The 144,179-nt window shown below is 43.4% G+C and overlaps 2 protein-coding genes across 3 annotated transcripts; both read left to right on the top strand.

Annotated features, from left to right (window-relative positions):
* Positions 1–45,050: 45,050 nt before the first annotated feature.
* LOC109905188 (norrin-like) lies at positions 45,051–54,512 on the top strand. Its single transcript, XM_031800777.1, has 3 exons — positions 45,051–45,526; positions 47,301–47,525; positions 51,521–54,512. The coding sequence occupies exons 2-3, from the start codon at positions 47,322–47,324 to the stop codon at positions 51,743–51,745; spliced, it is 429 nt and encodes a 142-aa protein (XP_031656637.1). The 5' UTR covers positions 45,051–45,526; positions 47,301–47,321; the 3' UTR covers positions 51,746–54,512.
* Positions 54,513–65,271: 10,759 nt separating this feature from the next.
* LOC109870689 (amine oxidase [flavin-containing]) lies at positions 65,272–132,517 on the top strand. 2 transcript variants are annotated; one of them, XM_020461283.2, is made up of 15 exons: positions 65,272–65,437; positions 101,367–101,461; positions 101,632–101,769; positions 113,944–114,048; positions 115,136–115,227; positions 115,372–115,513; positions 120,997–121,146; positions 122,982–123,141; positions 123,488–123,584; positions 123,701–123,754; positions 123,908–123,965; positions 125,580–125,677; positions 128,773–128,884; positions 129,111–129,173; positions 129,329–132,510. In XM_020461283.2, exons 1-15 carry the CDS (start codon positions 65,386–65,388, stop codon positions 129,482–129,484), a joined length of 1,572 nt encoding a protein of 523 aa, XP_020316872.1. In that variant the 5' UTR covers positions 65,272–65,385; the 3' UTR covers positions 129,485–132,510. The 2 variants fall into 2 exon arrangements, with proteins under 2 accessions (XP_020316872.1, XP_031656629.1); XM_031800769.1 differs by lacking the exon at positions 65,272–65,437 and adding an exon at positions 73,255–73,393 and having other exon boundaries at positions 129,329–132,517.
* Positions 132,518–144,179: the final 11,662 nt, after the last annotated feature.

Raw genomic sequence — 144,179 nt, 5'->3', positions numbered from 1 at the left:
GGAGCATGCTTATTTAAGATGGTGAGGAAGGCACTTTTAAAGAATAGCCAGGCATCCTCTACTGGCGGGATGAGGTCAATTTCATTCCAGGATACCAGGATGCCAGGTCAATTAGAAAGGCCTGCTCGCAGAAGTGTTTTAGGGAGCGTTTGACAGTAATGAGGGGTGGTCATTTGGTCGCAGACCCATTACGGATGCAGGCAATGAGGCAGTGATCGCTGAGATCTTGGTTGAAAACAGCAGAGGTGTATATGGAGGGCGAGTTAGTTAGGATGACATCTATGAGGGTGCCCGTCTTACAGATTTGGAGTTGTACCTGGTAGGTTCATTGATCATTTGTGTGAGATTGAGGGCATCAAGCTTGGATTGTAGGATGGCCGGGGTGTTAATCCAGTTAGAGATGGGGGCAGTATTTCCACTTTGGATGAATTGCGTGCCCATAGTGAACTGCATCAAAATCTGTCCTAAATTGCTAATATATGCATATTATTATTAATATTGGATAGAAAACACTCTGAAGTATCTAAACCCGTTTGAATTATGTCTGTGAGTATAACAGAACTCACAGGGCAGGCAATCTCCAAACAAGTTTTGAAATCCTGAAAGTTGGGGCAACTTTGACGTCATCGCCCCCTCCCTTCCCAACAAGTTATAGATCTGGAAACACGTCCTACGTCTTCCACTAGATGTCCTCATTCAGTAGAAAGTGTAATGGAGCATTTGCTGTGAACTTTGACCTAATGGGAAGGAAAGTAGTAGGTGTCGCAAGAGAATGCCATTTGTTGTGACGCATCTCTCTTTGAGTGCTACGGCTGTTCCAATCAGCCCCAGATGAAAACGAAGGATCCGGTTGGAATGTTATTGGATATATATGATTATAACATCCTAAAGATTGATTCTGCATTTAGTTTCTTCGACCTGTAATATGTCTTTTGGAAGTTTTCATGCAAAGTTATCCTGGACCAGAAGTCATTTTTTGGGCATGTGAGCTGAAGGTGATAGCAAACTCTCTCTACTTCCGCACGGTAAGCGGTACCGGAGTGCCAAGTCTAGGACAAAAAGGCTTCTCAACAGTTTTTTAGAGTGAAGGAAAAGTAACCAACAAGTGCTCAGCATATGTGGTAACTCCTTCAAGACTGTTGGAAAAGCATTCCAGGTGAAGCTGGTTGAGGAAATGCCAAGAATGTGCAAAGCTGTCATCAAGGCAAAAGGTGGCTACTTTGAAGAACCTAAAATCTAAAATATATTTAGATTTGTTTAACTCTTTTTGGGTTAGTACATGATTCCATATGTTTTCTTTCATAGTTTTTATGTCTTCACTATTATTTTACATTATAGAAAATATTAAAAATAAAGAAAAACCCTTGAATGAGTAGGTGTGTCCAAACCTTTGACATGTACTGTATGTTTACATTGCCAAAGCAAGTGAAATAGATCATAACAAAATAAACAGTAAACATTACACTCATAGAAGTTCAAACGAATAGAAACATTTAAAATGTCATGTTATGTATATATACAGTGTTGTAACAATGTGCAAATAGTTAAAGTACAAAAGAAAAATAAATTAACATAAATATGGGTTTTATTTATAATGGTGTTTGTTCTTCACTGGTTTCCCTTTTCTTGTGGCAACAGGTCACAAATCTTGCTGCTGTGATGGCACACTGATGGCACACTGTGGTACTTCTCCCAAGAGATATGGAAGTTGATCAAAATTGTATTTGATTTTGAATTCTTTGTGGGTCTGTGTAATCTGAGAGAAATATGTGTGTGTCTCTCTCTCTTTCTTTCTCTCAATTAAATTAAATTCAAAGTGACTTTATTGACATGGGAAACATGTGTCTCCATTCAATCAAATGTATTTATTAAGCCCTTCGTACATCAGCTGATGTAAGCCACCGTGCTGTACAGAAACCCAGCCTAAAACCCCAAACAGCAAGCAATGCAGGTGTAGAAGCACGGTGGCTAGGAAAAACTCCCTAGAAAGGCCAGAACCCAGGAAGAAACCTAGAGAGGAACCAGGCTCTGAGGGGTGGCCAGTCCTCTTCTGGCTGTGCTGGGGAGGGACCAGGCTCTGAGGGGTGGCCAGTCCTCTTCTGGCTGTGCTGGGGGGAGAGGAACCAGGCTCTGAGGGGTGGCCAGTCCTCTTCTGGCTGTGCTGGGGGGAGAGGGACCAGGCTCTGAGGGGTGGCCAGTCCTCTTCTGGCTGTGCTGGGGGGAGAGGAACCAGGCTCTGAGGGGTGGCCAGTCCTCTTCTGGCTGTGCTGGGGGGAGAGGAACCAGGCTATGAGGGGTGGCCAGTCCTCTTCTGGCTGTGCTGGGGGAGAGGAACCAGGCTCTGAGGGGTGGCCAGTTCTCTTCTGGCTGTGCCGGGTGGAGATTATAACAGAACATGGCCAAGATGTTCAAACATTCATAGATGACCAGCAGGGTCAAATAATAATAATCACAGTGGTTGTCGAGGGTGCAACAGGTCAGCACCTCAGGAGTAAACGTTAGTTGGCTTTTCATAGCCGATCATTCAGAGTTTCTCTACCGCTCCTGCTGTCTCTAGAGAGTTGAAAACAGCAAGTCTGGGACAGGTAGCACATCCGGTGAACAGGTCAGGGTTCCATAGCCACAGGCAGAACAGCTGAAACTGGAGCAGCAGCATGACCAGGTGGACTTGGATCAGGAAGGCGTCATCAGGCCAGGTAGTCCTGAGGCATGGTCCTCGGTCTCAGGTCCTCCGAGACAGAGAAAGAAAAAAAGAAAGAAAGAAAGAAAGAAAGAAAGAAAGAGAGAGAAATTACCAAAGCAAGTGAAATAAACAATAAACAAAAGTGAGAAGACACAGAACAACATTTTTAAAAACGATTCGAATTTTACAGTAAACATTGTACTCAAAAAGGTTTCAAAAAGATAAAGACATTTCAAGTGTTATATTATCATCTATATTATCAGTAGACTGTTTTAGCAATGTGCAAATAGTTGTAGTATGAAAAGTAGGGGAAGATAAATAAACAGATAAATATTGGTGGCATTTACAATGCTGTTTGTGCTTCACTGGTTACCCTATTCTCATGGCAAAGGGCCACAAATCTTGCTGCTGTGATGGCACACTGCGGTATTTCACCTAACAGATATGGGAGTTTATCAATGTTTGATTTGTTTTCAAATTATTTGTGGGTCTATGTAATCTGAGGTAAATATTTATCTCTAATGTGGTCATACATTTGGCAGGAGATTAGGAAGTGCAGCTCAGTTTCCACCTAATTTTGTGGGCAATGGGCACATAGCCAGGTCTGCCTATTGCGGCCTCTCTCAATAGCAAGGCTATGCTTACTGAGTCATGGTAATGGATTTTCTTAATTTTGGGACAGCCACAGTGGTCAGGTAGTCTGTCACTGTGTACTCTCTTTTTAGGGCCAGATAGCATTACAACATGCTCGTTTTTTGGTTGATTCTTTCCAGTGAGTCAAATAGTATATCTCTATCTCTATCTCTCTCTCTCTCTGTCTCTCTCTCTGTCTCTCTCTCTGTCTCTCTCTCTGTCTCTCTCTCTGTCTCTCTCTCTCTCTCTCTCTCTCTCTCTCTGTCTCTCTCTCTGTCTCTCTCTCTCTCTCTCTCTCTCTCTCTCTCTCTCTCTCTCTCTCTCTCTCTCTCTCTCTCTCTCTCTCTCTCGCATGGGCAACATGTGTTAACATTTCCAAAGCAAGTGAGGTAGATAACATACAAAAGTGAAATAAACAATAAAAATGAACAGTAAACATTACACATGCAGAAATTTCGAAACAGTAAAGACATTACAAATGTCATATTATACATATATATACAGTGTTGTAACAATGTACAAATGGTTAAAGAACACAAGGGAAAATAAATAAGCATAAATATGGGTTGTATTTACAATGGTGTTTGTTCTTCACTGGTTGCCCTTTTCTTGTGGCAACAGGTCACAAATCTTGCTGCTGTGATGGCACACCGTGGAATTTCCCCCAGTAGATATGGGAGTTTATCAAAATTGGATTTGTTTTCGAATTCTTTGTGGATCTGTGTAATCTGAGGGAAATATGTATCTCTAATATGGTCATACGTTGGACAGGAGGCTAGGAAGTGCAGCTCAGTTTCCACCTCATTTTGTGGGCAGTGTTTCTCTCTGTCGCTCTCTCTCTCTCATCAATTGTAAACCTCACATTATCTTAGCTTGGCTCACATGGCTGCCTATCATTGGCTGAAAACCAGCCTCAAATCCACACTGTTTGTCTTATCTCTACCACTGGGATATATTTAGAGAGGGGCTTAACTTTGAAGGGTCTGTCAGTGTGTGTGTATGTGTGTGTGTGTGTGTGTGTGTGTGTGTGTGTGTGTGTATGTGTATGTGTATGTGTATGTGTATGTGTATGTGTATGTGTGTGTGTATGTGTATGTGTATGTGTGTGTGTGTGTATGTGTATGTGTGTGTGTGTGTGTGTGTGTGTGTGTGTATGTGTGTGTGTGTGTGTGTATGTGTGTGTGTGTGTGTGTGTGTATGTGTATGTGTGTGTGTGTATGTGTGTGTGTGTGTGTGTGTGTGTGTGTATGTGTATGTGTGTATGTGTGTGTGTGTGTATGTGTGCCTCCCTAAAGAATCTGCCCTTTAGTTTATTCAAAGCTGGTGAAACAATGGAGGAAGGGATTGAACAGAAAGCGATGACGTAAATTTGGCATGGTGTGGGGTGGGAGAGGGCGAGAGAGAGAGAGACAAATAACTGGCTGTAGACAACCAACTTTTTACCAACAAACACTCCCCCATCCCTTCCTGTCCTCTGCTGTAGTTATGTGTCTGTCAGGCAGGAGTTACCTATGGGGACAGACTGGTCCCCATAACAACTGTGGACTGCTTCCAACACACAGATAAAGATGAGAGGATCCCTCAGAAAATATTATTCCCCAGCCACACTAGAATAGCAGTAATTCACATACACACACACACACACACACACACACACACACACACACACACACACACACACACACACACACACACACACACACACACACACACACACACACACTCACACACACACACACACACACACAGTACAACTATGCTTGTCTCTATTCTCCAGCCAAAGACCAAAAAGAGAAGTTGGCACCATGCATGGATATTTATGCACCTCATCACAACTCACCGACAGCAACGACAAAACACCTGGGTCGTTCCACCAATTTGGTGCCTTTTGAGAAGTCTACCTTGGTAAAAAAAAAATTAAGAAGAAGATTTTAAGCATTCTGTCTTAAAGAGCACATGTTTGACTTCATAAAAAAAAAAACATTTCATACCAAAAGGTTAAATAAATTAATGACTATAGTAAGTGCCTATTAAGTGCCAAATAAAGATTCTACTCTGTGATTTTACATTTAGATGTTCAATGCTTCTTTTGATCAAATAAAAAGGAATAGTTTCACCATGTAACAGGTTTGACCTTAACCTGTAAATGTTAATTATTCACTAATCACAATAAATAAATCACAATCTTCAGAAATTACTTTGCCAAAGCAACAAAATAACTTTACAATGATGGTGAACCTTGGAAACATTTGGGGATTGGGTTAAAATGTGGGTTAAAATCTTCTTATAGAAGTGACACAGGGTTGATGGAGGGACATGTCAAAATGCAGATTTTTTATCAACTTTATCAAGCCTTTATTCATATAAAATACATTTTATTATCCATGTGGTTCAAATTAAAGAACACTTCATTTAATATAAAAGGCTTTACATTTTCAATACTGGTGCACAATTTCTACTTAAAATATTTAAAAAATATCCACTTTTGTGGAAAGACCCACCTATCGTGTAGTTAAACTTGGAGGGAATGAAAATGTGGTATGTGAAATCTTACAAAATCCCTGTCTGCCTCAGCTTAGCAAAGACACTCCTCGCCTGCAGACTCCAGGGGTCGAGTTTGTGTGTGTGTGTGTGTGTTTGTTTGTGTGTGTGTGTTTGTTTGTGTGTGTGTGTGTGTGTGTGTTTGTGTGCGTGTTTGTTTGTTTGTGTGTGTGTGTGTGTGTGTTTGTGTGTGTTTGTTTGTGTGTGTGTTTGTGTGTGTGTGTGTGTTTGTGTGTGTGTGTGAGTGTGTTTGTTTGTGTGTGTGATGAATGTTTGGGATGTCTCATGGTCCGACAAACACGATCTAGCTTTGCCACCTTTCAAATCCAATCCAAATGTATTGGTCACACCGCTCCGACAGTGCAGTAATATCTAACAAGTAATATCTAACAATTACACAACATATACCCAAATACACACAAATCTAGTAAAGGAATGGAATTAAGAATATAAAATATATGGACGAGCAATGTCATAGTGGCATAGAATAAGATACAGTAGAATGTTATACAGGTGTGTGCCTTTCCAAATCATGTCCAATCAATTGAATTTACCACCCTGTGGAGATACAGTATACACATATGAGATGGGTAATGCAAGATATGTAGACATTATTAAAGTGACTAGTGTTCCATTTATTGTTCTTGTGATGGCTATTTAACAGTCTGATGGCCTTGAGATAGAAGCTGTTTTTCAGTCTCTCGGTCCCAGCTTTGATGCACCTGTACTGACCTTGTCTTCTGAATGATAGCGTTTTGAACAGGCAGTGGCTCGGGTGGTTTATGTCCTTGATGATCTTTTTGGCCTTCCTGTGACATGGGGTGCTGTAGGTGTCCTGGAGGGCAGGTACTTTGCCCCCGGTGATGTGTTGGGCAGACCACACCACCCTCTGGAGAGCCCTGCGATTGCGGGCGGTGCAGTTGCCATACCAAACGGTGATACACCCCGACAGGATTCTCTCGATTGTGCATCTGTAAAAGTTTGTGAGGGTTTTAGGTGACAAGCCAAATGTCTTCAGCCGTTGCGCCTTTTTCACCACACTTTTTCACCACACTGTCGGCGTGGGCTCCTGAGTGGAGCAGCGGTCTAAGGCACTGTATCTCAGTGCTAGAGGTGTCACTACAGAAACCCTGGTTTGAATCCAGGCTGGTAGAGGAAGATGTGGAAGGGCATTATCAGTGGATGCGGTGGATACGCAGCTCTATCTTAAACATTTCCCGTGGGAGCGTGGAAATTGTAGGCTAAGGGTTTTATTAATAAGATCCTCAGCTATTGGAGATTCTACTAAGCTAACATATGGAATTGTTTTAGGATGGTCATACCATGGATCATTTAGATGTTTGATTTAGAATTTTAGGACCCCTGTAGGTATCCCCCAAAAATATTTTTAAATTGTTTGATAAAATATTGAATTAGGCCTCCTACTTTAACCCATTGAAATGCATTGAATAACACATTCATAAATGGCAAAACAGACAGTAAAAATAAATCATATGGAATAAGGTTTTTTAGGTGTGTGTCCTATACAGAATACTTGGAAAGTGTTCAGACCCCTTGACTTTTTCCACATTTTGTTAAGTTACAGCCTTATACTAGAATGCAAAAATGTATTTAAAATAAAAAACTTTAATATCACATTTACATAAGTATTCAGACCCTTTACTCAGTACTTTGTTGAAGCACATTTTCCTCATCAATCTACACACAATATCCCATAATGACAAAGTGAAACAGGTTTTTAGAAATGTTTGCAAATGTATTAAAAACAAAAAAACAGAAATACCTTGCTTACATAAATATTAAAACCCTTTGAGACTTGAAATTGAGCTCAAGTGCACCCTGTTTCCATTGATCATACTTGAGATGTTTCTACATCTTGACTGGAGTCCACCTGTGGTAAATTCAATTGATTGGACATGATTTGGAAAGGCACACACCTGTCCGACAGTTGACAGTGCATGTCAGAGCAAAAACCAAGCAATGAGGTCGAAGGAATCGTCTGTAGAGCTCCAAGACAGGATTGTGTCGAGGAACAAATCTGGGGAAGAGTACCAAAACATTTCTGCAGCATTGAAGGTCACCAAGAAACACAGTGACCTCCATCATTCTTAAATGGAAGAAGTTTGGAACCACCAAGACTCTTCTTAGAGCTGGCCACTTGGCCAAACTGAGAAATCGGGCCAGGGAGGTGACCAAGAACCCGATGGTCACTCTGACAGAACTCCAGAGTTCCCCTGTGGAGATGGGAGAACCTCCAGAAGGACAACCATCTCTGCGGCACTCCACCGATCAGGCTATAGTAGAGTGGCCAGATGAAAGCTACTCCTCATTAAAAGGCACATGACAGCCCGGCTTGGAGTTTGCCAAAAGTCACCTAAAGGACTCTCAGACCATGAAAAACAAGATTCTCTGGTCTGATGAAACCAAGATTGAACTCTTTGGCCTGAATGCCAAACGTCACGTCTGGAGGAAACCAGGCACCATCCCTACGGTGAAGCACGGTGGTGGCTGCATCATGCTGTGGGGATGTTTATCAGCAGCAGAGAGAGGAGGAAACCAGGCACCATCCCTACGGTGAAGCACGGTGGTGGCTGCATCATGCTGTGGGGATGTTTATCAGCAGCAGAGAGAGGAGGAAACCAGGCACCATCCCTACGGTGAAGCACGGTGGTGGCTGCATCATGCTGTGGGGATGTTTTTCAGCAGCAGAGAGAGGAGGAAACCAGGCACCATCCCTACGGTGAAGCACGGTGGTGGCTGCATCATGCTGTGGGGATGTTTATCAGCAGCAGAGAGAGGAGGAAACCAGGCACCATCCCTACGGTGAAGCATGGTGGTGGCTGCATCATGCTGTGGGGATGTTTATCAGCGGCAGAGAGAGGAGGAAACCAGGCACCATCCCTACGGTGAAGCATGGTGGTGGCTGCATCATGCTGTGGGGATGTTTATCAGCAGCAGAGAGAGGAGGAAACTTTTTAAATGTATTTTTTATTTGACCTTTATTTAACTAGGAAAGTCAGTTAAGAACAAATTCTTATTTCCAATGCTCTAACCACTAGGCTACCTGCCGCGATTAGTCAAGATTGAGGGAAAGATTAACGTAGAAAAATAGATTCTTGTTGAAAACCTGCTCCAGAGTGCTCAGGACCTCAGACTGGGGCAAAGGTTTACCTTCCAACATGACAATGACCCTAAGCACACAGCCAAGACAATGCAGGAATGACATCGGGACAAGTCTCTGAATGTCCTTGAGTTGAGCCAGAGCCTGGACTTGAACCCGATCGAACATCTCTGGAGAGACCTGAAAATAGCTGTGCAGTGACACTCCCCATCCAACCTGACAGAACTTGACAGGATCTGCAGAGAGGAATGGGAGAAACTCCCCAAATACAGGTGTGCCAAGCTTGTTGCGTCATACCCAAGAAGACTCAAGGCTGTAATCACTGCCAAAGATGGTTCAACAAAGTTCAGAGTAAAGTGTCTGAATAGTTATGTAAATGTTTTTTAATTAGATTTTTTAAATAAATGTTTGCTTTGTCATTATGGGTTATTGTGTGTGGATTGATAAGGATAAAAATATATATATTTTTGAATTGTTGTCTGTAGCTTGTGAGGTGTGGAAATACTTTGTTGCTTTTATGAATTTTGTCTTGCTGCTTTTTGTTTTATGTTGCTCTGTCTGTATGCTACGTCTTGCTTGTCCTATGTTGCTCTGTCTGTATGCTATGTCTTGCTTGTCCTATGTTGCTCTGTCTGTATGCTATGTCTTGCTTGTCCTATGTTGCTATGTCTTGCTTGTTCTATGTTGCTATTGTCTATATTGTAATTGTTTTTAATAACCTGCCCAGGGACTGCGGTTGAAAATTAGCCGGCTGGCTAAAACCGGCACTTTTACTGAAACGTTGATTAATGTGCACTGTCCCTGTAAAAATAAAAATAAACTCAAACTCAATTAGGCTGTAACGTAACAAAATGTGGAAAAAGTCAAGGGGTCTGAACACTTTCCGAATGCCCTGTATCCAGAGATATAAATGAAATGTATCAGTTTTCTGGACACAGATTTTACCAAATTTTTTGTTGCCACAAAACTACCTCCGTACTTTCATTCATTTTTTAAACCGGTACCAGGTTACCTTCAGACAGTCCCATGACACTTGTGGGGAATGTTGATCAAAACGGAGAACACAATCGTATTGGTGAGAGTCAAACACTACTGTACTGCAACTCGGCCACCTTCCACCGCAGATTCGGAAGGCTGACATAGGCAGATGTGCAGCAGAGACAGTATTTTTAGTTTAAACTGACAGATTTTGATGGGGATTTCTACATATTTGTATTATGCTACTTAGATTGACGTACGGGTGCATCAATACACTCTTAAGGGTTGCCTTAATAAGCTCCTCATTCCCCCCAAAAGTACCAAAGCCAAAAATAAAGATATGTTTCTGGTGGTTAAGCACTGAGTATACAAAACATTAAGAACACCTGCTCTTTCCATGAAATAGACTGACTAGGTGAATCCAGGTTAACGCTATGATCCCTTATTGATGTCACTTGTTAATTCCACTTCAATCAGTGTAGATAAAGAGGAGGAGACGGGTTAAACAAAGATTTTTTAGCCTTGAGACAATTTAGAAATGGATTGTGTATGTGTGCCATTCAGAGGGAGAATGGGCGAGATAAAATATTGAATTGCCTTTGAACGGGTTATGGTAGGGTAAATTACAAACGAGTAAGTTTTGCTGTCGGTAGCTAGCTAGCAATATATTCTCTCTTTTAACCGAGGCAGTGTTGTTCAGTACAATTTGGTGATTGATTTGGCCATAACTGGGCTTGCTAGAACCACTACAAGCCAAGCTAGCTGTGTTGTTCGCTATACGTAAAATGTACTGTGTCTAACATTATAGCTAGCTAACTAGCCTTGCTAGCCTCAGTGTCTCTGTATAAATGTTTTGATGATGATGGCGGAGAGTAAAGGAATGACTTTGGCTTGATGACTCAAGTTAGTCTAGCTAGCTACCATGTGTCTGTGACATTTCTCCTATTCTACACCCTGCTGCTACGGTAAGAACACAGACAGTACTCAACCATCTCCCATGAATGTCTTATAGTATTTTTCGTCTTTCTCTCACAGACAATATCTCTTGGATACAAATACGTTGATGACTCTCAATAAGAGATGTGAAAGGTCCCATAACAACAAACTCCCCTTGTATTAAAGTGACTCCGAACCCCTCACTGCACCACCCAAACACACCATATGCCAGTATTCCCTTTGTAGAACTGTAGTATTTATTATAAGCATTAGTAGTATATGTTTCTTCTACTGTATATATATCATAAAATGCCATAACTGCCCCTGCATACTGCTTTGTAAACTCACCTCGGTCTCCAGAGCAAATAAACTTTGTCTTGAATACAAGTCATGTGTACTTATTTGCTGTATTGACAGACTAATCTACTGTTTAATACAAGTCATGTCTACTTATTTGCTGTATTGACAGACTAATCTACTGTTTAATACAAGTCATGTCTACTTATTTGCTGTATTGACAGACTAATCTACTGTTTAATACAAGTCATGTGTACTTATTTGCTGTATTGACAGACTAATCTACTGTTTAATACAAGTCATGTGTACTTATTTGCTGTATTGACAGACTAATCTACTGTTTAATACAAGTCATGTGTACTTATTTGCTGTATTGACAGACTAATCTACTGTTTAATACAAGTCATGTGTACTTATTTGCTGTATTGACAGACTAATCTACTGTTTAATACAAGTCATGTGTACTTATTTGCTGTATTGACAGACTAATCTACTGTTTAATACAAGTCATGTGTACTTATTTGCTGTATTGACAGACTAATCTACTGTTTAATACAAGTCATGTGTACTTATTTGCTGTATTGACAGACTAATCTACTGTTTAATACAAGTCATGTGTACTTATTTGCTGTATTGACAGACTAATCTACTGTTTAATACAAGTCATGTGTACTTATTTGCTGTATTGACAGACTAATCTACTGTTTAATACAAGTCATGTGTACTTATTTGCTGTATTGACAGACTAATCTACTGTTTAATACAAGTCATGTGTACTTATTTGCTGTATTGACAGACTAATCTACTGTTTAATACAAGTCATGTGTACTTATTTGCTGTATTGACAGACTAATCTACTGTTTAATACAAGTCATGTCTACTTATTTGCTGTATTGACAGACTAATCTACTGTTTAATACAAGTCATGTCTACTTATTTGCTGTATTGACAGACTAATCTACTGTTTAATACAAGTCATGTCTACTTATTTGCTGTATTGACAGACTAATCTACTGTTTAATACAAGTCATGTGTACTTATTTGCTGTATTGACAGACTAATCTACTGTTTAATACAAGTCATGTCTACTTATTTGCTGTATTGACAGACTAATCTACTGTTTAATACAAGTCATGTGTACTTATTTGCTGTATTGACAGACTAATCTACTGTTTAATACAAGTCATGTGTACTTATTTGCTGTATTGACAGACTAATCTACTGTTTAATTATGAAGATATGTTTACTTGCCAACAAATGAGTTTAAATGACACACCAACTCCCTGCATCGTTTGTATTAGCCGTAAGACTGAAGCTAGTTTATCCAAATACATTTCATGAATATCACAATGAATTGATCATTAAGTTAAAATGAACACTTTCTGATGCAGCTGGAATCATTTAGTCACTTGTTGTAGTATAATACAGAATGCCTAATATACTCACCACTGCATTGTGGGAAAGAAATTGCTAGCTGTTGTACATACAGTATGTATAAAATTGTGTTATCATATTTTTTTTTACCTCAGTCTAACTGAATATGGATGTGTTGGTTGAATGTTTCAGGCAGGATCCAGAATGTTCTTTAGCTGGTGTGTTGGGGAATGACAGCTGGTTTAGAATAGAATTTAATACAACTTTATTGTCAATCCAGGATGGACATTTTTCTTTGGCATCACCTTCCATTAAAAGGATCACATACTATACGTACGTACATTCTCACATCATAAATATTTACATACATTTCAAATATCCAAGATGGCGTAGCAGTCAGGCGTCTTTGTCTTAGTCTTGTCTCGTCCCATGTGTATATATATTTTTCTTCGTGTTCCTTTTAATATTTTTCCTAAACCTCAACTTCAAAATACTCTCCTGCAACCCGCCTTACCCAATGTGGTGTGGATCTGTTTATTTTTTCCTAAAGTATTTCTATTTACCTCCGAACTGGAATACCTCAACTGAAGCTAGCTAGCTACCAGCTATCAGTCAGCTAACCACTGCTAGCGGTCATCAGCTACAATGTGATTTTCTAGAAGAAAAAAATCTCATTTTGTCTGTCATAGTTGCAGTGTACCTATGATGAAAATTACAGACCTCTCTCATCTTTTTAAGTGGGAGAACTTGCACAATTGGTGGCTGACTAAATACTTTTTTGCCCCACTGTACGTACGTACTTTCTCACATCAAACACATTTAAAATATCCAAGATGGCGTAGCAGTCAGGCGTCTTTGTCTTTGTCTTGTCTCGTCCCATGAGTATATATATTTTTCTTCGCATTCTTTTTAATAATTTTCCTAAACCTCAACTTCAAAATACTCTCCTGCAACCCGCCTCACCCAATGTGGTGTGGATCTGTTTATTTTTTCCTAAAGTATTTCTATTTACCTCCGAACTGGAATACCTCAACTGAAGCTAGCTAGCTACCAGCTATCAGTCAGCTAACCACTGCTAGTGGTCATCAGCTAACCTTTAGGTCAGAAAGCTCTCGCCAGTTCGTACAACGCGCTTCAAACCAGAGCATAACGGACCTGTTTTTCTCTCCATATCCCCAAATTCCTACCACAAACTCTGAACATTTTCATCTGGATCATCACAGCTAGCTAACCACAACCCGGGTTGACTACTCCTGGCTAGCGTTTCCGTCCCGGAGCTAGCACCAACTAGCCTGGGGCTAGCCCATGATAGACCCATCTCCTGGCTCACTCCTGGGCTACAATATCCGGACCCCTTCTACTGCCGGTACGGGGCACGGAACCCCACCGATCCTCTACGACTGGAATACCGACATAATCTGCCAGAGGATTCCAACAGGCCCCTCAGGCACGACGCCCGCTGAAGGCCCATTCTGCTAACCTGCTAGGCCTGCTAGCTACCTAGAGCTACTTGGAACCCTACTAACCCCACGACTGGTCTATCAACGTCACCGCACGAAGAGGCAAAAACAGACTTACCCCCATCGCGACGTCCCCCAAAGGCTAACTTGCTAGCCCCGGTCTACTAACTGCTAGCTTGCCTGCCCCGGTCTGCGAACTGCTAGCCCCTGCTAACTGCTAGCTTGTTTAGCGCCGGCCTACTAACTATCTGAATCGCCGTGTCCCCCAGTCAGCCCAACCACTCACTGGACCCATATGTTCATTTGGCTACGCATGCCTCTCTCTAATATCAATATGCCTCGTCCATTACTGTCCTGTCTTATTTCACTGTAGAGCCTCTAGCCCTGCTCAATATGCCTTAACCAACCATGTTGTTCCACCTTCTACATATGCGATGACATCACCTTGCTTAAACGTCTCTAGAGACCAGATCTCTCTCATCATTACTCAATGCCTAGGTTTACCTCCAATGTACTCACATCCTACCTTACCTTTGTCTGTACACTATGCCTTGAAACTATGCTATCGTGCATAGAAACCTGCTCCTTTTACTCTCTGTTCCGAACGTGCTAGACGGCCAGTTCTTATAGCATTTAGCCTTACCCTTATCCTACTTCTCCTCTGTTCCTCTGGTGATGTAGAGGTTAATCCAGGTCCTGCAGTTCCTAGCTCCACTCCCACTCCCCAGGTGCTCTCATTTGTTGACTTCTGTAACCGTAAAAGCCTTGGTTTCATGCATGTTAACATTAGAAGCCTACTCCCTAAGTTTATCTTACTCACTGCTTTAGCACACTCTGCTAACCCGTATGTCTTAGTTGTGTCTGAATCCTGGCTTAGGAAAACCACCAAAAACCCTGAAATCTCCATCACTATCTATAACATTTTCCTCCAAGATAGAACTGCCAAAGGGAGCGGTGTTGCAATCTACTGCAAAGACAGCCTGCAGAGTTCTGTATTACTATCTAAGTCTGTACCCAAACAATTCAAGCTTCTACTTCTAAAAATTCACCTTTCCAGAAACAAGCCTCTCACTGTTGCCGCTTGCTATAGACCTCCTTCTGCCCCCAGCTGTGCCCTCGATACCATATGTGAGTTGATTGCCCCCCATCTATCTTCTGAGCTCGTGCTACTAGGTGACCTAAACTGGGACATGCTTAACACCCCGGCCATCTTACAATCCAAGCTTGATGCCCCCAATCTCACACGAATGATCAATGAACCTACCAGGTATAACTCCAAATCCGTAAACACGGGCACCCTCATAGATGTCATCCTAACTAACTCGCCCTCCATATACACCTCTGCTGTTTTCAACCAAGATCTCAGCGATCACTGCCTCATTGCCTGCATCCGTAATGGGTCTGGGACCAAACGACCACCCCTCATCACCGTCAAACGCTCCCTAAAACACTTCTGCGAGCAGGCCTTTCTAATCGACCTGGCCGGGGTATCCTGGAATGACATTGACCCCATCCCGTCAGTAAAGGATGCCTGGCTATTCTTTAAAAGTGCCTTCCTCACCATCTTAAATAAGCATGCTCCATTCAAAAAATTGTCCTTGATTCACTCAAGGCCTGTCTGCCCTTGACCAGCACAAAAACATCCTGTGGCGTTCTGCATTAGCATCGAACAGCCCCCGTGATATGCAACTTTTCAGGGAAGTTAGGAACAAATATACACAGGCAGTTAGGAAAGCTAAGGCTAGCTTTTTCAAACAGAAATTTGCATCCTGTAGTACTAACTCAAAAAAGTTCTGGGACACTGTAAAGTTCATGGAGAATAAGAGCACCTCCTCCCAGCTGCCCACTGCTCTGAGGCTAGGAAACACTGTCACCACTGATAAATCTACTATAATTGAGAATTTCAAAAAGCATTTTTCTATGGCTGGCCATGCTTTCCACCTGGCTACCCCTATTCCTGTTAACTGCCCGGCACCCTCCACAGCAACCCGCCAAAGCCCCCCATTTCTCCTTCACCCCAATCCAGATAGCTGACGAAAGAGCAGCAAAATCTGTACCCCTACAAATCAGCCGGGCTAGACAATCTGGACCCTCTCTTTCTAAAATGATCTGCAGAAAATTGCTGCAACCCCTATTACTAGCCTGTTCAACCTCTATTTTGTATCGTCTGAGATTCCCCAAAGATTGGAAAGCTGCCGCGGTCATCCCCCTCTTCAAGGAGGGAGAAACTCTAGCCCCAAACTGCTACAGACCTATATCTATCCTACCCTGTCTTTCAAAAGTCTTCGAAAGCCAATTAAAACCTTTTGGGGCTAGGGGGGCACAAGGAGTTCCCTAAAGGGAACACGCCCTCCCATTCAGCTGAAATAAATATTCTTTAGAAATATTTAACTTTCACACATTAACAAGTCCAATACAGCAAATGAAAGATAAACATCTTGTTAATCTATCCATCGTTTTTTTTTTTTACAGCGAAAACACAACATATATTTATGTTAGATGACCAAAATGAATCACTAACCTTTGATTATCTCCATCAGATGACACTCATAGGACATCATGTTGTTTAAACATGTATTGTGTGTTTTGTTCGATAATGTGCATATATATATATATCAAAAATTCAGTTTACATTGGCACGTTATGTGCAGTAATGTTTTGATTCCAAAACATCCAGTGATTTTGCAGAAATACTCACAATAAACATTGATAAAAGATGCAAGTGTTATTCACAGAATTAATGATAAATGTATCCTCTATGCAACCGCTGTGACAGATTTTCTTTAAAACTTTGCGAAAAAAGAATAATCTGAGAACGGCGCTCAGAACCCAAAGAAATAGCCGCCATTTTGGCGTCAACAGAAGCTACAAAAAACATTATAAATATTCACATACCTTTGAATATCTTCATCAGAAGGCAGTTCCAGGAATCCCAGTTCGACAATAAATGACTGATTTGTTCCATAAAGTTCCAAAAAGCCCATAATTTAGCCACTTGTTGTTAGCTTGTTCAGCCCAGAATTCAATCCTCAAAAAGCACGAGCAATTCCTCCAGACAAAAACTCAAAAAGTTCCGTTACAGGTTGTAGAAACAAGTCAAATGATGTATGCAGTCCATATTTCAGATGTTTTAAACATTAATCAGCAATAAAGGTTCCAACCGGAGAATTTCATTGTCTGAAGAAAAGCATAGGAACGGTAGGCCACTCACTCGTGACCGCGCGTAATGAGACCGAGGCTTTCTACCAGACCACCCCCCAAAGAGCTATTATGAGCCCCTCCTTCATAGTAGAATCATACAACCAGAATATAAAGATGGTGACAACTTGTGGAAGCCCTAGGAAGTGCCTTCTCATCCATATCTAAGGTGGACATCCAATGGCACTCTTTTCTATATTGAGTTCTCACTTCCTGTTTGGATTTCTTCTCAGGTTTTTGTCTGCCATATGAGTTCTGTTATACTCACAGACATAATTGTGTTTTCTATCCACCAGTAATAATACTATGCATATATTCCCATCTGGGAAAGAGTAGGAGGCCTTTTACTCTGGTCACGCCTTTCATCCAAAAGTGAAAATGCTGCCCCTATCCTCAACAGGTTTTAACAAACAGATTACCGACCATTTCGAATCCCACCATACCTTCTCCGCTATGCAATCTGGTTTCAGAGCTGGTCATGGGTGCACCTCAGCCACGCTCAAGGTCCTAAACGACATAATAACCGCCATCGATAAGAGACAATACTGTGCAGCCATATTCATCGACCTGGCCAAGGCTTTCGACTCTGTCAATCACCACATTATTTGGTTTCTCAAATGATTGCCTCACCTGGTTTACCAACTACTTCTCTGATAGAGTTCAGTGTGTCAAATCGGAGGGCCTGTTGTCCGGACCTCTGGCAGTCTCTATGAGGGTGCCACAGGGTTCAATCCTCGGGCCGACTCTCTTCTCTGTATACATAAATGATGTTGCTCTTGCTGCTGGTGATTCTCTGATACACCTCTACGCAGACAACACCATTCTGTATACTTCTGGCCCCTCTTTGGACACTGTGTTAACTAACCTCCAGACGAGCTTCAATGCCATACAACTCTCCTTCCGTGGCCTCCAACTGCTCTGAAACGCAAGTAAAACTAAATGCATGCTATTCAACCGATCACTGCCCGCACCTGCTCGCCCGTCCAGCATCACTACTCTAGACGGCTCTGACTTAGAATACGTGGACAACTACAAATACCTAGGTGTCTGGTTAGACTGTAAACTCTCCTTCCAGACTCACATTAAGCATCTCCAATTCAAAATTGAATCTAGAATTGGCTTCCTATATCGCAACAAAGTATCCTTCACTCATGCTGCCAAACATACCCTCGTAAAACTGACCATCCTACCGATCCCGACTTCGGGTGATGTCATCTATAAAATTGCCTCCAACACTCAACAAACTGGATGCAGTCTATTACAGTGCCATCCGTTTTGTCACCAAAGCCCCATACACTACCCACCATTGCGACCTGTACGATCTCGTTGGTTGGTCCTCGCTTCATACTCGTCGCCAAACCCACTGGCTACAGGTGATCTACAAGTCTCTGCTAGGTAAAACCCCACCTATCTCAGCTCACTGGTCACCATAGCAGCTCCCACTCGTAGCACGCGCTCCAACAGGTATATCTCACTGGTCACCCCCAAAGCCAATTCCTCCTTTGGCCGTCTTTCCTTCCAGTTCTCTGCTGCCAATGACTGGAACGAACTGCAAAAATCTCTGAAGCTGGAGACTCATATCTCCCTCACTAGCTTTAAGCACCAGCTGTCAGAGCAGCTCAAAGATCACTGCACCTGTACATAGCCCATCTGTAAACAGCCCATCTATCTACCTACCTCATCCCCATTATTTATTTGTCTTGCTCCTTTGCACCCCAGTATCTCTACTTGCACATTCATCTTCTGCACATCTACCATTCCAGTGTTTTAATTGCTATATTGTAATTACTTCGCCACCATGGCCTATTTATTGCCTTAACTCCCTTATCTTACCTCATTTGCACTCACTGTAAATAATATTTTAGTTTTATTTTGTTCTACTGTATTATTGACTATGCTTTGTTTATTCCATGTGTAACTCTGTGTTGTTGTATGTGTCGAACTGCTTTGCTTTATTTTGGCCAGGTCGCAGTTGTAAATGAGAACTTGTTCTCAACTAGCCTACCTGGTTAAATAAAGGTGAAATAAGAAATAAATAATAAACTAGTCTTTCATCATGTTGCATACTAACAAATAGAGGACATTGATACATTCACTCAAAACAGACCGACTGCACTAGATAGATCAGTACATATACAGATACAATGTACTTTGCATTTAGTAGTCCAACAGCATAAGGAACGACTGAATGTTTGAACACGTTCTTCTTGGCTATGGGTACTCTGAAGCGCCGGCCAGAGGGAAGACTCTCCAACTGAGGGTGTAGAGGGTGGGAAGGGTCTCCAACTGAGGGTGTAGAGGGTGGGAAGGGTCTCCAACTGAGGCTGTAGAGGGTGGGAAGGGTCTCCAACTGATGGTGTAGAGGGTGGGAAGGGTCTCCAACTGAGGCTGTAGAGGGTGGGAAGGGTCTCCAACTGAGGCTGTAGAGGGTGGGAAGGGTCTCCAACTGAGGCTGTAGAGGGTGGGAAGACTCTCCAACTGAGGCTGTAGAGGGTGGGAAGGGTCTCCAACTGATGGTGTAGAGGGTGGGAAGGGTCTCCAACTGAGGCTGTAGAGGGTGGGAAGGGTCTCCAACTGATGGTGTAGAGGGTGGGAAGGGTCTCCAACTGAGGCTGTAGAGGGTGGGAAGGGTCTCCAACTGATGGTGTAGAGGGTGGGAAGGGTCTCCAACTGAGGCTGTAGAGGGTGGGAAGGGTCTCCAACTGATGGTGTAGAGGGTGGGAAGGGTCTCCAACTGATGGTGTAGAGGGTGGGAAGGGTCTCCAACTGATGGTGTAGAGGGTGGGAAGGGTCTCCAACTGATGGTGTAGAGGGTGGGAAGGGTCTCCAACTGATGGTGTAGAGGGTGGGAAGGGTCTCCAACTGAGGCTGTAGAGGGTGGGAAGACTCTCCAACTGATGGTGTAGAGGGTGGGAAGGGTCTCCAACTGATGGTGTAGAGGGTGGGAAGGGTCTCCAACTGAGGCTGTAGAGGGTGGGAAGGGTCTCCAACTGATGGTGTAGAGGGTGGGAAGGGTCTCCAACTGAGGCTGTAGAGGGTGGGAAGGGTCTCCAACTGATGGTGTAGAGAGTGGGAAGGGTCTCCAACTGAGGGTGTAGAGGGTGGGAAGGGTCTCCAACTGATGGTGTAGAGGGTGGGAAGGGTCTCCAACTGAGGGTGTAGAGGGTGGGAAGGGTCTCCACCTGATGGTGTAGAGGGTGGGAAGGGTCTCCACCTGAGGGTGTAGAGGGTGGGAAGGGTCTCCACCTGAGGGTGTAGAGGGTGGGAAGGGTCTCCACCTGATGGTGTAGAGGGTGGGAAGAGTCTCCAACGATAGCCAGTGTCTTCTTTTTGGTTGCCTTGTGGAATAGAATGCTCAAATGTGCCTGTGGTCGACCAATTACTTTGCTGGCTGTGTTTACTATTCTGGTCAGTTTGCTTTTGCTCCTCATGCTCAGATGACCATACCAGACTGTCATATTGAATGTGAGGATGCTCTCCAACAAGCTGCTGTACACCCTCTCCAGAACATCCTTGCTGACCCCAAACCCCTTCAATTTCCTGATTAAGAACAGGCGTTGGCTTGCTTTAAAAAAAAAAAAATACAGTCTGCATTCTATGTAAAACTCAGCTTGTTATCCATTTGTGTCCCTAGGTATGTGAAACACTCAACCACCTTCACTGGATCTTTCAGAGAGCGTGGTTGGGACATTGGTAAGCCACCTCGGTCTCTGTTATCTGGATAGGAGAGGATTTGGGGATGAACATGGTTTATTAGCAAGCTTTGGCGCTGTGTTGATGTTGCGTTTCGGAGGATGCGACTCTGGCTCCTCCTGGTTCTTTCTACACTCCACAGCCAGGTGGACAAGCCTCTCGTACACTTTATTCACCACCCACTGCTTTGACCTTTTGTAGAAGATTTGTTTGTACTGAAAGTCCCCTGGAAAGACATGAAGACTGATCATGAGGATGTGTAAAACATGAAGACTGATCATGAGGATGTGTAAAACATGAAGACTGATCTTGAGGATGTAAAAAAAACATGAAGATTGATCATGAGGATGTGTAAAACATGAAGACTGATCATGAGGATGTGTAAAACATGAAGACTGATCATGAAGATGTGTAACCATATACGAAACCATGTTCATATGTAAACGAAATAGACTGATATGTGTTTTGTTACTCTCAGAGTCAATAATGGGGCACTGAGATTTGCTGTTAGCAAAGATGTGAAAGGTTTGAGGGGAGCTTGACTTGTAGACAGTCTAGTTGTGTATTGTTGTCTACGAGCGCCTACAGTCATGCTGTTGAGTAGACAAGCACTGCCAACAATAGAGTGAATATGCTAGAAGAGTACACTAACAGCCCCTCTCCTGCATGCCAAAGAACTGTCTGCAGCGGTGTGAAAGGTGTGAGGAGCACTTGTCTTAATGACAGTATAGTGTTTTGGTGATTTCGTTTTCTAAAGAGGGTATTGTGCTTTTATAAATACCTTTGGCTGTCCTGGCTTGTTTCATAGTCAGATGATGTTGAGCTTGCAGGCCAAAATATTTTATCCAATGTGTCTACAGGCTCTGTACTACAAAGCTGGTGAAAAGATCAACGTCATCAGCAACAGGATGTCTGTAGGACTCACAGTAATTAGTCAAATCAAATCAAGTTTATATGTCACATGTACCAAATACAACAGTGAAATGCTTACTTACTAAACAACAGTGTAATTTGTAAGTAACAAATTGGTATTAGGTGAACAATAGATAAGTAAAGATATAAAAACTGTAAAAAGACAGTGAAAAATAACAGTAGGGAGGTTATATACAGTAGGGAGGTTATATACAGTAGGGAGGTTATATACAGTAGGGAGGTTATATACAGTAGGGAGGCTATATACAGTAGGGAGGTTATATACAGTAGGGAGGCTATATACAGTAGGGAGGTTATATACAGTAGGGAGGTATATACAGTAGGGAGGTTATATACAGTAGGGAGGCTATATACAGTAGGGAGGTTATATACAGTAGGGAGGCTATATACAGTAGGGAGGTTATTTACAGTAGGGAGGTTATATACAGTAGGGAGGTTATATACAGTAGGGAGGTTATATACAGTCGGGAGGTATATACAGTAGGGAGGTATATACAGTAGGGAGGTTATATACAGTAGGGAGGTTTATATACAGTAGGGAGGCTATATACAGTAGGGAGGCTATATACAGTAGGAGGCTATATACAGTAGGAGGTTATATACAGTAGGGAGGCTTATATACAGTAGGGAGGCTATATACAGTAGGGAGGTTATATACAGTAGGGAGGTTATATACAGTAGGAGGTTATATACAGTAGGAGGTTATATACAGTAGGGAGGTTTATACAGTAGGGAGGTTATATACAGTAGGGAGGTTATATACAGTAGGGAGGTTATTACAGTAGCGAGGTTATATACAAGTAGGGAGGTTATATACAGTAGGGAGGTTATATACAGTAGGGAGGTTATATACAGTAGGGAGGTTATATACAGTAGGGAGGCTATATACAGTAGGGAGGTTATATACAGTAGGGAGGTTATATACAGTAGGGAGGTTATATACAGTAGGGAGGTTATATACAGTAGGGAGGCTATATACAGTAGGGAGGTTATATACAGTAGGGAGGTTATATACAGTAGGGAGGTTATATACAGTAGGGAGGCTATATACAGTAGGGAGGTTATATAACAGTAGGGAGGCTATATACAGTAGGGAGGTTATATACAGTAGGGAGGCTATATACAGTAGGGAGGCTATATACAGTAGGGAGGTTATATACAGTAGGGAGGCTATATACAGTAGGGAGGTTATATACAGTAGGGAGGTTATATACAGTAGGGAGGTTATAACAGTAGGGAGGTTATATACAGTAGGGAGGTATATACAGTAGGGAGGGTTATATACAGTAGGGAGGCTATATACAGTAGGGAGGTTATATACAGTAGGGAGGTTATATACAGTAGGGAGGCTATATACAGTAGGGAGGCTATATACAGTAGGGAGGTTATATACAGTAGGGAGGCTATATACAGTAGGGAGGTTATAACAGTAGGGAGGTTATATACAGTAGGGAGGTTATATACAGTAGGGAGGTTATATACAGTAGGGAGGTTATATACAGTAGGGAGGCTATATACAGTAGAGAGATTATATACCAGTAGGGAGGGCTATATACAGTAGGGAGGCTATATACAGTAGGGAGGCTATATACAGTAGAGAGGCTATATACAGTAGGGAGGCTATATACAGTAGGGAGGCTATATACAGTAGGGAGGCTATATACAGTAGGGAGGTTATATACAGTAGGGAGGTTATATACAGTAGGGAGGTTATATACAGTAGCGAGTTATATACAGTAGGGAGGTATATACAGTAGGGAGGTTATATACAGTAGGGAGGTTATATACAGTAGGGAGGCTATATACAGTAGGGAGGTTATATACAGTAGGGAGGTTATATACAGTAGGGAGGTTATATACAGTAGGGAGGTCTATATACAGTAGGGAGGTATATACAGTAGGGAGGCTATATACAGTAGGGAGGTTATATACAGTAGGGAGGCTATATACAGTAGGGAGGCTATATACAGTAGGGAGGTTATATACAGTAGGGAGGTTATATACAGTAGGGAGGTTATATACAGTAGGGAGGTTATATTACAGTAGGGAGGTTATATACAGTAGGGAGGTTATATACAGTAGGGAGGCTATATACAGTAGGGAGGTTATATACAGTAGGGAGGCTATATACAGTAGGGAGGCTATATACAGTAGGGAGGTTATATACAGTAGGGAGGCTATATACAGTAGGGAGGTTATATACAGTAGGGAGGCTATATACAGTAGGGAGGTTATATACAGTAGGGAGGTTATATACAGTAGGGAGGCTATATACAGTAGGGAGGCTATATACAGTAGGGAGGCTATATACAGTAGGGAGGTTATATACAGTAGGGAGGCTATATACAGTAGGGAGGCTATATACAGTAGGGAGGTTATATACAGTAGGGAGGTTATATACAGTAGGGAGGCTATATACAGTAGGGAGGTTATATACAGTAGGGAGGCTATATACAGTAGGGAGGCTATATACAGTAGGGAGGTTATATACAGTAGGGAGGCTATATACAGTAGGGAGGTTATATACAGTAGGGAGGCTATATACAGTAGGGAGGTTATATACAGTAGGGAGGTTATATACAGTAGGGAGGTATATACAGTAGGGAGGTATATACAGTAGGGAGGTTATATACAGTAGGGAGGTTATATACAGTAGGGAGGTTATATACAGTAGGGAGGTTAGGTATATACAGTAGGGAGGGTTATATACAGTAGGGAGGTTATATACAGTAGGGAGGTTATATACAGTAGGGAGGCTATATACAGTAGGGAGGTTATATACAGTAGCGAGGTTATATACTGTAGGGAGGTTATAACAGTAGGGAGGTTATATACAGTAGGGAGGTTATATACAGTAGCGAGGTATATACAGTAGGAGGTTATATACAGTAGCGAGGTTATATACAGTAGGGAGGTTATATACAGTAAGGAGGTTATATACAGTAGGGAGGCTATATACAGTAGGGAGGGTTATATACAGTAGGGAGGCTTATATACAGTAGCGAGGTTATATACAGTAGGGAGGTTATATACAGTAGGGAGGTTATATACAGTAGGGAGGTTATATACAGTAGGGAGGTTATATACAGTAGCGAGGTTATATACAGTAGGGAGGTTATATACAGTAGGGAGGTTATATACAGTAGGGAGGTATATACAGTAGGGAGGCTATATACAGTAGGGAGGTTCTATACAGTAGGGAGGGTTATATACAGTAGGGAGGTTATATTACAGTAGGGAGGCTATTATACAGTAGGGAGGTTATATACAGTAAGGGAGGCTTATATACAGTAGGGAGGTTATTTACAGTAGGGAGGCTATATCAGTAGGAGGCTATATACAGTAGGGAGGTTTATACAGTAGGGAGTCTATATACAGTAGGGAGGTTATATACAGTAGGGAGGTTATATACAGTAGGGAGGTTATATACAGTAGGGAGGTTATATACAGTAGGGAGGTTATATACAGTAGGGAGGCTATATACAGGTAGGGAAGGTATATACAGTAGGGAGGCTATATACAGTAGGGCAGGCTATATACAGTAGGGAGGTTATATACAGTAGGGAGGCTATATACAGTAGGGAGGTTATATACAGTAGGGAGGTTATATACAGTAGGGAGGCTATATACAGTAGGGAGGTTATATACAGTAGGGAGGCTATATACAGTAGGGAGGTTATATACAGTAGGGAGGCTATATACAGTAGGGAGGCTATATACAGTAGGGAGGCTATATACAGTAGGGAGGTTATATACAGTAGGGAGGTTATATACAGTAGGGAGGCTATATACAGTAGGGAGGTTATATACAGTAGGGAGGTTATATACAGTAGGGAGGCTATATACAGTAGGGAGGTTATATACAGTAGGGAGGCTATATACAGTAGGGAGGCTATATACAGTAGGGAGGCTATATACAGTAGGGAGGTTATATACAGTAGGGAGGTTATATACAGTAGGGAGGTTATATACAGTAGGGAGGTTATATACAGTAGGGAGGTTATATACAGTAGGGAGGTTATATACAGTAGGGAGGTTATATACAGTAGGGAGGTTATATACAGTAGGGAGGCTATATACAGTAGGGAGGTTATATACAGTAGCGAGGTTATATACTGTAGGGAGGTTATAACAGTAGGGAGGTTATATACAGTAGGGAGGTTATAACAGTAGCGAGGTTATATACAGTAGGGAGGTTATATACAGTAGCGAGGTTATATACAGTAGGGAGGTTATATACAGTAGGGAGGTTATATACAGTAGGGAGGCTATATACAGTAGGGAGGTTATATACAGTAGGGAGGCTATATACAGTAGCGAGGTTATATACAGTAGGGAGGTTATATACAGTAGGGAGGTTATATACAGTAGGGAGGTTATATACAGTAGGGAGGTTATATACAGTAGGGAGGCTATATACAGTAGGGAGGCTATATACAGTAGCGAGGTTATATACAGTAGGGAGGTTATATACAGTAGGGAGGTTATATACAGTAGGGAGGTTATATACAGTAGGGAGGCTATATACAGTAGGGAGGTTATATACAGTAGGGAGGTTATATACAGTAGGGAGGTTATATACAGTAGGGAGGTTATATACAGTAGGGAGGCTATATACAGTAGGGAGGTTATATACAGTAGGGAGGCTATATACAGTAGGGAGGCTATATACAGTAGGGAGGTTATATACAGTAGGGAGGCTATATACAGTAGGGAGGTTATATACAGTAGGGAGGTTATATACAGTAGGGAGGTTATATACAGTAGGGAGGTTATATACAGTAGGGAGGCTATATACAGTAGGGAGGTTATATACAGTAGGGAGGCTATATACAGTAGGGAGGTTATATACAGTAGGGAGGCTATATACAGTAGGGAGGCTATATACAGTAGGGAGGTTATATACAGTAGGGAGGCTATATACAGTAGGGAGGTTATATACAGTAGGGAGGTTATATACAGTAGGGAGGTTATATACAGTAGGGAGGCTATATACAGTAGGGAGGTTATATACAGTAGGGAGGCTATATACAGTAGGGAGGCTATATACAGTAGGGAGGTTATATACAGTAGGGAGGCTATATACAGTAGGGAGGCTATATACAGTAGGGAGGCTATATACAGTAGGGAGGTTATATACAGTAGGGAGGTTATATACAGTAGGGAGGCTATATACAGTAGGGAGGTTATATACAGTAGGGAGGTTATATACAGTAGCGAGGTTATATACAGTAGGGAGGTTATAACAGTAGGGAGGTTATATACAGTAGGGAGGTTATAACAGTAGCGAGGTTATATACAGTAGGGAGGTTATATACAGTAGCGAGGTTATATACAGTAGGGCGGTTATATACAGTAGGGAGGTTATATACAGTAGGGAGGTTATATACAGTAGGGAGGTTATATACAGTAGGGAGGTTATATACAGTAGGGAGGTTATATACAGTAGGGAGGTTATATACAGTAGGGAGGTTATATACAGTAGGGAGGTTATATACAGTAGGGAGGCTATATACAGTAGGGAGGTTATATACAGTAGGGAGGTTATATACAGTAGGGAGGTTATATACAGTAGGGAGGTTATATACCGTAGGGAGGCTATATACAGTAGGGAGGTTATATACAGTAGGGAGGTTATATACAGTAGGGAGGTTATAACAGTAGGGAGGTTATATACAGTAGGGAGGCTATATACAGTAGGGAGGTTATATACAGTAGGGAGGCTATATACAGTAGGGAGGTTATAACAGTAGGGAGGTTATATACAGTAGGGAGGCTATATACAGTAGGGAGGTTATATACAGTAGCGAGGTTATATACAGTAGGGAGGTTATATACAGTAGGGAGGTTATATACAGTAGGGAGGTTATATACAGTAGCGAGGTTATATACAGTAGGGAGGCTATATACAGTAGGGAGGCTATATACAGTAGGGAGGCTATATACAGTAGGGAAGCTATATACAGTAGGGAGGCTATATACAGTAGGGAGGCTATATACAGTAGGGAGGTTATATACAGTAGCGAGGTTATATACAGTAGGGAGGCTATATACAGTAGGGAGGTTATATACAGTAGGGAGGCTATATACAGTAGGGAGGCTATATACAGTAGGGAGGTTATATACAGTAGGGAGGTTATATACAGTAGGGAGGTTATATACAGTAGGGAGGTTATATACAGTGGGGAGGCTATATACAGTAGGGAGGTTATATACAGTAGAGAGGTTATATACAGTAGGGAGGCTATATACAGTAGGGAGGTTATATACAGTAGGGAGGTTATATACAGTAGGGAGGTTATATACAGTAGGGAGGTTATATACAGTAGGGAGGTTATATACAGTAGGGAGGCTATATACAGTAGGGAGGTTATATACAGTAGGGAGGTTATATACAGTAGGGAGGTTATATACAGTAGGGAGGCTATATACAGTAGGGAGGTTATATACAGTAGGGAGGCTATATACAGTAGGGAGGTTATATACAGTAGGGAGGCTATATACAGTAGGGAGGTTATATACAGTAGGGAGGCTATATACAGTAGGGAGGTTATATACAGTAGGGAGGTTATATACAGTAGGGAGGTTATATACAGTAGGGAGGCTATATACAGTAGGGAGGTTATATACAGTAGGGAGGTTATATACAGTAGGGAGGCTATAACAGTAGGGAGGCTATATACAGTAGGGAGGCTATAACAGTAGGGAGGTTATATACAGTAGGGAGGCTATATACAGTAGGGAGGTTATATACAGTAGGGAGGTTATATACAGTAGGGAGGCTATATACAGTAGGGAGGCTATATACAGTAGGGAGGTTATATACAGTAGGGAGGCTATAACAGTAGGGAGGCTATATACAGTAGAGAGGTTATATACAGTAGGGAGGCTATAACAGTAGGGAGGCTATATACAGTAGAGAGGTTATATACAGTAGGGAGGTTATATACAGTAGGGAGGCTATATACAGTAGGGAGGCTATATACAGTAGGGAGGTTATATACAGTAGGGAGGTTATAACAGTAGCAAGGTTATATACAGTAGGGAGGTTATATACAGTAGGGAGGCTATATACAGTAGGGAGGCTATAACAGTAGGGAGGTTATATACAGTAGGGAGGTTATATACAGTAGGGAGGCTATATACAGTAGGGAGGCTATAACAGTAGCAAGGTTATATACAGTAGGGAGGCTATAACAGTAGGGAGGTTATATACAGTAGGGAGGCTATAACAGTAGGGAGGTTATATACAGTAGGGAGGCTATAACAGTAGGGAGGCTATAACAGTAGGGAGGCTATAACAGTAGGGAGGCTATAACAGTAGGGAGGTTATATACAGTAGGGAGGCTATATACAGTAGGGAGGTTATATACAGTAGGGAGGCTATAACAGTAGGGAGGCTATAACAGTAGGGAGATTATATACAGTAGGGAGGCTATATACAGTAGCGAGGTTATATACAGTAGGGAGGCTATATACAGTAGGGAGGTTATATACAGTAGGGAGGTTATATACAGTAGGGAGGTTATATACAGTAGGGAGGCTATATACAGTAGGGAAGTTATATACAGTAGGGAGGCTATAACAGTAGGGAGGTTATATACAGTAGGGAGGCTATATACAGTAGCGAGGTTATATACAGTAGGGAGGCTATATACAGTAGCGAGGTTATATACAGTAGGGAGGCTATAACAGTAGGAAGGTTATATACAGTAGGGAGGCTATATACAGTAGCGAGGTTATATACAGTAGGGAGGCTATATACAGTAGGGAGGTTATATACAGTAGGGAGGTTATATACAGTAGGGAGGTTATATACAGTAGGGAGGCTATATACAGTAGGGAGGTTATATACAGTAGGGAGGCTATAACAGTAGCAAGGCTATATACAGTAGGGAGGCTATAACAGTAGCAAGGTTATATACAGTAGGGAGGCTATAACAGTAGGGAGGCTATATACAGTAGGGAGGCTATAACAGTAGGGAGGCTATATACAGTAGGGAGGTTATATACAGTAGGGAGGCTATAACAGTAGGGAGGCTATAACAGTAGGGAGGCTATAACAGTAGGGAGGCTATATACAGTAGGGAGGCTATATACAGTAGGGAGGTTATATACAGTAGGGAGGCTATATACAGTAGGGAGGTTATATACAGTAGGGAGGCTATAACAGTAGGGAGGCTATAAGGACAGTAAGGGAGGTATAATACAGTAAGGGAAGGTTATAGCCTCCCTACTGTTATAGCCTCCCTACTGTTATAGCCTCCCTACTGTATATAAACCTCCCTACTGTATATAGCCTCCCTACTGTTATAGCCTCCCTACTGTATATAGGGGGTGGCAGCGTAGCCTAGTGGTTAGAGCATTGGACTAATAACCGGAAGGTTGCGAGTTCAAACCCCCGAGCTGACAAGGTACAAATCTGTCGTTCTGCCCCTGAACAGGCAGTTAACCCACTGTTCCCAGGCCGTCATTGAAAATAAGAATGTGTTCTTAACTGACTTGCCTGGTTAAATAAAGGTTAAAAAAAAAATAAAAAAAATATATACAGTAGGGAGGTTATATACAGTAGGGAGGCTATATACAGTAGGGAGGCTATATACAGTAGGGAGGTTATATACAGTAGGGAGGCTATAACAGTAGCAAGGCTATATACAGTAGGGAGGCTATAACAGTAGCAAGGTTATATACAGTAGGGAGGCTATAACAGTAGGGAGGCTATATACAGTAGGGAGGCTATACAGTAGGGAGGCATATAGGAGGTTATACAGTAGGGAGGCTATAGACAGTAGGGAGGCTATAACAGTAGGGAGGCTATCAACAGTAGGGAGGCTATAACAGTAGGGAGGCTATATATACAGTAGGGAGGCTATATACAGTAGGGAGGCTATATACAGTAGGGACTGGTTATATACAGTAAGCGAGGTTATATACAGTAGGGAGGCTATAACAGTAGAGAGGTTATATAAATTAGGGAGGCTATATACAGTAGGGAGGCTACAACAGTAGCGAGGCTATATACAGTAGGGAGGTTTATATACAGTAGGGAGGCTATAACAGTAGCGAGGTTATATACAGTAGGGAGGCTATAACAGTAGCAAGGTTATATACGTAGGGAGGCTATAACAGTAGCGAGGTTATATACAGTAGGGAGGCTATAACAGTAGAGAGGTTATATACAGTAGGGAGGCTATAACAGTAGCGAGTTATATACAGTAGGGAGGCTATAACAGTAGCGAGGTTATTACAGTAGGGAGGCTATAACAGTAGGGAGGCCTATAACAGTAGGGAGGCTATAACAGTAGGGAGGTTATATACAGTAGGGAGATATACAGTAGGGAGTTATATACAGTAGGGAGGCTATAACAGTAGGGGAGGCTATAACAGTAGGGAGATTATACAGTAGGGAGGCTATATACAGTAGCGAGGTTATATACAGAGGGAGGCTATATACAGTAGGGAGGTTATATACAGTAGGGAGGTTATATACAGTAGGGAGGTTATATACAGTAGGGAGGCTATATACAGTAGGGAGGTTATATACAGTAGGGAGGCTATAACAGTAGGGAGGTTATATACAGTAGGGAGGCTATATACAGTAGCGAGGTTATATACAGTAGGGAGGCTATATACAGTAGGCTACGCTGCCACCCCTATATACAGTAGGGAGGCTGATAACAGTAGGGAGGTTATATACAGTAGGGAGGTTATAGCCTCCCTACTGTATAGCCTCCCTACTGTTATAGCCTCCCTACTGTATATAACCTCCCTACTGTATATAGCCTCCCTACTGTTATAGCCTCCCTACTGTATATAGGGGTGGCAGCGTAGCCTAGTGGTTAGAGCATTGGACTAATAACCGGAAGGTTGCGAGTTCAAACCCCCGAGCTGACAAGGTACAAATCTGTCGTTCTGCCCCTGAACAGGCAGTTAACCCACTGTTCCCAGGCCGTCATTGAAAATAAGAATGTGTTCTTAACTGACTTGCCTGGTTAAATAAAGGTAAAAAAAAATATATATATATATATACAGTAGGGAGGTTATATACAGTAGGGAGGCTATATACAGTAGGGAGGCTATATACAGTAGGGAGGTTATATACAGTAGGGAGGCTATAACAGTAGCAAGGCTATATACAGTAGGGAGGCTATTAACAGTAGCAATGTTATATACAGTAGGGAGGCTATAACCAGTAGGGAGGCTATATACAGTAGGGAGGCTATAACAGTAGGGAGGCTATATACAGTAGGGAAGGTTATATACAGTAGGGAGGCTATAACAGTAGGGAGGCTATAACAGTAGGGAGGCTATAACAGTAGGGAGGCTATATACAGTAGGGAGGCTATATACAGTAGGGAGGCTATATACAGTAGGGACTGGTTATATACAGTAGGGAGGCTATATACAGTAGGGAGGCTATAACAGTAGCGAGTTATATACAGAGGGAGGCTATAACAGTAGCAAGGTTATATACAGTAGGGAGGCTATAACAGTAGCGAGGTTATATACAGTAGGGAGGCTATAACAGTAGAGAGGTTATATAAATTAGGGAGGCTATATACAGTAGGGAGGCTACAACAGTAGCGAGGCTATATACAGTAGGGAGGTTATATACAGTAGGGAGGCTATAACAGTAGCGAGGTTATATACAGTAGGGAGGCTATAACAGTAGCAAGGTTATATACAGTAGGGAGGCTATAACAGTAGCGAGGTTATATACAGTAGGGAGGCTATAACAGTAGAGAGGTTATATACAGTAGGGAGGCTATAACAGTAGCGAGGTTATATACAGTAGGGAGGCTATAACAGTAGCGAGGTTATATACAGTAGGGAGGCTATAACAGTAGGGAGGCTATAACAGTAGGGAGGCTATAACAGTAGGGAGGTTATATACAGTAGGGAGGCTATATACAGTAGGGAGGTTATATACAGTAGGGAGGCTATAACAGTAGGGAGGCTATAACAGTAGGGAGATTATATACAGTAGGGAGGCTATATACAGTAGCGAGGTTATATACAGTAGGGAGGCTATATACAGTAGGGAGGTTATATACAGTAGGGAGGTTATATACAGTAGGGAGGCTATATACAGTAGGGAGGTTATATACAGTAGGGAGGCTATAACAGTAGGGAGGTTATATACAGTAGGGAGGCTATATACAGTAGCGAGGTTATATACAGTAGGGAGGCTATATACAGTAGGCTACGCTGCCACCCCTATATACAGTAGGGAGGCTATAACAGTAGGGAGGTTATATACAGTAGGGAGGTTATAGCCTCCCTACTGTTATAGCCTCCCTACTGTTATAGCCTCCCTACTGTATATAACCTCCCTACTGTATATAGCCTCCCTACTGTTATAGCCTCCCTACTGTATATAGGGGTGGCAGCGTAGCCTAGTGGTTAGAGCATTGGACTAATAACCGGAAGGTTGCGAGTTTCAAACCCCCGAGCTGACAAGGTACAAATCTGTCGTTCTGCCCCTGAACAGGCAGTTAACCCACTGTTCCCAGGCCGTCATTGAAAATAAGAATGTGTTCTTAACTGACTTGCCTGGTTAAATAAAGGTAAAAAAAAAAAATATATATATATACAGTAGGGAGGCTATATACAGTAGGGAGGTTATAACAGTAGCAAGGCTATATACAGTAGGGAGGCTATAACAGTAGCAAGGTTATATACAGTAGGGAGGCTATAACAGTAGGGAGGCTATATACAGTAGGGAGGCTATAACAGTAGGGAGGCTATATACAGTAGGGAGGTTATATACAGTAGGGAGGCTATAACAGTAGGGAGGCTATAACAGTAGGGAGGCTATAACAGTAGGGAGGCTATAACAGTAGGGAGGCTATATACAGTAGGGAGGCTATATACAGTAGGGAGGTATATACAGTAGGGAGGCTATATACAGTAGGGAGGTTATATACAGTAGGGAGGCTATATACAGTAGGGAGGCTATAACAGTAGCGAGGTTATATACAGTAGGGAGGCTATAACAGTAGCAAGGTTATATACAGTAGGGAGGCTATAACAGTAGCGAGGTTATATACAGTAGGGAGGCTATAACAGTAGAGAGGTTATATAAATTAGGGAGGCTATATACAGTAGGGAGGCTACAACAGTAGCGAGGCTATATACAGTAGGGAGGTTATATACAGTAGGGAGGCTATAACAGTAGCGAGGTTATATACAGTAGGGAGGCTATAACAGTAGCAAGGTTATATACAGTAGGGAGGCTATAACAGTAGCGAGGTTATATACAGTAGGGAGGCTATAACAGTAGCGAGGTTATATACAGTAGGGAGGCTATAACATTAGCAAGGCTATATACAGTAGGGAGGCTATAACAGTAGGGAGGCTATAACAGTAGCAAGGTTATATACAGTAGGGAGGCTATAACAGTAGCAAGGTTATATACAGTAGGGAGGCTATAACAGTAGCGAGGTTATATACAGTAGGGAGGCTATAACAGTAGCAAGGCTATATACAGGCACCGGTTAGTCAGGCTAATTAAGGTAGTATGGTAGTACATGTAGGTATGGTTAAAGTGACTATGCACATATGATAAACAGAGAGTAGCAGCAGGGTAAAAGAGGGAGGGTGGGGCACAATGCAAATAGTGATTACCTGTTCAGGAGTCTTATGGCCTGGTGGTAAAAAACTGTTGAGAAGTCTTTTTGTCCTAGACTTGGAACTCTGGTACCGCTTGCCATGCGGTAGTAGAGAGAACAGTCTGTGACTGGGGTCTTTGACAATTTTTAGGGCCTTCCTCTGACACCGCCTGGTGTAGAGGTCCTGGATGGCAGACAGCTTAGCCCCAGTGATGTACTGGGCCGTACGCACTACCCTCTGTAGTGCCACATCTTTTCAGTTTCCTGAGGGGGAATAGGCTTTGTCGTCCCCTCTTCACAACTGCCTTGGTGTGTTTGGACCATTCTAGTTTGTTGGTGATGTGGACACCGTGGAACTTGAAGCTCTCAACCTGCTCCACTACAGCCCCGTAGTGGAGCAGGTTGATGAGAATGGGGGTGTGCTCGGCCCTCCTTTTCCTATAGTCCACAATCATCTCCACGTTGAGGGAGAGGTTGTTATCCTGGCACCACACGGCCAGGTCTCCGACCTCCTCCCTATATGCTCATCGTTGAAAATGTCAGTGAAGACACTTGCCAGTTGGTCAGCACATGCTCGGAGTACACATCCTGGTAATCAGCCAGAGCATTTAGAAATGGAACTGAAGTTTCAACTGATTGGGTTTCCATGTTGTCGAATGTTGAAAAGTGATACCATTCTATCAGTTTTCCCCTTCACATCAAATAGGGAGCTATCCGATCAGCCAACATCAGCACTGCAGAAAATAAGTCAAGCTGAGGTAATGTAGCTAACTTTAGCTAGATAACTAGCTAGCTAATGAACAACATTTGTTTATCTAAACCAATATCTAGCTAGCTAGCTTTCATAATACGCTGGCTAGAAATGCCAAAGCACATCAATGTAATTAGGCGACTGCTATCTGGCGATGTGATTTGCAACTTAGCAAGCTAACCTTAGTTTCGTTAGGTTACGCTAGCCAACATTAGCTAGCTAGCAAACTAGTTTACATACACCATAGCCAAATACATTGAAACTCAGTTTTTCACAATTCCTGACATTTAATCCTAGTAAAAATTCCCTATCTTAGGTCAGTTAGGATCACCACTTTATTATAAGAATGTGAAAAGTCAGAATAATAGTAGAGAGAATGATTTTTTATTTTTTTATTTTCTTTCATCACATTCCCAATGGGTCAGAAGTTAATATACACTCAATTAGTATTTGGTAGCATTGCCTTTAAATTGTTTAAGTTGTGTCAAACATTTCGGGTAGCCTTCCACAAGCTTCCCACAATCAGTTGGGTGAATGTAGGCCCATTCCTCCTGACAGAGCTGGTGTAACTGAGTCAGGTTTGTAGGCCTCCTTAATCACACAGACTTTTTCCAGTTCTGCCCACAGATTTTCTATGGGATTGAGGTCAGGGCTTTGTGATGGCCACTCCAATACCTTGACTTTGTTGTCCTTAAGCCAGTTTGCCACAACTTGGAAGTATGCTTGGGTTCGATGTCCATTTGGAAGACCCATTTGCGACCAAGCTTTAACTTCCTGACTGATGTCTTGAGATGTTGCTTCAATATATCCACATCATTTTCCACCCTCATGATGCCATCTATTTTGTGAAGTACACCAGTCCCTCCTGCAGCAAAGCACCCCCATAACATGATGCTGCCACCCCCGTGCTTCACGGTTGGGATGGTGTTCTTCGGCTTGCAAGGCTCCCCCTTTTCCTCCAAACATAATGATGGTCATTTTGGCCAAACAGTTCTATTTTTCTTTCATCAGACCAAGTACGATCTTTGTCCCCATGTGCAGTTGCAAACTGTAGTCTGGCTTTTTTGTGGTGGTTTTGGAGCAGTGGCTTCTTCCTTGCTGAGCGGCCTTTCAGGTTATGTAGATATAGGACTCGTTTTACTGTGGATATAGATACTTTGTACCTGTTTCCTCCAGCATCTTCACAAGGTCCTTTGCTGTTGTTCTGGGATTGATTTGCACTTTTCGACCAAAGTACGTTCATCTCTAGGTGACAGTACGCGTCTCCTTCCTGAGTGGTATGATGGCTGCGTGGTCCCATGGTGTTTATACCTGCGTACTATTGTTTGTACAAATGAACGTGGTACCTTCAGGCATTTGGAAATTGCTCCCAAGGATGAACCAGACTTGTGGAGGTCTACATTTGTTTTCTGAGGTCTTGGTTGATTTCTTTTGATTTTCCCATGATGTCAAGCAAAAAGGCACTGAGTTTGAAGGTAGGCCTTGAAATACATCCACAGGTACACTTCCAATGAAGTCAATTAGCCTATCAGAAGCTTCTAAAGCCATGACATCATTTTCCAAGCTGTTTAGAGGCACAACTTAGTGTATGTAAACTTTTACCCCACTGGAATTGTGATACAATGAATTATAAGTGAAATAATCTGTCTGTAAACAATTGTTGGAAAAATGTCATGCACAAAGTAGATGTCCAAACCGACTTGCCAAAACAACAGTTTGTTCACAAGAAGTTTATGGAGTGGTTGAAAAGCGAGTTTTAATGACTCCAACCGAAGTGTATGTAATCTTCTTACTTCAACTGTATATATATATATTTTTTAACTTATATATTTTTTACTTAACACTTATTTTTCTTAAAACTGTTTCGTTGGTTAAGGACTTGTAGGTAAGGATTTCACTGTACGGTCTACACCTGTTGTATTCGGCGTTTGTGACGCATTTGATTTGATTTGATTATACCGTACCTAACGGGCCCAAAGCTGTGCTTCTTTATCCCCTTCAGTTATCAAGTCTATAGATTTATCAATACATGTTGTAGTTTAATATGGAGGGGGGCCTCGGCTACATGGCTGCTGAGGGGGTATTGCGTTATAAGTGTGTGTGTTCCTGCGGGTGTGTGTGTGTTCCTGCGGGTGTGTGTGTGTGCCTGCGAGTGTGTGCCTGCAGGTGTGTGTGTGTGTGTGTGTGTGTGTGTGTGTGTGTGTGTGTGTGTGTGTGTGTGTGTGTGTGTGTGTGTTATAGCAAGGCTGGGGGGTACAGCCTATTTCTGGATACTTCCCTGTGAGGAAGAGCTAAGAGTGCCCCATTCTCTAGCTTCCCATTGCTGGTTTTAGGAAGAGAATGCAGGTAACTTTTTATAACTTATTATTGGAGCATGCCGTGTGTAAACCAACCACCCACTCTCCTAAACCAACCACCCACTTAAGTGCACTTCCTTCTGGCTCCTGCTCACTTGAAGGGTTTTTGTTTTGTGTGAGAGAGTGTGGCTAATAGTAAAAAGTATCTAATTCCTGGGGCTTGTATATTAACAACCTATACCCCCTGTCACCCCATGCTCCCTCCCTTCTCTGCCCCCTAACCCACATGATCCAATCTCTCCCTCTTTCCCTTGATTAACCCATGTTTAACCTACGTCAGCCGTCTACTCCTAAAACCCTCCACCCAACCCACTCTCCCCCTCCCTCCTAAACTGGGCACTATGGCTCTGTAAGAGACAGTCGAACACTGGGCCAAGTCCTGGAGCTGCTGGATTTTACAGACCGGGAGGGAGGGAGGGAGGGAGGGAGGGAGGGAGGGAGGGAGGGAGGGAGGGAGGGAGGGAGGGAGGGAGGGAGTGACAGACAGACAGACAGACAGACAGACAGACAGACAGACAGACAGACAGACAGACAGACAGACAGACAGACAGACAGACAGACAGACAGACAGACAGACTGACTGACTGACTGACTGACTGACTGACTGACTGACTGACTGACTGACTGACTGACTGACTGACTGACTGACTGACTGACTGACTGACTGACTGACTGACTGACTGACTGACAGACAGACTGACTGACTGACTGACTGACTGACAGGCACTAAGTGTTGTTTTTGGTGTACAGTACTTTCCCACAGCTAAAACAAGAGACAATGTCTGACTGCTTCTCCTAATCAAATGTTTCTCTAAAATAAAAGTCGTACAGCATAATGACAGCAGTCAGGACAACGGATCAATCTTGGCAATGCTTAGCAACTTTCTGTGATGGAAATAAAACCCAAGTAGATTCCTTTAATAATTTCAAATGTAAAGTTTAATTCAACATGAATGAGTCAATTGTATCGTATGGGATTGGACTGCCAGTGTAGCTGTTTGGTGTAATAAGAAGGGACTGTTACAGTCCAACAGCCAACCATAACACAGATAAATAGCAAGGCCGAAATCCTCAAACTGCCTTGGATTTCAGACCTCCGCAGAAAAATGGAGTGGTAGAAAAGTTCAAACTTGATTTACACCAGAGTTGACATGGGTGATGAAGGGAGAGAGGGAGACAGGGAGAGAGGGAGAGAGGGAGACAGGGAGACAGGGAGAGAGGAAGACAGGGAGACAGGGAGACAGGGAGAGAGGGAGACAGGGAGAGAGGGAGACAGGGAGACAGGGAGACAGGGAGACAGGGAGACAGGGAGACAGGGAGAGAGGGAGACAGGGAGAGAGGGAGACAGGGAGAGAGGGAGACAGGGAGAGAGGGAGACAGGGAGAGAGGGAGACTGGGAGAGAGGGAGACAGGGAGACAGGGAGACAGGGAGACAGGGAGAGTGGGAGACAGGGAGAGAGGGAAACAGGGAGACAGGGAGAGAGGGAGACAGGGAGAGAGGGAGAGAGGGAAACAGGGAGACAGGGAGAGAGGGAGTGGGACTGGGAGGCGCTGGCTAGAATGGGTGTGTGTGTGTGTGCCTGTGTGTCTGTGTGTCTGTGTGTGAGAAAGAGAGCAAGAGAGAGAGCAAAAGGAGAGAGAGTGTGAGAGAGAGAGAAAGTTAGACAGAGAGGGAGAATGGTTTATTACAACAATTGGAGCCATTACAAAGTATCAATAGCAGCGTAGAGGAGATCGGAGGCTCCAGCTGCTCTTTGTGTACCACCAGGGTTCTATGAATCTGAGTCCAGGGCAGGTGTAGGGGAGCTTGGGGAGAGGACCGCAGTTTGCCCCCTACTCCTCTCTGGCCCTCTGCCCTCCTCTCCCCCTCTGCCCAATTAAGGGGGACTCAAACTGACCACACACACACACACACACACACACACACACACACACACACACACACACACACTCAGACACAAGTGTCCCTCGCTCTAACCACTACTCTCAGGGATTGAGGGTTCCACTTACACGGGCACACACACACGACTAATAAAACTAGAAACCTGAAACACGCAACGTACGCTCACACACCAGCCCTTCATTGTCCTCATGTTGTTCTGGATGCCCCCAGTCTTCTCTGCTCTAGCTGCCCTGCGAGACCATGTGTTGGTGTCATCAGATCACAGAGCTCATATGAGTGGCAATCACAGACAGACTAAGTAGCATCTGTAGTCACCTTGCACACAGGGATGTCCCCGACTTGAATAGCATAGAGCTGAAGCATAGCAAACAGCTACCCAGTTACAGCAGAGCAGCCTGGCTGGCTGGCTGGATGGATGGATGGATGGATGGCTGGCGGCTTGTCAATGTCATTTATGGTGAATGGCTGCCTGTTAATTGCTTGTGAATTAGTTTTGTCTATAGAGTGGAGTATTGGCTGCTAACAGGTAATGACGCAAACTATTTTATTTAGCTGCATTTCTGTAAAAGGGTGGAGTGAACAAGAGCTGGAAAGCAGATGAAAGCTAGAAAGAGAGAGGTAGAGAAAGAGAGAGAGAGACAGAGAGCGAGAGAGAGAGAGACAGAGAGAGATACAGATGACCTAGTACTAAGGGTTGACACAATGTGAACTTAGGGACATATGTCCATCTGTCCCTTCATTTGTCTGTCTGCCTGTATGTCCCTGTGTCTGTCTGCCTGTATGTCCCTCTGTCTGTCTGCCTGTATGTCCCTGTGTCTCTCTGTCTGCTTGCATGTCCCTCTGTCTGTCTGCCTGTATGTCCCTCTGTCTGTCTGCTTGCATGTCCCTCTGTCTGTCTGCCTGTATGTCCCTCTGTCTGTCTGCCTGTATGTCCCTCTGTCTGTCTGCTTGCATGTCCCTCTGTCTGTCTGCCTGTATGTCCCTCTGTCTGTCTGCCTGTATGTCCCTGTGTCTGTCTGCCTGTATGTCCCTCTGTCTGTTTGGCTGTCTGTCCGTCTGCCTGTATGTCCCTATGTCTGTCCGTTGGTCTTTCTCCACGTACAAATTAATCCATCTGTCTGTCTGTACTTTAGATTGTGTGTTTTATAGAGCATGTGTCTTATAGTGTGGGTGTGTGTATATGTGTTAGTGTGTGTGTGTATGTGTTAGTGTGTGTGTGTGTGTGTTATATTGTGTGTGTGTGTTACAGTGTGTATGTGTGTTATAGTGTGTGTGTGTGTGTGTTATAGTGTGTGTGTTATAGTGTGTGTGTGTGTGTGTGTGTGTTATAGTGTGTGTGTGTGTTATAGTGTGTGTGTTATAGTGTGTGTGTGTGTGTGTGTGTGTGTGTGTGTGTGTTACAGTGTGTGTGTGTGTTATAGTGTATGTGTGTGTGTTGTAGTGTGTGTGTGTGTGTGTGTGTGTGTGTGTGTGTGTGTGTGTGTGTGTGTGTGTGTGTGTGTGTGTGTGTGTGTGTGTGTGTGTGTGTGTTACAGTGTGTGTGTGTTACAGTGTGTGTGTGTTATAGTGTGTGTGTGTGTGTTAGTGTGTTATAGTGTGTGTGTGTGTGTTACAGTGTAAGTGTGTGTGTTGTACTGTGCGTGGGTTATAGTGTGTGTGTGTGTTGTAGTGTGTGTGTTATAGTGTGTGTGTTATAGTGTGTGTGCCATTAAGTCGGTGAGGGTATAATGTCGGTGACAGAGGGGTATTGTTGACAGATCCTGTGTCTTATAGTGTGGGTCTGTGTGTATGTGTTAGTGTGTGTGAGTGTGAGTGGGAGTGGGAGAGCGGGAGTCAAGAGCACGTGGGTGTGTGATGCATGGGATGACCTGGCAGCCTCTCCAATGTTATTCCCACACTCCCTCTACACACACACACACACACACACACACACACACACACACACAGACACACAGACACACACACACACACACACACACACAGAGAGAACTCAGTTATTTTATTACAAAGAGAAGAAACCCAATACAAGCACAAACAACCTCGAGCCAGACTCTTTCTTCTCCTCCAGGAATGACTTTTCATTAAAACAAATTGCTCTCTCAACAAGTTCTCTCATGACTGCTATAAGCCACCGCCATCCATACTACATATTTTCATCAGTATTCATGATTTACTTTTTTTCCCTGAGATCTTTTGTTTTTTATTGTTCTCCTGACAAATGGCATTGGTGTTAAGAGATTGTTGGGCAGTTAGGGGGAGGGGTATGGAGGGGTGGTGTGTGGGGGGTTGGGAAAGCAGTGTGTGTGTGCATCCGTTTGTGCGTGTCTGTGTGTGTGTGTTTGTGGGTGTGTGTGTGTGTGTGTGGCTCACTGTCTCGAGACCCTCTCAGTAACAGGACTTCAGATCAGGGACCTCTCAGTAACAGGACTCCAGATCAGGGACTGACCCTCTCAGTAACAGGACTCCAGATCAGGGACTGACCCTCTCAATAACAGGACTTCAGATCAGGGACTGACCCTCTCAGTAACAGGACTCCAGATCAGGGAGTTCCCTGTTCCTACAGAGGAAATTATCATTGTGGGACTTTTGGCATAATAATGAAGAGTATTGTCGTTATTTTGACATAATGTAGGGTGTTGTTGTTGTTGTTGTTGCTGCACCCTCGACAACCACTGTGATTATTATTATTTGACCCTGCTGGTCATCTATGAGCATTTGAACATCTTGAGCATGTTCTGTTATAATCTCCACCCGGCACAGCCAGAAGAGGACTGGCCACCCCACATAGCCTGGTTCCTCTCTAGGTTTCTTCCTAGGTTTTGGCCTTTCAAGGGAATTTTTCCTAGCTACCGTGCTTCTACACCTGCATTGCTTGTTGTTTGGGGTTTTAGGCTGTGTTTCTGTACAGCACTTTGTGACATCAGCTGATGTAAGAAGGGCTTTATAAATACATTTGATTTAGACATAATGTAGACTATTGTTGTTGTTTATACAATGTAGACTATTGTTTAGCATTTTTCTTCCTTTCCACTCAACTCTGCTAGGGTTTCCTCATTTGTAAAATCACAGAATTGTCACGCCCTGACCTTAGAGAACCTTTTATTTCTCTATTTGGTTAGGTCAGGGTGTGACTAGGGTGGGTAGTCTAGTTTTTAAATGTTCTATGTTGGCCTGGTATGGTTCCCAATCAGAGGCAGCTGTCTATCGTTGTCTCTGATTGGGGATAATATTTAGGCATCCTTTTCCCACCTGTTGTTTGTGGGATCTTGTAAGGGTTTTCATTAGGTGAAGTAGAGGCGGACCAAAACGCAGCGTGATTATATTGATTCATGTTTAATAAAAACAGAAAACACTGAACACTATACAAAAACAGTAAACAAAATAACAACCGTGAAGCTAATGCTGCGCTGAAACAAGCCATCAACATAGACAATCACCCACAAACAAACAGTGCACCCCAGGCTACCTAAGTATGATTCTCAATCAGAGACAACTAATGACACCTGCCTCTGATTGAGAACCATACTAGGCCGAAACATAGAAATACCCAAATCCTAGAAAAACAAACATAGACTGCCCACCCAACTCACGCCCTGACCATACTAAATAAATACAAAACAAAGGAAATAAAGGTCAGAACGTGACAGATCTTGATTTTGTATTGTTGCTTTGTGGCCCTACAAAGCTGTACGTTTCGTTTGTTACTCTTTCTTGTTTTGTGCCAGTTATCATAAATAAAAATGACTAACCTACCCCACGCTGCATCTTGGTCCGAACATCCTTCCAACAACGAACGTTACAAGAATAAAATATTCATTTAAAACAACCCTCATCCCTCCCTCCTTCCTTCCATTCCTCCTTCCCTCCCTCCATCCTAGTGTTTTTCTTCGTAATTCCTCCTGTTAGGAATACAAGTATCAGTTGGCCTGTTAAAATAAATACTGCCTGAGATGTTTAGCTGGCCGGTAACCTGCTGCTACAGGGTTTAGACAGCACAGCAGACATCCCAGTCTATTCTTACTGAGGAGAACAGCCTACCTCTACCTCTCAGACTCACAGCCTTCGCAGGTGTGTTTATCTCACAGCTCCTTTCAATATCACACATACCTGGCTGGCATAGCAACTGGTTTTATCGTTGTCATCGTTTCTATAGTTATCATATTTGCCATAGTTATCATTCTAGTCATTGTTATCATAGTTATCATCGTCATCATCATCATCCTCATGTCAGAGGAAGGCCCCAAAAATTGTCAAGACTCCAGCCACCCTAGCCAAAGACTGTTCTCTCTGCTATCGCACGGCAGGCAGTGCCGGAGCGCCAAACATAGGTCCAGGAGGCTCCCAAACAGCTTCTACCCACAAGCCATAAGACCTCTGAACACCTAATCAAATGGCTACCCAGATTATTTGCATTGTCCCCCCCTTTTTACACCGCTGCTACTCTCTGTTGTCATCATCTATGCATAGTCACTTTAATCACTCTATATACATGTACATGACTAGAAAGGACGAGAAAGGACTAGAAATTATTAGAAAGGACTAGAAAGGACGAGAAAGGATTAGAAAGGACTAGAAAGGATTAGAAAGGATTAAAACAGACTAGAAATTATTAGAAAGGACTAGAAAGGACTAGAAAGTATTAGAAAGGACTAGAAAGGATTAGAAAGGATTAGAAAGGACTAGAAAGGATTAGAAAGGACTAGAAAGGATTAGAAAGGATTAGAACAGACTAGAAATTATTAGAAAGGACTAGAACGGATTAGAAAGGATTAGAAAGGATTAGAAAGGACTAGAAAGGATTAGAAAGGATTAGAAAGGACTAGAAAGGATTAGAAAGGATTAGAAAGGACTAGAAAGGACTAGAACGGATTAGAAGGGACTAAAGGATTAGAAAGGATTAGAAAGGACTAGAAAGGACTAGAACGGATTAGAAGGGACTAAAGGATTAGAAAGGACTAGAACGGATTAGAAGGGACTAAAGGACTAGAAAGGACTAGAACGGATTAGAAGGGACTAAAGGATTAGAAAGGACTAGAACGGATTAGAAGGGACTAAAGGACTAGAAAGGACTAGAACGGATTAGAAGGGACTAAAGGACTAGAAAGGACTAGAACGGATTAGAAGGGACTAAAGGATTAGAAAGGACTAGAAAGGATTAGAAAGGATTAGAAAGGACTAGAAAGGATTCAAAGGGACTAAAGGATTAGAAAGGACTAGAAAGGATTAGAAAGGATTAGAAAGGACTAGAAAGGATTCAAAGGGACTAAAGGATTAGAAAGGATTAGAAAGGACTAGAAAGGACTAGAACGGATTAGAAGGGACTAAAGGATTAGAAAGGACTAGAACGGATTAGAAGGGACTAAAGGACTAGAAAGGACTAGAACGGATTAGAAGGGACTAAAGGATTAGAAAGGACTAGAACGGATTAGAAGGGACTAAAGGACTAGAAAGGACTAGAACGGATTAGAAGGGACTAAAGGACTAGAAAGGACTAGAAAGGATTCAAAGGGACTAAAGGATTAGAAAGGACTAGAACAGATTTGAAAACACAAATAGCTGTGGAATCAATTGAGATCCTACCATTTCCTGCTATGACTTCAATAGCTACTATAACAGTATAAATCACAAACGTTTGGAAACGATGTATCCCTTGTGTGTAGTCCATGAGGAGCCAGAGAAAAGCACAAAGGCCCGGAGCTCTTCTGTACATGTATTAATTCATACCACTGATTGTCCAGGGATTCTACTCACCTAGTGTCCCAGGTCTGAATCATTCCCTGATTAGAGGGGAATAATATAAACCACACAGTACTTTTCACCTTAATGTCTTAGTTTGAGAAAAGGGGCTTCAGAAAATAGAGATGACCCACCTCTCCTCCAGTCTTTCTCTCCCTCTCTTTCCAGATCCAGACCAATAGACAGGAGAGATGGAGAGGTCCAAGAAGAGGACCAACAGAAGAGCTTACCTCCCCCGCAGCAGTACCCTTGGCCAAGGCTAGGAGCTCCACACCAACACCCACTGTAAACCCTAACGCATTTTTAACTCAAATACTTCTAGTAAGTTTAACTAAAAGTTGATGAAAAATCATTATTACTTAAAATGTTTATGTGGATCTGACTCAAGCTCACATCAACTCTATTTTTTAAGTTATGATAACATGGAAATGGAAAGGAAATGTTTTACCCAGCATGCTCTACTGCAGGTATATTTTTGGGGAATTGTTTAATATCTGTGTTTTTACATGTACATTGAATGATTTATTCATCTTATGCTACACAAAGATAAATAACATACATTTTTGTAAACTAACTTTTTTGCACCTGTTACTGAAATGGTTGTTCCAGTTTAAACAGCTTAGGTCGTCTTCTCAAACAGTTCCTAACCCTGGCAGTCATTATGAATGCAAGTTGCGGGTGAATAACAATGCTAACTGTTCGATAGCAACGCTCAGGATTCCAATAGGAATGGCACCTCACTTTGCAAGCCAGCATAATGTGACTTGCAGGTAGGGTTGCAAAAGTCTGGTAAATGTCCCAGGTATTTCAGAAATCCTGGTTGGCTGATTCCTGAACATTTGTGGAAAGTTAGCAGAATTATGCAACCCTACTTGTAGGCCTGATTTGGCTTGTAAACCATGAGTTTCATATTAGGGTGACGATAGCTTATAAGGCCTTATTTTGAGGCCTATGTAAATGTATTGTCATAAAGAGTTTAAATACAACATTGAAAAGGAACTGAAAATGAATGAATTCAACAACCATGTCTGTCACTAACAAATACAGTCATCGGGGGTAACCCAACAATTCACTCGAAAAGACAAGTCACACTGGGAAATGATATTGGAGGCTTAACTTAGCTAGGGCGTTTCTCAAAATGTTCAATCTGATACAACTCAAATCTGGACCCCTACAGCAAGGCTGTTGAACTCATTCCATGGGGGGCTTAGTGTCTGCATGGAATGAGTAGTTGTTCCTTTCAATTAAGCCCTAGACAACCAGGTGTGGGGAGTTCCTTTCTAATTAGTGATCTTAATTCATCAATCAGGTACAAGGGAGGAGCAAAAACCAGCAGACACTCTGGCCCAACGTGGAGTGAGTTTGACACGTGTTCTACAGGGTCACAGTGACTCTATCGGTTTGAGTAATGACTACAAAATAATTTTAAGTAACTGTAGGCTACTCAGACATATTAAGTACAACAGGTTTCCTAAAAATAAATGGAGTAATGACAGCACATTGGGGTTTACACTGCCAATACAGAGAGAGAGGCAGGGAAAGCCTCACTCCATCACGTCAGTAAAGAGAACAAGAAAGAAACCGAAACAGAGAGAGAAAAGTCACTCCCAGTGAGAAGAGATGCAAACAGACAAATAGAGAGACACAAAAAGGACAGGGAGAAAGAAAGAGGGAAGTAGCCCTCTCTGTGTCCCTCTCTCACCCTCTCTGTGTGTCCCTCTCTCACCCTCTCTGTGTGTCCCTCTCTCACCCTCTCTGTGTCTCCCTCTCTCACCCTCTCTGTGTCTCCCTCTCTCACCCTCTCTGTGTCTCCCTCTCTCACCCTCTCTGTGTCTCCCTCTCTCACCCTCTCTGTGTCTCCCTCTCTCACCCTCTCTGTGTCTCCCCTCTCTCACCCTCTCTGTGTCTCCCTCTCTCACCCTCTCTGTGTCTCCCTCTCTCACCCTCTCTGTGTCTCCCTCTCTCACCCTCTCTGTGTCTCCCTCTCTCACCCTCTCTGTGTCTCCCTCTCTCACCCTCTCTGTGTCTCCCTCTGAAATTCCTCCATGCCACTTTGACTTTACCCCCTATTCCCTACACCCATCCCACTTCCCAGCCAGCCCTCCCTGGCACCAGTATGCGGCCCCCAGCCCCCCTTTCTCCCCCCTCAGGGCTGCTGCTGTTGCTGGTCTTCTACCCCCTAGTGGTGGTAGCGCAGGCCAGCAGCAGTAAGACGGAGAGCGGACACAGCACACACCATGGAGACACAGACCCAGACCGATGTATGAGGCATCACTTCGTGGAGACCATCACACACTCCATCTACAAGTGCCACTCCAATGTAAGTCAGCTGAATGTGCACACACACACACACACACACACACACACACACACACACACACACACACACACACACACACACACACACACACACACACACACCACACACACACTAGAATGTACACGCACGCTCTTTCACACGCAGACAACGATACACTAGCAGATACCTAATGATGAAGAAGGTCAGAACTTCCTGTAAATCAAAACAAACACGTATGCAAACACACACACACACACACACACACACACACACACACACACACACACACACACACACACACACACACACACGCGCACACACACATACACTGTAAGCCAACCCAGTCTTCCAGCCCTAGTCTTCCTGCTAAGAAGCTGTTTAAGATAAGTCCAGCTGAGAAAGGAGCAGGAGTTTTACATGATAAATATCAGAAGAGATCTGCCCCCAACGTCCTGACCCCTGGGACTACAGACAGGGAACTCTCTCTAATGAGTCTAGTGAGTAGGTCTTTTTCACTCTGTTTCTCTGTCTGTATGTCCCTCTCTCTCTCTGTCTCTCTCTGTCTCTCTCTCTGTCTCTCTCTCTGTCTCTCTCTCTGTCTCTCTCTCTGTCTCTCTCTGTCTCTCTCTCTGTCTCTCTGTCTCTCTCTGTCTCTCTCTCTGTCTCTCGCTGTCTCTCTCTCTGTCTCTCACGGTCTCTGTGAGTTCCTCAACCCAGCCCAAAATTAAACAAGCCCCCATAGATAGAGCAGCAAATGTCTGCAGTGTGGCCCACATCCAACACCTCACTCAACAGCAGTGTGACTCACCTAGACCAGACAGAGAGAGAGAGTGAGAGAGATGGGGAAGGCAGAGATAAATAGAGGGGGTAGAGATAGAGATGGAGAGAGGGAAGAGAGTGGAGAAAGAGAGAGACGGAAAGAGAGGTGAGAGAGAGAGGTCTAATAGAAAGAGAGAAAGAAGAAGAGTGGAGAGACTGGAAAAAGATTGTGGCGAACAGGTGCTTTGTAACCCTAGTAACCCTGGTGTAAGGCACTACACCTCAGTGCAAGAGGTGTCACTACAGTCCCTGGTTCAAATCCAGGCTGAATCACATCCAGCTGTGATTGGGTGTCCCATAGGGCGGCGCACAATTGGCCCAGCGTCGCCGGGGTAGGCCGTCATTGTAAATAAGAATTTGTTCTTGACTGACTTACCTAGTTTTAAAAAATGAGGAGAGTTAGTTTCTCCCTCCCGGAGGCGTAATATACGACATGTAGACAGGACAGCACTGGGGATCTGTAGTGATGAGTGACACTGGGGATGTGTAGTCGTGAGTGACAGTTCCTGATGTAAACGAGTTTAAATGAGTGTAAGTGATCCCTCACAGGGGACAGTTAATGGAGGGGGGCTGTCATTCAGTCTTTCTATTCTTCCCCCTCTCTCTCCCACCATGAGTCTATTTCATACATGCAGGGCCGTAGTTGTGTGTGCGCATTCAAGTGCTTGCAACTGTGTATGTAGGTGTTTGTGTGTCTGTAAGTGGGTAGGTGAGTGCCCAGCTGTTGTCATCCTGCCATGCGGTTCCCAATCTCCAGACCCTTCTCCTCTCTTTCCCTCTCCTTATCTCCCCTCTTCTCTTCCCCCCCCAACACACACTGACACAAAGCCCTCAGCTCCCAACCTCTCTCTGTGAAAATACTAAAACACTTCCTAGCTGATAGCTCATCTTCCAGTCCTCTTAAGGAAGACACATGTTCCTAAAGTGGCTGCCAACTTCCTTGCAGTCATCGCCAACAAGTGTGTGTGTCATATTCCCTGGCCCGAGACAGGCTTTAGCCAAAGGTAGAGAGAGAGTCAGAGAGAGAGAGGGCCAGAGAGAGAGAGAGTCAGAGAGGGAGAGAGTCAGAGAGGGAGAGAGTCAGAGAGGGAGAGAGTCAGAGAGAGAGAGAGTCAGAGAGAGAGAGAGTCAGAGAGAGAGAGCCAGAGAGAGAGAGTCAGAGAGAGTCAGAAAGAGAGAGTCAGAGAGACAGAGAGAGTCAGAGAGAGAGAGAGACAGAGAGAGTGTCAAAGAGAGTCAAAGAGAGTCAGAGAGAGAGACAGAGAGGGTCAGAAAGGGAGTCAGTGAGAGAAAGAGTTCGAGAGAGAGATCTATTACATTGGCTTTGGCAATGTTAACAAATGTTTCCCATGCCAATAAAGCCCCTTGAATTGAATTGAGAAAGTCAGAGAGAGTCAGAGAGCACATACCTTGGCCTGAACTGTAGATACCTTGGCCTTAACATCAGTGCCACAGGTAACTTCCACAAAGCTGTGAACAATCTGAGAGACAAGGCAAGAAGGGAAAAAAACATCAAATTCAACATACGAATTAGGATCTCGCTATAAAATACTTGAATCAGTTATAGAACCCATTGCCTTCTATGGTTGTGAGGTCTGGGGTCCGCTCACCAACCAATAATTCACCAAATGGAATAAAACACCAAATTGAGACTCTGCATGCAGAATTCTGCAAAAATATCCTCCGCGTACAACGTAAAACACCAAATAATGAATGCAGAGCAGAATTAGGCCGATACCCACTAATGATCAAAATCCAGAAAAGAGACATTAAATTCTACAACCACCTAAAAGGAAACAATTCCCAAACCTTCCATAGCAAAGCCATCACCTACAGAGAGATGAACCTGGAGAAGAGCCCCCTAAGCAAGCTGGTCCTGGGGCTCTGTTCACAAACACAAACACACCCCACAGAGCCCCAGGACAGCAACACAATTAGACCCAACCAAATCACAAGATAATTACTTGACAAATTGGAAAGAATTGACAAAAAAACAGAGCAAACTAGAATGCTATTTGGCCCTAAACAGAGAGGACCCAGTGGCAGAATACCTGACCACTGTGACTGACCCAAACTAATGGAAAGCTTTGACTATGTACAGACTCAGTGAGCATAGCCTTGCTATTGAGAAAGGCCGCCGTAGGCAGACATGGCTCTCAAGAGAAGACAGGCTATGTGCTCACTGCCCACAAAATGAGATGGAAACTGAGCTTCACTTCCTAACCTCCTGCCAAATGTATGACCATATTAGAGACACATATTATCATCAGATTACACAGACCCACAAAGAATTCCAAAACAAATCCAATTTTGATAAACTTCCATATCTACTTAGGGAAATACCACAGTGTGTCATCACAGCAGCAAGATTTGTGACCTGTTGCCAAAAAAAAGGGCAACCAGTGAAGAACAAACACCATTGTAAATACAACCCATATTTATGTTTATTTATTTTCCCTTTTGTACTTTAACTATTTGCACATCGTTACAATCCTGTATATATATATAATATGACATTTGAAATGTCTTTGTTCTTTTGGAACTTCTGTGAGTCAAATGTTTACTGTATTTTTTTGATTGCTTATTTAACTTTAGTTTATATCCCCTGGCCCTAGCTATTGTTAGAGAGGCTCACATCGGTGGCTACACGAGGCAGTTGACAGGGGACATGACACAGGAGTCCACTTACAGTGTGTGTGTGTGTGTGTGTGTGTGTGTGTGTGTGTGTGTGTGTGTGTGTGTGTGTGTGTGTGTGTGTGTGCGCACGCGCAATGCTCACATTGCAGGCAGACCATCACCTCTAGATGAGGATCCGCTAGGAACACAGTGAAACAGGTCATCCATGTTCTGTCGCTAGGAACACAGTGAAACAGGTCATCCATGTTGTGTAGCTAGGAACACAGTGAAACAGGTCATCCATGTTTGTGTAGCTAGGAACACAGTGAAACAGGTCATCCATGTTTGTGTAGCTAGGAACACAGTGAAACAGGTCATCCATGTTTGTGTAGCTAGGAACATAGTGAAACGGGTCATCTGTGTTGTGTAGCTAGGAACACAGTGAAACAGGTCTTCCATGTTTGTGTAGCTAGGAACACAGTGAAACAGATCTTTCATGTTGTTTAGCTAGGAACACAGTGAAACAGGTCTCTTCTCTTCTCCTCTCCTCTCCTCTCCTCTCCTCCCTTCCTCCTCTCCAGATGGTGTTGCTAGCTCGGTGCGAGGGCCACTGCAGCCACACGTCCCGCTCCGACCCTCTCATCTCCTTCAGCTCGGTGTTGAAGCAGCCCTTCAAGAGTACCTGTTTCTGCTGCAAGCCCCACACCTCCAAGCTGAAGGCTGTGAGACTCCGCTGCGCCGGAGGGAGCCGCATCACAGCAACCTACCGCTACATCCTCGCCTGCAACTGTGAGGAGTGCAGCTGAGCTGGGAAAAATACTTTTTAAAACTCTAGAACTGTCTCCTTGAGAACGTTTCTGCACCTGCGAGTCGACAGCTATGAAGAGTGGAATCCTAGAACATGTAAAGTAGAAGAACCTGCACCTTTGTAGAACCTATAAGTCCAGGCCCTACCCATGGACCGAGCCAGTGTTTTTGTCCCTGTATGATAATTAAATTACGATGATTTAACTTCCCCTGGCCTTCATTTGCAAGTAGTGGAACCCTTAGTGCCCAATAGAACTCTAGAACCTGAGAGTATAGGCTAGACCCATGGAGGAATCTAGAACCGCCATGCCTGTTTGTGATGAGGACTCCAGCGCCCCAACGACTATCTGCCTTTTAGAATGTTGTTCCTAGGGAAGGGAGGGCAGGAGATGTCTGAACCAGTAATAATAATGGATTGGACTTATATAGCGCATTTCTACCAACTGAACTACTCCAAGCGCTTTACATAGTAACTCACCTCATACACCACCTGGAGGAATGTACCATTTCATGGTTCTACATGTGTTTCTAGACCTGACTGAGAAGTCAGTCATGAGATCCTTCATTCTTCTTGACTCTTTGTCAAATTGCTTTGTCAATCCTCTAAATATACCACTTATCAGTCTGGACCAAGACTCACCTGAACTCCTCATCCAGTAGCTCAGTCCTCAAACTAAGACTCATTAGGAACCCTGTTCCCAAATTCTGTGTGTCTAGAACCAAGAGAACACTCGGCTCCTCAAGGCTCCCAGAAGGAGTTAGTTCTGCTAATCCATCGAGGGTAGATGACATTTCCCAGAATCCTATAGAACACTGTCTTCTCCCTCATGTGTTCAGACCCAGAAACAATTAACTGCTTTTTCGGTTTCAGCCAAACTCTCAACACTCATTACAAGCAACAACAACACATATGCATATGCATACGCTCGTATTCAATCACTCATCACCTCTCTAATTACACACACCGTCTCCCCACTCTCACCACTAATTACATCTATAAATGTATGGTGCCGACGTCATAAAACCCAACAGCACAACATGCATAATTAAAAGCAGAGCAGGCCGTGTATCCTATGAGATACATGTGTAATGTACATGTGTAATGACTGTGCTTAACTACACCTTCCCCCTGTCTCCTAGCCAGGCCATAAACATAACATACTCCACCAGATATTCACCTACAGTTGAAGTTGGTAGTTTACATACACCTTAGCCAAATACATTTCAACTCAGTTTTTCACAATTCCTGACATTTAATCCTAGTAAAAATTCCCTGTCTTAGTTCAGTTAGGATCACCACTTTATTTTAAGAATGTGAAATGTCAGAATAATAGTAGAGAGAATTATTTATTTCAGCTTTAATTTCTTTCATCACATTCCCAGTGGGTCAGAAGTTTACATACACTCAATTTGTATTTGGTAGCATTGTCTTTAAATTGTTTAACTTGGGTCAAATGTTTCGGGTAGCCTTCCACAAGCTTCCCACAATAAGTTGGGTGAATTTTGGCCCATTCCTCCAGACAGAGCTGGTGTAACTGAGTCAGGTTTGTAGGCCTCCTTGCTCGCACACGCTTTTTCAGTTCTGCCCACAAATCTTCTATAGGATTGAGGTCAGGGCTTTGTGATTGCCACTCCAATACCTTGACTTTGTTGGCACAGTCAATTTAGTGTATGTAATCTTCTGACCAACTGGAATTGTGATACAGTGAATTATAAGTTAAATAATCTGTATGTAAACAATTGTTGGAACAATTACTTGTGTCATGCACAAAGTTGATGTCCAAACCGACTTGCCAAAACTATAGTTTGTTAACAAGAAATTTGTGGAGTGGTTGAAAAACAAGTTTTAATGACTGGAACCTAAGTCTAACCTCCGACTTCAACTGTATCTGTGTGAAACATGATGAACCCTGGCAGGCCATATCACCAGCTGATGTACTCTCAGAGAACAGACTCTTACACCATGACTGCTTTGGCCAGAGCCCGGAGGACTATAACGCAAAATGCATCAGAGTGCAAAAGTGGAGTTTCCAGAGGGACATTCTGTTGTTGGGGTAGCTACACGCTATGTTTGGGAGATACAGTGATGGGAAACCATTGTGCGCAGTGGCATATGGACTGAAAAATGGTCTGTCAATGCTCTGTGAAACTGATGATTTGGTGGTTGTTATTGTTGAAACTATTAATATTATTATCGTGCCAGAGTTTATGATTACTGACACATGATTTGCTATCATTAAGTACTTCACTAATTATCTCATTTCAATATTTAGATACTTTGAGAATGGACTCTGTGTGTTACAGCTCCTGCTGCTCACAATTCAAATACATTTTTTTGACTTACTCTGGATTTGTGCATGTTACCACTTTAGTGCATTTAAGACAGTCCCAAACCATTGGATTTATCAGGAGTCAGGTACTGTGTCTATCTACCAGACGAAGGTATGGGGAGAGGGTTCCATTTTAGAATCGAGCAGAATGGTGTTAAGATAATGATGGACTAAACAAAAGACCTCAGAGTCCCACAGAAGTGATGACTGAAGTGCTTCGAAATCCTGTCGAGAAAGAGATCACACACACAAACACACACACACACACACACACACACACACACACACACACACACACACACACGCCTTTGTTCTTATCTATGGCCTCTAACTGTGCCGTCCTCTAGGAAATCATACAAATTGCTGGTTTGATTTGTTAATGCAGATCATGGCTGATTCACACGTCAACCTAATAAACAGTCCTTTTGTTTCTGCCTGTCTCCTCTCTGTGTGTGTCTTCCTCATCACACACACACACACACACACACACACACACACACACACACACACACACACACACACACACACAAGTCATTCTAATAACAGAAACAACACCCTCAAATATCAGCTTTAGAATTCATTTCAGTTCCTGGGTCGTGTCCAGGTGACACAACAAGGCGCATATAGTATTTTCATAACGTCTCAAATCATCCATATTATAACACAGACCTTTACTTTTCTCAAAAACAGTGATAATAATACAAATGATCCAAAGGAAATGGTTTGATTACGCACAGCCCAAGGTTTCTATATCAAATCAAATGCATTTGTCACATCTAATCAAATCTAAATTTTAAAAAAATAAAATCAAATCTAATAAAATAAAATCTAATCAAATTGTATTTGTCGCACGCACCGAATACAAGAGGTCGAGCTAGATCTTACTGTGAAATTATGACTTACAAGCCCTTAACCAACAATGCAGTTAAGAAGTAATATTAAGAAAATATTTACTGAATAAACTAAAGTAAAAAATTAAAAAGAACACACTAACATGACATATCAATAAAGAGGCTATATACGGGGGGGGGGGGGTACTGCTAGCAAGTCAATGTGCGGGGTACAGGTGGGTTGAGGTAGTTTGTACATGTAGGTAGGGGTAATGTGACTATGGATAGATAATAATAAACAGAGAGTAGCAGGGGGGGTACTGCTAGCAAGTCAATGTGCGGGGTACAGGTGGGTTGAGGTAGTTTGTACATGTAGGTAGGGGTAATGTGACTATGGATAGATAATAATAAACAGAGAGTAGCAGGGGGGGGTACTGCTAGCAAGTCAATGTGCGGGTACAGGTGGGTTGAGGTAGTTTGTACATGTAGGTAGGGGTAATGTGACTATGGATAGATAATAATAAACAGAGAGTAGCGGGGGGGGGGGGGGGGGGTACTGCTAGCAAGTCAATGTGCGGGGTACAGGTGGGTTGAGGTAGTTTGTACATGTAGGTAGGGGTAATGTGACTATGGATAGATAATAATAAACAGAGAGTAGCGGGGGGGGGGGGGGGTACTGCTAGCAAGTCAATGTGCGGGTACAGGTGGGTTGAGGTAGTTTGTACATGTAGGTAGGGGTAATGTGACTATGGATAGATAATAATAAACAGAGAGTAGCAGGGGGGGGGGGGGTACTGCTAGCAAGTCAATGTGCGGGGTACAGGTGGGTTGAGGTAGTTTGTACATGTAGGTAGGGGTAATGTGACTATGGATAGATAATAATAAACAGAGAGTAGCAGGGGGGGGGGGTACTGCTAGCAAGTCAATGTGCGGGTACAGGTGGGTTGAGGTAGTTTGTACATGTAGGTAGGGGTAATGTGACTATGGATAGATAATAATAAACAGAGAGTAGCAGGGGGGGGGTACTGCTAGCAAGTCAATGTGCGGGGTACAGGTGGGTTGAGGTAGTTTGTACATGTAGGTAGGGGTAATGTGACTATGGATAGATAATAATAAACAGAGAGTAGCAGGGGGGGGGTACTGCTAGCAAGTCAATGTGCGGGGTACAGGTGGGTTGAGGTAGTTTGTACATGTAGGTAGGGGTAATGTGACTATGGATAGATAATAATAAACAGAGAGTAGCAGGGGGGGGGGGGGGGTACTGCTAGCAAGTCAATGTGCGGGTACAGGTGGGTTGAGGTAGTTTGTACATGTAGGTAGGGGTAATGTGACTATGGATAGATAATAATAAACAGAGAGTAGCAGAAGTGCAAAAACAAAGGGGGGGCGGGGGGGGCATTTGATTAGTCCAGGTGGCATTTCAGGTCTTTATATTAGACATGAAGATTACCTGTACTAGTGGTGAACCATGCAAGGTAAAAAGTTGATGTGTCGAGAGTTGTGTGTATAGATACAGTACACTACACACACTGTTAATGTACACCAACATTATGTACTGGATACCACACACTGTTAATATAGACCAATATTATGTACTGGACACTACACACTGTTAATATAGACCCGCATTATGTACTGGACACTACACACACTGTTATTGTAGACCAACATTATGTACTGGACACCGCACACTGTTAATATAGACCAATATTATGTACTGGACACCACATACTGTTAATATAGACCAATATTATGTACTGGACACCACACACTGTTAATATAGACCAACATTATGTACTGGACACTACACACACTGTTATTGTAGACCAATATTATGTACTGGACACCACACACTGTTAATATAGACCAATAGTATGTACTGGACACCACACACTGTTAATATAGACCAACATTATGGACTGGACACCACACACTGTTAATATAGACCAATATTATGTACTGGACACTACACACTGTTAATATAGACCAATATTATGCACTGGACACTACACACTTATTGTAGACCAACATTATGCACTGGACACTGCACACTGTTAATATAGACCAATATTATGTACTGGACACTACACACTGTTAATATAGACCAACATTATGTACTGGACACTACACACACTGATAACGTAGACCAACATTATGTACGGGACACTACACACTGTTAATATAGACCAACATTATGTACTGGACACCACACACACTGTTATTGTAGACCAACATTATGTACTGGACACTACACACACTGTTATTGTAGACCCACATTATGTACTGGACACCACACACACTGTTATTGTAGACCAACATTATGTACTGGACACTACACACACTGTTATTGTAGACCAACATTATGTACTGCGAAAGAAAATAAACAAAAACACAGGAACACACACAGTAATATTCAGTCAATAGGAAGATAACAGAGGCACTGCTGAACGTGAGAGAGAAATGGATGAAGTATGTTGATGTTATTAAACTTGAGCAAAATAACTATTTTTCTCATTTTCTATTCCAAAGTCACAGAAGATAGTGTACTATCCTCTTTATTACAGTAAAGCATCAATCCATCCATCACCATCCTTTGTAGTTACTGAAAACATACACTAATCTTAAATTGTATTTCCAGTACACAGTCAACAACAAAAATAAGTTACAATCTGCCTTCTAAAATCTAATTTAGTTATACAACACAATCCCTCAGGTTTTTATTTAACTAGGCAAGTCAGTTAATTACAAATTCTTACTTAGAATTACAACCTACCCCAGCCAAACCCAGACGATGCTGGGCCAATTGTGCGCCACCCTATGGGACTCCCAATCACAGCCAGATGTGATAAGAATTTAACCAGGGACTGTAGTGACAACTCTTACACTGAGATGCAGTGCCTTAGACCACTGCACCACTTGGGAGCCCATTATAGTTATTATAGGTGTAAAGCTCCTCTAGATTCATTAAGAGGCTTAGATTAGCCATCACCAAACATAACATATTTCTTCCACTTATCTGGTCCTTTCAGATCTGGTAACCCCAAAGCTGTATAGGACTGTGGGTAATTTTTGGATTGGGTACATGAAATGAATCCTGTCCTCCAGAGCGCGGTTTCTCAAACTCGGTCCTGGGGCCCCACCTGGGTGCACCTTTTGTTTTTTGCCCTAGCACTACACAGCTGATTAAAATCATCAAAGCTTCATGAGTTGGTTGTTTAAATCAGTGGTGTTGTACTATGGCAAAACCAAAATGTGCACCCAGGACCGAGTTTGGGGAACCCTGCTCTAGGGTAAAAGGTATTGTGTGACATTGTCGCCCTCTGTTGGGCCATTGGAATACACACACCCTGTTAAATAAACTCTACTCTCAATAATTGCCTGCAGTTTGGACCAACTCCATCCATTCTAAATCCAGTTACTGATAGCTACATTCCATCTCCTCTCTTCTTGCCAATCCATGGCTTCTTTAACCAACATCAACATATACTATCATAGACTGTTCTCTCTGCTTGCTGTGCGGGAGCAGTACCAAGTCTGGAACCAACAGGACCGTGAAAAGCTTTTACCCCCAAGCAATAAGACTGCATTACAAGACCGCTAATTAGCTCATTGAATGGCTACCCGGACTACCTGCGTTGACTCTATGCATTGACTCTATGCACACACACTGGACTCTAACCACGCACTCACACATACTTACACTGACACCCCAACACACACTGCAACCATAGCACAGCACAGTTAAAGTGGCAAATGGACAGTTTCTCTCAGTTCTGGGGAGCTGGTCCACAGTCATGAACATTGACAGTTTGAATCTAACCTGGGATTTTGTAGTTGCTAGCGACGCAAACCAGGGTGCACCGATAGGGACAAACTTCCTAGTAAAATACGGGGTTGTACTTGATTTGAGAAAGAAAAACATGTTGTGTTTTGGGGAAGCAGATTCCGTTGATTTTCAGGGGAGGGGCAGGGGGAGTGTGTAAAGTGGTGATTAATGATGATTAATGACACGATTATTCCCTCCAGAAGTTAAATGTTTATAACTGGTTAAGTTGAGGGGACAGTAAAGAATGACAAAACTGAGGGTGTTGAAATATTTGACAAGAGCAACCTGTTGCTGGCATGTAGCGTTGGCATCTCAGGGAAGGAGAAACTGCCCGTTTGTGTGATGAAGGTTACTCCGGAATCACAGTTACTGAGGGAGGGCACTGAACTGTGGGGTTTCTCTATCTGGGAGAAGGGTAATGAAGACACTATCATTGCTAGCCTACAGGATTCTAGCCAGCTGCTGTACTCTCCCATCACAGCAAAGTGGGACGAAGAACAGTTATGGACATACAGTTGTTTACATACACTTAGAAGTTTACATACACTTAGATTCGAGTCATTAAAACTAGTTTTTCAACCACTCCACACATTTCTTGTTAACAAACTATAGTTTTGGCAAGTCAGTTAGGACATCTACTTGTGCATGACACAAGTCATTTTTCCAACAATTGTTTAGAGACAGATTATTTCACTTATAATTCACTGTATCACAATTCCAGTGCGGCAGAAGTTTACATACACTAAGTTGACAGTGCCTTTAAACAGCTTGGAAAATTCCAGAAAATGATGTCATGGCTTTAGAAGCTTCTGATTGGCTAAATGACATCATTTGAGTCAATTGGAGGTGTACCTGTGAATGTATTTCAAGGCCTACCTTCAGACTCAGCGCCTCTTTGCTTGACATCATGGGAAAAATCAAAATAAATCAGCCAAGACCTCAGAAAAGAATTGTAGACCTCCACAAGCCTGGTTCATCATTGGGAGCAATTTCCAAACACCTGAAGGTACCACGTTCATCTGTACAAACAATAGTACACAAGTATAAACACCATGGGACCACACATGTAAAGGCTGTCTTCCTCCTCCTCCGATGAGGAGGAGTAGTAAGGACCTACTGTATGTGTTGGTATTTAAGCCTACTGTATGTGTTGGTATTTAAGCCTACTGTATGTGTTGGTATTTAAGCCTACTGTATGTGTTGGTATTTAAGCCTACTGTATGTGCCGGTTTTAAAACATTAAGGGCACAGCATACAAAACATTTTAGACAGTGTATATCCTGTACAGCCAGCAGTTTTTGTAACCTGATGTCTAATCCTAACACTTACCCTCCCTGGCCAATTAGACCCCTAACCTTTGGATCTGCCGGCTGATTGTGCACATCCAACATTTAAACTTGACACTTAAACATCTGAACATAGACTTGTTGCAAAATTTGAACAATCCTATGCTAGCTTTCTCCCTACTCTCAGACTGTGTCGCTTCTTGTTCTTATTTAGTAACCTTGTCCTTGAGAGATTTACACGGTTGTCTAAACGTCACGCCAGAGTAAGCCTACGCGAAACACAGCCCTTATTTTAAGTGTTTCAAAAAATCCGCTATTGGAAAAATGAATGGTAGAAAAAACTAAAGACACTAGCTTGTGAAAAATGGTGGTAAAGAATGTAGTGTCATTTTGGAGTCACTTTTACTGTAAATAAGAATAGAATATGTTTCTAATCACTTCTAGATGAATGTGGATGCTACCATGATTACGAATAATCCGAATGAATCATGAATAATGATGAGTGAGAAGTTACATAAATACCCCCCCCCCACCCCCCCAAAAAATATGATCTAATTGTAATGGTGAGAGGTTTGTGTGTCTTGGGGGAATGATAGTTGTGCATCTGTAACAAGTCAACCACTGTGACATATCAGAGGTCCTGGTACTCAGCTCCTGCCCAAGTCAACCACTGTGACATATCAGAGGTCCTGGTACTCAGCTCCTGCCCAAGTCAACCACTGTGACATATCAGAGGTGCTGGTACTCAGCTCCTGCCCAAGTCAACCACTGTGACATATCAGAGGTCCTGGTACTCAGCTCCTGCCCAAGTCAACCACTGTGACATATCAGAGGTGCTGGTACTCAGCTCCTGCCCAAGTCAACCACTGTGACATATCAGAGGTGCTGGTACTCAGCTCCTGCCCAAGTCAACCACTGTGACATATCAGAGGTGCTGGTACTCAGCTCCTGCCCAAGTCAACCACTGTGACATATCAGAGGTGCTGGTACTCAGCTCCTGCCCAAGTCAACCACTGTGACATATCAGAGGTCCTGGTACTCAGCTCCTGCCCAAGTCAACCACTGTGACATATCAGAGGTGCTGGTACTCAGCTCCTGCCCAAGTCAACCACTGTGACATATCAAACACAGATATGGGAATGGCATTGGTTAACTACTGGGCAGCTATTCTGGTCATTGTGTCTGGGTAAACCACCACAAATATACACACACATACACACAAGCTGTTATGGGATTTTTATAAATAATGACTAAATTATGTATACATTTAACTTAGAACTATAAAACTAAACAGAATACTACTCTGTTACTGTATGAATGTATGAATCTTATTATAATCATAATACTGAATATAATGTGTGTAGTTTTAGTCAAGAATTAGAACAAGGACTTTCTGTTCCTTGTTAGAAACGAATGGAGCTCTCATCAGACCGGCTGGAATACTGTGTTCCTTACAGGACATCCTGTCTCTACCCAGGGAGGGGAGAGACCTTGGGCTTGTAGTAGATTGTTTAACAGGTGGCAGACAATGTGAGAAGGCTTGTGAACTATATTGCCATTGTATCTGAGAGGAGGAGGGACATTTATGATGAAATGTGAGGTATATAAAACCAATGTAAATGGTATTATGACCAGAGCTCTCGAGAATAAACACTATTGGCTGGTCTCTATCCATTTGATTTATTTTTTATTTTTTATTTCACCTTTATTTAACCAGGTAGGCAAGTTGAGAACACCTTTATTTAACCAGGTAGGCAAGTTGAGAACACCTTTATTTAACCAGGTAGGCAAGTTGAGAACACCTTTATTTAACCAGGTAGGCAAGTTGAGAACAAGTTCTCATTTACAATTGCGACCTGGCCAAGATAAAGCAAAGCAGTTCGACACATACAACAACACAGAGTTACACATGGAGTAAAACAAACATACAGTCAATAATACAGTAGGAACAAGTTTATATACGATGTGAGCAAATGAGGTGAGATAAGGGAGGTAAAGGCAAAAAAGGCCATGGTGGCAAAGTAAATACAATATAGCAAGTAAAACACTGGAATGGTAGTTTTGCAATGGAATAATGTGCAAAGTAGAAATAAAAATAATGGTGTGCAAAGGAGCAAAATAAATAAAATAAAATAAATACAGTAGGGAAAGAGGTAGTTGTTTGGGCTAAATTATAGGTGGGCTATGTACAGGTGCAGTAATCTGTGAGCTGCTCTGACAGCTGGTGCTTAAAGCTAGTGAGGGAGATAAGTGTTTCCAGTTTCAGAGATTTTTGTAGTTCGTTCCAGTCATTGGCAGCAGAGAACTGGAAGGAGAGGCGGCCAAAGAAAGAATTGGTTTTGGGGGTGACCAGAGAGATATACCTGCTGGAGCGCGTGCTACAGGTGGGTGATGCTATGGTGACCAGCGAGCTGAGATAAGGGGGGACTTTACCTAGCAGGGTCTTGTAGATGACCTGGAGCCAGTGGGTTTGGCAACGAGTATGAAACGAGGGCCAGCCAACGAGAGCGTACCGGTCGCAATGGTGGGTAGTATATGGGGCTTTGGTGACAAAATGGATGGCACTGTAATAGACTGCATCCAATTTGGTGAGTAGGGTATTGGAGGCTATTTTGTAAATGACATTGGCGAATCGCGGATTGGTAGGATGGTCAGTTTTACAAGGGTGTGTTTGGCAGCATGAGTGACGGATGCTTTGTTGCGAAATAGGAAGCCAATTCTAGATTGAACTTTGGATTGGAGATGTTTGATGTGGGTCTGGAAGGAGAGTTTACAGTCTAACCAGACACCAAGGTATTTGTAGTTGTCCACGTATTCTAAGTCAGAGCCGTCCAGAGTAGTGATGTTGTACAGGCGGGCAGGTGCATGCATTTAGTTTTACTTGTATTTAAGAGCAGTTGGAGGCCACGGAAGGAGAGTTGTATGGCATTGAAGCTTGCCTGGAGGGTTGTTTAAAACAGTGTCCAAAGAAGGGCCAGAAGTATACAGAATGGTGTCGTCTGCGTAGAGGTGGATCAGAGACTCACCAGCAGCAAGAGCGACATCATTGATGTATACAGAGAAGAGAATGGGTCCAAGAATTGAACCCTGTGGCACCCCCATAGAGACTGCCAGAGATTGGACACACTGAACTCTATCAGAGAAGTAGTTGGTGAACCAGGCGAGGCAATCATTTGAGAAACCAAGGCTGTCGAGTCTGCCGATGAGGATGTGGTGATTGACAGAGTCGAAAGCCTTGGCCAGATTAATAAATACGGCTGCACAGTAATGTTTCTTATCGATGGCGGTTAAGATATTGTTTAGGACCTTGAGCGTGGCTGAAGTGCACCCATGACCAGCTCTGAAACCAGATTGCATAGCAGAGAGGGTATGGTGAGATTCAAAATGGTCGGTAATCTGTTTGTTGACTTGGCTTTCGAAGACCTTAGAAAGGCAGGGTAGGATATATATAGGTCTGTAGCAGTTTGGGTCAAGAGTGTCCCCCCCCTTGAAGAGGGGGATGACCGCAGCTGCTTTCCAATCTTTGGGAATCTCAGACGACACGAAAGAGAGTTTGAATAGGCTAGTAATGAGGGTGGCAACAATTTCGGCAGATCATTTTAGAAAGAAAGGGTCCAGATTGTCTAGTCCGGCTGATTTGTAGAGGTCCAGATTTTGCAGCTCTTTCAGAACATCAACTGACTGGATTTGGGAGAAGGAGAAATGATGCAAATAAGAACCTTACAAATCCTTAGAAACGGACAAACGGAGTGTTTTAATTGAATTGGTTAGTGAACACATAAGAACTAAATTCATCTGACACACGCTGACCACTTCCAGTGTAGGTGCCCCTTGACCCCCCAGCCCCTCAACCCCCTAAACCCTCTCAACCCCCTAAACCCTCTCAACCCCCTCAACCCTCTCAACCCCACTGACCTAGAGAGAGTGGACAGTGATGTACTAGTGTGGAGCTTTACTAGCTTAACTCATATGGGATCCAACTCGGATTATAGGATTAACCACAATATACCCATTATGAATCATATACTACACCCTTCTGGACACCCACTAGGGACACAGATCTCAGTCTACACACTCTCTATATACTACAGTGCTCTATACCGCATACCATTCTCATTGATATCCTCCATATAAGACTAGATTCGTATGGTGGTAAGGCAAGGTCCCCAGACACCTCAAGTAGTTACCACAGTGATCTAGAGTCACTGAAGGGCCAGGGCTAGAGGAATAGGCTCAGTTAGCTGGAGGTTGTTTTGGACCCTCGAGGCGTCATGCTCATCGGGGGCACAGAGGCACGTGCCTCCTCAGATTTGCACAGTTATTTTTTTACAATTGTTTTTTTGTTGTTGCTTCTCTGTAATACTACTAGCCACCTAGCAATTTTATGAAGTTGGCTTTAGCTAGCTCTCAGATACTGTGGGTTACCAATCTCCCAACCTCACATCTAGCTACCCAGAAGCCATTTCAGGCTATCAATCAAGTTAGAGTAGCTAGCTTATGTAACTATTTTAGCTGCTGGCAAGGTTGGTTGACTTCAGAAAAGCAATAAATAACTAAATTTACTGGATAACATGACTTTCAACATTTTACCCAGATTTCAGCAGAGTTGCAGCGAAACTTATTTAGTTAAAAAAATAAAAATAACTCTAGTCAGGAGTATACAGACAGCTCAAGCGATATGGTTAGATATGCAGAAAAATACACATTTTTGTTTTGTTTACATAGAATTAGACTTTTACTGCAGTGGGCTAAATCAGGGTCACGCAGAGTGATTCTTGATAGTCTAAAACAAATCTACTTTGAAACTAAAGTCTACACCTCACACACATCGGCTTTAAAAAAAAAGCTGTACCATGTCAGATATAGTTGAAATGTATTCAATTTTCAGTTTGCATCCCAATATTACACTTTATATACATCACAGAAGATTGAAATATAACAAAACCGTTTGACACAAAAAAACACAGGTTTTTCAGTTTAGGCCCTTAAAAGCACGGGTAGACAGATAGATAGATTACTCTGTCTGTCTGTCTGTCTGTCTGTCTGTATGTACAATGTCCAAATCATATCATACAGTAAGTAGAAGCCTATTGTTTTATTGGAGGCAATGAGCGGTGTCTTTCTAGGACGAGGAGCAATGATTGTGCCTCTCACCTGTCATATCACCACAGAATCATGCAGAGTAGGCTACAACCCGTAGGCGGAGTCGGCTAAATTGGGCCTGTCTCCGCCGCTTTTAATACAGATGCGATCCTCTGTCCTCGTGGCGTTTAGCACCACGGAGCAAGGCGAGCGAACGGCAGCGTTGGTAGAGAGCGAGAGATAGACAGTGACAGTGTGAGAAAGAGAGAGCGGCATAACAACACCATGACAGCACAGAACACATACGACGTTATAGTTATTGGAGGAGGAATATCAGGTACGTGCAATTTAAAGGAACGCTTCCAAAGATTGTGCTGCATTTAGCAAATAGACTCGCTTTATGTAAGTAGCCAACTGTTGCATAGACATATTTTCAACATTGTAGCCGACACGTCTGAAACGAAACGTGCGCTGTTATTGTAATGCAATATAGGCTGCAATAACCATGCTCTGTTTTTGATTCATAGTTGAATAGGCGTTGTGCTTATTATGGACTTACTGTGCAGTTTCAGTTCATTTGCTTTGCATATAGACAATCTCCTCCGTGATGCTGAATCCCCTGATAAAATGTCGCCTTATAGGAAGGAGTGTTCAAATGCAACATATTGGACCACAATATTATAATATAATATTGCTCTATTATAAACTACATTGCTTACAATACAACAACTGGCTTATCTTTGTACGTGCTATTTTTGTTGTTGTTGTTGTTTTATGCACATGAACATGAAGTTGGCTAGGGATCATCAACTAGATTCAGTCACGGTCTGATTTGTTCTTGCGAGGATGGTCAGGAAGCTGGAACATAATCCTCTAATCGTTTGTTGACGGCAAATTGACTGCAAGAAGCCCAAACATATATAATATGTGAATAGCGGTTAAGAGCGTTGGGTCAGTAACTGAAAGGTTGCTGGTTAGAATAGCTGAGCCGATTTGATTAAAACAATCCGTCGATATGCGCTAGAGTAAGACATGTAACCCACATTTCTCCTGCAAATCGCTCTGGATAAGAGCGTCAGCTAAAATGTAAATGTAAAACAGAATCAATTCAAAAACTTGTTTACATTTGTAGACGATCACATATACAGTATCCTTATATTATGCGTGGGAATACTTTGGAACAGATTTCACATATTGAAATAACTTGGAGTTGATTTGCTGGTGTTTTTACAGTCTTAAATCGAACAATAAAAAATAAAAAAATGTGCTCAGAACTGGGGGGGAAATATAATCGCCAACGGGCTGCCAGTTGGGGAACCCCGCAGTGGGCTATAGGCGGACATTCATCTTGCCGACTAAGGTTGCTGTAATTCTACATATTACAGACACAAACTTCAAAAATCAAACCTTACCTTATTCTAATGATCTCACCTCAAACAAACGGCTATCTCGTAGGCTATTTGAGGCAGGAGGGGAATAGCCTTGTTATGCAACAGGTAGAACTCATATTTCTCATGTCAGCATTTAACACAACTAGTAGTCACAGTTTGTCTGATATGTCATTCCCTGGGATGTCATTTGAGTTGCTGATTAAGTTTCATCTCATCTGAATCATAAAGCTGTGTCCTGATTTGAAAGTCTGACTATCCCCACATTTTACACACAGCTGAGTTGTGGGGCATTTTTTTGTCCGTGTGCAAATTACTGTATGGGGGTAGACTCATACAGGGCTGGACACTTTCATAAGAAATTAAGGATCCCTGAGAAAATGTTTAAGCGTCTGGTAAAAATAGTGAGAATAGGCTACTGTACAGATCTGTCCCATGACATATAGTTAGTTCTCTGTGGCTGTGTTTACAGGCAGCCCAATTCTTTTTTTCACACTAATTTGTCTTTTGACCAATCAGATCAGCTCTGAAAAAGATATGATGTGAAAGATCTTATGTGATTGGTCAAAATACCAATTCATGAAAAAAATCTATTAGAATTGGACTGCCTGTGTAAACTCAGCCTATTGCAGCTTGAGGTTGGGTCTCCTCCCTCATGAAATATGTTGGATTAGAGTGTGTCAAATGTTATTGCCAATGACCGCTCAAGCCATGAACTTTCTAATGACTATCCAGCTCATGTTGTTGTGATGTTGTTTGGTCTAAATTGCAAGTCTTTCTGTTGCTTCAAACATTTTGAGATTCTTTATGTAATGATTAGTGCTATGAAAGTTGAATACATTATTATTATTATTATGAAAACAGGGTGGAAAAGAATGCTTATGTTAACAGAAATACTGAATGTCTACATCCTATGGCTGAATCAATGTCTCTAGTCATGTCTGAACTCCAGACAGTATTTGTTTTTGAGACAGGGAATCATTTAGTTGCAAATCATCCATCATAATCTGTTGGGGATCATGTCAGCTTTGGCACTGATCATACAGCCTCTGGTGTTTCCTAATGTCACTCAGTGGGTGTTTTAGATGTAGAAATATAATTTATAGAACGGACATTCCCATTCAAGTTATTTTGTGACGGTTGAACACATTATATTTCTATAGTTGTAGAAGAGTGGTGAGGTAATAAATAGTAAGCTAACTCTTCTTTCCTGGAGAAATCAATAATTATATAATATATGCGATTTAGCAGGCATTTTTATCCTAAGCAACTTACAGTCATGTGTGCATCATTTTTTACGTACAGTGCAGTGAAAAAGTATTTGTCCCCTTTCTGATTTTCTCTATTTTTCCATTATTTGGATACGGAATGTTATCAAATCGTCAACCAATACCAAATATTAGAAAAAGGGACCCTACGTTTACAAAAAATATATATATACAGTGGGGAGAACAAGTATTTGATACACTGACGATTTTGCAGGTTTTCCTAATTACAAAGCATGTAGAGGTCTGTAATTTTTATCATAGGTGCACTTCAACTGTGAAGTGTGAAGTGTTTCTGAATCCAGAAAATCACATTGTATGATTTTAAGTAATTAATTTGCATTTTATTGCATGACATAAGTATTTGATCACCTACCAACCAGTAAGAATTCCGTCTCTCACAGACCTGTTAGTTTTTCTTTAAGAAGCCCACCTGTTCTCCACTCATTACCTGTTAACTGCACCTGTTTGAACTCGTTACCTGTATAAAAGATACCTGTCCACACACTCAAACAGACTCCAACCTCTCCACAATGGCCAAGACCAGAGAGCTGTGTAAGGACATCAGGGATAAAATTGTAGGCCTGCATAAGGCTGGGATGGGCTACAGGACAATAGGCAAGCAGCTTGGTGAGAAGGCAACTGTTGGCGCAATTATTAGAAAATGAAAGAAGTTCAAGATGACGGTCAATCACCCTTGCTCTGGGGCTCCATACAAGATCTCACCTCGTGGGGCATCAATGATCATGAGGAAGGTGAGGGATCAGCCCAGAACTACATGGCAGGACCTGGTCAATGACCTGAAGAAAACCTTTAGTAACACACTACGCCGTCATGGATTAAAATCCTGCAGCGCACGCAAGGTCCCCCTGCCAATGACCATCTGGATGATCCAGAAGGTCATGTGGTCTGATGAGACAAAAATAGAGCTTTTTGGTCTAAACTCCACTCGCCGTGTTTGGAGGAAGAAGATGGATGAGTACAACCCCAAGAACACCATCCCAACCGTGAAGCATGGAGGTGGAAACATCATTCTTTGGGGATGCTTTTCTGCAAAGGGGACAGGACGACTGCACCGTATTGAGGGGAGGATGGATGGGGCCATGTATCGTGAGATCTTGGCCAACAACCTCCTTCCCTCAGTAAGAACATTGAAGATGGGTCGTGGCTGGGTCTTCCAGCATGACAACGACCCAAAACACACAGCCAGGGCAACTAAGGAGTGGCTCCGTAAGAAGCATCTCAAGGTCCTGGAGTCGCCTAGCCAGTCTCCAGACCTGAACCCAATATACATTTTTTGGAGGGAGCTGAAAGTCCGTATTGCCCAGCGACAGCCCCGAAACCTTTTAGCTCACTTTTGCATGCAGAGCTGCTTTAACTCAGCAACATTTGTGGATTTTCAAGCATATGCAAAAGCAGATATAGTATTTTCCCCCTTTTTATAATTTTATCACAGCACTGTATGGGTATTGAAAGCAATATCCTGGTGTTGCAAGAGCCAAAGCTGAGCCATGCTCTACCAACTGAGCTAAAGAGGACCGCATGAGGTGTCAAATGTTGTGGTTGAGGAAGTGTCACACTGGGCTACTACAGCAGTTGACAAGAGGAACCTGTGTAGAACTCTGCACCCAAAGACTGTTTCTATGAGAAGAACTCAGAGTTGAGCTTGACCACTAATCCTTGGTACTAACCACATATCTATATTGTACCGTATTAATTCCAAAAGGCAAAACCCTGCACACTGCTCTGTCTAGTTCTAAGAGTAAAACATCCTGGTGCTATTTGATTAATGTGCTTAAACTGGCACGTTTGGGTGATGCAACCATCATCAGGGTCTGTATAACTCTTCCTCGGCCCGCTCTGAATGATACGGCTGGGACTCGTCCAAAGTCCCACTTCCTGATTTCATAACTTCTGTCTTGAGCTCAGTCCAGTTGCGTACAGTCCAGCTCCAGTATGGAATATTTGTAAAAACATTTGACCTTTATTTTACTAGGCAAGTCAGTTAAGAACAAATTCTTATTTTCAATGACAGCCTAGGAACAGTGGGTTAACTGCCTGTTCAAGAGCAGAACGAGAGATTTGTACCTTGTCAGCTCGGGGATTAGAAGTTGCAACCTTCTGGTTACTAGTCCAACGCTCTAACCACTAGGCTACCCTGCCGCGCCATATAATTAGAATACAATACAATATAATAGAAATATCAATTCTAAATTGTCTACACTGGTGAAATTAACCACGATCCTGTTCGAGGCTGGATGATCAGGAGACGTTTTGACATAACACACCATATTTTCAATAGAAATGATGGCTCCCGATCCCTTTAAAATACCACACAGTGTCAGTCATCTCCACTGCAGCAGATCACTACGTAAGAGCTGGTTGATGAAGATAGGGCATGCATAGAAGTAGAATGATCTTCTATTTCAAATCAAATTGTATTTGTCACATGTGCCGAATACAACAGGTGTAGATCTTACAGTGAAATGCCGAATACAACAGGTGTAGACCTTACAGTGAAATGCTGAATACAACAGGTGTAGTAGACCTTACAGTGAAATGCTGAATACAACAGGTGTAGACCTTACAGTGAAATGCTGAATACAACAGGTGTAGATCTTACAGTGAAATGCTGAATACAACAGGTGTAGATCTTACAGTGAAATGCTGAATACAACAGGTGTAGTAGACCTTACAGTGAAATGCTGAATACAACAGGTGTAGATCTTACAGTGAAATGCTGAATACAACAGGTGTAGTAGACCTTACAGTGAAATGCTGAATACAACAGGTGTAGTAGACCTTACAGCGACATGCTGAATACAACAGGTGTAGTAGACCTTACAGCGACATGCTGAATACAACAGGTGTAGTAGACCTTACAGTGAAATGCTGAATACAACAGGTGTAGTAGACCTTACAGTGAAATGCTGAATACAACAGGTGTAGTAGACCTCACAGTGAAATGCTGAATACAACAGGTGTAGTAGACCTTACAGTGAAATGCTGAATACAACAGGTGTAGTAGACCTTACAGTGAAATGCTGAATACAACAGGTGTAGTAGACCTTACAGTGAAATGCTGAATACAACAGGTGTAGTAGACCTTACAGCGACATGCTGAATACAACAGGTGTAGACCTTACAGTGACATGCTTACTTACGAGCCCCTAACCAACAATGCAGTTTAAAAAAATATGGATAAGAATAAGAAATAAAAGTAACAAGTAATTAAATAGCAACAGTAAAATAACAATATTGAGACTATATACAGGGAGGTACCAGTACAGAGTCAATGTGATGGGGCACCGATTAGTTGAGGTAATATGTACATGTAGGTAGAGTTATTAAAGTGACTATGTATAGATGATAACGACAGAGAGTTGCAGTGGTGTAAAAGGTGGGGGTGCAAATAGTTCACCAATACAGTTAAAAAAAAGATAAGAATAAGAAATAAAAGTAACAAGTAATTATAGAGCAGCAGTACAATAACAATAGCGAGGCTAAATACAGGGGAGCGTAGTATTTCTGTAGGGGAGCAGAGCTGCATTTACATGCAATTGTTCTCCAATACAATTTGACCTTATTCTGTCTTTCTGGTACTCCTATAAGTCTTTAGCCAGAATGTTCTTGCTTAGAGCTCATCCTGTATAAACATTGGTCCTGAATGGCTCATCTTGTTATTGTTCTGGATAAAAGCTTTCACATCGCTGTCTGTCTGACTGTCTTGTCTGTTTGTTGGTCGGTCGATAGGTTGGTCGGTTCCTGTGTTTTACTTTTATTTTTATTTCACCTTTATTTAACCAGGTAGGCTAGTTTAGAACAAGTTCTCATTTACAATTGTGACCTGGCCAAGATAAAGCAAAGCAGTGCGATATATACAACAACACAGAGAATTACACATAGAATAAACAAACATACAGTCAATAATACAGTCGAAAAAAAGTCTATATACAGTGTGTGCAAATGAGGTAAGATAAGGGAGGTAAGGCAATAAATAGGCCATGGTGGCGAAGTAATTACAATATACCAATTAAACACTGGAGTGATTGATGTTCAGAAGATGAATGTGCAAGTAGAGATACTGGGGTGCAAAGGAGCAAGATAAATAAATAAATACAGTATGGGGATGAGGTAGTTGGATGGGCTATTTACCAATGGGCTATGTACAGGTGACGTGATATGTGAGCTGCTCTGACAACTGGTGCTTAAAGCTAGTGAGGGAGATATGAGTCTCCAGCTTCAGAGATTTTTGCAGTTCGTTCCGGTCATTGGCAACAGAGAACTGGAAGGAAAGGCGACCAAAGGAGGAATTGGCTTTGGGGGTGACTAGTGAGATATACCTGCTGGAGCGCGTGCTGCTATGGTGACCAATGAGCTGAGATAAGGCAGGGCTTTACCTCGCCGAGACTTGTAGATGACCTGGAGCCAGTGGGTTTGGCGACGAGTATGAAGCGAGGGCCAGCCAACATTCACATAATGAACCACATACGTTTTTTTCAGATTCAATATCATCAGTGTGCCATATTACAGGTTACTTTATCAGTTCCAGCTGTTGAATGCTGTATCACAGATGTAATTTTGGCCTGTCTGTGAATTACTATGATTTATGGTTGAAAAATGAATTCCATAGAGAGAGTTCCAGAACAGATTGAGTTCTGAGGAATAAGCCAGGTTTCCTCACTCCTGTGAGTCTTCCCAAGGACGTTGTTTTTATGGAAGAAATACATATTTCTCAATTACTCCTTTGTGTTTATAAAAGCATGTGACAGACACGCAAGTTGATGTTACTACAAATTTGCACATGATTTCTCCTCGCTCTCTCTGCTTCCTTCTCTCTCAATTCCTGTTTCTCCCTCTCTCTCCTCGCTCTCTCTCTCTGTCACACTAGGTCAAGGTTTAAATTGCTCTATTTATCTGAGCTGTTCCTCTTTTAGAAGGTGACAATGAGGTCCACGTATGACAATCACTGTCTCTAATCAAAGGAGAGCGATTTGGAGGGAGGTGTTCTTATGTACTGAGCAGTGGAGAGCTGTGTTCTTCTGGCTGCAAATGCAATTGTCATCTGCCAGCCTTCACCCAGCCACCAGCCCATTGGTCCCCAGGGGAGCTAGCAACAGCAGCAGCACATTCCCAGAGAACTGTTACTAAACCAATGGCACAGGAGAGGGAAAGGAACAATAGAAGAAGTGGAGAATAATCCTACTGAGCGAGAAAGGGAGGAACTTAGTTTGAGAAAGCAAAAGGGGGAAGAGAGGTAAAGAAAAGGGAGATATAGGAAGGGTAACCCACTGAAACCACTTTCTACTATAAGCAAACAAGTTAATAACTTTTGACAACCGACTGTGGTAGGTCAGGCTATCATTCACTATGCATCTCGAAGTAGGAGTGCTGATCTAGGATCAGGTCCTCCTCGTCCATGTAATCTTATAAATTATGATCTAAAAGGCAAAACTGTTCCTAGATCAGCACTCCTACTCTTTATGTTTTATATAGGCCCAGGACTCCAAACAGTCCCAGAAGATTTTACTGGCTAGCTTCGACTGGGCCGTTGACTAAGGGCCAGAAGTTTCTAGAAAGTGGCTGGATTCCACTCCTGCTGAACCTTTCCCCTGGAACGTTGGTGTTAAAGTTAAGTAGGTATGTAATTGCATCACGCTTAATGGAAATCCTGGGTCAAGACACAGTAGATGTTTCCAAAGGCCTCCAGTTTGCCTTTTGTATTGATGTTAGTGGAGGCAGAGAGCCCTGCGATCAGTGTACTGTGTAACAAATGTTCAGGGGCTTCAGGGCCTAAAGCAATGAAGGTTGGGGAGAGGTAGTGCGTGTCTGTGTGTGTTCATGCATCAATTTTGTGTGTGCTCCATTTGTGTGTCTTGATTCCTTGTCGGTCTTGCTTAACAGCATTGGTATTTAGGAATCTGGAAGAAAGCCAGGGAAAACAATCCCACCAGCACACACGCACGCACGCACACACACACACACACACACACACACACACACACACACACACACACACACACACACACACACACACACACACACACACACACACACACACACACACACACACACACACACACTCTAACTTTCCCCTAAGAACTGGGCTGGGCTTAGTGGCCTGTAGCTGCCATGCAGCCAATGGTTATAATTAGGGATGGATATAAAGCTAGCCCGAGGCTAGTACTTTTGAGACTGGGCTAGTAGAACATTTTCCCAACTAGCCTGACAGGCCAGTAAAATGTGGTTATTTTCAAACATCGCATGACACATCATTTGGACTTGAATGTTAACCGGGCTAGTATAAATCTACTAGCCCTGCTGGCCAGTGCCCAAAACCCTTTAATTCAGTTCAACCTCTCTTTCGTATCGTCTGAGATCTCCAAAGATTGGAAAGCTGCCGCGATCATCCCCCTCTTCAAAGGGGGAGACACTCTAGAATCAAATCAAATTAAATGTATTTATATAGCCCTTCTTACATCAGCTGACATCTCAAAGTGCTGTACAGAAACCCAGCCTAAAACCCCAAACAGTAAGCAATGCAGGTGTAGAAACACAAACTGCTACAGACCTATATATATCCTACCCTGCCTTTCTAAGGTCTTCGAAAGCCAAGTTAACAAAAAGATCACCGACCATTTCAAATCCCACCGTACCTTCCTTCACTATGCAATCTGGTTTCAGAGCTGGTCATGTGTGCACCTCAGCCACGCTCAAGGTCCTAAACGATATCATAACCACAATCGATGAGAGACAATACTGTGCAGCCGTATTCATTGACCTGGCCAAGGCTTTCGACTCTGTCAATCACAACATTCTTATCGGCATACTCAACAGCCTTGGTTTCTCAAATGACTGCCTCGCCTGGTTCACCAACTACTTCTCAGACAGAGTTCAGTGTGTCAATTCGGAGGGCCTGTTGTCCGGACCTCTGGCAGTCTCTATGGGGGTGCCACAGGGTTCAATTCTCGGGCCGACTCTTTTCTCTGTATACATCAATGATGTCACTCTTGCTGCTGGTGATTCTCTGATCCACCTCTACGCAGACAACACCATTTTGTATACTTCTGGCCCTTCTTTGGTGGACACTGTGTTAACTAACCTCCAGACGAGCTTCAATGTCATTACAACTCTTGTTCCGTGGTCTCCAACGGCTTTTAAATGCAAGTAAAACTAAATGCATGCTCTTCAACTGATCGCTGCCCACACCTGCCCACCTGTCCAGCTTTACTACTCTGGATGGTTCTGACTTAGAATATATGGACCACTACAAATACCTAGGTGTCTGGTTAGACTGTAAACTCACATGAAGCATCTCCAATCCAAAATTAAATCTAGAATCAGCTTCCTATTTCACAACAAAGCATCCTTCACTCATGCTGCCAAACATACCCTCGTAAAACTGACTATCCTACCGAACCTTGACTTCGGTGATGTCATTTACAAAATAGCCTCCAACACTTGACTCAGCAAATTGGATGTAGTCTATCACAGTGCCATCTGTTTTGTCACCGAAGCCCCATATACTACCCACCACTGCGACCTGTATGCTCTCGTTGGCTGGCCCTCGCTTCATATTCGTCGCCAAACCCACTGGCTCCAGGTCATCTATAAGTCTTTGCTAGGTAAAGCCCCGCCTTATCGCAGCTCACTGGTCACCATAGCAGCACCCATTGGTAGCACGCGCTCCAGCAGGTATATCTCACTGGTCACCACCAAAGCCAATTCCTCATTTAGCTGCCTTTCCTTCCAGTTCTCTGCTGCCAATGACTGAAACGAACTGCAAAAATCACTGAAGCTGGAGACTCATATCTCCCTCATTAGCTTTAAGCACCACAGATCACTGCACCTGTTCATGGCCCATCTGTAAATAGCCCATCCAACTACCTCATCCCCCATACTGTTATTCATTTTATTTTATTTTCTCCTTTGCACCCCAATATCTCTACTTGCACACTCTTCTGCACATCTATCACTCCAGTGTTTAATTGCTGTATTGTAAGTATTTCGCCACTATGGCCTATTTATTGCCTTAACTCAACTCATTTCTATTGTATTATTGACTGCATGTTTGTTTATTCCATGTGTAACTCTGTGTTGTTTGTGTCGCACTGCTTTGCTTTATCTTGGCCAAGTTGCATTTGTAAATGAGAACTTGTTCTCAACTAGCCTTACCTGGTTAAATAAAGGTGAAATAAAATATATAATAATAATAATAACAAATTCCATCCATGGCTAACCTCTCTAAAGAGGACACTGTGTTGTGTAGTGTTGTGTAGTGTTGTGTAGTGTAGTGTTGTATCCTCCGTGTACAACTTAAAATACCAAATAATGCATGCAGAGCAGAATTAGGCCGATACCCACTAATGATCAAAATCCAGAAAAGAGACGTTTAATTCCACAACCACCAAAAAGAAAGCGATTCCTTAACCTTCTATAACAAAGCCATCACCTACAGAGAGATGAACCTGGAGAAGAGTCCCCTAAGCAAGCTGGTCCTCCAAGAACGCAATTAAACTCAACCAAATCACGAGAAAACTAAAATAAATTTACTTGACACATTGGAAACAATCAACAACAAAAAAACTGCGCAAACTAGAATGCTATTTGGCCCTAAACAGAGAGTATACAGTGGCAGAATTCCTGACCACTGTGACTGATCCAAACTTAAAGAAAGCTTTGACTATGTATAGACTCAGTGAGAATAGCCTTGCTATTGAGAATGGCTGCCATAGGCAGACCTGGCTCTCAAGAAAAGACAGGCTATGTGCACACTGCCCACAAAATGAGATGGAAACTGAGCTTCACTTCCTCACCTCCTGCCAAATGTAGGACCATATTAGAAACACATATTTTCCTCAGATTACAACAGACCCACAAAGAATTTGAAAACAAACCCAATTTTGATAAACTCTCATATCTACTATGTGAAATACCACAGTGTGCCATCACAGCAGCAAGATTTGTGGCAATATTTGTCACAAGAAAAAGTGAAGAACAAACACAATTGTAAATACATATCTGTTTATTTATTTACCTTTTTGTTCTGTACTTTAACTATTTGCACATCGTTACAACACTGTAGATAGACATAATATGACATTTGAAATGTCTTTATTCTTTTGGAACATTTGTGAGTTTATTGTTTACTGTTATTTATTTTTGGTTTATTTCTCTTTTGTTTGCCTGTTTCACTTGCTTTGGCAATGTAAACATATGTATTCCATGCCAATAAATCCCTTAAATTGAAATTGAATTGGCGGTAGGGGGAGGTGGAGAGGGAGGGGAGCTGAGTGTAACATGTTTAGGGAGGACAGCTTTCATGGACCAGAAGCTTTATTCACCCAGGAATAATCAGCTACAGACTAGAGAAAGATGTATTCTCCCAATCAGTCAGATGAACAAACATACAGTATTTCAAACATAATGTATTCCAACCCATAGCTGCCATTGTGTCTAGGGTGAGAGAGACATCTATAGTCTGATTCATCTATAGCAGGTAAATATAAACACACACACACACACACTACCGAGATATCTAATGATAAAAGTGAGTTGATTGCTTTTTTTCTTGTTTGCTCAGCTGGAGAGACAGAGGGGGTAATCTCAGGCTTCTGTCTGTGTCTCTCTCACTCTGTGTGTGTGTGTTTTATTGTAATTGGGCAAACAGAAAAGGAATATAGATGAGGGTGGCTGAGGGAATTTTAGAAACACTTCAAATAAGGTCTGTGTTTCGTATAGGCTTTTGATAACCATGTAAATGTCACTCGGACAAGGTGACTTTTATCAATATATTCGGCTATTATGACATCATAGAGCCTCTGACTCTGCAGATCTCTGATTTATGCAAATCTCAGATAATCTCAGATAATCTCAATCGTTTCGTTCTGGACATAACCACCATTTGTTTTTGTTCCGTTCCATTGTTCCGACCAGCAAAATAAAGTCCTGAACTGGTTCTCACCCTCCAAAAAGTACCGGTTCTTATCGTTCTTTTGTGTTTTTCTTTAATTTAGCTCATTAGATAACTTCCTCAATTAGTGCGGATAGAGCAACTTGCTATGGAGCAGACAAGCTAGATGCGACAGACCTTTTGCAGGTGGGGAAAGAGGGTGGAGGAGGAGGCTCATCTTGTGATGACATGCGTTATCTCAATTACACCCACATCATTATACCTACGGAGGAGCGGCCTCTATGGAGGAACTTTGCATTTCTTTGAACTTATGAGAGTTGGCTAGACCAGAGCAAGCTAGGTAACAAGCTTGTGTGTGCAGAGCGGTAGCAGAATTAGAAACATGTCTTCCCTTTTTATAGTTAATACATCCAATGTGAAACATGATAACGATAGTATCCCTAACTAGCATTGTAAAAGTAAATTAATTCTTGACTAATAAAAAAAGTATCTTTCCCTATCTTCTGAATGGGGTTTGCAACGTTATGGGGGGTAGCCTACACATGTGCACACACTGGCAAATATTTCCTGCCAGACTCTTACTGAGTGGCAGGCAGACTGACTGAAATAAGTTTCTGAGTGAAAGAGTGAGGGCTTTGAATAGGGGCTTTGTTGCATTTTTTTGTGGGACAAAAAAAAAAAAAATCCCAAAGCTACTTAGCACCTAGACTCAGGACATACAATAATAGAGCTGAAGAACTCAACATAGAGCCAATCTTTCTGTAGATGGTTATTAGTTCTCTGATGGACTCACAGGCAGCATAATCAAAGGCTATTATTAATGCTGTGTTAGTGTAGCTAGTTCTACTCTCTCTCTACCTTGCAGAAATGACCAGTCTAACATGCTATTTCACATCTCTCCTCCCTATAATTGCTTTTCGATACGGTTACTTTGTTTGTTAGATCTGAAATGGCAATCACTGTCTGAGCCCCGAAAACATGAGACGGGAAATGTGATTGCCGCATCTTGTAAATGTCTCCCCTCTGCAGATCGATATATAGCGTTTTTAGGGCCTAGGGACAGTGACAGAAGGTACTCTTGGATTTCTGTTTTGTGTTGCTGTTCTGTTTAGGTAGAGCAGGGAAAGAACGTTCCACGTTGTCAGAGGCAGAACTGTTTCATCTCATTGTTTTGAGACGTCTTTGAGTTTCACACGCACACACAAACACAGGAAGGAGGGAGGGAGAGAAGGAAGGAAGGAAGGAAGGAGGAGGTAGTTAGGGGAAGAGAGGGGTGGGAGAAAGAGAAAGGAGAGTAAAAAGAGGGATCAAAGTTGAGCATAGAGGGATATTCGAGGTGAGTGATTATGTGTCTGCTCTGATTGGGTTAGACAGTGGTCAAATCTAGTACCAGGCTAGAGTCTCATCTATTACAGGTAGATTACTAGGGATCATTTACGATCATAGTTGGGCTCCTGGTCCTGTGCTCAAACAGAATCTCAGAGTAAGAGTACTGATCTAGGATCAGGTTCCCCTGTCCATAACATACAAAACGGATCCTATTGTCTATCAGCACTCTAAGACTTTGTGAATACGGGTCCTGGCCTTGTTTGGCCCCTGAGATGACCATGGGGCCTGAATGTGTCTACTTTCAACAACCTTAAACACTATAATAAATTCCTTATCGATGCAACAACTTGGGACTGTCATGACAGCTTGTAAGCTATTGAACAAAATACACTCCTAGTGTTTTGTGCTGTGTATTATTAGTCTATTATAGCATTGTACCTATGTAGCTGCTTATGTCACCCCTACTAAGGAGGACCGGCTGTAAGCTGGTTTTGGTCCTCTGAATAGTAGAGGCAAGGCAATCGGACAACAATGAAAACATTTACCTCTGCCAACACACACACACACACACACACACACACACACACACACACACACACACACACACACACACACACACACACACACACACACACACACACACACACACACACACACACACACACACACACACACACACACACACACACACACACACAAGTGGCTCCATCTCTACATTTACTGTTGTCATGGTAACGAGGCTGTCCTCACAATCTTGTTGCCCAGTAATAAGCACTGTGTGTATTGAAACTGGTAGAAGCCAGATGAGCATATGTTTGTGTGTTGCGGTGGATGTTTTGTAACCCAAGATCTTTCATGTTTAAACGCTGAGATGACGGTGTACTCCTGTGGTTTAGTTCCTTGGGTGTGCACATGTGTGCATAGGTGTTGGTGCTGTGTATGTGCGTGTGACTGTGTATTTATCATACAAACTCTGTAGTTTCATCTGTAGCATTTCTTAATATTATTCAGTTCCTTTGGCTTTGATGCCTCTGCGATCTGACAGGGGTGTCAGTGGCCTGACTGTGAACACTTTGAAAGCCTCTGGGTTGGGGTCAGTGATAAAGTAGTCTACAGTACTACTGCCAAGAGGTGAGCTATAGGTGTACCTACCGTAGGAGTCCCCTCGAAGCCTACCATTGACTATGTACATGCCCAGCGTGCGACAGAGCTGCAGGAGTTGTTGGTTATGTTGTTGTAGTTGTGCCTAGGGGGGCATATGGGGGAGGGAATGCTGTCACCTTCAGGCAGGTGTTTGTCCCCCTGTGTGCTGAGGGTGTTAGGTTCTTGTCCAGGCATTTAGGTCGCCACAGACTAGTACATGTCCCTGGGCCTGGAAATGATTGGTTTCCCCCTCCAGGGTGGAGAAGCTGTCTTCATTAAAGTGGGGGGATATAGGTAGCACACAGGAGGACATTTTTCTGTCATGAAGTGGCCCTTTCTGGGTGTAGATCGTGTCTCCTCCCCCTCTCTTTCACTCTCTCTCCTACATCCAGGTTTTGTTATCTCAGGTCATAAATTCCTGGTGGAGACTCTCACCCCATGGTCATGCAGAAAGAGTGGGATAGAGCACAGAGAGAATAAAGGACTTCACTTGGCCGAACTCCTAAATCCCCAAAATGGGAGATTAAACACTATTGCTACTTTTGAGAATGTGGGAATAGTCCATGGACACTTAAGGGACAGTTGTGACGAGTGTGTTTTCATTTGGTGATCTCATGACGTACAAGAAACACACATAACTATATCTCTTAAAGTGTACATTTCCCAGCTGTCAGGTTTACATGTAAATAATGTGAAAAGTATGTGATTAAACATGAAACTATTTGTGAAAATATGTAATGTGATATTAACCTTCTAAATGAGAGTATGGATTCTGTCAATTATATGCATATTCTAGCATCTTGTCCTGACAAAATATCCCGTTTACTACGGGAACATTTTTTCCCCAAAAATGAAAATAGTGCCCCCTAGTCACAAAAGGTAGAACTACAACTCTACCAAAAGACTATTCCACGTGGAACATTGGCTACACAGCTGCAATTGGTTAAACTCTGAGACTATTGATCCCTACAGAATAAGAGGAAAATCTTAGACACTAATTACTAGTCTGTAGCTAGAAATTATGTAAAGTTAGGATGAGAATACAGACATCCGCAGAAACATCTATTCTATGAGAACATTTCCAAAGGGTACTCTGAAGTATCCATTCTAACAACCACAAAAGACTTTGATCTTAGGGGAAACACAACCAGAGAGACACTGATGAACTCTCCAGCAGACGGACCGGATTCCAACAGAGAAGACAACAACGACATCCAAGCGTAAATATGATTAGAAATTTATTTTTGAATGAGTTGCCATTCAGGGGCAAAGGATTAGCATTTCAATTAATATAGTTATAGACTGTGTGTGATGAATCCATTTGTCTTTCCCGCTCTTTCTCAGTCCACAGCCCATTCCTTTTGTCTACCAAGCCGTCATATCAGCTTAGCCCACTAGGGACTTTCCTATCATTGTTAGTAACCAGTATCTACTGTTTGTTTGTGATGTATTTCTGTGATTATTTAGTTAGTTAGTAAATAAATAATGAAGCCAATTTGTATATTGCTGATTCATAATTTATGCCAGGGTTCGTGCAGATAACCAAGAATTCTATGACGTTCAGATGAAACCGATAGAAGGTAAAGAATAATTCATGATTGACTGCTATTAATGTAAAAGATCTGCAGATCTTTTACAGAGTGGATTCGGGAGATAGCCGCTCTATATAAGCTCATACTTATGTGGTGGCCCGGATTCCTAATGAGTAGTTATTGATTATAGCCTGATTATTGCCTGATTCATTAATCAAATAATGAACGTTAAGTCATTTATTTGAAAATAGCATCTCATTTAACCATACTAGGGACATGACATTTCTCTGTTAAGATCATTTCCTTTTTGAATTTCTAGCCAAATATAAAATGAGAAGGGGAAAAAATATTTGATTCTGCAGAGCAACACACTGTTACCTGGCTCAGAGACGTGTCACCCTGTCTGTCCACACACACACACACACACACACACACACACACACACACAGTCTGACAGACATTTAACACACCACACCCAGTAGGGAGTGGAGTGAGTGACGGTGCACTCACAGACCACAGACCATATCTATGGCACGAACAAAACAGGATTCACACCAAAAAGAGTTTCCCCATGTCAGTCACTGTCTGCAGCTATGACAACAGATGTACAAGAAAAAGTATGTGAACACTTTGGAATTATCTGGATTTCTGCATGAATTGGTCTTAAAATTACATCTTACAACAGACAAACACAGTAGATTAATAACAAACAATTTGTTGTATTTTTCTTTGTCTATATTGAACACATTGAACACATTATTTAAACATTCACAGTGTAGGTTGGAAAAAGTATGTGAACCCCTAGGCTAATGACTTCTCCAAATGTTATTTTACCTTTATTTAACCAGGCAAGTCAGTTAAGAACAAATTCTTATTTTCAATGATGGCCTAGGAACTGTGGGTTAACTGCCTGTTCAGGGGCAGAATGACAGATTTGTACCTTTTCAGCTCGGGGGTTTGAACTTGCAACCTTCCGGTTACTAGTCCAATGCTCTAACCACTAGGCTACCCTGCCACCCCTAATTGCTAATTGGAGTCAGGAGTCAGCTAACCAGGAGTACAATCATTGAGATGAGATTGGAGATGCTGGTTAGAGCTGCCCTGCCCTATAAAAAACACTCACAAAATTAGAGTTAGCTATTCACAAGAAGCATTACCTGATGTGAACCATGCCTCGAACAAAAGAGATCTCAGAAGACCCAAGATTAAGAATTGTTGAATTGCATAAACCTGGAAAGGGTTTCAAAAGTATCTCTAAAAGCCTTGATGTCCATCAGTCCACGGTAAGACATTGTCTATAAATAGAGAAAGTTCAGCACTGTTGCTACTCTCTCTAGGAGTGGCCGTCCTGCAAAGATCACTGCAAGAGCACAGCGCTGAATGCTCAATGAGATTAAGAAGAATCCTAGAGTGTCAGCTAAAGACCTACAGACATCTCTGGAACATGCGAACATCTCTGTTGACGAGTCTACGACATGTAAAACACTAAACAATAATGGTGTTCATGGGAGGGCCCTACAGAAGCCACTGCTGTCCAATAAAAACATTACTGCACGTCCTGAAGTTCGCAAAATAGTATCTGGGTGTTCCACAGTGCTACTGGCAAAATATTCTGTGAACAGATGAAACTAAAGTTGAGTTGTTTGAAGGAACACACAACACTATGTGTGGAGAAAAAAGGCACAGCACAGCACAGCACACCAACATCAAAACCTCAACTGTAAAGTATGGTGAAGGATGCATCATGGTTTGGGGCTGCTTTGCTGCCTCAGGGCCTGGACAGCTTGCTGTCATCAACGGAAAAATGAATTCCAAAGTTTATCAAGACATTTTGCATCTGTCCACCATTTTGCATCTGTCCACCAATAGAAGCTCAACAGAAGTTGGGTGATGCAACAGGACAACGACCCAAAACACAGAAGTAAATCAACAACAGAATGCCTTAAACAGAAGAAAATATGCCTTCTGGAGTCCTGACCTTCTGGAGTGGCCCAGTCAGAGTCCTGACCTTCTGGAGTGTCCCAGTCAGAGTCCTGACCTTCTGGAGTGGCCCAGTCAGAGTCCTGACCTTCTGGAGTGGCCCAGTCAGAGTCCTGACCTTCTGGAGTGGCCCAGTCAGAGTCCTGACCTTCTGGAGTGGCCCAGTCAGAGTCCTGACCTTCTGGAGTGGCCCAGTCAGAGTCCTGACCTTCTGGAGTGGCCCAGTTAGAGTCCTGACCTTCTGGGGTGGCCCAGTTAGAGTCCTGACCTCAAGCAGATTGAGATGCTGTGGCATGACCTCAAGAGAGTGGTTCACACCAGACATCCTAGGAATATTGCTGAACTGAAACCGGTTTGTAAAGAGGAATGGTCCAAAATTCCTCCTGACCGTTGTGCAGGTCTGATCCGCAACTACAGAACACGTTTGGTTGAGGTTATTGCTGTCATAGGAGGGTCAACCAGTGATTAAATCCAAGGGTTCACATACTTTTCCCACCCTGCACTGTGAACAGTGTGTTCAATAATGACATGAATAATTGTTTGTGTATAATTGTTTGTTTGTGTGTTATTAGTTTAAGCAGACTGTGTTTATATATATTGTTGTGACTTAGATGAAGATCAGACCAAATTTGTTGACCAATATATGCAGAAGTCCAGGTAACTCCAAAGGGTTCACATACTTTGTCTTGCCACAGTATGTGTTCAAATGAGTTCTCTACCACTGCATGATGAAAGAGTTAGTGAAATGACACACTATTCCCTGTATAGCGCACTACTTCTGACCAGAGTGCCATGCAGAGCCCTAGGCTAAATGAGAAGTGGGTTACCATGTATTGGAGCTGAAGGTAGCCTAGTGGTTAGAGCGTTGGCGCGTTGGCCAGTAACTGAAAGGTTACTGGTTACCCAATTTCAAACTCAGTGCCTCTTTGCTTGACATCATGGGAAAATCAAAATAAAGACCTCAGAATTTTTTTTGCAGACCACCACAAGTCTGGTTCATCCTTGGGAGCTCCTTCAGTGTTATCTTTGGTCTTGTTGTTGTATCTCTGATTAATGTCCTCCTTGGCTGGTCCGTGAGTTTTGGTGGGCGGCTCTCTCTTGGTAGGTTTTTTGTGGTGCCATATTCTTTCTATTCTTCGTGGGATGTTCAAAGTTTATGATATTTTCTTATAACCCAATCCTGATCTGTACTTCTCCACCACGTTGTCCCTGACCTGTTTGGAGAGCTCCTTGGTCTTCATAGTGCCGCTTGCTTGGTGGTGCCCCTTGCTTAGTGGTGTTGCAGACTCTGGGGCCTTTCAGAACAGGTGTATATATATACTGAGATCATGTGACACTTAGATTGCACACAGGAGGACTTTATTTAACTAATGATGTGACTTCTGAAGGTAATTGTTGCACCAGATCTTATTTAGGGGCTTCATAGCAAAGGGGGGAATACATATGCACCACTTTCCGTTTTGTATCTCTATTTTTTTTTAAACAAGTTATTTTTTTCATTTCACTTCACCAATTTTGACTATTTTGTGTATGTCGATTACATGATATCCAAATAAACATGAATTTAAATGACAGGTTGTAATGTAACAAAATAGGAAAAATGCCAAGGGGGATAAATACTTTTGCAAGTCACTGTAGTGATGGAGAACTCATGTGAACACAGAGTTGGAAAGAAAAAGCCATACTGTATCTCAGGCTGGTCAATAAAAGATTAAGATGGGCAAAAGAACACAGACACTGGACAGAGGAACTCTGCCTAGAAGGCCAGCATCCCGGAGTCGCCTCTTAACTGTTGACGTTGAGACTGGTGTTTTGTGGGTACTATTTAATGAAGCTGTCAGTTGAGGACTTGTGAGATGTCTGTTTCTCAAACTAGACACTTGTCCTCTTGCTCAGTTGTGCACCAGGGCCTCCCACTCTTTCTATTCTGTTTGCGCTGTTCTGTGAATGGAGTAGCACACATTGAGTTGCACAAGATCTATATTTTCTTGTCAATTTCTCACATGGAATTACCTTCAGTTTTCAGCTGTGCTAACATATTTGCAAAAGGGTTATCTAATGATCAGTTAACAACAAATGGATCATTATCATTTTAAAAGGCTATTTTAAAATTGACAAAAAAAAAATGCTTTTCTTGCAAAAACAAGGGCATTTCTACATGACCCCAAACTTTTGAACGGTAGTGTAAGCTTTGCACAGTGACAAGTCACGCTCCTGAATAAGGTTTGAGTGTGTCAGCCTGATGGAACCACCCTTTTTGAACAAACTGCATATAATGATGGGTTAAGAAAATACACATCAGACCAGAGGGCCATAAAGCTGCAGCTAACGTTTAAAGTGGTCTGAACTCTGAATCTCAACATGAGGTAGAGACGATAAACTTACCTCCCGGACAATCGCTGGTACAGCTGATTAGCTGTCTTAAGTAAAGTATCTTTGAAAGTGATATTAAGTGGGACCATTCTACTACTCTGTTCAAACCATCATATTACGTTACTCTCATCACCCCACTGGGAACCATCGGCACGGCTGGCTAGCCTATCTTCAAAGAAGCATCTTCCAGTGCGAATGGAGGGAGAAACTCTGTAGTTTTGTTCAGGACTACACGACAAGTCACCGGATACCGGACAACTGCAGAGGAGAACAACAGAAGACTTGTTGGAACCTTTTTGGACAATCAGAGCCTTACAAGCGTGCCGCAAAAAGGCCCAACCCCCTTTCCAAGGTGGCCCGGTTCCGAGAGCGATACACGGTGAACCAAGGGTTTCATCCATGATTTCTTACTCCAAGCGGGCGGTGGTTCGTGTGCAAAATATAGGATTACTGTATGTGAGAGTAGTTTCTAAGTGTACCAATGTTAAGTGTTTCTGTCCATCTCTCTCTCTCTCGCCCTCCATGTCTTTTTTAACAAGCAGCCATATTGTTGTCAGTCCGCTAGGGACCTGTTTTTAACGTATTAAGTGTGTATGTTACCATTTAAGTAGCTTGTAAATATATCATTAAACCAATTTGTGTAGTACTGAACCATATGGCACCGGAGAGGATGGCTGACGTTTTACGTGCTCCTAACCAATTGTGCTATTTTTTATTTTATTTTTTGTGTTGTTTAACTTATTTTTTAACTTATTTTGTCCATAATGTTGCTTCTACTGTCACTTATGACTGAAAATCAATTCTGGACATCAGAACAGTGATTACTCACCTCGAACTGGAAGAAGCTTTTTCCTTTTAATGAGACCGAAGCGAAGTACATACTGCTTTCTCGGGAACAGGCCCAAATCCCTGTCATTTGCATGAAGAAAAAAGACGGAGAAAAAGGGTGCGGAGGTCGGGCTGCCTTTTGAGAATTCGTAGGAGATCAAATTAACTCCCAACTCCTCCCTCTAAATACAACCCATATTTATGTTTATTTATTTTCCCTTTTGTACTTTAACTATTTGCTCATAATATTAAAGTTGAAATGTTTTTTTTTTACTTTTGTGAGTGTTTGTTTCCGTGTCTGTGTTTTTCACCACACAGTACTGTTTTGGGTTTAGTTCGTTCCACATTTATTGTTTTTGTATTTCAGTCGTGTTCATGTGTAGTATTTCTTATTAAAAGAACCATGGACACTTATATTGCATTTTGGTCCTCCGATCCTTCTCGCCTCTCCTCTTCGGAAGAAGAGGAGGAAGTCCCTTACATTGTTCTTTATCTATTTCACTTGCTATGGCAATGTAAACATATGTTTCCCATGCCAATAAAGCCCTTAAATTGAAATGTTATTGAGAGAGAGCAAGAGAGAGAGAAACAGGAATTGAGAGGGAAGCAGAGACCTTCATTTTCCCAGAGAAGTCATTATCTTCTAGCATTTTATTAAAAAACTCACTGACCTTTTCCTCAATGGTAGTAATCCCTTTAGGGCCATTCTCCATGCTTCACTCGGCCATTCTCCGTCGTTCACCCAGCCATATTCTCCGTGGTTCACCCAGCCATATTCTCTGTGGTTCACCCAGCCATATTTTCCATGCCTTACTCCATAGTGGAGAGTAAACAACCCAGCACCACTCCACGTTCTACTGCAAACACTATCCCAATAACCCTATCCTGTATCAATACTTCAAAATAGTCTCTTTTGTACCTTTATACAGTATTCACTGCATTGTATACTGAACAACAATTTAAAAAGCAACAATTTCAATGATTTTATTGAGTTACAGTTCATATACGGAAATCAGTCAATTGAAATAAATTCATTGGGCCTAATCTATGGATTTCACATGACTGGGCAGGGGCGAAGTCTTGAGTGGGCCTGGAAGGCTATAGGCCCACCCCCTGGGGGGCCAGGCCTTTGTAATTAGAATGAGTTTTCCCCCACAAAAAGGTTTTATTGCAGACAGAAATACTCCTCAGTTTCATCAGCTGTCCAGGTGGCTGGTCTCACACAATCCAGCTGGTGAAGAAGCCGGATGTGGAGGTCCTGGGCTGGCATGGTTACATGCGGTCTGCGGTTGTGAAGCATGTTGGACATACTGACAAATTCTCTAAAACGATGTTGAAGGCTGCTTATAGTAGAGAAATGAACATTACATTCCTGCAGTCAGCATGCCCCATTCCTGCTCCCTCAACTTGAGACATCTATGGCATTGTGTTGTGTGACAAAACAGCACATTTTAAAGTGGCCTTTTAATGTCCCCAGCACAAGGTGCACCTGTGTAATGATCATGCTGTTTAATCAGCTTCTTGATATGTCTCTACTTCCAAGTGAAAGGGAAAACACCCATTGAATGTAAAAGGCTCTTTCAGAGAATGTGCCTCTCTCTCTCTCAATTCAATTCAATTTGCTTTATTGGCATGACGTAACAACGTAAAAATCTAATCAAAATTGTCAACGGTACAACAGTAACAACAATAACCAAGGGTCAAAATAACCATACATTGAACAATAACAATAAGCATACAGTAGAGTACATGTGCAGGTTGATTGGTCTGTCAGACACTGTCCCTCAACTTATGGCAGGCAGCAATGTAGTGCGCTGCCAACCCACAGCTCTCTGCGTCCTCCCCCAACAGGACGGGTAGCCTACTCTCATCAGAGAGGTCTTTGAAACCTTGAATAAGGGTTTCAAATCTGGGGAAATTACACTCTAATGGTTTTATATTTTTGACATTTTGTCAGGAAATGCAGCTCTGTCTCAGGTTCTGCTGTTGTGCAGTGGTTGCACAGCCTTTCCTCTACAGGGAGCCAGGTTTTCCTGTGTCTACCCTTCTCAATGGCAAGGCTGTGCTCACTCAGCCTGTACTTTGTCAAAGTTTTTCTAAGGTTTTGATCAGTAACCATGGTCAAATATTTAGCCACGGTGTACTGTCGATTTAGGGCCAGATAGCACTGCATTTTGCTTTGTGTTTATGCTTGTGTTTACCAATTGCACTTTATGCTGCAATTGGTTCAATGACATATTCAATTAGTTTTAGCCACATTTTAATAGGTATTTCAATTTGAATTAGCTTTTTAATGGCGTAGAATGCCCTGCGTAATTTCCCTCTCAGTTCATTCACTTCCCCATTAAGGTGTCCAGTTGAGCTTATTTTTAAACCTAAGTAGTTGTAGTGTGTGCAGTACTCTATATATTTTGTACCAATTGAAAACTTTGGTGTCACGTGACTAGGGTGGGCATTCTAGTTTCTTTATTTCTATGTTTTGGCCGGTTATGGTTCTCAATCAGGGACAGCTGTCTATCATTGTCTCTGATTGGGAATCATACTTAGGCAGCATTTTTCCCACCTGTGTTTTGTGGGTAGTTAATTTCTGTTTTCTGTATAGTTTATGCACCTGACAGAACTGTTTCGGTATTCCCTCTTGTTTATTTTGTTCGAGTGTTTTGTGATCAAATAAAATCATGAACGCTTACCCCGCTGCGCTTTGGTCCGATCCTCATTACGACGAGAGCCGTGACATTTGGTCTAATTCCCTGAGATCTGGATCTTCTCTGGAAAATCATTATTTTAGTATTTTTGGGGTTTACTGCCAGGGCCCACATCTGGCAGTACTGCTTTACAGGTCCAGGCTCTGCTGTAGGCCATGTGCTGTGGGTGACAGCAGGCATAGGTCATCTGCGAAGAGTAGGCATTTAACTGAATGCCTACTCCACTGAACTGCGGAGACTAACACCAGGGGCTGAGGATTTTTCTAGAATAGTGGCCAATTCGTTGCTGTAAATTTTGAAGAGTGCAGAGCTCAGATTGCAACCCTGACGAAGGCCCCGCCCCTGGTTAAAGAATTCTGTTATTTTCTAGCCAATTTTAATGCTGCACGTATTGCCAGTATACATTGATTTAATTATGTCATGTTTTACCCCCTACACCACTTTCAATAACTTTGTAGAACAGTCCTGTATGCCAAATCGAATCAAAAGCTTTTTGGAAGTCAATAAGTATTTGGTATTATTTTGGTGGACATGTTTATCTCTCAGGGTGTGTAGGGTCTCAATATGATCAGTTGTACAATGTTTTGGTATTAATACAATTTGGCTTTTACTCAAGACATTGAGCTTATTAAGGAAGTTTAGAACTCATACATTTATAATACTACAGAAAACCTTCCCCCGGTTACTGTTCACACCAATGCCTCTGTAATTGTTAGGGTCAAATTTTTCTCCGTTCTTAAAGATTGGGGTTATGAGTCCTTGATGTCAGGGAAATAACCTACACTCAGGATCAAATTAAACAGTTTTAATATAGCCAATTGAAATGTTGCACTAGTGAGTTTGAGCATCTCATTTAGGATGCCATCAGGTCCGCATGCTTGTTTTACATTTGATGGCCTGAAGTTTCTTATAGAGCTCCTGGTCAGTAATTGGGGAGTCCAATGGATTTTGATTGTCCTTTATAGCTTTTTCTAATCCATTCAACTTCTCATGAATTTGGTGGTGTTCTGCGTTTGTGACAATTTGAACGGTGTTGTAGAGTGTATTAAAATGGGTTGTCCATATGTCACCATTTTGTATCGCTAATTCCTCTTGTTTCGATTATTATTATTTTTCTTCCAATTTTGCCAGAAGTTGTTTGTGTTTATGGACTCCTCAATTAGTGTCAGCTGCTGTTGTACTGTGCTTTTTTTGGTTCTGAGTGTATGTTTATAGAGTTTTAAAGTCTCACAGTTATGAAGACCAATTGTCGTCTGTGATCTTTTTCAATTGATCAATTTCAATTGTGCTTCTTTTGCCATTTGCCTGAATATATAGTTGATGTTTTTTACTGCTAGATTGATGCCTTCTTTACTGTGAGTGAATGTGGTCTCCAGAAAGTTTTCTAAGTGTGTTTGGATATTTTGCTTCCAGGTTGCTTTCTGGTATTCTTCTGTGCTGTTTTGTGCCCATCTGTATGCATTTCTGATGTTGTACAGCTTACTGGGCTGTGAATGTGTGGTTGTTTCTATGTTTTTTCTTTTGAGGAACAACGTAATTTGGCTCTGATCAAACAGAGGTGTTACTCGCTTGACAGTGAATGACTTGAGAGAGAAGGGGTCCATGTCTGTTTTCATATAGTCTACTGTGGCCAAGAGATGAGAAGCAGGTGAATCTCCCCAAAGAGTCCCCCCCGTAACCTACCATTGACAAAGTACAGACCCAGGCTTCTACAGAGCTGCAAACGATTATTTCTCTATCTCTCTCTGTCTCTCGCTGTCTCTGTGTGTGTGTGTGAGAGAATATGGCATCAGGCTCATTTCATGTCTTTTATTACACAATCATTGTTGTTTGTCCAATTCAGACAAATGACCTCTCTCCAAATGGAACTGAGCAACAAAGACATCCTTTGATGTTAGGAAGGATTCACTATTACACCCCCCCCTGCAAAATGTTGTTTATCAAAGCAATACTCAGAGTGAAGTTATCTTATTTTTCCAGAGTGCTGTTGGCATAAACAACAAAGTGAAACGGTCAGAGCTTGTTTTTGTTTTGAACAATTGAGTTTGTCTGACCTTTGGATAGAGAACACCTAATAGCATCAATTGAGCTTGTCTGACCTTTGGATAGAGAACACCTAATAGCATCAATTGAGCTTGTCTGACCTTTGGATAGAGAACACCTAATAGCATCAATTGAGCTTGTCTGACCTTTGGATAGAGAACACCTAATAGCATCAATTGAGCTTGTCTGACCTTTGGATAGAGAACACCTAATAGTATCAATTGAGCTTGTCTGACCTTTGGATAGAGAACACCTAATAGCATCAATTGAGTTTGTCTGACCTTTGGATAGAGAACACCTAATAGCATCAATTGAGCTTGTCTGACCTTTGGATAGAGAACACCTAATAGCATCAATTGAGCTTGTCTGACCTTTGGATAGAGAACACCTAATAGCATCAATTGAGCTTGTCTGACCTTTGGATAGAGAACACCTAATAGCATCAATTGAGCTTGTCTGACCTTTGGATAGAGAACACCTAATAGCATCAATTGAGCTTGTCTGACCTTTGGATAGAGAACACCTAATAGCATCAATTGAGCTTGTCTGACCTTTGGATAGAGAACACCTAATAGCATCAATTGAGTTTGTCTGACCTTTGGATAGAGAACACCTAATAGCATCAATTGAGCTTGTCTGACCTTTGGATAGAGAACACCTAATAGCATCAATTGAGCTTGTCTGACCTTTGGATAGAGAACACCTAATAGCATCAATTGAGCTTGTCTGACCTTTGGATAGAGAACACCTAATAGCATCAATTGAGCTTGTCTGACCTTTGGATAGAGAACACCTAATAGCATCAATTGAGCTTGTCTGACCTTTGGATAGAGAACACCTAATAGCATCAATTGAGCTTGTCTGACCTTTGGATAGAGAACACCTAATAGCATCAATTGAGCTTGTCTGACCTTTGGATAGAGAACACCTAATAGTATCAATTGAGCTTGTCTGACCTTTGGATAGAGAACACCTAATAGCATCAATTGAGCTTGTCTGACCTTTGGATAGAGAACACCTAATAGCATCAATTGAGCTTGTCTGACCTTTGGATAGAGAACACCTAATAGTATCAATTTACTTAACATAAATAGTACTCCCCAGAGTGGTGTGTGTGTGTGTGTGTGGGGGGGGGGATGTAGAAGCTTGGTAAAAGTATACTTAAACCCTGGTAGCTTTCCAGACTTAAGTGTGCTCTGGAGAGATGGAGGGATACATGTATGGAGGGATGGAGAGGGATGGGGGCCATAAAAACATTTAGACAGATGTGAGCACCTGTTGAGAGATTGCAACATGGACTGTGAAGAGGAATACAGTATGTATTTCTTTATCAAGTCCATCTCTCTCTCTCTCATTTTGTCCCTCTGTCTCTTGCGCACTTTCTATCTCTTTCTCTCTGGGACATTGCTGCCTGTGCGTCTTCTGTCTGAATGACCGCTTGACTGACAAAGGACAGAGAATCCACTGTGTGTGTGTGTGTGTATGTGTGTGTGTGTATGTGTGTATGTGTGTGTGTGTGTGTGTGCACGTACGTGTGTCATTGTGACCTTGTCTAGCTTCAACTGTAATTACACGTGTGAAATGTGATGTCTTATTGAATCACGCTATAGACAGAGATGGCCTTAGGGTCACTATGGTAACTGTGAAAGAATATAATGCACTCACACTGCAATGACAAACTGGTCTGAAGTCAATGCAACAGGCAGCCATTGGCTAAGTGAGCCTGCTGGAGGGACAGTGGACACCCATGCTGGAGACCCTAGTATCAACTCATCTGTCCACAACAATATTGAAAGGCCGGAAACAAGACCGCCAGATTATGATTGGGAGTAGTCTGACTGTTGAGCAGCAGAGGAAAACCAGACTAGTCTTATCTGTGGAGAAAGAATGTTGTGTCTTAAATTACACCCTATTACCCATGTAGGGAACTAGGATTCCTCAGATGTGTGTGTGTGTGTGTGTTGAGGGTGTGTTGAGGATGTGGAAGTCTTGTGCTCTTTCCTATTCTGCTTTCTATACTCACATGATATTGAGGTGAGCAGGTGGTCACCGAGTACAGGGGTCAAGAGGTCAGGGGTGGCATATACAGTATAGGGGCTTATGTGGTGAGAGAGAGAGAGAGAGAGAGAGAGAGAGAGAGAGAGAGAGAGAGAGAGAGAGAGAGAGAGAGAGAGAGAGAGAGAGAGAGAGAGAGAGAGAGAGAGAGAGAGAGAGAGAGAGAGAGAGAGAGAGAGAGAGAGAGAGAGAGAGAGAGAGAGAGAGAGAGAGAGAGAGAGAGAGAGAGAGAGAGAGAGAGAGAGAGAGAGAGAGAGAGAGAGAGAGAGAGAGAGAGAGAGAGAGAGAGAGAGAGAGAGAGAGAGAGAGAGAGAATCTCTCTCTCTCTCTCTATCGCCACTGTGTTATCCTCAGTGCGGGTGAAGGGGTTTACGTCCACCATTGTTCCTGTACACAAGAGAGCAAAGGTAACTCAACTAAATGACTATCACCCCGTAGCACTCACTTCTGTCATCATAAAGTGCTTCCAGAGGCTAGTTAAGGATCATATCACCTCTACCTTACCTGACACTTTAGACCAACTTTAATGTGCTTACCGCCCTGGACTTCCTGAAGGGTTAAAGGTAGGAAACAACACCTCCACTTTACTGATCCTCAACACAGGGGCCCAGCAAGGGTGCATGCTCAGCCCCCTCCTGTACTCCCTGTTCACCGATGACTGCATGGCCATGCACGCCTCCAACTCAATCAAGTTTGCAGATGACACAACAGTAGTAGGCCTGATTACCAACAATAATGAGACAGCCTATAGGGAGGAGGTGAGGGCCCTGGGAGTGTGGTGTCAGGAAATTAAACTCACTCGACGTCAATACCCGGGCGCCTTCTACTGCCGGTACGGGGCACGGAACCCTGCCGATCATTCACGACTCGACTACGACTTCTTCTACTCGAGGGTGTACTCAACTGGCCTCTACATCGTGACCACCCCTGAATGCCCATCCGCAAGCCGCATCCCGCTAGCTGCTAGCTGTCTAGAGCATATTGGACTGTTAGCTGTATAGATCCATTGGGCAATTTCTTGGGCCACAATACCTATTTTGCCAATTGGACTTGGACCCCTCTGCTACTCGGAACCCTACTAATCCATCACGACTGGTCTATTGACGTCACCAACGCAGAGGCTAAAACAGACTTTACTCCGTCGAGACATCCCTCTAAGGCCCTTCTGCTAGCTTGCTAGCCCCAGTCTGCTAGCTTGTAGCCCCGGCCTGCTAGCTGTCTGAATCGCCGTGTCTCCAGCCAGCCCAACCACTCACTGGACCCCCATTGATCACCCGGCTATGCATGCCTCTCCCTAATATCAATATGCCTTGTCCATTACTGTCCTGGTTAGTGATTATTGTCTTATTTCACTGTAAAGCTTCTAGCCCTGCTCAATATGCCATAACCTACCATATAGTTCCACCTCCGACATAAGCGGTGACATCACCTGGCTTAAATGTTTCTAGAGACAATATCTCTCTCATCATTACTCAATGCCTCCAATGTACTCCTACCATACCTCTGTCTGTACATTACACCTTGAATCTATTCTCTCACACCCTGCAACCTGCTCCTTTTACTCTCTGCTCTGAACGCACTAAAAGACCAGTCCTGTTAGCCTTTAGCCCTACCCTCATCCTACTCCTCCTCTGTTCCCCTGGTGACGTAGCAGTTAATTCAGGCCCTGCAGTGCCTAGCTCCACTCCTACTCCCCAGGTGCTCTCACTTGTTGACTTATGTAACCGTAAAAGCTCATGCATGTTAACATTAGAAGCCTCCTCCCTAAGTTTGTTTTATTCACTGCTTTAGCACCCTCTGCCAACCCGGATGTCCTAGCCGTGTCTGAGTCCTGGCTTAGGAAGTCCACCAAAAACCCTGAAATTTCCATCACTAACTATAATATTTTCCCGACAAGATAGAACTGCCAAAGGGGGCGGTGTTGCAATCTACTGCAGAGATAGTCTGCAGAGTTCTGTTTTACTATCCAGGTCTGTACCCAAACAAATCAAACTTCTACTTCTAAAAATACATTTTTCCAGAAACAAGTCTCTCACTGTTAACGCTTGCTATAGACCACCCTCTGCCCCCAGCTGTGCCCTGGACACCATATGTGAATTGATTGCCCCCCATCTATCTTCAGAGCTCGTGCTGCTAGGTGACCTAAACTGTGACATGCTTACCACCCCGGCCATCCTACAATCTAAGCTTGATGCCCTCAATCTCACACAAATTATCAATGAACCCACCAGGTACAACCCCAAATCCGTAAACACGGGCACCCTCATAGATATCATCCTAACCAACTTGCCCTGCAAATACACCTCTGCTGCTTTCAACCAAGATCTCAGCGATCACTGCCTCATTGCCTGCATCCATAATGGGTCTGCGGTCAAACGACCACCCCTCATCACTGTCAAATGCCCTCTAAAACACTTCAGCGAACAGGCCTTTCTAATCGACCTGGCCTGGGTATCCTGGAAGGATATTGACCTCATCCCGTCAGTAGAGGATGCCTGGTTATTCTTTAAAAGTGCATTCCTCACCATCTTAAATAAGCATGCCCCATTCAATTTCTTTTTAACCAGGAACCGATATAGCCCTTGGTTCACTTCAGACCTGACTGCCCTTGACCAGCACAAAAACATCCTGTGGCATTCTGCATTAGCATTGAACAGTCCCCTTGATATGCAACTTTTCAGGGAAGTTAGGAACAAGTATACACAGGCAGTTAGGAAAGCTAAGGCTAGCTTTTTCAAGCAGAAATTTGTATCCTGTAGCACAAGCTCAAAAATGTTCTGGGACACTGTAAAGTTCATGGAGAATAAGAGCACCTCTTCCCAGCTACCCACTGCACTTGGAAACACTGTTAGCACCGATAAATCCACATAAATTGAGAAATTCAATAAGCACTTTTCTACGGCTGGCCATGCTTTCCACCTGGCTACCCCTACCCTGGTCAACAGCCCTGCGCTCCCCACAGCAACTCGCCCAAACCTCCCCCACTTCTCCTTCCCCAAAATCCAGATAGCTCATGTTCTGAAAGAGCTGCAAAATCTGGACCCCTATAAATCAGCCGGGATAGACAATCTGGACCCTATCTTTCTAAAATGATCTGCCAAAATTGTTGCAACCCCTATTGCTAGCCTCTCTCAACCTCGTATTGTCTGAGATTCCCATAGATTGGAAAGCTGCCACGGTCACATCCCCCTCTTCAAAGGGAGAGACACTCTAGACCCAAACTGCTACAGACCTATATCTATTCTACCCTGCCTTTCTAAGGTCTTTGAAAGCCAAGTTAACAAACAGATTACCAACCATTTCGAATCTCACCATACCTTCTCCGGTATGCAATCTGGTTTCAGAGCTGGTCATGGGTGCACCTCAGCCACGCTCAAGGTCCTAAACGATATCATAACCGCCATCGATAAGAGACATTACTGTGCAGGCGTATTCATCGACCTGGCCAAGGCTTTCGACTCTGTCAATCACAACATTCTTATTGGCAGACTCAACAGCCTTGGTTTCTCAAATGATTGCCTCGCCTGGTTCACCAACTACTTCTCCGATAGAGTTCAGTATGTCAAATCGGAGGTTCTGTCGTCCGGACCTCTGGCAGTCTCTATGGGTGTGCCACAGGGTTCAATTCCCGGGACGACTCTCTTCTCTGTGTACATCAATGATGTCGCTCTCGCTGCTGAGGATTCTTTGATCCACCTCTACACAGATGACACCATTCTGTATACCTCTGGCCCTTCTTTGGACACTGTGTTAACAAACCTCCAGATGAGCATCAATGCCATACAACTCTCCTTCCGTGGCCTCCAACTGCTCTTAAATGCGAGTAAAACCAAATGCATGCTCTTCAACCGATCGCTACCCACACCTGCCCACCCGTATAGCATCACTACTCTGGACGGTTCTGACATAGGTATTTTTAGTTGTCCACATATTCTATGTGTCTGGTTAGACTGTAAACTCTCATGCCAGACTCATGTTAAACATCTACAAACCAAAATTAAATCTAGAATCGGCTTCCTATTTCGTGAACAACATACCCTCATAAAATTGGCCATCCTACCGATTCTCCGCTTCGGCGATGTCATTTACAAAATAGCCTCCAACACTCTACTCAACAAATTGAATGCAGTCTATCACAGCGCCATCAGTTTTGTCACCAAAGCCCCATATACTACCCACCATTGCGACCTGTATGCTCTCTTTGGCTGGCTCTCGATTCACACTTGTCGCCAAACCCACTGGCTCCAGGTCATCTACAAGTCTCTGCTAAAGTCCCACCTCATCTCAGCTCACTGGTCACCATAGCAGCACCCACTCTACCTGCTGGAGCTGCAAGCGCTCCAGCAGGTAGATCTCACTGGTCACCCCCAAAGCCAATTCTTCCTTTGGCCGCCTCTCCTTCCAGTTCTCTGCTGCCAATGACTGGAACGAACTGCAAAATTCTCTGAAGCTGGAGACTCATACCTCCCTTTAAGCACCAACTGCCAGAGCAGCTCACCGATCACTGCACCTGTACATAGCTCATCTGTAAATAGCCCATCCAATCTAACTCATCCCCATACTGTATTTATTTATTTAACTTGCTCCTTTGCACCCTAGTATCTCTACTTGCACATTCATGTTCTGCACATCCTACCATTCAAATGTTTAATTGCTATATTGTAATTACTTCGCCACCATGGCCTATTTATTGCCTTTTCTCCCTTATCCTACCTCATTTGCACATGCTGAATAAATATTTTTCTACTGCATTATTGATTGTATGTTTGTTTATTCCATGTGTAACTCTGTGTTGTTGTATGTGTCGCACTGCTTTGCTTTATCTTGGCCAGGTCACAGTTGTAAATGAGAACTTGTTCTCAACTAGCCTACCTGGTTAAATAAAGGTGAAATTAATTAATTAAAACAAAACAAAGGAGCTGATTGTGGACTTCAGGAAACGGAGGAGGAAACGCCTCTATCCACATCGACTGGATCACAGTGGAGAAGGTAGAAAGCTTCAAGTTCCGCAGAGTACACGTGACTGACGATCTGAAATGGTCCACCCACACAGACAGTGGTGAAGAAGGCGCAACAGTGCCTCTTCGATCTCAGGAGACTGAAGAAATTTGGCTTGGCCCCTAAAACCCTCACAAACTTGTACAGTTGAGCGCATCTGTCGGGCTGTATCACCACCTAGTACGGCAACTACACCGCCCGCAACTGCAGGGCTCTCCAGAGAATGGTGCAGTCTGCCCAACGCATCACCAGGGTCAAACTACCTGCCCTCCAGGACACCTACAGCACCCGATGTCACAGGAAGGCCAACAAAAATCATCAAGGACATCAACCACCCGCGCTACGGCCTGTTCACCCCGCTATCATCCAGAAGGCGAGGTCAGTACAAGTTTATCGAAGCTGGGGCTGAGAGACTGAAAAACAGCTTCTATCTCAAGGCCATCACTGTTAAATAGCCATCACTAGCCGGCTTCCACCCCGTTACCTAACCCTGCACCTTAGAGTCTGCTGCCCTAGACTTTGGAATCCCTGGCCACTTTAATAATGTGTCTGGTTAGCCACTTTAATAATTTTTTAAATAATGTTTACATACTGCTTTACTCATCTCATCTGTGTGTGTATATACTGTATTCTATTCTACTGTATTTTACTCAATGCCTCTCCGACATTGCTCAATATAATATTTATATATTTCTTAATTCCATTCTTTTACTAGATTTGTGTGTATTGTTGTGTATTGTTAAATACTACTGCACTGTTGGAGCTCGGAACACAAGTATTTCTCTAGATACTACTGCACTGTTGGAGCTAGGAACACAAGTATTTCTCTAGATACTACTGCACTGTTGGAGCTAGGAACACAAGTATTTCTCTAGATACTACTGCACTGTTGGAGCTAGGAACACAAGTATTTCTCTAGATACTACTGCACTGTTGGAGCTAGGAACACAAGTATTTCTCTAGATACTACTGCACTGTTGGAGCTAGGAACACAAGTATTTCTCTAGATACTACTGCACTGTTGGAGCTAGGAACACAAGTATTTCTCTAGATACTACTGCACTGTTGGAGCTAGGAACACAAGTATTTCTCTAGATACTACTGCACTGTTGGAGCTAGGAACACAAGTATTTCTCTAGATACTACTGCACTGTTGGAGCTCGGAACACAAGTATTTCTCTAGATACTACTGCACTGTTGGAGCGAGGAACACAAGTATTTCTCTAGATACTACTGCACTGTTGGAGCGAGGAACACAAGTATTTCTCTACACCCGCAATAACATCTGCTAAATACATGTGACCAATAATGATTTGATTTTGATTTGATTTAAAGTTCCTAAATTATGACACCATTCATTATGACACCATTCATTATGACACCATTCATTATGACACCATTCATTATGACACCATTCTCCTTGATTCTTAGCAATGTTGTACTACTATTTTTACTGACTTGGCCAAAGCTTCTGATACGGTAGACCATTCCATTCTTGTGGGCCGGATAAGGAGTATTGGTGTCACTGAGGGGTCTTTTGCCTGGTTTGACATTTGAAATGTCTTTATTCCTTTGGAACTTCTGGGAGTGTGATGTTTACTGTTAATTTTTGTATTGTTTATTTCACTTTTGTTTATTATCTATTTCACTTGCTTTGACAATGTTAACCAATGTTTCCTTTGCCAATATAGCCTTTAAATTGAAATGTATCAGTGTTCCTCCACTGGGCCAAGGAGCTGTACCTCTAGCCTTCTGCTTTCTCACAGACTCATACTGTATCACAACCTGCCATATTACATGGTTCTCCTCTCCTGATCTACACAACAGAACAAAGCACAGGGAGGTTGATAGGGGGAAAGGTTGATAGGGGGAAAGGTTGATAGGGGGGAGGGATGAGAGGGGGGAGGGATGAGAGGGGGAGGGATGAGAGGGGGAGGGATGAGAGGGGGAGGGATGAGAGGGGGAGGGATGAGAGGGGGAAGGGATGAGAGGGGGAGTTGTAAGAGGGGGAGGAATGAGAGGGGGAGGGATGAGAAGGGGAAGGGATGAGAGGGGGAGGGATGAGAGGGGGAAGGGATGAGAGGGGGGAGGTATGAGAGGGGGGAGGGATGAGAGGGGGAAGGGATGAGAGGGGGGAGGGATGAGAGGGGGAGGGATGAGAGGGGGAGGGATGAGAGGGGGGAGGGATGAGAGGGGGAGGGATGAGAGGGGGGAAAGGTTGATAGGGGGGAAGGGATGAGAGGGGGGAGGGATGAGAGGAGGAGGGATGAGAGGGGGAAGGGATGAGAGGGGGAGGGATGAGAGGGGGGAAAGGTTGATAGGGGGGAAGGGATGAGAGGGGGAAGGGATGAGAGGGGGGAGGGATGAGAGGGGGAAGGGATGAGAGGGGGGAGGGATGAGAGGGGGAAGAGATGAGAGGGGGAAGGATGAGAGGGGGGAGGGATGAGAGGGGGAAGGGATGAGAGGGGGAGGGATGAGAGGGGGGGAATGATGAGAGGGGGAAGGTAAACAGATGTGAAAAGTGGGGATAGTTTATATACAAAATATTTGTATCATATATTCAGCATCATGTCTCTCTCTCGCTCTATCAGAGGGGATCGTTGGATAGTTTATATACAAAATGTTTCATATAATCAGCATCATGTTTACACTTACCTCTCCTCCTCTCTCTCTGACTGTTTCTTGCTCTCTCTGGCCGTCTGTCTCTTTCTCAGGGCTGAGTGCAGCTAAGCTGTTGAAGGAGAAAGGGCTGAGTCCTGTGGTTCTGGAAGCTAGAGACCGGGTTGGTGGACGGACCTTCACCGTACAGGTAAGACCTATGTCAGACCAAAGGCCAGTCAATGTGTAATCCCTATAAGAATCAGCTTTACATGTTCATAGCGAAAACATTTTTAAGCAACTGATTTGGTTATAGATTCAAACACAATTGATCTATGGGATTAGGATTGTGCACTCTCTCTCTCTCCCCCCCCTCCCCAGAATGAGCAGACTAAGTATGTTGACCTGGGCGGGGCCTACGTCGGGCCTACTCAGAATCGTATCCTCCGATTGGCTAAAGAGTGTGGAGTCAAGACCTACAAAGTCAACGAGGAGGAGAGACTGGTGCATTATGTAAAGGTGTGTGTGCGCGTGTGCCTGTTTGCTGAAAACCAGTGTAGGACCAGTATTAGCCACATCAGTCCCTCAAAAACAGTGGCAATTGTTATCCAGGGAGGCCTGAACAGACAGATCCATCATAGATCCATTGGTTTCTCTGAAACACTGTGGCCGCAGGGCTTTGCTTCGGCCAGTATTGACCACTTCCATTAGATAACAGATAACTTCCTGCTCTGGCCGTCTCACACTCTAATGCACAGGAAATGCACGTCTCTCTTTCAGTCATGACTATGTTTTGAAAGAACAAAATACTAAATCAAATGTTATTTGTCACATGCACCGAAAACAACGGGTGTAGACATTAACATGAAATGCTTGCTTACGAGCCCTTCCCAACAATGCAGAGTAAAAAATTAATTAAGCTATATACAGACAGCACCTAGGGCAATTACGGTGACCATTTTACTGCCACACCAGCGGTTACGAGTCATGAAGGCAGTCAAATTCCAAATGACTGTTTAGTCACGGTAATTCGATTTTTCCAAGATCTGATGCTGCTGCTGTTCATTAGTAGCATACCAAACTTGCTACCTGCCTGGGGAAGTGGTTCTTCCTTTAAAAGTTGCGGCGTACTGCAGCACAGCTTGCATGTTTTTTTCTGCTAATGGAAGATTCAAGCTTACAGCCTATTACCATGTGGACATTGCTGTGCTTATAATGTGAAGAAATAGCCTAATAGGTTATCAACATTTTAAGCTAAACGTTCTGATCTGTTGCATCAGCCACATTGTATAAAACATTTTGTTTTATGCTAGGGGTTGTATTAATTTGGGATCTATCGCATCCCACAACTGTCCCAGACTCTTTTGAATATTTATTTCTCACACAGAATAGGTGGACTTTTGTACTGTGGGGGATAGTAGATTGACATGGGCTATTGCTTTTGCTGTTCATTAGGTCGACTCATCTTATTGGCTGACAAGAAGTAAATGTGGACAGTTCTTCCAATATCTTCAATATGCACCTCGGAGTTGCATTAGAACGCATTCAGTTGCGTCCCCGATGTGTCTGTCTTCACTTGAAGCCTTTTAGAAAGACCTGATCACGTGACGGAGAGTGAGAGGACTTCCAATTGCACAGCACACTCAGGGAGAAGGGCCGCAAAAGGCATGCTTTTTTTAGGGTGCATTACGGCCAAAAAGGGGATGCTGCCGTGAAATTCAAGGCATTATCATGTGCTTGTCAAATTGTGAATGAGAGACTATTTGAGTGTAAACAGCCTGCACAAAAACTAAGCAGAGCTCATGCCTTTTAAGCGACTTTTAACAAATCATCATTAGAGTCGCATCATGCAGCCTTACAATGTATTAAAAATCCTAACATATAGCCCAACGTTTGTAGAACAACTAAAGTTACATTAATTAACTCTAAAATTAAGCATTTGCTAACCGCTCAATATAGAGGATGATATTCTTCTCTTCTGAAATGGACAATTTTCTTCATTTCATGCATCTTTAGACTTGTCTAAAACACAAATGATGGATTTATTATGAAGGTGTAAGCTATATTACATGGATTTATTATGAAGGTGTAAGCTATATTACATGGATTTATTAGACTTTTTAAAATGACTTGTATGCTATATGTGGAAGCCAGGCGATGGGTTAATTGTTAAATAACAGTCAATTAGCGTGAGACCGACTGACTGTCACAGCCCTAGGAGCACTAGTACCAGATCACTAGTACCAGAACCCTAGACTAGGTATCCCTTTTTCCCCTTACCCCTTAGCCTCAACCACAACCCTAACCTCTACTCCACATAGTTGCTCATAAGTTCTGATGACAATATGGTCATTTCCAGCATGGCCATCTAGTGACCATCCACCCGTGTGCCCAGCCTCTCTGGAGCATTATAGCAGTGAGCATTAGCAGTGAGCGTTAGCGACTGGAGATGCTAATCTCTGCCTGAAGGACTTTTCTAATGTGGTTTCTCCTCCCCAGAGTGGCCCGGAGAGAGGGAGGAAAGAGAGAACAGAGAGAGAAAAAAGAAAACCCTGCAGCCACCCCCCTTTCTCTTTCTCCCCCCTCTCTCTCCTTTCTTTTTCTCTCCCCCCTCCATCTGTCCCCCTCCCTCTCTATCCTATATATCCCTCATATATTATTACACTAGTAGCAGCATTATTCTTAACACACAGTATTGTCTACTTCCATATTAGATTAGTCCCTCTGGCTTCAGCCTTATACCCAGGTTAACCTACTCCCTCCACTGTAAATCAGTGGGCTCTCTGAACTGGTTTCTACTGTATGGGGCTGATCTCAATACCCTTCCTGTGAGATGGGGCATGTTGAGGGAGGATGTTGGCAAACGCTGAAACCATAAAAACATGGACTTTGGAGTCATTCACTATCAATCACACACACATGAGCAGACATGCGCACGTAGGCCTATGTACACACACACACTAGTGCGACCCCCCCCACCTCCTCCTCCACCACACACACACACACAGCAGTAAAGTAGAATGCAGCAGAGTGGTCATGTGGATGATGTCACAGGGTTCCGTGGGTTTTCTCGTGGAAGAGCCCTCTGGCACATGACATCATTCAACCCTGCTCAACTAGGCATGCCCAGAACCACCCCTACATCTCAATAGTTTGCTTCTTTCCTCATCTCCTTCCTTTTGTTATAAGGAAATGTATTTCATTAGTCTTGTACTGTATAATATTTGTGTATTTATTATGGCAATTGAACCAGAGAACAGTGTGTTTAGGGACAGTGGCCTGGTCCCAGGCTACATAGATCTGGGACCAGGCTATGACATGTGTACTGCTGTTAAATAACAGTATGCCTAGCTTCAGTGGACTCAGTTCTCAACCCTAACCCTAGCTTTATCTCTACATCCCTGTTCAACCTTAACCCTAGCTTTATCTCCCTGTTCAATCCTAACCCTAGCTTTATCTCCCTGTTCAACCTTAACCCTAGCTTTATCTCTACATCCCTGTTCAACCTTAACCCTAGCTTTATCTCTACATCCCTGGCTTTATCTCCCTGTTCAACCTTAACCCTAGCTTTATCTACCTGTTCGATCCTAACCCTAGCTTTATCTCCCTGTTCAACCTTAACCCTAGCTTTCTCTCCCTGTTCAACCTTAACCCTAGCTTTCTCTCCCTGTTCAACCTTAACCCTGGCTTTATCTCCCTGTTCAACCCTAACCCTAGCTTTATCTCCCTGTTCAACCCCAACCCAAGCTTTATCTCCCTGTTCAACCCTAACCCTAGCTTTATCTCCCTGTTCAAGCCTAACCCTAGCTTTCTCTCCCTGTTCAACCTTAACCCTAGCTTCAACTCCCTGTTCAATCCTAACCCTAGCTTCATCTCCCTGTTCAATCCTAACCCTAGTTTTATCTTAGAGCACTTGGCAGTCCAGTTCTGTGAGCTTGTAAGGTTTACCACTTCGCGGCTGAGCCGTTAGTCCTATACATTTTCACTTCACAATAAAAGCACTTAGAGTTGACCGGGACGGACTGACTTGTTGGAAAGCTGGGATCCTATGACGTTGTCACGTTTGAAAGTCACTGAGCTGTTCAGTAAGGCCATTTTACTGCCAATGTTTGTCTATGGAGATTGCATGGCTGTGTGCTTGATTTTATACACCTGTCAGCAACAGGTGTGGCTGAAATAGCCGAGTCCACTAATTTGAAGGGGTGTCCACATACTTTTGTATCTATAGTGTACCTCCCTCCATCACTACAGTAAACCTACACATGTAAATATGGTATTGGAACAAAATAATATATATATTTCCTGTGTATATAGTATGCTTACTTCCTTTATTTCGTATTAACTATTCTTAGGTGTGTTTTTAGGTTAAAAGTTTAGTTTTTTATATCATATATTATATATTACATTGTTATTGATTATTGCATTGTTGGGGTTTGAGTCATTTCACTCTACTTGTGCATAATGTAATAAAACCTTTGAAACTTCTTCTCTTTCCCTCTCTCCCTCCTTCCCTCTCTCCCTCTCTCCCTCCTTCCCTCTCTCCCTCTCTCCCTCCTTCCCTCTTTCCCTCTTTCCCTCTCTCCCTCCTTCCCTCTCTCCCTCTTTCCCTCTCTCCCTCCTTCCCTCTCTCCCTCTCTCCCTCCTTCCCTCTCTCCCTCCTTCCCTCCTTCCCTCTCTCCCTCTCTCCCTCCTTCCCTCTCTCCCTCTCTCCCTCCTTCCCTCTTTCCCTCTTTCCCTCTTTCCCTCCTTCCCTCTCTCCCTCTTTCCCTCTCTCCCTCCTTCCCTCTCTCCCTCTCTCCCTCCTTCCCTCTCTCCCTCTCTCCCTCCTTCCCTCTCTCCCTCTCTCCCTCCTTCCCTCTTTCCCTCTCTCCCTCCTTCCCTCTCTCCCTCTCTCCCTCCTTCCCTCTCTCCCTCTCTCCCTCCTTCCCTCTTTCCCTCTCTCCCTCCTTCCCTCTCTCCCTCTCTCATTCCTTCCCTCTCTCCCTCCTTCCCTCTTTCCCTCTTTCCCTCTCTCCCTCTTTCCCTCTCTCCCTCCTTCCCTCTCTCCCTCCTTCCCTCTCTCCCTCTTTCCCTCTCTCCCTCCTTCCCTCTCTCCCTCTTTCCCTCTCCCTCCTTCCCTCTCTCCCTCTCTCTCTCCTTCCCTCTCTCCCTCTCTCCCTCCTTCCCTCTCTCCCTCTCCCTCCTTCCCTCTCTCCCTCTTTCCCTCTCTCCCTCTTTCCCTCTCTCCCTCCTTCCCTCTCTCCCTCCTTCCCTCTCTCCCTCTCTCCCTCTCTCCCTCCTTCCCTCTCTCCCTCTCTCTCTCCCTCTCTCCCTCTCTCCCTCTTTCCCTCTCTCCCTCCTTCCCTCTCTCCCTCCTTCCCTCTCTCCCTCCTTCCCTCTCTCCCTCCTTCCCTCTTTCCCTCTCTCCCTCTTTCCCTCCTTCCCTCTCTCTCTCTTTCCCTCTCTCCCTCCTTCCCTCTCTTTCTCTCTCCCTCTCTCCCTCCTTCCCTCTCTCCCTCTCCCTCTTTCCCTCTCTCCCTCCTTCCCTCTCTCCCTCTCTCCCTCTTTCCCTCTCTCCCTCTCTCCCTCTTTCCCTCTCTCCCTCCTTCTCTCGCACTCTCTCCTTCTCTCGCACACTCTCCTTCTCTCTGGCTCTCAATCTATCTAATTTGTTCTTAATGCTTTTCTGGCAGACAACCTGTTTCTTCGTAAAATCATGTCACTTCGTTAATCCCATCACAGTGACAGAGAGAGCGCTAAATATACCTTAGCCGCTAATGCTAGGTCAATGCCAGCTGCCCACTGTCATTAGCCTATGCATTGTCCAAACGCACAGCTAACATCTGTTAGCTAGCGATTACAACATCTTTCATCTAATTTCTCATATGTGATGTCTTGGGAAAGGACACGTGTTACAGAGAAAAGAGGCATGGTTGTGTATAAAGGAAGAGTTTCATTCCAAAACTCTAGGGTTTGGGTTGAACAGGGATGTGGAGATAAAGCTAGGGTTGAACAGGGATGTGGACATAAAGCTAGGGTTGAACAGGGATGTGGAGATAAAGCTAGGGTTAGAGTTGAACAGGGATGTGGACATGAAGCTAGGGTTAGAGTTGAACAGGGATGTGGACATGAAGCTAGGGTTAGAGTTGAACAGGGATGTGGACATGAAGCTAGGTTTAGAGTTGAACAGGGATGTGGACATGAAGCTAGGGTTAGAGTTGAACAGGGATGTGGACATGAAGCTAGGGTTAGAGTTGAACAGGGATGTGGACATGAAGCTAGGGTTAGAGTTGAACAGGGATGTGGACATGAAGCTAGGTTTAGAGTTGAACAGGGATGTGGACATGAAGCTAGGGTTAGAGTTGAACAGGGATGTGGACATGAAGCTAGGGTTAGAGTTGAACTGGGATGTGGACATGAAGCTAGTGTTAGAGTTGAACAGGGATGTGGACATGAAGCTAGGGTTTGGGTTGAACAGGGATGTGGACATGAAGCTAGGGTTTGGGTTGAACAGGGATGTGGAGATAAAGCTAGGGTTTGGGTTGAACAGGGATGTGGAGATAAAGCTAGGGTTTGGGTTGAACAGGGATGTGGAGATAAAGCTAGGGTTTGGGTTGAACAGGGATGTGGACATGAAGCTAGGGTTAGAGTTGAACAGGGATGTTGACATGAAGCTAGGGTTTGGGTTGAACAGGGATGTGGAGATAAAGCTAGGGTTTGGGTTGAACAGGGATGTGGAGATAAAGCTAGGGTTTGGGTTGAACAGGGATGTGGACATGAAGCTATGGTTAGGGATGAACTGGGATGTGGAGATAAAGTTAGGGTTGAACAGGGATGCAGAGATAAAGCTAGGGTTTGAGTTGACCAGGGAGTGTGCATAGATACAGTGCAAAGATTTAAATATAAGGTCAATAAAGATACAAGGTTAACTCAGTACGTATTACTACAGTGCATTCGGAAAGTATTCAGACATTTTCCATATTTTGTTACATTACAGCCTTATTCAAAAATGGATAAAATATTGTTTTCCCCTCATCAATCGACACACAATACCCCATAATGACAAAGCAAAAACAGGTTTGTAGAAATGTTTCAAATGTATTAAAAATAACATCTGAAATATCAAGCTTGAAGCACCTGTATTTGGGGAGTTTCTCCCATTCTTCTTTGTAGATCCTCTCAAGCTCTGTCAGGTTGGATGGGGAACATTGCTGCACAGCTATTTTCAGGTCTCTCCAGCGATGTTTTATCGGGTTCAAGTCCGGGCTCTGGCTGGGTGTGATAACATGCGTCTTGGTGAGAGGTGTAGGAGTCAGGCGCAGGAGATCAGGGATGTCTGAGAAGCGTGTTTAATAATATAGTCCACCAATACAAACGGCACAGAAAAAAATCCCAAAACTACGCTCTCGAATAATCAGAAACTCGTGCAAACACACGGAGGAACAAACACAGTTCCGACACTTTACATACACGTGCGTAATAGCGAAAAAACAACAAACATCAAATACAATCGAGCGCAATACACACAAGTCTAATCCTGCACGAATTACGGCAGGTAACAGGTGCCCTATATACCCACAGAAATCAAAGCAATTGAAAACCAGGTGTGAAAAGGAACACAAACAAAACAACCAGAAAAAGAAAAAGGGATCGGTAGCGGCTAGTAGACCGGCGACGCCGAGCGCCGCCCGAACAGGGAGAGGAGTTCCCTTCGGTAGAAGTCGTGACACTGGGCCACTCAAGGACATTCAGAGACTTGTCCCAAAGCCACTCCTGTGTTGTCTTGGCTGTGTGCTTAGGGTCATTGTCCTGTTGGAAGGTGAATCTTCACCCCATCTGAGTTCCTGAGCACTCTGGAGCAGGTTTTCATCAAGGATCTCTCTGTACTTTGCTCCGTTCATCTTTCCCTCGATGCTGACTAGTCTCCCAGTCCCTGCCGCTGAAAAACATCCCCACAGCATGATACTGCCACCACCGTGCTTCACCGTAGGTATGGTGCCAGGTTTCCTACAGACGTGACGCTTGGCATTCAGGCCAAATAATTTAATCTTGGTTTCAGACCACAGAATCTTGTTTCTTATGGTATGAGAGTCCTTTAGGTGCCTTTTGGCAAACTCCAAGCAGGCTGTCATGTGCCTTTTACTAAAGAGTGGCTTCCATCTGGCCACTCTACCATAAAGGCCTGATTGATGGAGTGCTGCAGAGATGGTTGTCCTTCTGGAAGGTTCTCCCATCTCCACAGAGGTACTCTGGAGATCTGTCAGACCATCAGGTTCTTGGTCACCTCCCTGACCAAGGCGTTTCTCGCCCGATTGCTCAGTTTGGCTGTGCGGCCAAATCTAGGCAGAGTCTTGATGGTTCCAAACTTCTACCATTTAAGAATGATGGAGGCCATTGTGTTCTTGGGGACCGTCAATGCTGCAGAAATGTTTTGGTACCCTTCCCCAGCTCTACGGAAAGTTTCTTCGACCCCGTGGCTTGGTTTTTGCTATGATATTCACGGTCAACTGTGGGACCTTGAATAGACAGGTGTGTGCCTTTCCAAATCATGTCCAATCAATTGAATTTACTACAGGTGGACTCCAATCAAGTTGTAGAAACCTCTCAGGGATGATCAACGGAAACAGGATGCACCTGAGCTGAATTTTGAGTCTCATAGCAGTCTCATAGCATGTCTAAACAGGTTTTCACTTTGTCATTATGGGATACTGTGTGTAGATTGATGAGGATTTTTTAACTCCATTTTAAAATAAGGCTGGAACGTAACAAAATGTGGAAAAAGTCAAGGGGTCTGAATACTTTCTGAATGCACTATATTTGACCCTGTTGGCTCAGGGGTTTGAACTGGTTACTAGTCCAACGCTCTAACCACTAGGCTAACTGGGTCAACCACTTCAGACATTGATCAAGGCTTTATAGCACAACCATGGACACTACACCACACTGTACTAGACTCCACTAAACTACACTACACTCCACTAAACTCCACTATATTACTCTCTATTACACTGCACATTAGCTAGAATTAGCCATTATCAAGGTCCAGCCATCCAGCTGCTTGCCAACCCATTGTGTAATTAGGGATAGCGTCCACACTAGCTGCTAATCAGCTTTACTACTAGCGAGTGCTAATACTAATCCAAAAGGGCAATCCTGGTTCCTCATATCAGCAAACTACTGCCTTACACTGTCTATCAGCTGCCTGCTGCAACCTCAGCAGTGCTTTGGTTAATGCCTGAGGAATCACTATCAGAAATTGAGAAAGAGGCCACCCACTGGGCACAGACGTCATTTCAACATCTAGTTGTGATTTACATTTGGTTGACTTGTCAACTATCGTGAATTCAACGCGATATCAAGAAAGCATGTCATTTGATTTATGGTTAAAAGTTGGGTAGAAAAAAAAGAAGACATTTCCTTACGTTGATGACTTTGCTAATCCAATCAGTTTTTTCCAAGTTGATTCAACAACGTCATCACATCAACATTTTTGTTGAAATGATGTGGAAACATTGTTGATTTAATACGTTTTTCCCCAGTAATTATTAAATTGATATGCGGAACTTTTTGAAGTACAGTTGCTAATTAGCTAATGATAAATCGCTATCAGATATTGAGAAACAGTGAACGGCTTTGATGTCATGCCCGTTATTTCATCATCATTTTCAGTGTAGTCATGGTGACCTGTATTCATTGGACTAATAAAAGAGTTCCTAACACACTGAGTGACGTAAAACACTACAACACGTGTTTACAGCCGTCGCACCTGTTTACAGCCGTCGCACCTGTTTACAGCCGTCGCACCTGTTTACAGCCGTCGCACCTGTTTAGTGCCGTCGCACCTGTTTACAGCCGTCGCACCTGCTTACAGCCGTCGCACCTGTTTACAGCCGTCGCACCTGTTTACAGCCGTCGCACCTGTTTACAGCCGTCACACCTGCTTACTGCTGTCGCACCTGTTTACAGCTGCCGCACCTGCTTACAGCCGTCGCACCTGCTTACAGCCGTCGCACCTGTTTACAGCCGTCGCACCTGTTTACAGCCGTCGCACCTGTTTACAGCTGTCGCACCTGCTTACAGCCGTCGCACCTGCTTACAGCCGTCGCACCTGTTTACAGCCGTCGCACCTGTTTACAGCCGTCGCACCTGTTTACAGCTGCCGCACCTGCTTACAGCCGTCGCACCTGTTTACAGCTGTCGCACCTGTTTACAGCTGCCGCACCTGCTTACAGCCGTCGCACCTGTTTACAGCCGTCGCACCGGTTTTAAGAGTATACTTTAACATAACACACTGTACTGTACTGCATACATTATTAAGGCAGCCCTCTGCACCTCCTTGATCCAGAGGGGTTGGGTAGAATGCGGAAGACATATTTCGGTTGAATGCATTCAGTTGACTGACTGGGCATCCTCTTTCCCTTCCCTTGTGGTTTCTATTCTATGTGGTTTCACTTTCTGCTCTGTAGCAAATTCACAACAGATGCTGTGATATATCCTCCTCCTCCTCTTTTCCCCGTTTCCATGGTAACAGACCTGTTGCTCTCTCCACAGCGCTGGGCAATGCATTTTCAGACTTTCTCTCTCCCCCTGTATTTCATGCATGCGTGTGTGTGTGTGACACATCTGTCATCCAGGGTATGAAATAACCACTGTCAGGGCCTTCAGACCGACCCATTTAACTGTCAACCTTTGTGCTTTACACAAGTTATGTAAGAGTAACACACACAAACACAAACTATCCCCCAGTGCACTTGCAGTTAACTGAACTGATATGGTTTCCCCAGGCTTTTTTCTAAAGCCACACGCCCCCTTGGAAATAAAGCACAGATAAGGTATTCAATCTGTATCACTGAGGCGTGATAGAAATGTAAAGGTCATTTCAGAATGAGCCAACACATGCAGCGTTCACCATGAATGCAGTCTGCGCTAAGGCGGGAACATTGTCTTTAAATTTCAATCACGCCATAACGCTGAACTCCTACGATACGGATTGAATAGAGCCGTTTAGGATCCTTAACACCAAATACAGCCTTTTCATTCACAGTGGAAGTGTCAGTGATGCTAAACTCTCTCTCAGCGGGGTTATTAGAGGTGTAGTGTGACATCCTACACGATTACCAGTATACAAGGCTAGCCTGGATAAACCACACCGAATTAGGCACTCACCATTCACTTCAACAACAGTCAAACACAGGGAAATCAGTTGGATGCCAAGCTAGAAGGGAGGGGACATGACCTTAATACCTTTGACACCTCCCACTACCCGTGACCACATTCATAACCCTGTAGGGGTTGAGAAATAGTGTGAGATTGAGAGTGTGAGAATCTTATCTGCCTTGCTGAATGTGCAATCAGTTGCTATCTTTCATCTGTGGGGGACCATTACGTAAGCAGGCGTATGGTTATCATCGTCCTTGGGATCTAGCTGCAGGAGAGGGGTTGCTTCACCGCCCCCTCTGTCAGGGAGCTGGCAGGAGAATAATGTATATTTCAATTCAAAAGTAGACTTGACCTGAATGTCAGTAGAACTGAGACGTTTGCAAAAGATTGCATTCTCAGTTCACTATTAGGAGTCTTCAATCTATGGTTGATGATGATGAAGGTGATGCTGTTACTGCTGCTGTGATTTCGTTCCAAGTCACTTCCACCTTAATGCGTAAAGACCGAAGAGTCTGGAGGACCAACGCATCAGACGTGGCCTACATTTACTCATACAGAAAGACCAGGAGAACCTCCCAGCGTATAGGTATTGGCTTGATTGGAATCCTCTACCAACCAATCATCTCCCACACCTTCCCCCTAACCCTCCCCCGTACGCTAGCACACCACAAGCACAGAGCCACGCCTCAGTCATGTGATTGGCTCAAATTAAATGATGACAAATATAAAACGCCATGGTCACGCCCACTGAGGCCGACATTCTCTTTGAAGTCCCATGCGTGTATATGTTGGTGATGATGATAACTAACCCTTCCATGTTGTAGTAGCAGAATTTGGGGTGAGCTGTTGCTCGTATAAAATAACTTGTGTAAACAATTTGATTTTATTATGACCTCTCACTATGTGGCAGCAGGTAGCCTAGTAGTTATAGCGTTGGACTAGTAACCAGCAGGTAGCCTAGTAGTTCGAGCGTTGGACTAGTAACCAGCAGGTAGCCTAGTAGTTATAGCGTTGGACTAGTAACCAGCAGGTAGCCTAGTAGTTAGAGCGTTGGACTAGTAACCAGCAGGTAGCCTAGTAGTTAGAGCGTTGGACTAGTAACCAGCAGGTAGCCTAGTAGTTAGGGCGTTGGACTAGTAACCAGCAGGTAGCCTAGTAGTTAGGGCGTTGGACTAGTAACCAGCAGGTAGCCTAGTAGTTAGGGCGTTGGACTAGTAACCAGCAGGTAGCCTAGTAGTTAGGGCGTTGGACTAGTAGCTGACAAAGTAAAAATCTGTCGTTCTGCCCCAGAACAAGGCTGTACCCACTGTTCCTAGGCCATCATTGAAAGTAAGAATGTGTTCTTAACTGACTTGCCTAGTTAAATAAAGATAAAATGAAAACAATGTGTAAATGTAAGGGACATGGAACCATTCACTCTGACTTCTTCCCTGTGTAGAGATCTCTCCTGCAGCTGCTTGATTAAATATTGTTATATTATACAATTAAATAGTCTCTGCCTTAATCTTTGAATTAAATTTGACACAACATTGTGTTGTCCCATGTGTCGTACAGGGGAAGTCCTACCCATTCAAAGGCTCCTTCCCCCCCATGTGGAACCCATTCGCCCTGATGGACTACAACAACCTGTGGAGGAAGATGGATGAGATGGGCAGTGAGGTAAACACACCCATCTCTCTTTCTCTTCTTTCTTCCTTTATTTTCTTTCTTTCTTTTAGGTGGTTCTAGAATTGAACTGCTATTTATCGGCCTAATTCTGCTCTGCATGTATTATTTGGTGTTTTACATTGTACACTGAGGATATTTTTGCAAAATTCCTCATGCAGTCTCAATTGGGTGTTTGTCCCATTTTGGGAATTCTTGATTGGTGAGCGGACCCCAGACCTCACAACCATAGAGGGCAATGGATTATAACTGATGCAAATATTTTTTAGCCAGATCCTAATTGGTATGTCAAATTTTATGTTCCTTTTGATGGACATAGAAGGCCCTTCTTGCCTTGTCTCTCAGATCATTCACAGCTTTGTGGAAGTTACCTGTGGTGCTGATGTTTAGGCCGAGGTATGTACTGTTTTTTTGTTGTTGCTCTAGATGGAATTTGTATTCGTGGTCCTGGGAACTGGACCTTTTTTGGAACACCGTTATATTATATTTGTTTTACTGAGATTTACTGTCAGGGCCAAGGTCTGGCTGAATCTGTGCGGAAGATCTAGGTGCTACTGTAGGCCCTTCTTGGTTGTGGACAGAAGCACCAGATCATCAGCAAACAGTAGATATTTGACTTCAGATTCAAGTAGGGTGAGGCCTGGTGCTGCAGACTGTTCTAATGCCCTCGCCAATTTGTTGATATATATGTTGAAGAGGGTGGGGCTTAAGCTGCATCCCTGTCTCACCTCCCGGTCCTTTTTTAACCGCACACTTGTTGCCAATTTTAAACGCACACTTGTTATTTGTGAACATGGACTTTATAATGTATGTTTTTCCCCCAACACCACTTTCCATCAATTTGTATAACAGACCCTCATGCCAAATTGAGTCTAAAGCTTTTTTGAAATCAACAAAGCATGGGAAGACTTTGCCTTTGGTTTTTTGGTTTGGTTTGTTTCTCTCTCTCTCGTAACACATTGAGCATCTTTATCTCTCTCTAAGCCGGGCAGCCACCCCCTCCACAACCCCTTGTCCAATCCCAAACCAACCCCTAATTCTAAGAACATTGATGCTCCCACCCTCGTACTATGTGTTCTAGATCCCCAGAGAGGCTCCATGGAAGGCTCCCCATGCTGAGGAGTGGGACAAGATGACCATGAAGCAGCTCTTTGATAAGATCTGCTGGACCAGGTGCTGTACTACACTCATTTTACAATACACTCAGGACCATTCAACTCAATGCAGCATGTTTTAGTAATGTACAATTTTGTAATTGAGTTCTTGTGTGTGTGTGTGTGTGTCTGTCTGTGTCTGTGCGACTCCCTCTCCCCACAGTTCTGCGAGGCGGTTCGCCACTCTGTTTGTGAACGTGAATGTGACCTCTGAACCCCACGAGGTGTCTGCCCTGTGGTTCCTCTGGTACGTCAAGCAGTGTGGAGGGACCATGAGGATCTTCTCCACCACCAACGGAGGACAGGTACTGTACACATTTTGCTGGCTGACTGGCTGGCTGCCTGGCTAGCTGTCTCTGTCTGTATTTCTGGCTGACTGATGGACTTTCTGTCTTCCTGCCTGCCTGTCTGTCTGGCTGTCTCTCTAACTCTGGGGAATGGCTCTTTCATATCCATACGGGGTCCTAGCATGTCTATCTGAATATGTGTATGTGCATGGAAATCATAATGAGGACAGGATTGCGATGAAATAAGGTAAACCCTATTTTTTGCTTTGGTTCTAGGTTTACTGAGCTGACCCAAGAGCCATTTCAACTGAGCTCAGTAAACTCTCCTCCATGTTAGCACAAACCATTCCACAACGATTACATTCTCATTTGGATCCTACTTAGATTGGAACCATTAAACCTCTGGTCTGTCCTTCAACCCTCCAAAGTAGCATTTTCAGTTCCCTGCTCCTTCATTTAGGAACATAATCCCTCTATATGGCTGGCCCTGGTCATTCCCTGCTCCCCCATTTAGGAACATAATCCCTCCCTCCACATGGCTGTTCCTGGGCGTTCCCTGCTCCTTCATTTAGGACCATAATCCCTCCCTCCACATGGCTGTCCCTGGTCGTTCCCTGCTCCTTCATTTAGGACCATAATCCCTCCCTCCACATGACTGTTCCAGCTCATTCATTTAGGAACATAATCCCTCCCTCCACATGGCTGTTCCTGCTCCTTCATTTAGGACCATAACCCCCCCCCCCCCAATATGGCTGGCCCTGGTCATTCCCTGCTCCCCCATTTAGGAACATAATCCCTCCCTCCACATGGCTGTTCCTGGGCGTTCCCTGCTCCTTCATTTAGGACCATAATCCCTCCCTCCACATGGCTGTCCCTGGTCGTTCCCTGCTCCTTCATTTAGGACCATAATCCCTCCCTCCACATGACTGTTCCTGCTCATTCATTTAGGAACATAATCCCTCCCTCCACATGGCTGTTCCTGCTCCTTAATTCAGGAACATAATCCCTCCCTCCACGTGGCTGTTCAGTGTGATTTCTCTGCTCCTTCATTTAGGACCATAAAGGTAAAGCAATAGAAGGTAGAGCAATAGAAGGTAGAGTAATAGAAGGTAGAGTAATAGAAGGTAGAGTAATAGAAGGTAGAGCAATAGAAGGTAGAGCAATAGAAGGTAGAGCAATAGAAGGTAGAGCAATAGAAGGTAGAGTAATAGAAGGTAGAGTAATAGAAGGTAGAGTAATAGAAGGTAGAGCAATAGAAGGTAGAGTAATAGAAGGTAGAGCAATAGAAGGTAGAGTAATAGAAGGTAGAGTAATAGAAGGTAGAGTAATAGAAGGTAGAGCAATAGAAGGTAGAGTAATAGAAGGTAGAGCAATAGAAGGTAGAGTAATAGAAGGTAGAGTAATAGAAGGTAGAGCAATAGAAGGTAGAGCAATAGAAGGTAGAGCAATAGAAGGTAGAGTAATAGAAGGTAGAGTAATAGAAGGTAGAGCAATAGAAGGTAGAGCAATAGAAGGTAGAGTAATAGAAGGTAGAGCAATAGAAGGTAGAGCAATAGAAGGTAGAGCAATAGAAGGTAGAGTAATAGAAGGTAGAGCAATAGAAGGTAGAGTAATAGAAGGTAGAGTAATAGAAGGTAGAGTAATAGAAGGTAGAGCAATAGAAGGTAGAGCAATAGAAGGTAGAGCAATAGAAGGTAGAGTAATAGAAGGTAGAGTAATAGAAGGTAGAGTAATAGAAGGTAGAGCAATAGAAGGTAGAGCAATAGAAGGTAGAGTAATAGAAGGTAGAGTAATAGAAGGTAGAGTAATAGAAGGTAGAGCAATAGAAGGTAGAGCAATAGAAAAGCATGTGAGCACTAAAGTTAGCTCTCAAGAGTGTGCTTCCCCCTTTTGAAGTCGATTTTAATGCATGCTATGCATAGCGTAGTTGCATATGAGGTTGCACTGCATATACAGTAGGGTCTGAATGTATTGAAAGTTTTTCGCACGGCAGGTTTTATTTTTTATTTCACCTTTATTTAACCAGGTATGCTAGTTGAGAACACCTTTATTTAACCAGGTAGGCTAGTTGAGAACACATTTATTTAACCAGGTAGGCTAGTTGAGAACACCTTTATTTAACCAGGTAGGCTAGTTGAGAACAAGTTCTCATTTACAACAGCGACCTGGCCAAGATAATGCAAAGCAGTTCGACACATACAACAACACAGAGTTACACATGGAACAAACAAGCCTACAGTCAATAACACAATAGAAAAAAGAAAGTCTATATACAGTGTGTGCAAATGGCGTGAGGGGGTAAGGCAATAAATAGGCCTTAGTAGTGAAGTAATTACAATTTAGCAAATTAACACTGGAGTGATAGATGTGCAGATGATGATGTGCAAGTAGAAATACTGGTGTGCAAAAGAGCAGAAAAGTACATCAAAACAATATGGGGATGAGGTTAGTAGATTGGATGGGCTATTTACAGATGGACTATGTACAGCTGCAGCGATCGGTTAGCTGCTCAGATAGCTGATGTTTAAAGTTAGTGAGGGAAATATAAGTCTCCAGCATCAGTGATTTTTGCAATTCGTTCCAGTCATTGGCAGCAGCGAACTGGAAGGAAAGGTGGCCAAATGAGGTGTTGGCTTTGGGAATGACCCGTGAGATATACCTACTGGAGCGCTTGCTAGGTATTCTAGTGGTTAAAGCGTTGGACTAGTAACTGAAGGTTGCTGGATCAAATCCCAGAGCTGACAAGGTACAAATCTGTCATTCTGCCCCTGTTCCCCGGTAGACCGTCATTGTAAATAAGAATTTGTTCTTAACTGACAAGCCTAGTTAAATAAAGGTAAAAAAAATTGACACCATTGATAAAGATGAGCACAAATGATGTATAAAATAAACAATTCAAATACTGAGCTATATTGCATGCTCAAAACATTTGGAAATATATTATTTTATACTAATGAAATTGCTCAGAGAAAGAGATATTGTTTAACAAGTAAACCAATTTTTCTCAAAAAGTAGGGGGCAAAATGATTGACACCCTGTTTTCAATACCTTACCTTGTGAGGATAACGGCACTGAGCCTTTTTCTGAGCCTGAGAGGGACATTAGACCATTCCTCCATATAGAATCCTTCCAGATCCTTGATATCCTTCGTCTGCGCTTATGGACTGTCTTCTTGATTTTGTGGCCAATTCTGGATTTTGATGTATGCTTGGGGTTATTTTGCTGGAAGAGCCACTTGCAGCCAAGTTTCAGCCTCCTGGCAGAGGCAACCAGATTTTGGGCTAAAATGTCCTTAACAAGGGCCCAAGGACCAGTGGAAGCAAAATAACATAAACAATCCACCACCATATTGTACAGTAGATATTGGGTTATTTTCTGCTCATACATTCTCATTTCGACACAAAACCCACCACTGGTGTCCGTGGCCAAAGAGCTCTATTTTCATGTCATCCAACAAATGTAAATGCCTGGAGTTTGCTAAACAGCATTGGCACTTGGATTGGAACCGGTGCTTTGGTCGGATGACATGAAAATAGAGCTCTATGACCAAACTCCCGGGGCATAGGCATTGGCTTAATCTAGCAACACCTTTCCCCTAACCCACCCCATACACTAGCACACCACAAGCACAGAGCCACGTCTCACAGTCGTGTGATTCCCTAAAATGAAATGATGGCAAATACTTTACTCAGTAGGTCACTCCCACTTTGGCCAGCTTTGAGTTGTTGATATACCAGGCTTATATTCGCTGTGCACAATAACCTGGGACGAGGTTATATCCTCACCACTTTGCTTACAATCATGTCATGAGTAACCTAATTAATTGCTCGCACAACTTAGAATGCTCTAAACTAAACAGGTTGTTTTCCATCTTCCTGTGCGCCTCAGATCACACAGGAAACAGAATTCTCAGAGGCATCAACTCATGAGAATCCAACCATAAACTGGCTCAAGATGCTGAATTTCACACTGTACCGGATAACCTGACAAAGTAACAGATGTTTAAATGTTCACATTGTTATACTGAAAGTTGTATCAGTATCATATCAACTAAAGTCTGTAATGATGCATGTTTATGGAATTCCGAATGACTACATCATCTTGAGACTTGACCTTTGAGCCATTAGGTCTTTGAGCCATTAGGTCTTTGAGCCATTAGGTCTTTGAGCCATTAAGTCTTTGAGCCATTAGGCCTTTGAGCCATTAGGCCTTTGAGCCATTAGGCCTTTGAGCCATTAGGCCTTTGAGCCATTAGGCCTTTGACCCATTAGGCCTTTGAGCCATTAGGCCTTTGAGCCATTAGGCCTTTGAGCCATTAGGCCTTTGACCCATTAGGTCTTTGAGCCATTAGGTCTTTGAACCATTAGGGTTTTTTAGCTACAGCTTTTGACACCAAACTGTAGGAGGAAATGCCCTGCTATTCATGTTGTATTATGTCCTTCCATCTGAGATGTAACTTGCTCTCGCTTCTTGCATATTGAATGTAAATGCATGTACCCAGAAGAATTCTGTATTAAATGTGTTACTTCGGCCACAATATGGCCTCGAGTCTCCTCCCTCTCCAGCCAAGTCAATTTATCATCAATGACGGGTCTACAAAGTTAACTGAGGAAAGTTTACACTAACCAGGACTAAGCTTTGTTTACATTGTAATGTGGCCTTGCCAAGACCCACGCTCACTTTCCAATCCACCCCCCTGCCTGACTGGTTCCAGTCTAATCCACCCCCCTGCCTGACTGGTTCCAGTCTAATCCACCCCCCTGCCTGACTGGTTCCAGTCTAATCCACCCCCCTGCCTGACTGGTTCCAGTCCAATCCACCCCTCTGCCTGGCTGGTTCCACAATCCACCCCCCTGCCTGACTGGTTCCAGTCCAATCCACCCCTCTGCCTGACTGGTTCCAGTCCAATCCACCCCCTCTACCTGATTGGTTCCAAAACACCTCCTGCGTGTTGTTCTCCTGAAGTATCCTAAAGCCAGCCTAGATTAACAAAAGGGCCACCGCCCAAATGTACAACTACTGTTCACCTCAGATGCATCAATCAACTGTCCCAGGGGGCTGGATGTCTTAGAATGAGTTTGAGGTATTTTTGTGGAGGCAGAAGAAGGACCAGAATAGCTAGTTTATGTCTCATAGGGTGTAAATCTGACACTGATGCAAAAAGTTTCACACACTCAGCCCGTAGAGAATACTACATCTTACACTGTCAAAATCTTGTCAAAAGTAATGCACTACACTGATAATGAATAGAGTATAATTTGATGTTTATCCTAGCGTTACAACTTTATTGTCCACTGTGACAAATGTGTCTTCTGCTCTCTTGTGTTTTTCCCAAACCCCTGGAAATCACACAGATGAGAGACTAGAAGCAGCACAGGGTCAGCCACAGATGAGAGACAAGAAGCAGCACAGGGTCAGGCACAGAGTAGCACCCTCCTGGAACAGGTCTTATTAGCCTGTATCTGATTGATATGACTGATGATACTGTATTTGCATTTCAGGAGAGGAAGTTTTTGGGAGGTTCCAGCCAGATCAGTGAGTGTATGGCCAAAGAGCTGGGTGAGCGGGTCAAGATGGAGTCTCCTGTCTACAAGATCGACCAGACAGGGGACATGGTCGAGGTCGAGACGCTCAACAAGGAAACATACAAGGTGAGTGAGAGAGCAACCATCTCCAATCCATCAACATAATTACAATCTCGTCAGAGCACATTCCACTGAGTATGAGCCTACTGATTTCAGGTTGTGCCTATGCTGCCATCTAGAGCTTGTTAATAATAATACATGGCACCTCATGATGTGGCCCATGTTTTGACTGCTGTACATTTGCATTCTAGAACTCCAGGAACATTCTAGAACTCCAGGAACATTCTAGAACTCCAGGAACATTCTAGAACTCCAGGAACATTCTAGAACTCCAGGAACATTCTAGGAATCATTCATTCAACCATACAACTCACTGAGCTTACAAAGCCCCTTAGACATTCATGTTTGCCTGTCAGTACATTCCTATAGCTTTTGACAGTGTGTGTGTTCATGTGTGTGTTCAAATCAAATTTTGTTTGTCACATACACATGGTTAGCAGATGTTAATGCAAGTGTAGTGAAATGCTTGTGCTTCTAGTTCCGACAATGCAGTAATAATCAACGAGTAATCTAACCTAACAATTTCACAACTACCTTATACACACAAGTGTATAGGGATGAAGAATATGTACATAAAGATATATGAATGAGTGATGGTACAGAACGGCATAGGCGAGATGCAGTAGATGGTATCGAGTACAGTATATACATATGAGATGAGTAATGTAGGGTATGTAAACATAAAAGTGGCATTGTTTAAAGTGGCTAGTGATACATGTATTACATCAAGATGGCAAGATGCAGTAGATGGTATAGCGTATAGTATATACATATGAGATGAGTAATGTAAGGTATGTAAACATTATATGAAGTGACATTGTTTAGAGTGGCTAGTGATATATTTATTACATACATTTGTCCATTATTAAAGTGGCTGGAGTTGAGTCAGTATGTTGGCAGCAGCCACTCAATGTTAGTGATGGCTGTTTAACAGTCCGGATGGCCTTGAGATAGAAGCTGTTTTTCAGTCTCTCGGTCCCTGCTTTGATGCACCTGTACTGACCTCGTCTTCTGGATGATAGCGGGGTGAACAGGCAGTGGCTCTGGTGGTTGTTGTCTTTGATGATCTTTATGGCCTTCCTGTGACATTGGGTGGTGTAGGTGTCCTGGAGGGCAGGTAGTTTGCCCCCCCGGTGATGCGTTGTGCAGACCTCACTACCCTCTGGAGAGCCTTACGGTTGTGGGTGGAGTAGTTGCCATACCAGGCAGTGATACAGCCCGACAGCATGCTCTCGATTGTGCATCTGTAAAAGTTTGAGTGCTTTTGGTGACAAGCCAAATTTCTTCAGCCTCCTGAGGTTGAAGAGGCAACCTCTTCACCACTCTGTCTGTGTGGGTGGACCAATTAAGTTTGTCCGTCATGTGTACGCCGAGGAACTTAAAACTTACTACCCTCTCCACTACTGTCCCATCGATGTGGATAGGGGGGTGTTCCCTCTGCTGTTTCCTGAAGTCCACGATCATCTCCTTTGTTTTGTTGACGTTGAGTGTGAGGTTATTTTCCTGTTTGTGTGTGTGTGTTTGTGTGCATGCGCGTGCACATATGTGTAAGCCAGATGGATTGTTGTCAGTAAGCTGGTCTTCATCTCTCTGTCCAGGCGACATCCTCTCCCCCAGATAAAACCAATTAAGCAGTAGCATAGAGCTGCTTAGCCACCGGGGTGGACTGGAGATGTACACACTACCCACTGGGCACAGACCTCAATTCAACTTCTATTCCACATTGGTTCAGTGTAATTTCATTGAAATGACATGGAAACAATGTCGATTCATACAGTGTGTGCCCAGTGGGTAGACACTACACACTACACAGGCCTCAACTCGTGTTTTGTTTCTCCCAGGCCAAGTATGTGATTGTGGCGACCCCTCCTGGTCTGAACTTGAAGATGCACTTCAACCCCGAGCTGCCCCCTCTCAGAAACCAGCTGATCCACAGGGTCCCCATGGGCTCTGTCATCAAATGTATTGTCTACTACAGAGAGAACTTCTGGAGGAAGAAAGGTAACAAGGGAGGGAGGGAGGGAAGGTCCATGGGCTCTGTCATCAAATGCATGGTCTACTATGGAGAGAACTTGAGTGATAATCTCCTCTTCTCCTCATCCCTGATCCTCCTCCTCTCCTTCGCATCCCTGATCTTCTCTCTCCTCTTCTCTTCTCTTCATCCCTGATCCTCTCTCTCCTCCGCATCCCTGATCCTCTCTCTCCTCTCCGCTCCTCCTCATCCCTGATCCTCTCTCTCCTCATCCCTGATCATCTCTCTCCCCTCTTCCCCTCATCCCTGATCCTCTTTCTCCTCTCTTCCTGTCCTCCTCCTCTCCTGCATCCTTCTCCTTTATCTCTCTCTCAGGGTACTGTGGCACTATGGTGATCGAGGAGGAAGAGGCCCCCATTGGCTTGACTCTGGATGACACAAAGCCCGATGGGACTGTGCCCGCCATTATGGGGTCAACACATAACTTTAGTTTCCTGTATCCCAACATGATTACCCATAGAGAATGAGAAACTGTGGTTTACTTAGTGGTATTACTGTAACTTTATTTCTCCTGTTCCTATGCCTTAGCTTCATCCTGGCCCGCAAGTGCAGGAAGCTATGTGGACTGACGAAAGAGGAGAGGTAACATCTGTCTGTTTCTCATGTTCAGTCCCTACAGTGTGTTTTACATCACTTCCTCATGTGTATACTATGCTAGTAGGCATGTGTATCAGCATTAAGAGTTCAACCCTATCCCTTCCTTAACCCTTAAAGATGGTTGTTGCCCCCCTGTAGGAAGAAGAGGATCTGTGAGATCTACTCCAGAGTGCTAGGCTCAGAGGAGGCTCTGCATGTGAGTGGAACCACTACTGCTGCCACTACTACTGCTGCTGCCACTACTGCTACTACTGCTACTACCGCTATTACTAATATTGCTGCTGCCACTACTGCTACTACTAATACTACTACTACTACTGCTGCTACTACCACTACTGCTGCTGCTACTACTACTGCTGCTGCTACTACTACTACTGCTGCTACTACTGCTTCTACTACTGCTTCTACTACTACTGCTGCTGCTGATACTGATTCTGCTGCTACTACTGATTCTGCTGCTACTACTGATTCTGCTGCTACTACTACTACTGCTACTACTAATACTGCTGCTACTGCTACTACTGCTACTACTAATACTGCTGCTACTACTACTACTACTGCTGCTACTACTACTGCTACTGATTCTGCTGCTACAACTAATACTGCTGCTGCTACTACTGCTGCTACTGCTACTACTGCTGCTACTACTACTACTACTACTACTGCTACTACTGCTGCTGCTACTACTGCTACTACTGCTGCTACTACTGCTACTACTACTGCTACTGCTGCTACTGCTTCTGCTGCTATTACTGCTTCTGCTGCTATTACTGCTACTGCTGCTACTACTGCTGTTACTACTGTTAATGCTGCTGCTACTACTGCTGCTATTACTGCTATTACTGCTGTTACTGCTGTTACTACTGCTAATGCTGCTGCTACTGCTGCTGCTACTTCTGCTGTTACTACTGCTATTAGTACTACTATTACTACTAGTACTGCTACACTCTTAGCACCTTTTTTTCTATCTAGAACCTAAAAGGGTTCTTTGGCTGCCCCCATAGGATAACCCTTTATGGTTTTACATAGAACTCGAAAGGGTTCTACATGGATCCAAAAAGGGTTCTCCTATGGGAATACCCAAAGAACTCCTTTGGAACCCCTTTCTAACAGTGTAATACCACCACTACTGCTTAGAACTGGAAAGCTTAATTGAAACACCCCTGTTCTGCTAAAAAGCCAAAGGATGGGACTTGAGAAATATAACCACTCTCAAAGAACTGACCATCCATTATACAGTTTCAACCACGTTTTGTGGCTATACAGTGTTTGCTTACATTTACATTGTCTACAAACATTCGAGTAAAACAACCCCCAACCAATACGAGTACCAACCCCCAGCCTAATACGAGTACCAACCCCCAGCCTAATACGAGTACCAACCCCAACCAATACGAGTACCAACCCCCAGCCTAATACGAGTACCAACCCCCAGCCTGATATGAGTACCAACCCCCAGCCCGATACGAGTACCAACCCCCAGCCCGGTACGAGTACCAACCCCCAGCCCGGTACGAGTACCAACCCCCAGCCCGGTGCGAGTACCAACCCCCAGCCCGGTACGAGTACCAACCCCCAGCCCGGTACGAGTACCAACCCCCAGCCCGGTACGAGTACCAACCCCCAGCCCGGTACGAGTACCAACCCCCAGCCCGGTACGAGTACCAACCCCCAGCCCGGTACGAGTACCAACCCCCAGCCCGATACGAGTACCAACCCCCAGCCCGATACGAGTACTAACCCCCAGCCCGATACGAGTACTAACCCCCAGCCCGATACGAGTACTAACCCCCAGCCCTCTCTGTCCCAGCCTGTGCACTATGAGGAGAAGAACTGGTGTGAGGAGGAGTATTCTGGAGGCTGCTACACTGCTTACTTCCCCCCTGGTATACTCACCCAGTATGGAAAGTAAGTAACAGACACACCCAGGCACACACACACACACACACACACACACACACACACAGTGAATCATATGTTGATGATGTAAAGAACATTTGCTGGTCTGTGGTGTGTAATGAGGAGCAACCAGATGCTGCACTTGACGCATTTATGTAAACTACTTATTCCAGTTACTAATTTATTTTATTTTATTTCACCTTTATATACTTTTTATTTCACTAATAAGCACGCACCCATTAAGAAAATGACTATAAAAACTGTTAAATCCCCTTGGATTGATGAGGAATTTAAACATGTTATGGTTGAGGCCAAAGGTATGGCAATTTAGTTTTACCTTTTATTTAACTAGGTCAGTTAAGAACAAATTCTTATTTTCAATGAAGTCCAAGTAACAGTGGGTTAACTGCCTTGTTCAGGGGCAGAATGACAGATTTTTTTATTTTGTCAGCTTGGGATTTGAACTTGCAATCTTTTGGTTACTAGTCCAACACTTTAACCACTAGGCTACCTGCCACCCCAAGTCTGGCAGCCCAACTGAATGGCAAATGTATGGCAAATTAAGAAATCATGTGACTAAACTAAATAAAAATAAAAATAAACTACACTATGTAACAAAGATAAATTATGTAAAGAATGATAGTAAAAAGCTTTGGGGCCTTAAATGACATTTTGGGGGAAAAAGCCAACTCGGCTCCTTCAGAATCAGATGGCTCATTCATCAAAAGTCCACTGTTATTGCAAACTACTTTAATGACCTTTTCATTGGTAAGATTAGCAAACTTAGGGATGACATGCCAGCAACAAACGCTGACACTACACATCCAAGTATATCGGGCCAAACTATGAAAGACAAGAATTGTACTTCTGAATTCCGTAAAGTCAGTGTAGAAGAGGTGAAAAAATTATTGTCTATCAACAATGACAAGCCACCAGGGTCTGACAATCTGGATGGAAAATTACTGAGGATAATAGCAGACGATATTGCCACTCCTATTTGCCACATCTTCAATTTAGGCCTACTAGAGAGCATGTGCCCTCAGGCCTGGAGGGAAGCTAAAGTCATTCCGCTACCCAAGAATAGTAAAGCCCCCTTTACTGGCTCAAATAGCCGATCTGTCAGCCTGTTACCAACCCTGAGTAAACTTCTGGAAAACAATGTTTGACCAGATACAATGCTATTTTACAGTAAACAAATTGACAGCAGAATTTCAGCATGCTTATAGGGAAGGACACTCAACAAGCACAGCACTTACACAGACTGATGATTGGCTGAGAGAAATGTATGATAAAATGATTGTGGGGGCTGTCTTGTTAGACTTCAGTGCAGCTTTTGACATTATTGATCATAGTCTACTTCTGTAAAAACATATGTGTTATGGCTTTACACCCCCTGCTCTAATGTGGATAAAGAGTTACTTGTCAAATAGAACACAGAGGGTGTTCTTTAATGGAAGCCTATCAAATATAATCCAGTTAGAATCAGGGTAGCTGTTTAGGCCCCTTGCTTTAAAAACAAATTCTAACGACATGTCACTGACTTTGAGTAAAGCCAGAGTTTCTATGTATGCGGATGACTCAACACTGTACACATCCACTACCACAGTGACTGAAATGACTGCAATACTCAACAAAGAGCTGCAGTTAGTTTCAGAGTGGGTGGCAAGGAATAAGTTAGCCCTACATATATTTAAAACTAAAAGTATTGTATTTGGAACAAAACACCCACTAAAACCTACACCTCAACTAAATCTTGTAATAAATAATGTGGAAATTGAGCAAGTTGAGATGACTAAACTGCTTGGAGTACACTAGACTGTAAACTGTCATGGTCAAAACATATTGATGCAGTAGTAGCTAAGAAGGGGAGAAGTCTGGTTAAATTTTTAACCAGGTAGGCTAGTTGAGAACCATTTAACCAGGTAGGCTAGTTGAGAACAAGTTCTCATTTGCAACTGCGACCTGGCCAAGATAAAGCATAGCAGTGTGAACAGACAACACAGAGTTACACATGGAGTAAACAATTAACAAGTCAATAGCACAGTAGAAAAGGGGGAGTCTATATACATTGTGTGCAAAAAGGCATGAGGAGGTAGGCGAATAATTACAATTTTGCAGATTAACACTGGAGTGATAAATGATCAGATGGTCATGTACAGGTAGAGATATTGGTGTGCAAAAGAGCAGAAAAGTAAATAAATAAAAACAGTATGCGGCAGCTTTCCAATCCTTGGGGATCTCAGACGATATGAAAGAGAGGTTGAACAGGCTGGTAATAGGGGTTGCGACAATGGCGGCGGATAGTTTCAGGAATAGAGGGTCCAGATTGTCAAGCCCAGCTGATTTGTACGGGTCCAGGTTTTGCAGCTCTTTCAGAACATCTGCTATCTGGATTTGGGTAAAGGAGATAAGAAAGAATAAAGAAATGCTCTGCCTTCTTAACAACACTATCAACAAGGCAGGTCCTACAGGCCCTAGTTTTGTCGCACCTTGACTACTGTTCAGTCGTGTGGTCAGCTGCCAAAAAAAAAGACTTGGGAAAATTGCAATTGGCTCAGAACAGGGAAGCACGGCTGGCCCTTGGATGTACACAGAGAGCTAATATTAATAATATGCATGTCAATCACTCCTGGCTCAAAGTGGAGGAGAGATTGACTTCATCACTACTTTTATTTATGTTGAATGCACAGAGCTGTCTGTCTAAACTACTGGCACACAGCTCGGATACCCATGCATACCCCACAAGACATGCCACAAGAGGTCCACAAGTCACAGTCCCCAAGTCCAGAACAGACCAGGGGAGGCACACAGTACTAGATAGAGCCATGACTACATGGAACTCTATTCCACATCAAGTAACTGACGCAAGCAGTAAAATCTGATTTAATAAACAGATTAAAAAACACCTTATGGAACAAGCAGCTAATGGGGATTCATAATAAATACAAATACACACTGTGTGACCTTATCTAACCTTTATCTCTCCTTCCCCCTCCTCTCCTTCCCCCTCCTCTCCTTCTCCCTCCTCTCCTTCTCCCTCATCTCCTTCTCCCTCTCCTTCTCCCTCCTCTCCTTCTCCCTCCTCTCCTTCCCCCTCTGTGTAGGGTTCTCAGGGAGCCAGTAGGCAGGCTGTACTTTGCAGGAACAGAGACAGCTACTGAGTGGAGTGGCTATATGGAAGGGGCTGTTCAGGCAGGGGAGAGGGCTGCCAGAGAGGTGAGACCCTTCATCATCATCATCATACATGTATTTATTTCATATACCCCCCTCTCTACTGAGTGGAGTGGCTACATGGAGAGGGCTGTTCAGGCAGGGGAGAGGGCTGCCAGAGAGGTGAGAGCCTTCATCATCATCATCATAATAATACATGTATTTATTTCATATACCCCCCTCCCTCTTGTGTATTGTTTTAGTATCATACATGAATTCATTGTTGTTCCAGGTCATGTATGAAATGGGCAGGATTCCACAGAGTCAGATCTGGCAAACAGAGCCTGAGTCAGTGGTAAGGATTCAATGCGACCCAAAACAATGGATACTTAAGTCACATACCAAACTCATTTGCGTTCAAATGTAAAGTATCTAAAGGACATTATAGAAAGTAGACCTAACTTAGTGCTCCCCTAACTCTCTCCCCCATCTCCTCTCTCGCTCTAACAGGAAGTCCCAGCACTCCCGTTTGTCACCACCTTCTGGGAGCGAAACCTTCCATCTGTGGGCGGGTTCATCAACTTCCTGGGCGTAGCCTCCGTCCTGTCTGTTGCCACTGCAGCAGGCATGTTGGCCTATCAGAAGGGGCTTCTCACTCGGAGCTAAACCTAAACCCCTCCCACCACCTCCTCTCCTGCATCTCCAGAGGGCAATTGTCTGACGGCACACTATTCCCTTTACAATGCACTTCTTTTGACCACAGCTAGAGTAGTGCTCCACTTTTGACCACATAGAGTTCTGGTCTAAAGTAATGCACTTTATAGGAAACAGGTTGCCATGTGAGACGTTGCCACTCTGTGTCATAGGCCTTGGTAAAGACTGTTCAGCTCTGTCATTCACTACTGTACCGTCCATTGTTCTAAAAACCTCCGTCCTCCACAGTGTCCCAACACAGGATCTATCAAGACCAGCTCACAATAATATTGTCTGTTCTGCTAAGATGGCTCTTTGATACCTGAGATGGGAGATGAGAGAGAATCCCTAGCCAAAAATAAGTCTGTGATTCAGACTCTCAAACCAATGAAGGATGACAACTAAATCAGAGTTATTGAAACAATAGCTTTCCCAATGAAGTTATCATTCACAAATCTGCATTGACTGTTTGAGAATGTGTGTTAATTACCTCTGCTGATTTTAGGTACTGACTAATCTGATCTATAATGTCATAGAACCTGTAAAACCAGCTCTAAGATTAAGTTTAGTAACAGTTTAGTAACGGCATAATATTGTCAGAATAGCTGTGTTATTAATGCATCCAGAATCCTACATCCAGAGGTGTTTCCGTTACGTTGCTCTCAACAGACATAGTATTCCTTGTAAAGAGAATGGAAAATTTTTTGTATGTATTTTCAGGATTAGATGATTTAATTCATTGTTGTTGTAATTTAATCTCCTATGAGTATATTTGAAATATTATGCATTCGATTTTTTTTCCCAACGAGGCTCGATCCTCGATGATAGTCATGAATTGTATTTTGAAGATGTCCATCATTTTATTGTCTGGGACCATTTTTAAGATTACCGAACAACAACAACAAAAATACTAAGAATATTACTACAGTAATACAAAAATATGATATTCTCTCATCTATGATTTCAGTAGGAAGATCTCCATCCATTATTTCACACAACCTGTGTGCACATGTGTGTAATTATGGAAAGACTTCATTTGTAACCTTTCTATTTAAATGCTCTCATTGATACATATTGATTGATCATAGAAATATTTAAGGCAGTATTTATATAGCCGCCTACCCGTTAATTAACCAGCTAAATAAACACTGCCTATATTTAAACTTATCGTCTTGATTCTCCCATGTATTTCTGCTGAAGCCAGAGCATACCCTATGGAAGAGGCACATCATTTACCAGAAAGTAGCCTTGTAGTTTTTAGAATTTTTGTAGACTTTTTGAATGGTCTTCAATGGGCAAAAATGTAAGGCAATGGTCTTCAAGCTAAATACTTCGTAAATGTGGAAGTAAATTCATCCACAAACACAAATATAATTGTATACACATCTTAAATGATCGCTTAAATGTTTTCATGATGTGATCATCAAGCCCATTGAAAAGATTAGGGGACATCACCTCGAAATAAAGCAGGAGGTGTGGATACTTTCAGAGGGTATTAAACTTGCTTCTAACTACAGCTAATTTGCCCATGATACTGAATAAGTCCAGTTTCACAGTATTTTCAGCAGATATTCCTCTCTTCGCCTAACAAATATGTATGAAACAGATTTCTATCCAATAATAAAGATCCCTCTAAAAATAAAAATAAAAAAGACAACAGTGGAAGAAAATTAAATGTGAGTGAAATAACATCAATATCTAGATCTATAGATGGACAGAATTACTGCTCTGAGTAGATAAGAGAATCAACCTGTAAGATCCTCCGTTCTGAAGCATACTGTACGGTCTTACATTGAGTGGTGGAACATTGTGTTGTTGTCCCTAAAGACGTGTGCGTACGTCGTGAGTGTAGTCCATCTTGCCTTAATATAAGTTGTGGTGTTTTGACATTTTTCAAGTGCCTGTGTGACTCACACTCATTTCCCATCCCCCCTTCCGCTGTACTCCCCTGTCTGGTTCATTTGGCGTTAACTAGAGCTCATTGGCCACTTTTGGATTGTCTTAATTTCTTGTTCTTAATTTTTTAAACATTTGTGTATTGTTACTGTTTTGCTAGATATTGCGGCACTGTTGGAGCTAGAAACATAAGCACCTGCGATAACATCTGCAAAAATGTGTACGTGACCAATAAAATGTGATTTGATTTTGACACCTTAGGCCATTGACTGAGCTCTGTTTCCGGCAGGCGAGCGTCTGAGGCTGAACAAACAATCATGCTAACATCCATGATGCTACAGTTAGCTTTCTGGCACCAGTTGTGTATGTGTGAATCTTAAAATGGCCGACTGTGAACTGTGTAAATCCGCCCATACATCTCTAGCTAAACTATCTATATGTTCTGAAATGATGTTATTGCTGTACTCCTCAGATATGCTATCTATCCCTTAGCTTAGCTGTACTCCTCAGATATACTATCTATCCCTTAGCTTAGCTTACATCCTACCTTGACACTAAACTTGAACCCCTACCCCCTGGCTCCAAGCATTTCTTCTTTTTGCATTTGATTCACCTCAAAGTAACTTTTGCTCAGAGGCCTGGTTGTAACCAGAATCAGATGAGTAGGGATTGGACCATGATGTCAAGAAAGATCTTCATTCTCAAAGAAGTATAGTAGAAGAACAGTCTGTTTGTTCTGATGGAAAACTAGTGAACGGAACTACAGGAACCAACTGGAAACAGCTGCTCCCTGGTGTCCTGGATGACATCACCAGTGTCCTGGTTTCCTGTGTGACATCATCAGTGTCCTGGTTCTCTGTGTGACATCATCAGTGTCCTGGTTCTCTGTGTGACATCATCAGTGTCCTGGTTCCCTGTGTGACATCATCAGTGTCTAATCCCTCTGTGAGACTGCTTCTAGGCCTGACACTGTCTGTTCTATTCCGTCCCTCTCTCAATGGCTGGCTGTGTGTGAAATGTCATACCTTCTAATCGGCTAATTGCATTCTTTGATGTCTTTATATGATTCCTCTACAAAGATGGTGATAAAAACATTGACTTTACCTCCTACTGGTCTCTCTCTGGGTCATTTGTCTAGTGTGTGTGTGTGTGTGTGTGGACGCGTGTGTGTGTGTGGACGCGCGCGTGTGTGTGTGTGTGTGTGGACGTGTTTAACTATACTTGTGGGGACCAGAAGTCCCCACAAGAATAGTACACGAACAAACACTTGACCAACTGGGGACATTTGTGTTAGGTCAAATGCTATTTCTAGGATTAAGCTTAGAATTAGTGTCAGGGTTAGAATTAGGTTTAGGAGCTAGGGTTAGTTTTAGGGTTGGGTTTAGGGGTTAGGATGGAACTGAATTGTGTGTCCCCACAAGGTTAGTTTTACAAGACTGTGTGTGTGTGTATATTTATTACTATTGGCTCCGATCCATGGATGTTCAAGTAGATGTCACTGACATGAGTTTCTGCCCTTTTCTCACCTGGAAGATTCATATAATCTTAACAGAATAATTTAATTATGACAACACTCACAGCTGAAATATCCCGTAGTGAGATATGGTCTAATAAGAAGATAGTTCATGCGGTTGTTTATACTTCCACATGGTGAGATATGGCCTAATAGGAAGATAGTTGACATGATAACTGAGACGGTATAGATATGGTCTGGTTATGTACATATACAGTACCAGTCAAAATTTTGGACATACCTACTTATTCAAAGGTTTTTCTTTATTTTTTACTATTTCCTACACTGTGGAATAATGGTGAAGACATCAAAACTATGAAATAACACATGGATTCATGTACTAACCCAAAAAGTGTTAAACAAATATATAGAAAACAAAATATATTTTAGATTCTTCAGCTTTGCACACTCTTGGCATTCTCTCAACCAGCTTCACCTGGAATGCTTTTCCAACAGTCTTGAAGGAGTTCCCACATATGCTGAGCACTTGTTGGCTGCTTTTCCTTCACTCTGCGGTACAACTCATCCCAAACCATCTCAATTGGGTTGAGGTCGGGTGATTGTGTTGGCCAGGTCATCTGATGCAGCACTCCATCACTCTCCTTCTTGGTTATATAGCCCTTACCCGTACAGGTGTGTTTTGTGTCATTGTCCTGTTGAAAAACAAATGGTTGTCCCACTAAACCAGATGGGATGGCGTATAGCTGCAGAATACTGTGGTACCCATTCTGGTTAAGTGTGCCTTGAATTCAAAATAAATCACGGACAGTGTCACCAACAAAGCACCCCCAAGCCATCACACCTCCCCTCCATGCTTCACGGTGGGAACCACACATGCAGAGACCATCCGTTCACCAACTCTGCGTCTCACAAAGACACTTAAATTGGAACCAAAAATCTCAAATTTGGACTCATCAGACATAAAGACAGATTTCTAACAGTCTAATGTCCATTGCTCGTGTTTTTTGGCCCAAGCAAGTCTCTTCTTATTATTGGTGTCCTTTAGTAGTGGTTTATTTTCAGCAATTCGACCATGAAGGCCTGATTTATGAAGGCCAAGAGGGACTTGCCTAGTTAAATAAAGGTTCAATTAAAAATTCACACAGTCTCCTCTGAACAGTTGATGTTGAGATGAGTCTGTTATGAACTCTGTGAAGCATTTATCTGGGCTGCAATTTCTGAGCCTGGTAACTCTAATGAACTTATACTCTGCAGCAGAGGTAACTCTGGGTCTTCCTTTCCTGTGCTGGTCCTCATGAGAGCCAGTTTCATCATAGCACTTGATGGTTTTTGCGACTGCACTTGAAAACATTGTCTAAGTTCTTGAAATGTTCTGCATTGACTGACCTTCATGTCTTAAAGTAATGATGGACAGTCGTTTCTCTTTGCTTATATGAGCTGTTCTTGTAATAATATAGATTTGGTATTTTACCAAATAGAGCTATCTTCTATACATCACCCCTACCTTGTCACAACACAACTGATTGGCTCAAACGCATTAAGAAGGAAAGAAATTCCACAAATGAACTTCTAACAAGGCACACCTGTTAATTGAAATGCATTCCAGGTGACTACCTCATGAAGCTGGTTGAGAGAATGCCAAGAGTGTGCAATAATGTCATCAAGGCAAAGGGTGGCTAATTTGAAGAATCTCAAATATTATATGCACTTTTTTGGTTATTACATGATTCCATAAGTGTCATTTCATAGTTTTGATGTCTTCATTATTCTACAATGTAGGAAATAATCAAAATAAAGAAAAACCCTTGAATGAGTAGGTGTGTCCAAACCTATGACTGGTACTGTGTCAAACACATTTTGATATTATCACCTGTTATAACATGTTCATCTAATGTAGCCTAACATGTTGAAAATGTACGATTCAGAAGTACTGACTAACATCCTGAAACAGGAACATATAGATAAAACCGAGTGTTGATACAGAGTTAGCGTTATGATTGACACTTCCTGAATGTGATGTCATTGTGGGAAGGGGCTGTTTTTTTAAGGGGTATTACTACATCCTAACAGCGTGGAGAGTGAAATCAGGGACACACAGAAAATCTTAAATACAGTAACAATAAATGCAATTATATTTTTTGGTCAGATATTTTAAGTAGCACTATAAAATCATTCATAAATATATTGATTATTTAATTATTTAATGGCTTATATTTCTCATAGAAGTCAATGAATAGCATCTGGGGACAACGCCAAACAAAATGGTCAAAATGCATAAAATTCTCATTGAGATCCACATTTTACACAAAGAAAAGGTGCTATTTCCTGGGGACACAAAAGGCACATCATAACTAGAATGACCCTACGACCACTTGGCTACATAGCTGATGCCTGCTGGACTGGTCATTAATCACGGTACTCCAATTAGTTTATTTTGTTTATCTGCCAGCCCCAGCCTTGAACTCAGGCCCTGTGTGTAGTTAACTGACCCTCTCTGCCCATTCATCGCCATTTTACCTGTTGTTGCAGTCTTAGCTGATTAACTGTTGTCTTACCAGTTGTTGTCTTAGCAAGCTCTCCCAATCAACACCTGTGTTTGCTTTATGCCTCGCTTTTTGTCTCTCTCTAATGTCAATATGCCTTGTATACTGTTGTTTAGGATAGTTATCATTGTTTTAGTTCACTGCAGAGCCCCTAGTCCCACTCATCATGCCTCAGATATCTCCTTTGTCCCACCTCCCACACATGCGGTGACCTCACTCAGCATAACTAGTGCGTCCAGAGATGCAACCTCTTTTATCATCACTCAATGCCTGGGTTTATCTCCACTGTACCCACACCCTACCATACCCCTGTCTGTACATTATGCCCTGAATCTATCCTACCACGCCCAGAAATATGCTCCTTATATGCTCTGTCCCCAACGCACAAGACAACCAGTTTATCTCCACTGTACCCACACCCTACCATACCCCTGTCTGTACATTATGCCCTGAATCTATCCTACCACGCCCAGAAATCTGCTCCTTATATTCTCTGTCCCCAACGCACAAGACAACCAGTTTTGACAGCCTTTAGCCGTACCCTCATCCTACTCCTCCTCTGTTCCTCGGGTGATGTGGAAGTTAACCCAGGCCCTGCGTGTCCCCAGGTGCTCTCATTTGTTGACTTCTGTAACCGTAAAACCCTTGGTTACATGCATGTTAACATCAGAAGCCTCCTCCATAAGTTTGTTTTAATCACCACTTTAGCACACTCAGCCAACCCTGATGTCCTTGCCATGTCTGAATCCTGGCTTAGGAAGGCCAAATATTCATTTTCACCAAAGCCCCATATACCACCCGCCACTGCGACCTGTATGCTCTCGTCGGCTGGCCCTTGCTTCATATTCGTTGCCAAACCCACTGGCTCCAGGTCATCTATACGTCTTGCTAGGTAAAGCTCCACCATATCTCAGCTCACTGGTCACCATAACAACAACCACCCGTAGCACGCGCTCCAGCAGGTATATCTCACTGGTCATCACCAAAGCCAACACCTCCATTGACCGCCTTTCCTTCCAGTTTTCTGCTTCCAATGACTGGAACTAATTGCAAAAATCCCTGAAGCTGGAGACTCATATCTCCCTCACTAACTTTAAGCATCAGCTATCTGAGAAGCTTACAGATCTCTGCAGCTGTTCACACCCATCTGTAAATAGCCCATCCAATCTACCTACCTCATCCCTATATTGTTTTTATTTACTTTTCTGCTCTTTTGCACACCAGTATTTCTACTTGCACATCATCATCTGCACATCTATCACTCCAGTGTTCATTTGCTAAGTTGTAATTACTTTGCTACTATGGCCTATTTATTGCCTTACCTCCTCATGCCATTTGCACACACTGTATATAGACTTTTTCTATTGTGTTATTGATTGTATGTTTGTTTATTCCATGTGTAACTCTGTGTTGTTGTTTGTGTCTCACTGCTTTGCTTTATCTTGGCCTAACTGGCCTACCTGGTTAAATAAAGGTGAAATAAAATAAATAAATAAAAAATAGTAGTAGAAGTAGTAGTAGTAGGGGCTTATTTAGACTAAAGTGGAAGTTATATATAAGTTTGAGTATCAGATGGAGTGTGTTAAGTTCATTTGAAGTAATCCATCTATTCTGAAGCTCACCATTGTAAATACAAATGAACAATTAGCACTTACTTAGCACATACTGTTGGCAACATTAGAATCACCATGGTTACGGTAAAGCCAGTAGGGGTCCAGGAGCACAGTGAGTTCGTGATGAAAGGACTGAAAAACAAAGGAATGAAAGAGATGTGGAAGAGACAGAAAAGAGGAATGTTTAAGCACACCCAAACACACCATACACACCCCACATACTGTAACAAACGTACATGCAGGCACGCACACACATACACACACCTAAAGAGTTTGGTTGATTTACAGAAAGTTCTCACCATAACCGAAGCAGGAGATTGCATTTAAGTGAGATGAAAGTAGATTGACTTGTTTCCCTATCTAAAGCTAGCACATCAGCCCCCTCCTGGAGTTTAGAGGTTATAGTCTAGGAAGAGAGGGTTAGGAGGAAGAGAGGGTTAGGAGGAAGAGAGGGTTAGGAGGAGGAGAGGGTTAGCATGAGGAGAGGGTTAGGAGGAGGAGAGGGTTAGCATGAGGAGAGGGTTAGGAGGAGGAGAGGGTTAGGAGGAGGAGAGGGTTAGCATGAGGAGAGGGTTAGGAGGAGGAGAGGGTTAGGAGGAGGAGAGGGTTAGCATGAGGAGAGGGTTAGGTAGAGAAGGTAAGGAGGAAGAGAGGGTTAGGAGGAGGAGAGGGTTAGCATGAGGAGAGGGTTAGGAGGAGGAGAGGGTTAGGAGGAGGAGAGGGTTAGCATGAGGAGAGGGTTAGGTAGAGAAGGTAAGGAGGAGGAGTGGGTTAGGAGGAGGAGAGGGTTAGCATGAGGAGAGGGTTAGGTAGAGAAGGTAAGGAGGAGGAGAGGGTTAGGAGGAGGAGAGGGTTAGCATGAGGAGAGGGTTAGGTAGAGAAGGTAAGGAGGAAGAGAGGGTTAGGAGGAAGAGAGGGTTAGGAGGAAGAGAGGGTTAGGAGGAAGAGAGGGTTAGGAGGAGGAGAGGGTTAGGAGGAGGAGAGGGTTAGCATGAGGAGAGGGTTAGGAGGAGGAGAGGGTTAGGAGGAAGAGAGGGAGGAGGAGAGGGTTAGGAGGAGGAGAGGGTTAGGAGGAAGAGAGGGTTTGGAGGAGGAGAGGGTTAGGAGGAAGAGAGGGTTAGGAGGAGGAGAGGGTTAGGAGGAGGAGAGGGTTAGGAGGAGGAGAGGGTTAGGAGGAAGAGAGGGAGGAGGAGAGGGTTAGGAGGAGGAGAGGGTTAGGAGGAAGAGAGGGTTTGGAGGAGGAGAGGGTTAGGAGGAAGAGAGGGTTAGGAGGAGAGGGTTAGGAGGAGGAGAGGGTTAGGAGGAAGAGAGGGTTAGGAGGAGAGGGTTAGCCAGAGGAGAGGGTTAGGAGGAGAGGGTTAGGTAGAGAAGGTAAGGAGGAAGAGAGGGTTAGGAGGAGGAGAGGGTTAGCATGAGGAGAGGGTTAGGAGGAGGAGAGGGTTAGGAGGAGGAGAGGGTTAGAAGGAAGAGAGGGTTTGGAGGAAGAGAGGGTTAGCCAGAGGAGAGGGTTAGGAGGAAGAGAGGGTTAGCCAGAGGAGAGGGTTAGGAGGAAGAGAGGGTTAGCCAGAGGAGAGGGTTAACAGGAAGAGAGGGTTAGGAGGAGTAGAGGGTTAGCAGGAGGAGAGGGTTAGCCAGAGGAGAGGGTTAGGAGGAAGAGAGGGTTAGCCAGAGGAGAGGGTTAACAGGAAGAGAGGATTAGGAGGAAGAGAGGGTTAGCCAGAGGAGAATGTTAACAGGAAGAGAGGGTTAGGAGGAAGAGAGGGTTAGGAGGAGGACAGGGTTAGCAGGAAGAGAGGGTTAGCTGGAGGACAGGGCTAGCAGGAGGAGAGGGTGAGCAGGAAGAGAAGGTTAGAAGGAAGAAGGGGATAGCATGAGAGAAGGGTTAGCAGGAAGAAGGGGATAGCAGGAAGAGAGTGTATGCAGGAGGAAGGGGTTAGGAGGAGGACAGGGTTGGCAGGAGGAGAGGATTAGCAGGAGGAAAAGGTAAGCAGGAAGAGATGCTTAACAGGAGTAGAGGGTTAGCAGGAATAGAAGGTTAGCAGGAGGAGGCGGTTGGCAGGAAGAGAGGGTGAGCAGGAGGACAGGGTTAGCTGGAGGAGGGGGTTAGCAGGAGGACAGGGTTAGCTGGAGGAGGGGGTTAGCATGAGGACATGGTTAGCAGGAGGAGAGAGTTAGCAGGAGGAGAGAGTTAGCAGGAGGAAATGGTTAGCAGGAGGAGAGAGTTAGCAGGAGGAAATGGTTAGCAGGAGGAGGGGGTTAGCAGGAGGACAGGGTTAGCAGGAGGACAGGGTTAGCAGGAGGAGAGGGTTAGCATGAGGAGAGGGTTAGGAGGAGGAGAGGGTTAGCATGAGGAGAGGGTTAGGAGGAGGAGAGGGTTAGCAGGAGGAGAGGGTTAGCATGAGGAGAGGGTTAGCATGAGGAGAGGGTTAGGAGGAGGAGAGGGTTAGGAGGAGGAGAGGGTTAGCATGAGGAGAGGGTTAGGTAGAGAAGGTAAGGAGGAGGAGAGGGTTAGGAGGAGGAGAGGGTTAGCATGAGGAGAGGGTTAGGTAGAGAAGGTAAGGAGGAGGAGAGGGTTAGGAGGAGGAGAGGGTTAGCATGAGGAGAGGGTTAGGTAGAGAAGGTAAGGAGGAAGAGAGGGTTAGGAGGAAGAGAGGGTTAGGAGGAAGAGAGGGTTAGGAGGAGGAGAGGGTTAGGAGGAGGAGAGGGTTAGCATGAGGAGAGGGTTAGGAGGAGGAGAGGGTTAGGAGGAAGAGAGGGAGGAGGAGAGGGTTAGGAGGAGGAGAGGGTTAGGAGGAAGAGAGGGTTTGGAGGAGGAGAGGGTTAGGAGGAAGAGAGGGTTAGGAGGAGGAGAGGGTTAGGAGGAGGAGAGGGTTAGGAGGAGGAGAGGGTTAGGAGGAAGAGAGGGAGGAGGAGAGGGTTAGGAGGAGGAGAGGGATAGGAGGAAGAGAGGGTTTGGAGGAGGAGAGGGTTAGGAGGAAGAGAGGGTTAGGAGGAGAGGGTTAGGAGGAGGAGAGGGTTAGGAGGAAGAGAGGGTTAGGAGGAGAGGGTTAGCCAGAGGAGAGGGTTAGCCGGAGGAGAGGGTTAGGTAGAGAAGGTAAGGAGGAAGAGAGGGTTAGGAGGAGGAGAGGGTTAGCATGAGGAGAGGGTTAGGAGGAGGAGAGGGTTAGGAGGAGGAGAGGGTTAGAAGGAAGAGAGGGTTTGGAGGAAGAGAGGGTTAGCCAGAGGAGAGGGTTAGGAGGAAGAGAGGGTTAGCCAGAGGAGAGGGTTAGGAGGAAGAGAGGGTTAGCCAGAGGAGAGGGTTAACAGGAAGAGAGGGTTAGGAGGAGGAGAGGGTTAGCAGGAGGAGAGGGTTAGCCAGAGGAGAGGGTTAGGAGGAAGAGAGGGTTAGCCAGAGGAGAGGGTTAACAGGAAGAGAGGGTTAGGAGGAAGAGAGGGTTAGCCAGAGGAGAAGGTTAACAGGAAGAGAGGGTTAGGAGGAAGAGAGGGTTAGGAGGAGGACAGGGTTAGCAGGAAGAGAGGGTTAGCTGGAGGACAGGGCTAGCAGGAGGAGAGGGTGAGCAGGAAGAGAAGGTTAGAAGGAAGAAGGGGATAGCATGAAAGAAGGGTTAGCAGGAAGAAGGGGATAGCAGGAAGAGAGTGTATGCAGGAGGAAGGGGTTAGGAGGAGGACAGGGTTGGCAGGAGGAGAGGATTAGCAGGAGGAAAAGGTAAGCAGGAAGAGATGCTTAACAGGAGTAGAGGGTTAGCAGGAATAGAAGGTTAGCAGGAGGAGGCGGTTGGCAGGAAGAGAGGGTGAGCAGGAGGACAGGGTTAGCTGGAGGAGGGGGTTAGCAGGAGGACAGGGTTAGCTGGAGGAGGGGGTTAGCAGGAGGACATGGTTAGCAGGAGGAGAGAGTTAGCAGGAGGAGAGAGTTAGCAGGAGGAAATGGTTAGCAGGAGGAGAGAGTTAGCAGGAGGAAATGGTTAGCAGGAGGAGGGGGTTAGCAGGAGGAAATGGTTAGCTGGAGGAGAGAGTTAGCAGGAGGAGAGAGTTAGCAGGAGGAAATGGTTAGCAGGAGGAGGGGGTTAGCAGGAGGACAGGGTTAGCAGGAGGACAGGGTTAGCAGGAGGAGAGGGTTAGCAGGAGGAAATGGTTAGCTGGAGGAGAGAGTTAGCAGGAGGACAGGGTTAGCAGGAGGACAGGGTTAGCAGGAGGAGAGAGTTAGCAGGAGGACAGGGTTAGCAGGAGGACAGGGTTAGCTGGAGGAGAGAGTTAGCAGGAGGAGAGAGTTAGCAGGAGGAAATGGTTAGCAGGAGGAGAGAGTTAGCAGGAGGAAATGGTTAGCAGGAGGAGGGGGTTAGCAGGAGGAAATGGTTAACTGGAGGAGAGAGTTAGCAGGAGGAGAGAGTTAGCAGGAGGAAATGGTTAGCAGGAGGAGGGGGTTAGCAGGAGGACAGGGTTAGCAGGAGGACAGGGTTAGCAGGAGGAGAGGGTTAGCAGGAGGAAATGGTTAGCTGGAGGAGAGAGTTAGCAGGAGGACAGGGTTAGCAGGAGGACAGGGTTAGCAGGAGGAGAGAGTTAGCAGGAGGACAGGGTTAGCAGGAGGACAGGGTTAGCTGGAGGAGAGAGTTAGCAGGAGGACAGGGTTAGCAGGAGGACAGGGTTAGCAGGAGGACAGGGTTAGCTGGAGGAGAGAGTTAGCAGGAGGACAGGGTTAGCAGGAGGAGAGAGTTAGCAGGAGGAGAGGGTTAGCAGGAGGAGAGGGGTATCATGAGGAGAGACAATGCAATATTGGCTATGTGTTCATCTGGGCTCAAATAATATTTATCTTCAGGTATTTAGGTCTCAAATATCAGAAAGGGAGATCGAGAGAGAGAGCGTGAGAGAGAGGAAGGGAGCAAGAGAAATAGAGAGAGAGTTAGCAGGGATGCAGAAAAAAACAGATACTAGGGGATACGTCACAACTTTCTCTCTCTCTCCTCTTTCTCTCTCTCTCCCCCTCCTCTCCCCACTCTCCCTTTCTCTCTCTCTCCCTCTCCCCCTTCCATCTTCACTATACTGTGCATACGGTATATCTCTCAGTAAGAAGCCCGACTCTTTGACTTTACCGCAGTAATTTCCCCACCCAGGGGATTAAACTCTGGGACTCTCACTCACTTCACTCTCTCCGTCCAGCGACAGATTTACTCCCTCCGTCTATTTATTTACTGCTCTGCCTCTTACGAAAGGATGGAGGGATGGAGAGTGTGACAAAGTGCCAGGCTGAAATTAAAACTAGGAGTCTGGCGTAATTCACTTTAAATTACTTTCTGCGAGGTCAGGGGAAAATCCTTTTCTTCTCTCTGCTTAGATGACTCCTTGTTCTTTAAGGTGAAAATATAGCTGTTAGAAGTCAGGTGGTTGGTAGACCAAAAAGAAACAGTCAGATAGATGGTCTGTAAAACATAAAGACACAGTCAGATAGATGGTCTGTAGACCAAAAAGACACAGATGCTAGTCTTCCAAGGACATGCTGTCTGTTTGCTAGTGTTTCAGTCTGCAGTCCCCATTTCACCAAGTACTACATAGTTACTGTTCAGTTTTACCCATCTTGCTCTCTTGCAATCTCGTATCCTGGCATCATTTCAGCTCCTTCGAACAGCTGCATGTCCTCTAGGGTCTCCCCAGGTGAAACCAAGGGGCCATGGCCATTGAGAGTCCTATTGCAGTCTGTCTCAGACCAATACATCAGTATGACTAAGCAAATCTCTCTTTGTTTCTCTGCTTCTTTAGTTTAATCTCTCCCGTACTCTCCTCTCAGCATGCTGTACCTCTCTCTCCTAGTCTCCTAGTCTCCTTGACCTTCTACCTCTTCTCTATATCTTGTTTCCCCTTCTCCTCCCCTGTCTTCTATCTGTCTGGTGTGTGTGACAGGTGTGTCAGTGTGAGTGATGTGAATCGTTACGAAGCTGTGATCAGAAGAGATCCTCTCTGTTCTTTATCAGAGCTGTGTCACCACACAGCTGTGTAGCTAAAGAAGCAGACACACTCAGTAGCACTGCATGGGTAAAAAAAAATATATATATTACAACCTATGTGTTGTGATAATTGGTTGTTTTGTCTATAACCTGGTAGTTCATGCGACCTTGATCTAAAGGCTGGCAAAATAAAACACGGTAACAGAATAAATTCAACCACACATTTGTTTCATCACAAAACAGGACAGCAACCTCTGTCCAGTTCAGTCCACAAAGCAGGGTAGCCTAGTGGTTAGAATGGTGGACTAGCAACCGGAAGGTAGCAAGTTTGAACCTCTGAGCTGACAAGGTACAAATCTGTTGTTCTGCCCCTGAACAGGCAGTTAACCCACTGTTCCTAGGCTGTTATTGAAAATAAGAATTTGTTCTTAACTGACTTGCCTAGTTAAATAAAGGTAAAAAAATAAAAAATATATATTGCATGTAACAGACAGTTGCATGTCCTACAGCATGGTCAAGCAAGTTAATGTTTCAAAAATGTTCAGGCCGCAAAACATCTATTGATTTAGAACCACAGAGAGTTACCTCAAGACGCAAAGAAAACAGGAGCTGCCTCCACTATTCCAGCACCATTTCAACTTCAACATCGAATCACCTCTGCTTAGTCTAATACAGAGACAACTAAAAGATACCAAAAACAATTTAGTCCAATCAACGTAAGCTAAATAGGATGTGACTGTAAATGGGTTTCATTTCTGTGTGTGTGCGTGTATGTGTGTGTGTGTGTGTGTGTGTGTGTGCGCATTCATGCAAGTATAAAAACATGTTGACTCACCCTACTTGTAGAGAAACGTTAATGCCATCCTCGTCTCTTTCATGTTGTCTAAAAGGTCTATCACTCTGTCATACAGTACACACTTACATTTTTTGTTGTCCTAGGCTACCTGGCTAAAATGTTTGCTCGCTAGCTTAACTTCCATTCATGGACGACGTTAGCTAGTTAACATTAGCCTTCTACATTTAGCTACATATTGAATTTACATCTTGTCAGGCCAGGGGCACAACAATGTATGACTTAATGGTTGGATCAAAATAGCAGTTATAATCATCGGCCAGTACAGAGAATTAAGTACAACCACAAGTTCAAATACCTATCTCCACCCATGGCTAATTTAGAAAAGGGACAATTGTAGCTGGCTAGCTAGC

Source organism: Oncorhynchus kisutch, linkage group LG2 (assembly GCF_002021735.2).
Source record: "Oncorhynchus kisutch isolate 150728-3 linkage group LG2, Okis_V2, whole genome shotgun sequence".
Lineage (NCBI taxonomy): Eukaryota > Metazoa > Chordata > Actinopteri > Salmoniformes > Salmonidae > Oncorhynchus > Oncorhynchus kisutch.
The sequence above is the reverse complement of the archived record's forward strand: the minus strand, read 5'-3'. Positions and strand labels throughout refer to the sequence as shown.

Coding starts and splice junctions, on each gene's coding strand:
- LOC109905188 (XM_031800777.1), top strand. CDS start 47,322: ATGCGGCCCCCAGCCCCCCTTTCTCCCCCCTCAGGGCTGCTGCTGTTG. Junction 47,526..51,520: donor TCTACAAGTGCCACTCCAAT/GTAAGTCAGCTG, acceptor CCTCCTCTCCAG/ATGGTGTTGCTAGCTCGGTG.
- LOC109870689 (XM_020461283.2), top strand. CDS start 65,386: ATGACAGCACAGAACACATACGACGTTATAGTTATTGGAGGAGGAATA. Junction 101,770..113,943: donor GACTGGTGCATTATGTAAAG/GTGTGTGTGCGC, acceptor TGTGTCGTACAG/GGGAAGTCCTACCCATTCAA. Junction 129,174..129,328: donor AAACAGAGCCTGAGTCAGTG/GTAAGGATTCAA, acceptor TCGCTCTAACAG/GAAGTCCCAGCACTCCCGTT.